Source organism: Sphaerodactylus townsendi, linkage group LG01 (assembly GCF_021028975.2).
Source record: "Sphaerodactylus townsendi isolate TG3544 linkage group LG01, MPM_Stown_v2.3, whole genome shotgun sequence".
Taxonomy (NCBI): domain Eukaryota; kingdom Metazoa; phylum Chordata; class Lepidosauria; order Squamata; family Sphaerodactylidae; genus Sphaerodactylus; species Sphaerodactylus townsendi.
The window spans coordinates 10,060,709-10,201,587 of record NC_059425.1 but is presented as its reverse complement, the minus strand read 5'-3'; the positions used below and the strand labels follow the sequence as shown (position 1 = coordinate 10,201,587).

Genomic DNA, 140,879 nt, shown 5'->3' with positions numbered 1-140,879 from the left:
GGGGGGGGGGTGGGGGGGGGGGGGGGTGGGGGGGGGGGGGGGTGGGGGGGGGGGGGGGTGGGGGGGGGGGGGGGTGGGGGGGGGGGGGGGTGGGGGGGGGGGGGGGTGGGGGGGGGGGGGGGTGGGGGGGGGGGGGGGTGGGGGGGGGGGGGGGTGGGGGGGGGGGGGGGTGGGGGGGGGGGGGGGTGGGGGGGGGGGGGGGTGGGGGGGGGGGGGGGTGGGGGGGGGGGGGGGTGGGGGGGGGGGGGGGTGGGGGGGGGGGGGGGTGGGGGGGGGGGGGGGTGGGGGGGGGGGGGGGTGGGGGGGGGGGGGGGTGGGGGGGGGGGGGGGTGGGGGGGGGGGGGGGTGGGGGGGGGGGGGGGTGGGGGGGGGGGGGGGTGGGGGGGGGGGGGGGTGGGGGGGGGGGGGGGTGGGGGGGGGGGGGGGTGGGGGGGGGGGGGGGTGGGGGGGGGGGGGGGTGGGGGGGGGGGGGGGTGGGGGGGGGGGGGGGTGGGGGGGGGGGGGGGTGGGGGGGGGGGGGGGTGGGGGGGGGGGGGGGTGGGGGGGGGGGGGGGTGGGGGGGGGGGGGGGTGGGGGGGGGGGGGGGTGGGGGGGGGGGGGGGTGGGGGGGGGGGGGGGTGGGGGGGGGGGGGGGTGGGGGGGGGGGGGGGTGGGGGGGGGGGGGGGTGGGGGGGGGGGGGGGTGGGGGGGGGGGGGGGTGGGGGGGGGGGGGGGTGGGGGGGGGGGGGGGTGGGGGGGGGGGGGGGTGGGGGGGGGGGGGGGTGGGGGGGGGGGGGGGTGGGGGGGGGGGGGGGTGGGGGGGGGGGGGGGTGGGGGGGGGGGGGGGTGGGGGGGGGGGGGGGTGGGGGGGGGGGGGGGTGGGGGGGGGGGGGGGTGGGGGGGGGGGGGGGTGGGGGGGGGGGGGGGTGGGGGGGGGGGGGGGTGGGGGGGGGGGGGGGTGGGGGGGGGGGGGGGTGGGGGGGGGGGGGGGTGGGGGGGGGGGGGGGTGGGGGGGGGGGGGGGTGGGGGGGGGGGGGGGTGGGGGGGGGGGGGGGTGGGGGGGGGGGGGGGTGGGGGGGGGGGGGGGTGGGGGGGGGGGGGGGTGGGGGGGGGGGGGGGTGGGGGGGGGGGGGGGTGGGGGGGGGGGGGGGTGGGGGGGGGGGGGGGTGGGGGGGGGGGGGGGTGGGGGGGGGGGGGGGTGGGGGGGGGGGGGGGTGGGGGGGGGGGGGGGTGGGGGGGGGGGGGGGTGGGGGGGGGGGGGGGTGGGGGGGGGGGGGGGTGGGGGGGGGGGGGGGTGGGGGGGGGGGGGGGTGGGGGGGGGGGGGGGTGGGGGGGGGGGGGGGTGGGGGGGGGGGGGGGTGGGGGGGGGGGGGGGTGGGGGGGGGGGGGGGTGGGGGGGGGGGGGGGTGGGGGGGGGGGGGGGTGGGGGGGGGGGGGGGTGGGGGGGGGGGGGGGTGGGGGGGGGGGGGGGTGGGGGGGGGGGGGGGTGGGGGGGGGGGGGGGTGGGGGGGGGGGGGGGTGGGGGGGGGGGGGGGTGGGGGGGGGGGGGGGTGGGGGGGGGGGGGGGTGGGGGGGGGGGGGGGTGGGGGGGGGGGGGGGTGGGGGGGGGGGGGGGTGGGGGGGGGGGGGGGTGGGGGGGGGGGGGGGTGGGGGGGGGGGGGGGTGGGGGGGGGGGGGGGTGGGGGGGGGGGGGGGTGGGGGGGGGGGGGGGTGGGGGGGGGGGGGGGTGGGGGGGGGGGGGGGTGGGGGGGGGGGGGGGTGGGGGGGGGGGGGGGTGGGGGGGGGGGGGGGTGGGGGGGGGGGGGGGTGGGGGGGGGGGGGGGTGGGGGGGGGGGGGGGTGGGGGGGGGGGGGGGTGGGGGGGGGGGGGGGTGGGGGGGGGGGGGGGTGGGGGGGGGGGGGGGTGGGGGGGGGGGGGGGTGGGGGGGGGGGGGGGTGGGGGGGGGGGGGGGTGGGGGGGGGGGGGGGTGGGGGGGGGGGGGGGTGGGGGGGGGGGGGGGTGGGGGGGGGGGGGGGTGGGGGGGGGGGGGGGTGGGGGGGGGGGGGGGTGGGGGGGGGGGGGGGTGGGGGGGGGGGGGGGTGGGGGGGGGGGGGGGTGGGGGGGGGGGGGGGTGGGGGGGGGGGGGGGTGGGGGGGGGGGGGGGTGGGGGGGGGGGGGGGTGGGGGGGGGGGGGGGTGGGGGGGGGGGGGGGTGGGGGGGGGGGGGGGTGGGGGGGGGGGGGGGTGGGGGGGGGGGGGGGTGGGGGGGGGGGGGGGTGGGGGGGGGGGGGGGTGGGGGGGGGGGGGGGTGGGGGGGGGGGGGGGTGGGGGGGGGGGGGGGTGGGGGGGGGGGGGGGTGGGGGGGGGGGGGGGTGGGGGGGGGGGGGGGTGGGGGGGGGGGGGGGTGGGGGGGGGGGGGGGTGGGGGGGGGGGGGGGTGGGGGGGGGGGGGGGTGGGGGGGGGGGGGGGTGGGGGGGGGGGGGGGTGGGGGGGGGGGGGGGTGGGGGGGGGGGGGGGTGGGGGGGGGGGGGGGTGGGGGGGGGGGGGGGTGGGGGGGGGGGGGGGTGGGGGGGGGGGGGGGTGGGGGGGGGGGGGGGTGGGGGGGGGGGGGGGTGGGGGGGGGGGGGGGTGGGGGGGGGGGGGGGTGGGGGGGGGGGGGGGTGGGGGGGGGGGGGGGTGGGGGGGGGGGGGGGTGGGGGGGGGGGGGGGTGGGGGGGGGGGGGGGTGGGGGGGGGGGGGGGTGGGGGGGGGGGGGGGTGGGGGGGGGGGGGGGTGGGGGGGGGGGGGGGTGGGGGGGGGGGGGGGTGGGGGGGGGGGGGGGTGGGGGGGGGGGGGGGTGGGGGGGGGGGGGGGTGGGGGGGGGGGGGGGTGGGGGGGGGGGGGGGTGGGGGGGGGGGGGGGTGGGGGGGGGGGGGGGTGGGGGGGGGGGGGGGTGGGGGGGGGGGGGGGTGGGGGGGGGGGGGGGTGGGGGGGGGGGGGGGTGGGGGGGGGGGGGGGTGGGGGGGGGGGGGGGTGGGGGGGGGGGGGGGTGGGGGGGGGGGGGGGTGGGGGGGGGGGGGGGTGGGGGGGGGGGGGGGTGGGGGGGGGGGGGGGTGGGGGGGGGGGGGGGTGGGGGGGGGGGGGGGTGGGGGGGGGGGGGGGTGGGGGGGGGGGGGGGTGGGGGGGGGGGGGGGTGGGGGGGGGGGGGGGTGGGGGGGGGGGGGGGTGGGGGGGGGGGGGGGTGGGGGGGGGGGGGGGTGGGGGGGGGGGGGGGTGGGGGGGGGGGGGGGTGGGGGGGGGGGGGGGTGGGGGGGGGGGGGGGTGGGGGGGGGGGGGGGTGGGGGGGGGGGGGGGTGGGGGGGGGGGGGGGTGGGGGGGGGGGGGGGTGGGGGGGGGGGGGGGTGGGGGGGGGGGGGGGTGGGGGGGGGGGGGGGTGGGGGGGGGGGGGGGTGGGGGGGGGGGGGGGTGGGGGGGGGGGGGGGTGGGGGGGGGGGGGGGTGGGGGGGGGGGGGGGTGGGGGGGGGGGGGGGTGGGGGGGGGGGGGGGTGGGGGGGGGGGGGGGTGGGGGGGGGGGGGGGTGGGGGGGGGGGGGGGTGGGGGGGGGGGGGGGTGGGGGGGGGGGGGGGTGGGGGGGGGGGGGGGTGGGGGGGGGGGGGGGTGGGGGGGGGGGGGGGTGGGGGGGGGGGGGGGTGGGGGGGGGGGGGGGTGGGGGGGGGGGGGGGTGGGGGGGGGGGGGGGTGGGGGGGGGGGGGGGTGGGGGGGGGGGGGGGTGGGGGGGGGGGGGGGTGGGGGGGGGGGGGGGTGGGGGGGGGGGGGGGTGGGGGGGGGGGGGGGTGGGGGGGGGGGGGGGTGGGGGGGGGGGGGGGTGGGGGGGGGGGGGGGTGGGGGGGGGGGGGGGTGGGGGGGGGGGGGGGTGGGGGGGGGGGGGGGTGGGGGGGGGGGGGGGTGGGGGGGGGGGGGGGTGGGGGGGGGGGGGGGTGGGGGGGGGGGGGGGTGGGGGGGGGGGGGGGTGGGGGGGGGGGGGGGTGGGGGGGGGGGGGGGTGGGGGGGGGGGGGGGTGGGGGGGGGGGGGGGTGGGGGGGGGGGGGGGTGGGGGGGGGGGGGGGTGGGGGGGGGGGGGGGTGGGGGGGGGGGGGGGTGGGGGGGGGGGGGGGTGGGGGGGGGGGGGGGTGGGGGGGGGGGGGGGTGGGGGGGGGGGGGGGTGGGGGGGGGGGGGGGTGGGGGGGGGGGGGGGTGGGGGGGGGGGGGGGTGGGGGGGGGGGGGGGTGGGGGGGGGGGGGGGTGGGGGGGGGGGGGGGTGGGGGGGGGGGGGGGTGGGGGGGGGGGGGGGTGGGGGGGGGGGGGGGTGGGGGGGGGGGGGGGTGGGGGGGGGGGGGGGTGGGGGGGGGGGGGGGTGGGGGGGGGGGGGGGTGGGGGGGGGGGGGGGTGGGGGGGGGGGGGGGTGGGGGGGGGGGGGGGTGGGGGGGGGGGGGGGTGGGGGGGGGGGGGGGTGGGGGGGGGGGGGGGTGGGGGGGGGGGGGGGTGGGGGGGGGGGGGGGTGGGGGGGGGGGGGGGTGGGGGGGGGGGGGGGTGGGGGGGGGGGGGGGTGGGGGGGGGGGGGGGTGGGGGGGGGGGGGGGTGGGGGGGGGGGGGGGTGGGGGGGGGGGGGGGTGGGGGGGGGGGGGGGTGGGGGGGGGGGGGGGTGGGGGGGGGGGGGGGTGGGGGGGGGGGGGGGTGGGGGGGGGGGGGGGTGGGGGGGGGGGGGGGTGGGGGGGGGGGGGGGTGGGGGGGGGGGGGGGTGGGGGGGGGGGGGGGTGGGGGGGGGGGGGGGTGGGGGGGGGGGGGGGTGGGGGGGGGGGGGGGTGGGGGGGGGGGGGGGTGGGGGGGGGGGGGGGTGGGGGGGGGGGGGGGTGGGGGGGGGGGGGGGTGGGGGGGGGGGGGGGTGGGGGGGGGGGGGGGTGGGGGGGGGGGGGGGTGGGGGGGGGGGGGGGTGGGGGGGGGGGGGGGTGGGGGGGGGGGGGGGTGGGGGGGGGGGGGGGTGGGGGGGGGGGGGGGTGGGGGGGGGGGGGGGTGGGGGGGGGGGGGGGTGGGGGGGGGGGGGGGTGGGGGGGGGGGGGGGTGGGGGGGGGGGGGGGTGGGGGGGGGGGGGGGTGGGGGGGGGGGGGGGTGGGGGGGGGGGGGGGTGGGGGGGGGGGGGGGTGGGGGGGGGGGGGGGTGGGGGGGGGGGGGGGTGGGGGGGGGGGGGGGTGGGGGGGGGGGGGGGTGGGGGGGGGGGGGGGTGGGGGGGGGGGGGGGTGGGGGGGGGGGGGGGTGGGGGGGGGGGGGGGTGGGGGGGGGGGGGGGTGGGGGGGGGGGGGGGTGGGGGGGGGGGGGGGTGGGGGGGGGGGGGGGTGGGGGGGGGGGGGGGTGGGGGGGGGGGGGGGTGGGGGGGGGGGGGGGTGGGGGGGGGGGGGGGTGGGGGGGGGGGGGGGTGGGGGGGGGGGGGGGTGGGGGGGGGGGGGGGTGGGGGGGGGGGGGGGTGGGGGGGGGGGGGGGTGGGGGGGGGGGGGGGTGGGGGGGGGGGGGGGTGGGGGGGGGGGGGGGTGGGGGGGGGGGGGGGTGGGGGGGGGGGGGGGTGGGGGGGGGGGGGGGTGGGGGGGGGGGGGGGTGGGGGGGGGGGGGGGTGGGGGGGGGGGGGGGTGGGGGGGGGGGGGGGTGGGGGGGGGGGGGGGTGGGGGGGGGGGGGGGTGGGGGGGGGGGGGGGTGGGGGGGGGGGGGGGTGGGGGGGGGGGGGGGTGGGGGGGGGGGGGGGTGGGGGGGGGGGGGGGTGGGGGGGGGGGGGGGTGGGGGGGGGGGGGGGTGGGGGGGGGGGGGGGTGGGGGGGGGGGGGGGTGGGGGGGGGGGGGGGTGGGGGGGGGGGGGGGTGGGGGGGGGGGGGGGTGGGGGGGGGGGGGGGTGGGGGGGGGGGGGGGTGGGGGGGGGGGGGGGTGGGGGGGGGGGGGGGTGGGGGGGGGGGGGGGTGGGGGGGGGGGGGGGTGGGGGGGGGGGGGGGTGGGGGGGGGGGGGGGTGGGGGGGGGGGGGGGTGGGGGGGGGGGGGGGTGGGGGGGGGGGGGGGTGGGGGGGGGGGGGGGTGGGGGGGGGGGGGGGTGGGGGGGGGGGGGGGTGGGGGGGGGGGGGGGTGGGGGGGGGGGGGGGTGGGGGGGGGGGGGGGTGGGGGGGGGGGGGGGTGGGGGGGGGGGGGGGTGGGGGGGGGGGGGGGTGGGGGGGGGGGGGGGTGGGGGGGGGGGGGGGTGGGGGGGGGGGGGGGTGGGGGGGGGGGGGGGTGGGGGGGGGGGGGGGTGGGGGGGGGGGGGGGTGGGGGGGGGGGGGGGTGGGGGGGGGGGGGGGTGGGGGGGGGGGGGGGTGGGGGGGGGGGGGGGTGGGGGGGGGGGGGGGTGGGGGGGGGGGGGGGTGGGGGGGGGGGGGGGTGGGGGGGGGGGGGGGTGGGGGGGGGGGGGGGTGGGGGGGGGGGGGGGTGGGGGGGGGGGGGGGTGGGGGGGGGGGGGGGTGGGGGGGGGGGGGGGTGGGGGGGGGGGGGGGTGGGGGGGGGGGGGGGTGGGGGGGGGGGGGGGTGGGGGGGGGGGGGGGTGGGGGGGGGGGGGGGTGGGGGGGGGGGGGGGTGGGGGGGGGGGGGGGTGGGGGGGGGGGGGGGTGGGGGGGGGGGGGGGTGGGGGGGGGGGGGGGTGGGGGGGGGGGGGGGTGGGGGGGGGGGGGGGTGGGGGGGGGGGGGGGTGGGGGGGGGGGGGGGTGGGGGGGGGGGGGGGTGGGGGGGGGGGGGGGTGGGGGGGGGGGGGGGTGGGGGGGGGGGGGGGTGGGGGGGGGGGGGGGTGGGGGGGGGGGGGGGTGGGGGGGGGGGGGGGTGGGGGGGGGGGGGGGTGGGGGGGGGGGGGGGTGGGGGGGGGGGGGGGTGGGGGGGGGGGGGGGTGGGGGGGGGGGGGGGTGGGGGGGGGGGGGGGTGGGGGGGGGGGGGGGTGGGGGGGGGGGGGGGTGGGGGGGGGGGGGGGTGGGGGGGGGGGGGGGTGGGGGGGGGGGGGGGTGGGGGGGGGGGGGGGTGGGGGGGGGGGGGGGTGGGGGGGGGGGGGGGTGGGGGGGGGGGGGGGTGGGGGGGGGGGGGGGTGGGGGGGGGGGGGGGTGGGGGGGGGGGGGGGTGGGGGGGGGGGGGGGTGGGGGGGGGGGGGGGTGGGGGGGGGGGGGGGTGGGGGGGGGGGGGGGTGGGGGGGGGGGGGGGTGGGGGGGGGGGGGGGTGGGGGGGGGGGGGGGTGGGGGGGGGGGGGGGTGGGGGGGGGGGGGGGTGGGGGGGGGGGGGGGTGGGGGGGGGGGGGGGTGGGGGGGGGGGGGGGTGGGGGGGGGGGGGGGTGGGGGGGGGGGGGGGTGGGGGGGGGGGGGGGTGGGGGGGGGGGGGGGTGGGGGGGGGGGGGGGTGGGGGGGGGGGGGGGTGGGGGGGGGGGGGGGTGGGGGGGGGGGGGGGTGGGGGGGGGGGGGGGTGGGGGGGGGGGGGGGTGGGGGGGGGGGGGGGTGGGGGGGGGGGGGGGTGGGGGGGGGGGGGGGTGGGGGGGGGGGGGGGTGGGGGGGGGGGGGGGTGGGGGGGGGGGGGGGTGGGGGGGGGGGGGGGTGGGGGGGGGGGGGGGTGGGGGGGGGGGGGGGTGGGGGGGGGGGGGGGTGGGGGGGGGGGGGGGTGGGGGGGGGGGGGGGTGGGGGGGGGGGGGGGTGGGGGGGGGGGGGGGTGGGGGGGGGGGGGGGTGGGGGGGGGGGGGGGTGGGGGGGGGGGGGGGTGGGGGGGGGGGGGGGTGGGGGGGGGGGGGGGTGGGGGGGGGGGGGGGTGGGGGGGGGGGGGGGTGGGGGGGGGGGGGGGTGGGGGGGGGGGGGGGTGGGGGGGGGGGGGGGTGGGGGGGGGGGGGGGTGGGGGGGGGGGGGGGTGGGGGGGGGGGGGGGTGGGGGGGGGGGGGGGTGGGGGGGGGGGGGGGTGGGGGGGGGGGGGGGTGGGGGGGGGGGGGGGTGGGGGGGGGGGGGGGTGGGGGGGGGGGGGGGTGGGGGGGGGGGGGGGTGGGGGGGGGGGGGGGTGGGGGGGGGGGGGGGTGGGGGGGGGGGGGGGTGGGGGGGGGGGGGGGTGGGGGGGGGGGGGGGTGGGGGGGGGGGGGGGTGGGGGGGGGGGGGGGTGGGGGGGGGGGGGGGTGGGGGGGGGGGGGGGTGGGGGGGGGGGGGGGTGGGGGGGGGGGGGGGTGGGGGGGGGGGGGGGTGGGGGGGGGGGGGGGTGGGGGGGGGGGGGGGTGGGGGGGGGGGGGGGTGGGGGGGGGGGGGGGTGGGGGGGGGGGGGGGTGGGGGGGGGGGGGGGTGGGGGGGGGGGGGGGTGGGGGGGGGGGGGGGTGGGGGGGGGGGGGGGTGGGGGGGGGGGGGGGTGGGGGGGGGGGGGGGTGGGGGGGGGGGGGGGTGGGGGGGGGGGGGGGTGGGGGGGGGGGGGGGTGGGGGGGGGGGGGGGTGGGGGGGGGGGGGGGTGGGGGGGGGGGGGGGTGGGGGGGGGGGGGGGTGGGGGGGGGGGGGGGTGGGGGGGGGGGGGGGTGGGGGGGGGGGGGGGTGGGGGGGGGGGGGGGTGGGGGGGGGGGGGGGTGGGGGGGGGGGGGGGTGGGGGGGGGGGGGGGTGGGGGGGGGGGGGGGTGGGGGGGGGGGGGGGTGGGGGGGGGGGGGGGTGGGGGGGGGGGGGGGTGGGGGGGGGGGGGGGTGGGGGGGGGGGGGGGTGGGGGGGGGGGGGGGTGGGGGGGGGGGGGGGTGGGGGGGGGGGGGGGTGGGGGGGGGGGGGGGTGGGGGGGGGGGGGGGTGGGGGGGGGGGGGGGTGGGGGGGGGGGGGGGTGGGGGGGGGGGGGGGTGGGGGGGGGGGGGGGTGGGGGGGGGGGGGGGTGGGGGGGGGGGGGGGTGGGGGGGGGGGGGGGTGGGGGGGGGGGGGGGTGGGGGGGGGGGGGGGTGGGGGGGGGGGGGGGTGGGGGGGGGGGGGGGTGGGGGGGGGGGGGGGTGGGGGGGGGGGGGGGTGGGGGGGGGGGGGGGTGGGGGGGGGGGGGGGTGGGGGGGGGGGGGGGTGGGGGGGGGGGGGGGTGGGGGGGGGGGGGGGTGGGGGGGGGGGGGGGTGGGGGGGGGGGGGGGTGGGGGGGGGGGGGGGTGGGGGGGGGGGGGGGTGGGGGGGGGGGGGGGTGGGGGGGGGGGGGGGTGGGGGGGGGGGGGGGTGGGGGGGGGGGGGGGTGGGGGGGGGGGGGGGTGGGGGGGGGGGGGGGTGGGGGGGGGGGGGGGTGGGGGGGGGGGGGGGTGGGGGGGGGGGGGGGTGGGGGGGGGGGGGGGTGGGGGGGGGGGGGGGTGGGGGGGGGGGGGGGTGGGGGGGGGGGGGGGTGGGGGGGGGGGGGGGTGGGGGGGGGGGGGGGTGGGGGGGGGGGGGGGTGGGGGGGGGGGGGGGTGGGGGGGGGGGGGGGTGGGGGGGGGGGGGGGTGGGGGGGGGGGGGGGTGGGGGGGGGGGGGGGTGGGGGGGGGGGGGGGTGGGGGGGGGGGGGGGTGGGGGGGGGGGGGGGTGGGGGGGGGGGGGGGTGGGGGGGGGGGGGGGTGGGGGGGGGGGGGGGTGGGGGGGGGGGGGGGTGGGGGGGGGGGGGGGTGGGGGGGGGGGGGGGTGGGGGGGGGGGGGGGTGGGGGGGGGGGGGGGTGGGGGGGGGGGGGGGTGGGGGGGGGGGGGGGTGGGGGGGGGGGGGGGTGGGGGGGGGGGGGGGTGGGGGGGGGGGGGGGTGGGGGGGGGGGGGGGTGGGGGGGGGGGGGGGTGGGGGGGGGGGGGGGTGGGGGGGGGGGGGGGTGGGGGGGGGGGGGGGTGGGGGGGGGGGGGGGTGGGGGGGGGGGGGGGTGGGGGGGGGGGGGGGTGGGGGGGGGGGGGGGTGGGGGGGGGGGGGGGTGGGGGGGGGGGGGGGTGGGGGGGGGGGGGGGTGGGGGGGGGGGGGGGTGGGGGGGGGGGGGGGTGGGGGGGGGGGGGGGTGGGGGGGGGGGGGGGTGGGGGGGGGGGGGGGTGGGGGGGGGGGGGGGTGGGGGGGGGGGGGGGTGGGGGGGGGGGGGGGTGGGGGGGGGGGGGGGTGGGGGGGGGGGGGGGTGGGGGGGGGGGGGGGTGGGGGGGGGGGGGGGTGGGGGGGGGGGGGGGTGGGGGGGGGGGGGGGTGGGGGGGGGGGGGGGTGGGGGGGGGGGGGGGTGGGGGGGGGGGGGGGTGGGGGGGGGGGGGGGTGGGGGGGGGGGGGGGTGGGGGGGGGGGGGGGTGGGGGGGGGGGGGGGTGGGGGGGGGGGGGGGTGGGGGGGGGGGGGGGTGGGGGGGGGGGGGGGTGGGGGGGGGGGGGGGTGGGGGGGGGGGGGGGTGGGGGGGGGGGGGGGTGGGGGGGGGGGGGGGTGGGGGGGGGGGGGGGTGGGGGGGGGGGGGGGTGGGGGGGGGGGGGGGTGGGGGGGGGGGGGGGTGGGGGGGGGGGGGGGTGGGGGGGGGGGGGGGTGGGGGGGGGGGGGGGTGGGGGGGGGGGGGGGTGGGGGGGGGGGGGGGTGGGGGGGGGGGGGGGTGGGGGGGGGGGGGGGTGGGGGGGGGGGGGGGTGGGGGGGGGGGGGGGTGGGGGGGGGGGGGGGTGGGGGGGGGGGGGGGTGGGGGGGGGGGGGGGTGGGGGGGGGGGGGGGTGGGGGGGGGGGGGGGTGGGGGGGGGGGGGGGTGGGGGGGGGGGGGGGTGGGGGGGGGGGGGGGTGGGGGGGGGGGGGGGTGGGGGGGGGGGGGGGTGGGGGGGGGGGGGGGTGGGGGGGGGGGGGGGTGGGGGGGGGGGGGGGTGGGGGGGGGGGGGGGTGGGGGGGGGGGGGGGTGGGGGGGGGGGGGGGTGGGGGGGGGGGGGGGTGGGGGGGGGGGGGGGTGGGGGGGGGGGGGGGTGGGGGGGGGGGGGGGTGGGGGGGGGGGGGGGTGGGGGGGGGGGGGGGTGGGGGGGGGGGGGGGTGGGGGGGGGGGGGGGTGGGGGGGGGGGGGGGTGGGGGGGGGGGGGGGTGGGGGGGGGGGGGGGTGGGGGGGGGGGGGGGTGGGGGGGGGGGGGGGTGGGGGGGGGGGGGGGTGGGGGGGGGGGGGGGTGGGGGGGGGGGGGGGTGGGGGGGGGGGGGGGTGGGGGGGGGGGGGGGTGGGGGGGGGGGGGGGTGGGGGGGGGGGGGGGTGGGGGGGGGGGGGGGTGGGGGGGGGGGGGGGTGGGGGGGGGGGGGGGTGGGGGGGGGGGGGGGTGGGGGGGGGGGGGGGTGGGGGGGGGGGGGGGTGGGGGGGGGGGGGGGTGGGGGGGGGGGGGGGTGGGGGGGGGGGGGGGTGGGGGGGGGGGGGGGTGGGGGGGGGGGGGGGTGGGGGGGGGGGGGGGTGGGGGGGGGGGGGGGTGGGGGGGGGGGGGGGTGGGGGGGGGGGGGGGTGGGGGGGGGGGGGGGTGGGGGGGGGGGGGGGTGGGGGGGGGGGGGGGTGGGGGGGGGGGGGGGTGGGGGGGGGGGGGGGTGGGGGGGGGGGGGGGTGGGGGGGGGGGGGGGTGGGGGGGGGGGGGGGTGGGGGGGGGGGGGGGTGGGGGGGGGGGGGGGTGGGGGGGGGGGGGGGTGGGGGGGGGGGGGGGTGGGGGGGGGGGGGGGTGGGGGGGGGGGGGGGTGGGGGGGGGGGGGGGTGGGGGGGGGGGGGGGTGGGGGGGGGGGGGGGTGGGGGGGGGGGGGGGTGGGGGGGGGGGGGGGTGGGGGGGGGGGGGGGTGGGGGGGGGGGGGGGTGGGGGGGGGGGGGGGTGGGGGGGGGGGGGGGTGGGGGGGGGGGGGGGTGGGGGGGGGGGGGGGTGGGGGGGGGGGGGGGTGGGGGGGGGGGGGGGTGGGGGGGGGGGGGGGTGGGGGGGGGGGGGGGTGGGGGGGGGGGGGGGTGGGGGGGGGGGGGGGTGGGGGGGGGGGGGGGTGGGGGGGGGGGGGGGTGGGGGGGGGGGGGGGTGGGGGGGGGGGGGGGTGGGGGGGGGGGGGGGTGGGGGGGGGGGGGGGTGGGGGGGGGGGGGGGTGGGGGGGGGGGGGGGTGGGGGGGGGGGGGGGTGGGGGGGGGGGGGGGTGGGGGGGGGGGGGGGTGGGGGGGGGGGGGGGTGGGGGGGGGGGGGGGTGGGGGGGGGGGGGGGTGGGGGGGGGGGGGGGTGGGGGGGGGGGGGGGTGGGGGGGGAGGGCGCGCAAAGGGGGGGGAAGAGGGGGTGGGGGGGGGGGGGGGGGGGGGGGGGGGGGGGGGGGGGGGGGGGGGGGTGGGGGGGGGGGAAGAAGAAGAGTTTGGAGACTCAAAGGGGCTGACAATCTCCTTGCCCTTCCGCTCTCACAACAAACACCCTGTCAGGTAGGTGGGGCTGAGAGAGCTCCGAGAAGCTGTGACTAGCCCAAGGTCACCCAGCTGGCGTGTGTGGGAGTGCACAGGCTAATCTGAATTCCCCAGATAAGCCTCCACAGCTCAGGCGGCAGAGCTGGGAATCAAACCCGGTTCCTCCAGATTAGATACACAAGCTCTTAACCTCCTACGCCACTGCTGCTCCTTACGACCCCTTCCCTTCCCTTCCTCCCACCCACAACAGATGCCTTATGACGTAGGTGGGACTGAGGGAGTTCTGAGAGAACTTTGACTGACCCAAGGTCACCCCGCAGGCTTCTTGTGTAGGAGTGGGGAAACATATCCAGTTCACCAGAGAAGAGTCCACTGCTCTTAACCACTACACTAAGCTAGAGGACAGTGGAGAGGAGAGAGGCTTCCCAATATTGGAGAGCATCACAAAAGCCAAAGGTCACATAAGAGAACATACACACAATTGATTCTGGTGGGTTGTCCGGGCTGTGTGGCCGTGGTCTGATGGATCTTGTTCCTAACGTTTTGCCTGTATCTGTGGCTGGCACCTTCAGAGGCGTATCACAGAGGGAAGTCTGTGACACACTGTGTCCAGAGAGAAGGGAATGTTTGGGGTGTATATTGTCCATGTCCCAGGGTGGGAAACAAGATCCACCAGACCACGGCCACACAGTCCGGAAAACCCACCAGAACCAGTTGAATCCGGCCATGAAAGCCATCGACAGTACATACACACAACAGTTTTTAAGTTCTGGGTGTTGTTTGCAATGTGAGACGAAAAGAACTGCCGTTTTAAAACAGGAATTTGCAAGCTGGAGTCAAAGTTTAGGCGTAATATTTACTTGGCGGCATTTCAGCCTGCCCCACCGAGTTCTGCCACAGAACGGAGGAGGCAGCAAGACAAAGGGAGCCAGAGGAGAGACTGGCTGCCACTTGTGGGTTGGCACCCAACACCATAATGGATAGTCGTGGAAAGGACTTGAAGTTCATGCTTCAATTATTTATATGGTATTTATGATTTATTCTGTAATGCTACGCTGTTAGCAGCCCTGACCCCAACGGCGGGATAAAAATATAATAAACAAACAAAATAAGGAAGAAGAGTTGGATTCATATCCCCCCTTTCTCTCCTGTAATAGAGACTCAAAGGGGCTTACAATCTCCTAACCCAGTGATGGTGAACCTTTTCGAGACCAAGTGCCCAAATTGCAACCCAAAACCCACTTATTTATCGCAAAGTGCCAACACGGCAATTTAACCTAAATACTAAGGTTTTTGTTTAGGCACGCGTTACTCAGGAGAAAGCTTGGTGAACCAACCGTGCAACGCTTCAAATGGGTGAATCACGATCCTAAGAGGGTTTACTCATTGCCAGCAACCGAGCTTACTCCCAGGTAAAGGATCATGCCCAGGCCAGCCTAGATTTGTGTGTGTGTGTGTGGAGGGGTTTTCCACTCCCCTTCCACATGATGAACTCTGTGCGCAAGTGCCCACAGAGAGGGCTCTGAGTGCCACCTCTGGCACCCGTGCCATAGGTTCGCCACCACTGTAACCCTTCCCCACCCCACAACAAACACCCTGTGAGGTAGGTGTGGCTGAGAGAGCTCCCAAGAACTGTGACCGGCCCAAGGTCTCCCAGCTGGCATATGTTGGAGTGCACAAGCTAATCCGGTTCACCAGATAAGCCTCCACAGCTCAAGTGGCAGAGCGGGGAATTAAACCCAGTTCTCCAGATTAGAGTGCACCTGCTCTTAACCACTATGCCACTGCTGCTCCCTGGCCTGCAGAGATGGCTCTTTTTCTCAAGAGGAACCACTGGTCCTCTCCGTACACAGAACAGAATCTGGGCACTGAAGGGCCCTTTGAAACATTTATGTTTTCATACAGGAGTTTCCAGGTCCACCCACCTGCCAGCTCCAGAATAAATGCCGCAGTGGTTACAGCACGCAAGTAGGACATAGGAGACCCAAGTTTAAATCCCCACCTGTGCCATGAAAGGTGACTACATAACATTAAGCTAGTCACAATCTCTCTCTCTCTCTCTCTCTCTCTCAACCTCACCTGCCTCACTGGGCTGCTTTTGAAAGTCTAAAGTGGAAAACAGCACGGTGTAGTGGTTAAGTGTCAGCTAGGACTGGGGAGGCCCAGGTTCAGAGGTGGGATCCAGCCGGTTCTCACAGGTTCCCAAGAGTAGGTTACTAATTATTTGTGTGTAGGGGGTTACTAATTGGTGATTTTGAGACGCGATCTTTGCCTTCGTTACGCCCCTCCTCTCAGCAGTAGCGCGCAGAACTGGAAGCAGTCTAGCAGGAGGTGCACCGGCGTGCGTGGCAGCCTGCGCCTGCGTGCATTCGTTTCCCGCCCAAGGACCGGCGCAGCGGCTGCGTCCTTGCCACAGCCCCGCCCAGGAATGCCCGGCCACGCCCCCGTCGTGTCCCGCCCAGCCCCATTGGCGCTACGCCACAGTTTGAATCCTCCCACCATGGGAACCTGTTCCTAAAATGTTTGGATCCCACCACTGCCCAGGTTCAAATGCCCACTCTGTCATGGTCTCAGGGGGATGCTATCAAGGTGATTGAGATACATTCCCAAGCCAATGTTTGAAATAACAAATTTGATGCTGCTAGAAAGATACAGGTAACCAGCCTGATATACGTAACCGCTGCCATCTGTGCATTCTTTCACTGATCTCTACTTTATGGCTTCACACACTTTGCAGACAACTAGGCTTCCCCTGGTACCTCTGTCTCATGAGAACTGTTTTACATCTGTTACCTCATGGGGCAAGAAGGCAGGTGACTCTCTCAGCTCCACAACCTCTTGGGAAAACTGGAGGGGGGCTTTCAATGGGGGGATAAAAGGAACGGGGAGTGCCAGTCGCGTCAGAACTGGCTTTGCCAAGTGTGGTGCTTCGATACCTTTTCTAAAACGCTACTGATCAATACTTCAGAGTCTGTTTGTTGGCTTAAGGTTGTGAGACCTGACACCACGGAAGCTTGCTGGGTGGCCGTGGCCAGAACACATTCTCAACCTAACCTACCTCACAGTGTCGTTGTGAGGATAAAACAGAGAGGAAAACAAGCTGTTCTGAGCTCCCCCTGGGTAGAAAGGTAGGGTGTAAACAAAATCAATATCGAGAATGACAGCTGTCATTCGTAAGAGGCTTAAACAGCCACATGTCTCTCTGTGGCTACCAGACACGGTAAATAAGGAAACCTCCACATTCAAAGGCAGTCAATCTCTGAATTCTAGTGCAGCAGGAAACCTCAGGGAACGGCCAGATCTCACTGGTCTGATCCAGCAGGGCTCTTCTGATGTCTCTCCTCAGCATAAGCATACACATTTTATTGTCATTGTGCCCGCACAACGAAATTTACAGCAGCATTCCTCGATGCACACAATTTCAGACTCATACGCCATCCTCACTTTCCCCTTCCTCCACCCATCCCTACACAGCCCCAAACACATCAACACGAAGCCGCGGAGTTCAGCATCGCCACAGCTCTAGAGTAGAAGCTGTCTCTAAGCCTCTTGGTCCTAGTTTTGATAGACCTGTATCGTCTGCCGGATGGTAACAGTTCAAAAGGGGAGCGTGCTGGATGAGACGGGTCTCTCAGAATATTTTGGGCTTTCTTTAGGCTTCGGGAATTATAGAGTTCTTCCAAGGAGGGGAGAGGGCAGCCGATAATCCTCTGGGCAGTAGTGATCGCCCTTTGGAGCGCCTTCCTATCTGCCACTGTGCAACTGGAGAACCATACACAGATGCAGTAGGTTAAGACACTCTCTATAGCACAGCGGTAAAAGGACACCAGGAGTTTTCCATTCAGTTGTTGTTTCCTTAAAAGTCTCAGATAGTACAGACTTTGCTGGGCCTTCTTAACCACTATGCCCTCCAGAGGAACTGGTCAGCCACCGTGCGAGGCACAATGTTGCGAGGCAGGGCCTGACCCAGCAGGGCTCTTCTATGTTCTTATGCCATGGGGACTAAAGGGGACCTCCATGTTCAGAGGCAGTCAATCTGTGAATCCCAGTGCCAGGAGGCAATACCAGGAGAAGGTTTTGGCCTATGCCCTGTTGTTGGACCTCCAGATAAAGTGACTGGCCACTGTGTGAGGCCAAATGCTGGACTGGATGAACCCTCAGTGGTCTGATCCAGAAGGCTCTTCTGTTGTTCTCCTAAGGGGAAGACCTCAGCATCTTTGCCCTGTTATTGGACCTCCAGAGCAACTGGCTGGCCAGGGTGTGAGAAAGGATGCTGGACTACCCTCACTGGTCTGATCCAGCAGGCCTCTTCTGATGTTCTCCTAAAGAGAAGGCCTCAGTCTCTATGCCCGGTTGTTGGACTTCCAGAGGAACTGGTTGGCCAGTGTGTGAGAAAGGATGCTAGACTAGATGGACCTTCAGTGGTCTGATCCAGCAGGGCTCTTCTGATGTTCTTATCAGGGGAAAATGTCAGCCTCTGTGTCCTGTTTCTGTACCTCCAGAGGAACTGGCTGGCCACTGTGTGAGACAGGATATCGGACTGGATGGACCACCAGTCTGATCCAGTAGGCTCTTTCTCATTTCTTATGCTACAAGGGAGCTAAAGGGAACCTCCATGCTCAGTGGCAGTCAGCCCCTGAATCCCAGGGCCAGGACGCATCATCAGGGGAATTTATTTATTTAATTAAACTTTTATACCGCCCCATCCCCGAAGGGCTCTAGGCGGTGCACAACATATAAAATACAATATAAAATGATAACATATAAAAGCAGCGATAAAAATTTCCAAGTCTTAGTCCAATTTTAAAAATTCAAAAATTTGAATTTAAATTTAAGTGTGAGGTGGCGTCCAGCAATCCAATAACATAAAGTCCCTCCCTCCCCACGAAAAAGGGAAGGCCTCGGCTGCTGGACTTTCAGAGAAACTGCTTGGTCACTCGGTGCTGGCTGGGATGGACCGCCAATGGCCCAACCCAGCAGGGCCTTTTCTCAGGTCCCTCCGGAGCCCCTCGGAGTCAGAAGAGTCAGGGCTGTCCAACAGTGGAATGAGCTACCTCGGAGTGTGGTGGAGTCTCCTTCTCTGGAGGTTTTTAAAGAGAGGCTGGATGGCCACCTGTCTGGAGTGCTTGGATTGTGTGTTCCAGGGGTGGCGAACCTTTGGCACGCCAGACGTTATGGACTACAATTCCCATCAGCCCCTGCCAGCATAGCCAGTTTGCCATGCTGGCAGGGGCTGATGGGAATTGTAGTCCATAACATCCGGAGTGCCAAAGGTTCGCCACCACGGGATCATGGCCCTTGAGGTCTCTTCCAACTCTATGATTCTATTATTGTGTGTTCCTGCACGGCAGGGCGTGGGACTGGACGGCCCTGGTGGTCTCTTCCAACTCTATGATTCTAGAAGGACAGCATATAAAACACGCAATAACATAAGCGCAATACAAGGCCCTGCTCCGCCTCCCCCCACTAAAGATCCTGCTGAGTCACCAGGCCCAGCTCCCCCCTCCCCACGCCGCAAAGGTAGACTGCGCCTGGGCGGGAGGCTCGCTGGACCCTTGGCCGGGGACTCTCCCGCCCCTCTCGACCCCAGAGGAGGCTTCCCCGTCCCTCCCCTCCAGGCCGGGCGGCTCCCGAGGCTCCTTCCGCCGGCCCGGGCCCGGCCATGACTCAGGCCGAGAGGCTCCGCCGCGCTCCCCGCGCCCTGCCCGGCCTCCTCCTCCTCCTCCCCGCCGCCGCCGGCCCTTCCTCACCAGACCATGGTGCTCTCCAGCACCATCTTGCCCCTTCCCGGACGGGCAACGACCGCGGCTCCCCTCGCCTCACCAACCGAACGCCCCCACTCTCCTCAGACTCCACTTCCGGTCCTCACCGGAAATGACGATGGCGTAGCCCCGAAAGAAGCCGGGAGATGTAGTCCCCGCCTCCGCTTCACAGCGTGCTCCTCTCCTGGGGTGGGCGGGGAGTGCAGGGAGGGCGGGGCTCTGGTCAGGGGCGGGAAAAGAAGGTGGGCGGTTCCTGGGGGGAGGCCCTGGGTAGGGGTGGCCAACCTATGGCACTCCAGATGTTCATGGACTACAATTCCCATCAGCCCCTGACAGCATGGCCAATTGCGGTCATTTATAAGACATGAACCATGAACATCTGGGGGGGCATAGGTTGGCCACCACTGCCCTAGGCGTTGCCAGGTTGACTGCCTTTGAACGTGGAGGTTCCATTTAGTCCCGCTAGCTTAAGAAGAGGAGGAGGAGTTTGAGTAATATTTCAACCAATAATAAATTGGAATTACCTTACATGAATTATGTAAGTGTACATGGGATTGGGCTTCTATTTTGAAAACTGTAAAGACAAGTAGGATGTATGTATTTGAATATACGTTGATCCTTGATTTTGTACCTACAGAACGGCTTGAAAAAGAATCATTGAAACAAAAAACCCAAATTCAGAGGTTTGGTAGCCTACATCCAGGAGCAGCAGTGGCGTGGGAGGTTAAGAGCTCGTGTATCTAATCTGGAGGAACCGGGTTTGATTCCCAGCTCTGCCGCCTGAGCTGTGGAGGCTTATCTGGGGAATTCAGATTAGCCTGTGCGCTCCCACACACGCCAGCTGGGTGACCTGGGGCTAGTCACAGCTTCTCGGAGCTCTCTCAGCCCCACCTTCCTCACAGGGTGTTTGTTGTGAGGAAGGGCAAGGAGATTGTCAGCCCCTTTGAGTCTCCTGCAGGAGAGAAAGGGGGGGGGATATAAATCCAAACTCCTCTTCTTCTCTTCATCCTTACCTGTTGGAACTATATTAATAATATTTTGAGTTGTTACCAGGAGAAGAAAGACGGGATTGTACTCCAATTTATTATTGGTTGAAATATTACTCATTTAGTGAGTATGATTACACATTAGTGTAATTACTTTGACAGGTAGACCTGGCCTCTGCACGGGCTGATTTACCTTATGCCCCTCTATTGGAAGTAGACTAGTCCTCCAAGCAGCTGCTATTCTAATATACGCTCTGTGATGCTACGAAGACTTTATTCTGCTTTTTACATGGAAGCGGCCATGAAATGAGCTGTGAGCGGAGGAAACTCATGGGAATATTTTCAAAATGGCTGCGGCAACACAATCCCTACTGGACTGGCAGAAAACGAACAGCGCTGCTACAGAACAAGGCAAGTTTTGCCGGTAGTCGTTTGAGGCAATATGCTCTCTTACCAGCGTGGTATAGTGGTTAAGAGCAGGTGGATTCTAATCTGGAGAACTGGGTTTGATTCCCCACTCCTCCACCTGAGTGGCAGAGGCTTATCTGGTGGACCAGATGTGTTTCCGCACTCCTACATTCCTGCTGGGTGACCTTGGGCCAGTCACAGTTCTCTCTGAACTCTCTCAGCCCCACCAGCCTCACAAGGTGTCTGGAGAGGAAGGGAAAGGAGCTTGGAAGCCACCTTGAGTCTCCTTACTGGCCGTCAGAGGAGGCAAGGGCCATGTTGGAAGACGGAGATTCTGACTTTGTAGAAGGCCGCTTCATGCGGGGAGCCACTGCAGTGTAGTACTTTAAAAAGTGTTGGAAGTAGGATCTGGGAGACCCAGCTTCAAATCCCCACCCAGTCTTGGGCGCTTACTGGGAAGTTGTATGCTCTCAACCACACCTACCTCAGACGGTTGTTGTGGAAACGGAACACAGCAGGCAGGGAGAATGCCTTCTAATCTGGAGGAACCGGGTTTCATTCCCAGCTCTGCCGCCTGAACTGTGGAGGCTGATCTGGGGAATTCAGATTAGCCTGTGCGCTCCCACACACGCCAGCTGGGTGACCTGGGGCTAGTCACAGCTTCTCGGAGCTCTCTCAGCCCCACCTTCCTCACAGGGTGTTTGTTGTGAGGGGGGAAGGGCAAGGAGATTGTGTAAGTCCCTTTGAGTCTCCTTACAGGAGAGAAAGGGGGGATATAAATCCAAATTCTTCTTCTTCTTGGGTCCCCATTGGGGAGGGAGGGTACAAATGACATAACTCAGAGCAGGAACTGCACACCAAAGGTCCCACTTGCCTTATGAATTTAATCCCAAGTATTTCCAGCGAAATCCCAAGTATTTCCAGGGGTTGAAGGCCACAACGGTTTCCCCCAACCTAGGTGGTCTCCCTAAACGTGCCCCGATCCCTTTCTTCCCTTCTTTCCCCTTGTCCTGCCCATTCCCCAGGATATTTTAATGTGTCTTGAGCCGCCCTGAGAAGGGCAGCCTAAAATTAAATAATAAATAAAATGAATGCCCTCCTAAAGCAGCTGATTGGCCACTTTGTACGGCAGGATGCTGGCACAGGTGGACTCCCGCTCTGGTCCAGCAGCGGTGTAGTGGTTAAGAGCAGGTGTGTGCTCATCTGGAGAACCGGGTTTGATTCCTCGCTCTGCCACTTGAGCTGTGGAGGCTTATCTGGTGAACCACATTAGCTTGTATACTCCAACACATATGTTCTGGTCATCACATCTCAAAAAGGATATCAAAGAGATAGAAAAAGTGCAGAGAAGGGCAACGAGGATGATTGAGGGACTGGAGCACCTTCCCTATGAGGAGAGGCTGCAGCGTTTGGGACTCTTTAGTTTGGAGAGGAGGCGTCTGAGGGGGGATATGATTGAAGTCTATACAATTATGCATGGGGTAGAAAATGTGGACAGAGAGAAATTTTTCTCTCTTTCTCACAATACTAGAACCAGGGGGGCATTCATTGAAAATGCTGGGGGGAAGAATTAGGACTAATAAAAGGAAACACTTCTTCACGCAACGTGTGATTGGTGTTTGGAATATGCTGCCAACAGGAGGTGGTGATGGCCACTAACCTGGATAGCTTTAAAAGGGGCTTGGACAGATGTATGGAGGAGAAGTCGATGTATGGCTACCAATCTTGATCCTCCTTGATCTGAGATTGCAAATGCCTTAACAGACCAGGTGCTCAGGGGCAGCAGCAGCAGAAGGCCATTGCTTTCACCTCCTGCATGTGAGCTCCCCAAGGCATCTGGTGGGGCACTGCGAGTAGCAGAGAGCTGGACTAGACGGACTCTGGTCTGATCCAGCTGGTTTGTTCTTATGAGGTGTCTTCATAGCTTTGCAGAGTATATTTCGGAATAGCGGCAGTTCAGAGGACTGATCTACTGTCAATTAGGAAGCATTGGGTAGACCTAGCTTGAACAGAGCCCAGGTCTACCCATTACTTTCAATTATGACTGGCCTGCAATCGAAAGTAATAGGTAGACCTGGCCTCTGCACGGGCTGATTTACCTTATGCCCCTCTATTGGAAGTAGACTAGTCCTCCAAGCAGCTGCTATTCTAATATACACTCTGTGAAGCTACGAAGACTTTATTCTGCTTTTCACATGGAAGCGGCCATGAAATGAGCTGTGAGCGGAGGAAACTCGTGGGAATATTTTCAAAATGGCTGCGGCAGCACAGCACCTACTGAACTTGCTACAGAACAAGGCAAGTTTTGCTGGTGGTCGTTTGAGGCAATATGCTCTCTTACCAGTGTGGTATAGAAGAAGAAGAGTTTGGATTTATATCCCCCCTTTCTCTCCTGCAGGAGACTCAAAGGGGCTGACAATCTCCTTGCCCTTCCCGCCTCACAACTAACACCCTGTGAGGTAGGTGGGGCTGAGAGAGCTCTGAAGAACTGTGACTAGCTCAAGGTCACCCAGCTGGCGTGTGTGGGAGTGTACAGGCTAATCTGAATTCCCCAGATAAGCCTCCACAGCTCAGGCGGCAGAGCTGGGAATCAAACCCGGTTCTTCCAGATTAGATACACGAGCTCTTAACCTCCTACGCCACTGCTGCTCCTATAGTGGCTAAGAGCAGGTGGATTCTAATCTGGAGAACCGGGTTTGATTCCCCACTCCTCCACCCGAGTGGCAGAGGCTTATCTGGTGAACCAGATGTGTTCCCGCACTTCTACATTCCTGCTGGGTGACCTTGGGCTAGTCACAGTTCTTTCAGAACTTTCTCAGCCCCACCTACCTCACAAGGTGTCTGGGGAGGAAGGGAAAGGAGCTTGTAAGCCACCTTGAGTCTTCTTACTGGACAGAAAAGTGGGATATAAATCCAAACGCTTCCTCTTCTTATCAAAGTAAATGCCTTAGCAGACCAGGTGCTCAGGAGCAGCAGCAGCAGAAGGCCATTGCTTTCACATCCTGCCTGTGAACTCCCAAAGGCACCTGGTGGGCCACTGCGAGTAGCAGAATGCTGGACTAGATGGACTCTGGTCTGATCCAGCAGGCTGGTTCTTATGTTCTTAAAGTACAATGTTCAATAGTGCACAGAATGATGGTTTTGATGAAGACTGCTCTTAAAAACAATTATTTAATGCTAACAGAGAATCAGGACTATTTTCAACAACGGAAAGACGCTCTTGTCACTTCTACCGCACCATGCATGATCGCACTTAGATCTTTCGATGGAAAAGGGCAACATCTTTTTTCTGTAATGGAGTATAATAGCCCTTATCTGTTAACAGTGTCAGCAAGGTTCTGTTGAAGCTGATCTCGTCAAGGAAACAAGACATCTACAATCAAACACCCAACGACTCCAAGAAAAAGAAACGAGGACATCTTTATTGAGCTGAGTAGCATACTGCAGGATATGTCCTATCCTTTACAAGGGACACGGCTGATAAAACAGACCTTAGATCCCCCCCACCCCACCCCCCGGACATCCACTTCAACAGGTGGCAAAATGCCCGGGTCAAAGTAAGGGTCACGAGGGTTTCAAGTGACGAAATCCACAAGACGGCACGTTGGGCGGATAAGCTCAGAGCCCAAGCTCTCTTCCCTGCAATGCGGGCGACGAGTCCTGCCAAGTTGGAAGTTGGAAGGTGAGGTGCCCAGGGGCGGCAGAAGTGGCCCCACCTGGCGTTCCGCATTCCATTCAGCATTGAAAGGGAGAGACAGGTAAGTCTGAAGAGGCGCCAGGCCCGGCTCTGGATCCACCGTTGCTTCCTTGCCAGGAGACTTGGAACGTCCAAACCGATTCGAGGCTTAGCTTGTGTTTTTTTAAAACGTAGATCCATCCACCCATCTCCCACTCCCTTAAACTCGTTCAAAGCAAAGTCTGCCACGAAGAGCCAGCTGGAAAAGGCCTGTCCCCACCCACCCCACTCAAACAGCTAAGTTTCGCAGGAAGGAAACGATATTTAAATACAACTTCATAAATAGTAACATCATGGAGGGGAGAAACCCACCCCGACATCTTGCTCTTTTATTCTTCCTCCTCGTAGCATAAAATTAGTTACCAAAACATTTTCAGGGGAAAAAAAAATCTAGAGTGTCTAATATAGACAGTTAAATATAACTCTGCGAACGGGAGGGGAGGGAAGAAGGACGAAGCCGTGTTTTAAAAACCTGCTAGAATGCTCTAAAAGAACGTCATAAAAATCTGTTGTTGCACGGAACTCACTTTTATGCGGAGGTTCTTCACGGACATCTGGCTAAGGTTAGGCTCACAGGAGAATCAAATTTACTCCGAGGGAAAGGGACGCTTCGCTATCTTTTGGCTGCGTTGAAGAGACGGGAAGCATTTTGGCCTTAATTATGGGCCCAGGCGTTTCGACATTAGCCCGTATGCAGGATTGGCTCCCATGCATCTATTCCAAGGGTGTCCAACTCTGGTGCCCCAGATGTTCACATACGATTCTTATCAGCCTCATGCTGGCAGGGACTGATGAGAATTGTAGTCCATGAACATCTGGGGCACCAGAGCTGGACACCCCTGATCTATTCCATTAATGTTGGCTCTTTTCCTTGACGTAAGGACCTTTATTCAAACTCGACAAGCTTCCGAATCAGGTGACGGGACCTTTGCTAGGGAAAGCACAATCCTGGGAGAAACGATCCACAGAATCCGGACCGTAGCGCTACGTCCATCTCTAGATCCATGCTAACTGCAGTCACTTTGCTTCCTGGCTATCTTTGAATCCTGGTCAGCCTTAGTCTCAAATGCAGATCGCTCCATGGTTGAAAAGGGAAAGGGGAGGAACCAGAGAAGCTTGCAACGTGGCCCCCAATATTCCTGAACAGTTTTGAAAGGCGGGCAGAAGCAACCACTGCCTGGGATTCTCAAAAGGCGTTTTGAGGCTCTGAAGGGTAGCTGACGCTGGGGCCGCACTTCAGACGCGCAGCGCAATTTAACGAGAAGGAACCTCTCTTGCTATAATCTCTACATATCTTATTGCAAACGGTTTGACAGAAAAATACAAAACTCTGTTTAGTTGGGGAGGGGAAAAGACCCCCCCCTTGCCCTCTATTTATTACAAAAGGTACACATAGAGAGAAATATAGATTCTTTTTTGGGGGTAGGGGGCTATAAGGTTTCACTTGATCTATTCATTATTCTCTTAAGAAAACGAGAGCTATTTTTTTTTAAAAAAACTAAAACAAAACAAAAAAACGGCACAATGCACATCTCGACTGGCAGAAGGGGAAGATTGCTGCAGCTTTGGATAGGGAAATACAACCGTGTGTTTGTGGCAGTTTTCACACACACCCCCACCCCGAGGTATGGAACATTAAAAAAAAATCTTGGAAACGGGGGGGGTGGGGGGGGGCGGGGGCGGAATAAAGGCTGCTTAAAAATGAGATTAAAATTTGGCCATTTTTACGCAGCCTGGCAGAATCGTCCCGGAATCGAGATCCAAGCACTGTTTTCAGGTTTTTCTTTTTTTCTTAAAAAAAATGAGGGTTGGGGACCCCAAAAATGGCTTAATACTGAGAAAGGGAGGAACTCCCAAAGGACAGGGGGAATAAGTCTGGTCCATTAGCAAAATACTAAAGGCTTAATAACTGTGCCCAATTGTGCTCGTGGCTGAGCAGAGACACAGGCGTGGTGCAGTTTATAAAATCCCGCTCCCTCGCTACGCCAGCTCCCTCGCTACGCCAGAGAAAAAGCACCAAGACTAGGGGCAGAGAAGAGGGGATAAGCCGGCTCTCCTCTTCCTCACCACCAAGTGTCTCTACCAGACAGGCAGTTTCTGTGGGCACCACAAAGTTAAACAACTAGCTAAGGTTGGCTTCCTAGTCCTCGTGAGGCCCCAGATATGCGACCAGAGAAAGAGAGGTGAAAAATGTCTCTCTCTGACATGTTTTGGTGTTAACTTGAGGGGGAGGGGGGGATTTCTAGGCCTAAAAGTCACACACTTAAAAAACAAACAAACAAACAACCCTGATATAGCAATTCAGGAGGGGGGAAAGTTTAAATACATTTTAGAAAGTTTAAAATAAAAGCATGATGACAGCGTTGATTTTCTTCAAACTGTTCCGATCGGGGATCGCTTTGTCTTTTCAGAGGAACTGGTGCGCAACAGGGATTTCTTGGCTACTCTGCCCTTGGAGGCGTTTGGGCCTTACGCAAAGGCACCTGGCCCTTTCTCTAGAGACGGCCCATAAAGCCCCACGTAGGACACAGAGGGAGCGCCTCTCTGTCAACACCAGAGGAACTCCATAGCCTTTTAACAGCCAACGGGCTCTAGAGACCGGTAGTTGTTGCTAACGCTACGCTGCCAGGGGCGTCCCGGCCTTTGACCTTCCGTAAGATTTGGCAGTCCAGGCCAAGAAAGTTCTCGATTATCAGCTGCCCCGGGAGGGCTGCAGGTTTCTCAGACTTCAACAGACCGGGAAGGAATCTTCTGCTTCCATCAAATAGCCCCGCATTTCACTGGAAAGGAGAAAAGAGGGCATGAATCAGGCACCGTGCAGACAAGGCAGTATCCACACCATAACGCCGCGGGGAAGAGGAGATGGCTTTTGACACGCCTCTAGTTCAGTGGTGGCGAACCTATGGCGCTCCAGATGTTCATGGACTACAATTCCCATCAGCCTGTGCCAGCATGGCCAATTGGCCATGAGCATTTGAAGCACCGGAGTCGGACACCCCTGCTGTCGGTGAACCCAGGGTGAGAGCTTAGTTTAACTGCAAACACCTCGCACAGTGATGTGTGTAACTTTAATGGAGAGTGTGGGAGACTCCAAAGGACTAATGTGAGCCATAGAGCAGTGTTTCCCAACCTTCTCGAGGTCAGGGTACCCTTGACCTCACTCTTCATATCTCATGGTACCCTTGCCGCCACCCTCCACCTTCCCCTCCCATTGCCCCTGCTTGCCACACCCTCCACCTTCCCCTCCCAGGGTGAAGGGTAGCACTGGGGGGGGGGGGGTGGCGGCTGCTGACCTTGTGGCTGGCCCTGCCCCATGGGCCAGCTCCATGTCCTTGCTGGCACCGGTGGGAGACACCACAAAAATGAGGGGGGCGGTAGTGTTGCCGCGGTACCCCTGGGACATGCTCACGGCACCCCAGGGTACCAGGGAACCCTGGTTGAGAATGGCTGCCATAGAGAGATGTGCTGAAAATGCTGCCCAGAAGGGCAATGTATTATGAGGGTTCATGCTGGTATTCAGCAGTAGATAACCGTTCGTTTATGTTTTTTATATGGATTTTCTTTTTTTACAGAAATTGAAATAAGTGCACTGATAAGGGACAATTCGTGCCTACAGGAACTGAAAGAGCTTCAGCATATTTAGGGTGCTACCAGGGGGAATATTTCATACGCATTAGAGGAGTTATATTGTTATATGTTTAATTTATTGCAGAACTCCACGCGCCTTTGAAGATGATGAGATCTGGTCAGAAACTGGTAGTAGGTCAGTCTGATAATTTTTTCGCATGGTACTTCTTATGACTTTGAGATAAGAGTTTCTATTATATCGTTAAGGAGTTAAGGAGGCGATCCTTCAAATTTGAGTGTCCTGGATTGTGGAGGGCTAAAAGGCAATAACCGGCCCCATACATTGAATCCGGAAACAAACTTGAAGTCTGTCCCAGTGTTTTAAAATGAGCAACACATGTTCCTGGTAGTTAGCCCCTGACAAGAGTCAGACCTCACCTAGAGTACTGTGTTGAGTTATGGGCACCGCAATTCAAGAAGGATATCGACAAGCTGGAACGTGTCCAGAGGAGGGTAACCAAAATGGTAAAAGGTCTGGAATCCATGCCCTACGAAGAGAGGCTTAGGGATCTGGGGATGTTTAGTCTGGAGAAGCGAAGGTTAAGGGGGGGACATGACAGGTATGTTTAAATATTTGAAGGGGTGTCATGTCGAAGAGGGAGCAAGCTAGTTTCCTGCGGCTCCAGAGACTAGGACATGGAGTAATGGGCTCAAGAGGAAGGAAAAGAGATTTCCCTAAACATCAGGAAAAACTTCCTGACTGTCAGGGCTGTTTGACAGTGGAATTCACTACTCGGAGGTTGGTGGAGTCTCTTTCTTTGGAGGTTTTTAAACAGAGGCTGGATGAACATATGTCGGGAGTGCTTTGATTGCGTGTTCCTGCATGGCAGGGGGTTGGACTGGATGGCCCCTGGGGTCTCTTCCAACTCTATGATTCTATGATTTTAGGCTGCTGCGTTCTAGACCAGTTGTAGTTTCTGGGTTGTTTCCGAGGGCAGCCCCAAACAGAGCACATTGCAGAAATCCAATAGTGAGGTTTCCGTTGACTGCAAAGCCCACAGCACGGCTGGCTTCACTTCCTGCCTCAAGGTGGCAGGCTTCACTGCCACAGCCAAAACTCCCCCTCCCTTCCCCTCTCCATAACCGCAAGAGAACTCACAAAGCTGATCTCTGTCTCGGGCAAATCCTCATACTGTTCTGTCAGTCCTGATGGAGGGTCTGGCATGGAGGGTCCGGGAGAAGCACTATAGGGGACAGAGAGAGGGGAAAGAGGAGGAGAAGCAAAACTGAGTGGCTTTCCATACGACATTGGTTGTACCACAAACTAACCCTGTAGCAGGGTGTTGTGGGTTTTCCGGGTTGTATGGCAGTGTCCCAGTAGCGTTTTCTCCTGACGTTTCGCCTGCATCTGTGGCTGGCACCTTCAGAGGATCTCAAGATGCCAGCCACAGATGCAGGCAAAACGCCAGGAGAAAACGCTACTGGGACACGGCCATACAGCCTGGAAAACCCACAACACCCTAGTGATTCCGGCCGTGAAAGCCTTCGACAAATCTGTACATTTTTGGACAGTTTTTAGAAATGCAAGGGTTCCATCCCTCGTGACCGCACCACCACGCCGGCGGTTCCAGCAGCTGTCTGTGTGAGACTTCTACAGGTCAGAGCTCCGGACCTCCGTCGCCCCAGCTAACCAAGCCAGGATGAACTGCGCAGAACAAGGAAGGAGAGGCTCATTTGCATAATTTATGCACGGGCGGGGTTTGGATCCCACAGGAACATTCCATTCACAGCGGGGCTTTCCCTCCACCACAAGGAAGAAGAGAAGAGAAAACCCACAACACACTGGTGATTCTGGCCGTGAAAGCCTTTGATAACCCTGTAGTAGCTCACACAGAACTACCATGTTTCCAAGCAAAGTGTCCCCCCGCCCCCCCCACATCTGCTGCAATTAGTACTTTTGGACTACGGCAACTGCACTGTTCCATCTCTGCAACAACACAGCAACAGGGAAGTGAGCCAGGCTGTGCACTCTGGAAGACAAAGTCTGCACCCCTATCCGCTCCACCAGCTGCTCCGTGGATGTAGAAGAAGAGTTTGGGTTTATATCCCACCTTTCTCTCCTGTAAGGAGACTCCAAGAAGCTTACAATCTTCTTTCCCTTTCCCACCCCCCCACAACAAACACCCTGTGTGGTGGGTGGGGCTGAGAGAGCTCTGAGAGAACTGCGATGTAGGAGTGTGGAAACACATCTGGTCCACCAGATAAGCCTCTGCCACTCAGGTGGAGGAGCGGGGAACCAAACCCGATTCTCCACATTAGAGTGTGCCCGCTCTTAACCACGACACCACGCAGGCTCTCTAGAGCAGGGGGCTGCAACCTGCGGCTCTCTAGATGTTCATGGACTACATTTCCCGTCGGTCCCTGCCAGCATGGCCAATTGGCAGGGACTGATGGGAAATGTAGTCCATGAACATCTGGAGAGCCGCAGGTTGCAGACCCCTGCTCTAGAGGAAGATCGGGCAGAGCGGCCTCAGGCACAAAGACTGTTAGGTAGTCACCCCCTCCCGCTGCAGCCCCTCAATGCCTCTTAAAAGTCACGCTTCCATCCTGGCTGAAGAGACCGCCCCCCTTCTTCCCTCCGATTGCTCATCTGGCCTGTTAAGCTGCCTCCTCTGATTTGTGTACAGTGCCCAGTTATTCCAGGCATTCTAGAAACGCTCAGAACGCGCAGCTTGGCTTGCTTGCGTGAGTGACCTCTCGATGCCCCAGATTGTTTGCAGGATGCTACAGTCTGGATCTTGTGAACTGGTTGCCGGGGGGTGGGGGGTGGGTGGAGAGACACAGCCCAGTGGGTTGGGGACGCCGGTCCTTTGAATGGAAGGCCAGACTCAGCTATTTGGTCCTTTGTGTTCCGAGAGTCACCAACAAAGAGATGCAAACAGCAGACTGAATGTGCTCACCGGGCCTCGATCCCCTTGCTGAATTACTGGGCACTTTAAGACCCAGACTGCAGGTAGCATTTGGGTTATTGTCATAGCGCTGCAAAGTTAAAGGGCAGCCCTTTGTATACAGCTTCTTAGTGCTCCCTTACACTGACGAGAGGCAGCAAACAACTGGAGGTTTTCCTCCAGCCTTCAAGCTGTTTCGGGATTCGTGTCAGTGTGTGCTCTTTGGGTTACTGAATCTCTCCATTCATGTCTTCTCTCTGTGTGTGCTTGCAACGGTAGATAACAGCGGTATCTCTGGCCTTCTCCGCGAAGGGAGGGGTAGCCAGATGGCTCTCTATCTTTCCCTACACCTTGGGAAGGGACTCTCGCTTTCCTCTACTTTTCCCGCTTTTACTTTGCGTAGTTGGGGGCAAGGGAAGGGAGTGGACAACAGAGGTAATAAAGCGATGAGCATTTGGGGAGCGGGTCAGAACTGGCTTTGCAAAAGCCAGCGGTTCAATTCGTTCCAATAAAGACTCCTGATTGATGAAATCCTGAGCCTGTCACTGAATGAATCATAGACCTGGGGTGCTGTGTGGTTTCCGGGCTGTGTGGCCGTGTTCTAGCAGCATTGAACACGGCCATACAGCCCGGAAACCACACAGCACCCCAGTGATTCCAGCCGTGAAAGAAGAAGAAGAGTTTGGATTTATATCCCACCCTTCTCTCCTGTAAGGAGACTCAAAGGGGCTTACAAACTCCTTTCCTTTCCTCTCCCCACAACAAGCACCCTGTGAGGAGGCCGTGGCTGAGAGTTTTTTGAAGAACTGTGACTAGCCTAAGGTCACCCAGCAGGAAAGTTTTGGAGTGCACAAGCTAATCTAGTTCACCAGATAAGCCTCCACAGCTCAAGTGGCAGAGCAGGGAATCAAACCCGGTTCCCCAGATCAGACTGCACCTGCTCTTAACCACTACGCCACCCTGACTCTCTAATGTTGATGGACCAGGGTCTGATTCAGTATCAGGCAAGCTTCACGTGTGAGTGTGTACTGCCTGGTCCTTAACTGGAGACTCCGGGGATAGAACCTGGCACCTTTGGCATGTCAAGGAGATGACCTATCACTGAGCCATGCGCCCACTCTCTATCATACAGGTTGTAATTTGGGTCTGCAGAGGCTCATGGACTACAATATCAGCCCCAGATGCCAATTGGCTACAATTGGCAGGGGCCCTGCGGTATGGCGATTTGTAGAGGCGCCATGAGACATTCCTCTGGAGAGCCACAGGTTGCAAACCCCAGAAGCACCAGAGCTTTGAACTAGCAGCTCCTCCGGCATGGTTCTTAGCAAACCGGTCGGCTTGTTCCTGGGCCAGACCATCTGAGATGACCAGTGGGGGGTTCAAGCAGTTGGTCCTCCTTTCAAGACAAGTTTTCCTAGGTACCAAAGGAAAGGACCATGGCCTGACCTCCCAAATAACACCCTGGGGAGCCCCTGAAGTGTCCAAAAGCTTCACTGCTCCAGCAAAGCCGTGCTTAACTCTTATTTGGTAGCCAGCCTCTTGAGTGCGTTTCCACCCCCGCCCTCCGCAACTCATGGGGAACACACATGTTTTGGACTACTGGTCAAAGGGGGCAAGGGCCCAGTGCCCCCCCAGCCTCCGCCGCCACCCAGATTAGGTCTCACCTACTTGCAAACATGTCGTACTAGCTACCTCCTCGGATAAGTTGTCTGAACTGTCACTTTCTTCTCCCTCTGACCTATGTGGAGATTGAGAGACAGACTCACTGAGGGAAAGACGGCTGCGGCTTCTCTCTAGTCTGGGTCGTGGGCAGGAGGGCGATCCAGGATTTTAAGCCCAGCACGTGCCGGGAAAAACCCCAGTCACGGGTTCGAGTTTGCTGCTGGAATGCGCAACTCCGGAGAACTTATGGCAGGTGCTGGAGGAGCAAAAGGAAGGAATGGCCCCTGGGGGTGGAGTTAGGGCAACAGACAGGCGCCGTATGGAGCTGCTGTAATAAAGCAAAATAAGGGAACCTGCCACATATAAACCCTGCTCTGCCAAGGAGGGAACCTTGAAGTGGAACGTACACAATGGACCGTTCCACCTGGTGTCGCTTAAATTTTGTCTGCAAACTTTATGAGAAGAGAGTTTCAGAGGGTAGCTGTGGAACAGAACAGCTAGATTCAAATCCAGCAGCCTCCTGGACAGCGACAAGATCTTTGGGGTGGAAGCTTTTGATAGCTACAGCTCCCTTCCTCAGGTACCGTCCACTATCTACCCCCAAAATCTCTGCGTTCTCTAAGGTGCCACTCGAATTGAGCTGTACCAGAAGTGTCAGATATGATTGAAGTCTATAAAATTATGCATGGGGTAGAAAATGTTGACAGAGAGAAATTGTTCTCTCTTTCTCACAATACTAGAACCAGGGGGCATCCGTTGAAAATGCTGGGGGGAAGAATTAGGACTGATAAAAGGAAACACTTCTTCACGCAACGTGTGATTGGTGTTTGGAATATGCTGCCACAGGAGGTGGTGATGGCCACTCACCTGGATAGCTTTAAAAAAGGGCTTGGACAGATCTATGGAGGAGAAGTCGATCTATGGCAGTGGTGGTGAACCTTTGGCACTCCAGATGTTATGGACTACAACTCCCATCAGCCCCTTCCAATTGACCATGCTGGCGGGGGCTGATGGGAATTGTAGTCCACAACATCTGGAGTGCCAAAGGTTCGCCACCACAGATCTATGGTTACCAATCTTGATCCTCCTTGATCTGAGATTGCAAATGCCTTAGCAGACCAGGTGCTCAGGAGCAGCAGCAGCAGAAGGCCATTGCTTTCACATCCTGCATGCGAGCTCCCAAAGGCACCTGGTGGGCCACTGCGAGTAGCAGAGTGCTGGACTAGATGGACTCTGGTCTGATCCAGCAGGCTAGTTCTTATGGTCTTATGCCTTGTGCTGTCTTTTCTGCATGTGGAAGAGGATGCCAGAATCCCATGGCTTTCCTCAGAAACACATCCGGTTCACCAGATAAGCCTCTGCCACTCAGGCGGAGGAGTGGGGAATCAAACCTGGTTCTGCAGATTAGAATCCACCTGCTCTTAACCACTGAAAAGGAGGTTATGAGTTGGGTTGCGGGGGGATCCTGTCCTCAAACTCCACTGCCTTGACATCCACAAGAAAGTAGGCCAAAACGACTCTCTGTGTGTTTGTGAGAAAGAGAGAGACAGAGAGAGAAATTCACCCACCCACCGACCCACACTCTATCCCAAGGGGGTGAGGAATAGTGAACCTGGGAAGAGAAAAAAGGGGGGGCAGAGAGGGCAGGCGGAATGTGATAAACACCCTTGGCACCTTCTGCCCTTTCTTGCCCCAGAAAAATGCACCCAAGCTCTTCCCAGCTCTCCCCTCATTTGCTGAATTTTTAGGCAACAATTCCTGCATTTTTCCAGGCTTCTTATTTGTTGGACTTAGAAACACCTGGTGCGCGTGAGGAGAGGGGGAATGGTCAGTGCTGAGGGAGTTTCACCGTTCTGAAACTGCACATGCAGACCTCAAAACTACCCCCGGCTCAATCTGAACAGCAGCACCTTGGGCTTTCACGTTGGGCCCAACCAAGAGGCCACGTAACTCCAGGGGAGAGGGAAGTTCATACTCCCGTGGGCCAAACAGTGGCAGCAGGCTCCTGGACTTCCACATTTCCACGAGCAAACAAACAGCTGCAATGGGGCTCAGCTGACTTAGCTAGATCTCACCTCACCTATCAGAGTAGAAGCTGAGCACAGTCGACATGGAAGGGTTTTCTGGCCGTGGCACTCCCTCCGACCTGTGCAGAGAGCGACAGAGGTTAGAGGCCTCTTTGGAACAGGCCTCCCCAAAACAAAACCGGGGGCGGGGCGCTCCAAGCAAGGCTGGGCTGAACTGAGGCCGGTGTGACGGCCCCTCCTGCTGTAACTGACCACTCCTCCGCAGAGGAATCAACTGAGCCTTGCAGAGAGATGCCAGCTGAATCAGCAGAGCCCGAACCAGCCCGAGCTTTTGGCTCAGAGCTAATTAGCAGGGCTAAGGGAGGTTCTAGAGAAGAAGAAGCGTTTGGATTTATATTCCTCTTTTCTCTCCTGCAGGAGACTCAAAGGGGCTTACAATCTCCTTGCCCTTCCCCCCTCACAACAAACACCCTGTGAGGTAGGTGGGGCTGCACAGGGGTCTGCAACCTGCGGCTCTCCAGAAGTTCATGGACTACAAATCTCATCAGCCCCTGCCAGCATGGCCAATTGGTTGCAGGTGGCAGACTCCTGTGAGTTGTAGACCCCTGTGAGCTCTGGGTCTCCAGGGGTAAGTCAGCCTTGCAGGCAGAGATTGAGAGCAGCCTCAAAGGAGAGGCGCCGCTCAGCAAGGCTGCAGGCCGGGCATTACCCAGAGTCTTTGCAGGAGCAGCCCCAGGCAAGTAGAAGGAGAAGAAACAAAGATTCTGGATTAATATCCCCCCTTTCTCTCCTGTAAGAAGCCTCAAAGGGGCTTACAAACTCCTCCCCCCCTCCCAACAAACACCTTGTGAGGTGGATGGGGCTGAGAGAGCTCCCAAGAACTGTGACTGGCCCAAGGTCACCCAGCCGGCCTGTGTTGGAGTGCACAAGCTAATCTAGTTCACTGGATAAGCATCCACAGCTCAGGCGGCAGAGCAGGGAATCAAACCCAGTTCTCCAGACCTGCTCTTAGCCACTACACTACACTGGCTCTGGGGAATAAAAGGCCTTCGGCAGGAACTGCAGTCGTAGCTGCAAAGTGGATTCTACCTGACCTTGTCTGCACGCCACTGCTGTCTCCAGAGCTGATTGACAACGGACCGGCTTCTGACCTTGATTCCTGACTTCTCCTGGTTGCTGTTACGTATTCCTGGCAACTGACTCCTGCCCTGATTGACTTCTCTTTGGACTCTCCCCTGGACTTGGTAACCTTGAACTTTACTCTCTGCTGCACTGCCAGCAGCCCAGCCCTGAGCCTCCTCAGTACTGCGTGTTGCTGAGGCAGCACAGCCAGACCCAGCTTAAGAAGAGCCCTCTGCTCTCAGAAGGGGCTCCCTCTGTGGTGGCTTTCAGAGCTTCTTGTTCTTGAAAGTCCTCCCTGAGAGCAGGGGTCCCCAATCTCTTCAAGGCTGTGGACAGCTTGGGGGCTCCGACACAGGGCGGTGGGTGCAACCACAAAACGGCTAATGCAGGAGAAGAAGCCAGCCACACGAGGGAATGGTTAGATGAGATTTTTTTTGTTTTGATTTCTAAACCTCTCTCCCTGTCAGGCAGGCGCAGAGTGGTGAACAACAAAACAAATGTACAATTAAAACCGACAATACACATTGTCTTTCACTAGGCTTTCACTAGGGTGTTGTGAGTTTCCCAGGTTGTGTGACCGTGTTCTCTCCTGACATTTCGCCTCCATCTCTGGCTGGCATCTTCAGAGGATTTGTCAGCCACAGATGCAGGCGAAACGTCAGGAGAGAATGCTACTGGAATACGGCCATACAACCCAGAAAACCCACAACACCCTAACAATACAACATTCAATAACATCAGAGAAAAACCCAAGTGCTGGGAAGAACAGGGGAAATTTTTTAAAAATATGCAGGGAAAGAAGAGCAACGGAGAATAAAAACCACACTGTCACTGGAACAATGTTATTTTAACTTGCACAGCCAATCAGAACTACAATGGCCAATAAGAAACTTGGCCAAGAAAAAGCTCCACCTGGCCCCACCCATTTTCTAAAAACACTTGGGGGGCTCCACGGTGGAGACCACGGCCTAACAGAACACAGGCGCCGGAATCACACGCTTAAGCGTGTGAGCCAGGAAGGAAGCAGTTCAGAGAGGCCCAGCTTGTGTTGTTGGCAAGGAGGGACCCTGGCCAAATGCCAAAGATCTGCAGAAATCTCACATCCAGAGGTGGGATCCAGCCGGTTCTCACAGGTTCCCGAGAGTAGGTTACTAATTATTTGTGTGTGCCGAGAGGGGGTTACTAATTGGTGATTTTGCCACGCGGTTTTTGCCTTAGTTACGCCCCTCCTCTCAGCAGTAGCGCGCAAAACTTGAAGCGGTCTACCAGGAGGTGCACCGGCGTGCATGGCAGCCTGCGCCTGCGTGCATTCGTTTCCCGCCCAAGGACTGGCGCAGCGGCTGCGTCCTTGCCACAGCACCGCCCAGGAATGCCCCACCCCTGGAATACCTGGCCACACCCCCGTCGTGCCCCACCCAGCCCCATTGGCGCTACACCACAGTTTGAATCCCACCACCATGGGAACCTGTTCCTAAAATTTTTGGATCCCACCACTGTGTATATTTATCAACAGGAGATGCTAAATCCGGTCATCCCCCTGGTCTGAAAGGCCCCGGACCCTCACCTAGTGGAGCTCTCCAGAACAACTGGAGGAGTCGCGTCCTTTGAGGCACCCGATTTGGGCACTTTGGCGCCTACCGACCTAAGCAGAGAAGGGGTTTTAGAAAGAAAGAAGAAGACGACCCCTTGTGGGAGAGCAGATAACACAAGAAGGGAGCAAGAACGTCTCCTGGATCTGAACCGGTCGGCCAGGAAAGCCCTCGGCCTGCCTCTTTTGGACAGAGGATTGTGGGATTTACTTCCCTGCCTCCGGAGCGGCCACAAATTAGCACAGTACAATTACACACTGGAATTCAGGGCTCGGGTCTTGTGCAACCGACCTCCCCGATTTGGCAAGCTCAGTGCAAAAGTTGCGACGGCGAAAACAGCCATGCGTTTGGGATTCTGATCCTGGAGAGACGTTTTTGTAACCGCTTGGGATTCAGGTGGCAGCCTTCGGGAAGAAGCACGGCTGCTTGCCTGAAAGTGGGAAGCTGTTAACTTTCCCTTCCATCCGGCCATGCCTTCTTTATTGTAATCAGGCAACACCTGAACATTCCTTCTGGGAAAGGGGAAGCAGGTGACGTGGCATCCTCAGGCATCTTTTCCAGCATCCTCAGGCATCTTTTCAGATTTTCATTTTATTTCGGGTTTTGCAGAGGGTAGAAGCAGCCTCAATCTATGCTGTTCTTCTTTTAAACGCAGGGTTTAAAAGTAGTGGGAAGAAGAAGAGTTTAGATTTATACTTCCCCTTTCTCTCCTGTAAGGAGACTCAAAGGGGCTGACAATCTCCTTGCCCTTCCCCCCTCACAACAAACACCCTGTGACGTGGGTGGGGCTGAGAGAGCTCTGAAGAACTGTGACTGGCCCAAGGTCACCCAGCTGGCATGTGTTGGAGTGCACAGGCTAATCTGGTTCACCAGACAATCCTCCACAGCTCAAGTGGCAGAGCGGGGAATCAAACCCAGTTCCCCAGATTAGAGTGCACCTGCTCTTAACCACCACGCCATGCTGGCTCTTGAGAGAAGGAAAGATTTATTTAAAAAGCGGGAGACGACTTCATTCAAATGAATTCACTCCTGGGGACCGGCCAGTGGATCTGTCCTACTAATGGCAGGGTTGCGATCAGTGCAACGGAGCTGTGGGATCCGTCCCGGAGAAAAGAATCTCGTACAGCGATCGGCTGCTCCGCTTATACTCTTGTCATTAAATTTAGTTTCAGGGGAAAAAGGGTTTGCCGTGAGGAGCGTAGGAAAGGCGAGGCAAAAACACTTCGTGCGTCTTCAGCCAGGACTGAACGAGGGAGGCAGCCAACAGGCGGGGCGGATTCTGCCAGCCGCAAGACCTGACGGGAGAAACCCGTCCATGCACGGCCCAGAAACAGGCTCTTGCCAAAGACTCCATGCACTTTCAAGGCATTAACAGGGCTGGAAACAGACGCATGCAGAGATTCTGAGCCTTCCTCCTCCGCGGAGAGATGCGACGAAGGAAGAGTCCTGGTTTCAGGGGCGATGCCGTCCTTTTAGTCAAACCAGCGATACTACAGCTGTTGGGGGCCCCGCAGCAACCCACAGAATTGAAGTGTCAGCGGCAGCTACAAGGCTAAGCACAGTCCCTAGCAAAAGAAGAAGAACTTGCCCCTCTCCTGTGCCCAACCCCCCGGCCCATGACTTAGCTCCCCCACACCAAGGGCTTCAGATGTGCCCAGGCTGGGTCCCACAACCTGTTCCTGGGGCTCAGAATTCTGTCCAACAGACGACAGCCTCCAGCTAGTTTCTAAGGGAGGTTTTCAAGCGTCAAGCTGTAGAGCGTCCAGAAGGAGAGGCTTGCTGGAGTCCAGACTAAGGAGCAGTGGTGAGGCGAGATCTATGGCACGGGTGCCAGAGGTGGGACTCAGAGCGCTCTCTGTGGGCACGCACAAACAGAGTCACCCCCACCCCCCACACATCTAGGCTGGTCTGGGCTGCTGGGCTCAATTATTAGCATTAAACCTAAGACCGTGTTTTGGGGAAGCAGTGTAGGTAACTCTGTTAAGCGCTGTTAAACCTCACTGATTTTCATGCGAAGAACTAAAGCGCGATCCTTTACCTGGGAGTAAGCTCGGTTGCTGGCAGTGGGGCTTGCTTCTGAGTAAACCCTCCTCGGGTCGTGATTCACCCGTTGGAAGAGTTGCACGGTTACTTCAAAGCAAAGCCACCGACTACCACCAAGCTGACTCCCGAGTAACGCACGCCTCGGAGCCAGCCGTTTTTTCTAAACCAAAACCTCAGTATTCAGGTTAAATGGCTGTGTTGGCACTTTGTGATAAATATGTGGGTTTTGGGTTGCAGTTTGGGCACTCGGCCTCGAAAAGGTTCCCCATCACTGGACTAGGGCCCCCGCATCATGTCTCATAGTGGCAAACGAGGTCTCCTGGAGGTCCCGCAACAGGGCATAGAAACAGAAGCCTTCCCTTGATGTTGCTTCCCGTCACTGGGATGTAGAGGTTGACCACCTTTGTATACTTATTTATTTACTAGCTCTAAGGCCCATTTTAAATTAAAATAAAATAGGCTCAAGAAGTAAGGGAGGGAGGGAGGTGACCCCCCCCCCTTACCTCCAGGAGAGCAGCCTATATTCTTTGGGTGGGGAAGGCTCCTGGGTTGGGAGAAGGTGGGCGGGGACAGGATGGAATGTCATGAGTCCTGCATACCCATTGGCTGGGGGGTTGTTGTCGGACATTCCATCCCTTTCGAAAATAGGCCGCCTTTTGTTATTTGGGCTTAAGGGGGACTAACCTGGATAGCTTTAAAAGGGGCCTGGACAGATTTATGGAGAAGTCGATCTACGGCTACCAATCTTGATCCTCTTTGATCTGAGATTGCAAATGCCTTAGCAGACCAGGTGCTCGGGAGCAGCAGCAGCAGCAGCAGCAGCAGCAGCAGCAGCAGCAGCAGGCCATTGCTTTCACCTCCTGCAGATGAGCTCCCAAAGGCACCTGGTGGGCCACTGCGAGTAGCAGAGTGCTGGACTAGATGGACTCTGGTCTGATCCAGCTGGCTTGTTCTTATGCTCTTATGTTCTTACATGGAATATGGACGTTTCCTTTAGTCACCATGGCTAGAAGACAGACCTGTTCTCGATACATCTATCTCTACAGGAAGAGGGACTAGGAGCAGGTGGAGCCATTTTCTTCCTCCTTGCCCTTCACCGAAATGTGAGTCCCCCAACACGAAGACTGGAAGGGAAAAAAGGACGCCCAAAGTTCTGATTCTCATCAATCCTAGAGGGGATGGGGAAGAGACAGAGAAGAGCCAAAAATGGCTCTCTCTGGCTCAAAAGAACAGCAATAAAACCATAAACTTGAATAAAAATAATTAAAAACACTATGTCTTTTGTGCATATTTTGGAGTCCCGTTGTTAATGTTGTCCATGTATTGCATTAGTGTCACCATTGTTGATATTTGGGATATTGGATACAGCACTTTTAATCATTTCTATTCAAGTTTATGGTTTTATTGCTGTTCTGTTGCGCCCGCAGAGTGATCTTTGTATTGTCGAAGGCTTTCACAGCCAGATTCAACTGGTTGTTGTGGGCTTTCTGGGCTGTGTGGCCATGGTGTGGTAGATCTTGTTCCTAATGTTTCGACTGCATCAGGATCTGTGGCTGGCATCTTCAGAGGTGTATCACAGAGGGAAGTCTTTTACACACTGTGTCCAATGAGAAGGGAATGTTTTTAGTGGAGTATATATAAAAACATTCCCTTCTCACTGGACACAGTGCGTAGCACACTTCTCTCTGTGATACCTCTCTGAAGATGCCGGACACAGATGCAGGCGAAATGTTAAGAACAAGATCTACCAGACCACGGCCACACGGCCCGGGAAACCCACCACAACCAGAGCAATCTTTCTTTATACTAACCACCCACAAGCCAGGTTGAAGACAAAAGTTCCGATCCTGCGGCATGGAAAAACCAAAGCAACCAAATTACACAAATGTGCTCCACTTCTATCACCTATCCCGATTCTGGAAGCTAAAAGGGAGCAAGCTATTCAGGGTGTAGAAGCTTCACCTCTCAAAGTCCTGCAAATCTAGTCCTTAAAACATCCAAGCTCATCCACAGCTAGTGGTGCCAGAACCGTATTTTAGCCAAAAAAAAATCAGGATTCTCCAGATGCCGTATTTTGCATTTGGGCGGAAGGATGACAACAGGAACACACACACGCACACGTACACAGCCATGCCTCTGCGTCCCTTCTTCAGTATATAGTGGAACCTCGGTTATCGCCGCCTTCAGATATCGCCGTTTTCTGTTTTCGCTGGTCTCCCCTGGCTGTTTTTTGCCTTCGGTTTTTGCTGGCACCTCGGCTTTCGCCTACACTGTTTGTGTAAATTTACGCTGTTTGCGTAAATCTGCCACGCCATTTGCGTAGCGCAGGCACAAACAGTGTAGCCTCGGTTTTCGCCGGTTTCGGTTTCCGCCAAGCGTCGCCGGATGGATTGCTGGCAAAAACCGAGGTTCCACTGTATTCCCTGAATTACATCGGAAGAGCACACGGCGGCTTCAAAAGCTGCAGCCCTCGGCACACGACAAGCTTTCGGACAGTTGGAACTTCCAGAGACTTGTGTTAAGTCAGGAATGCAAAACTCACAGAAAGCGCAGCGGAACTCGAGGCAGGCCTCGGCCGACAGCAGGCAGCCCAGCCCCTCGCATGCATCGCAAGCCCCCGTGGAGACCTACCTGTTGGCAGGGGAATTATAGCCTCTGCTCCCCAAAGAAGAGGTCGACAGTGTGGTGGCGGCAGAGTCGCTGTTAGCTTCATCTACAGGAGGAGTCTCAGGGAGAAGATCTGGGCGGCCCAGCTGGGACCCTGTAAAGGGAAGACATGATTGAAGGGATGTCACATGTGGGTGAGGGAGCAAGGTTGTTTTCTGCTGCTCCAGAGACCAGGACCAGGAGTCATGGGTTCAAGGTGAAGGAAAAGAAATTCCACCTAAACATCAGGAAAAAACTTTCTGACTGTCAGGCCTGTTCGACAGTGAAATGCACTATATCGGAGTGTGGTGGAGTCTCTTTCTTTGGAGGTTTTTAAAGAGAGGCTGGGTGGCCATCTGTCAGGAGTGCTTTGATTGTGTGTTCCTGCATGGCAGGGGGTTGGACTGGATGTCTGTTGTGGGGAGTCTGTTGTGGGGAGAGGAAGAGAAAGGAGCTTGTAAGCCACCTTGAGTCTCCTTACAGGAGAGAAAGGGGGGGCATATATCCAAACTCCTCCTCCTCCTCCTTCTTCACATGTGAACTCCTGCCAAGAGTGACCCTGCTCTGCCAAGGCAGCAGTGGCTACACACAACACTCTGCATCTCCCTTGTTTGGTTCCCCCCTCCCCCTGGGTTTTAGCACCACAATAAGACACCAGCATGAAATCAAAAGCTAGCGGGAAGACAAAGAGGAGTGTGGATTTATACCCTGCTTTTCTCAACCATAAGGTGACTCAAGGTGGCTTACAAGTTCCTTTCCCTTCCTCTCCCCACAACAGACACCTTGGGAGGCAGGTGAGGCTGAGAGAACTGTGACTAGCTCACGGTCACCCAACAGGACTGCAGGAGTGTGGAAACGCATCTGGTTCACCAGATAAGCCTCTGACACTCAGGTGGAGGAGTGGGGAAATCAAACCTGGTTCTCCAAATTAGAGTCCACCTGTTCTTAAATACTACCCCTTTCTCATGGAAAAAGAGAGGCGCTGTAGGTATATGTGCTGCACCCCCAAACCCAAAGCTGTACGAGAGCCTTCTCCCCAAGAGGTGAACTCTGTGTGTGGAGGGAAAGGGGAACATTTTATGAACAGGATCGTTTAAACATCTCCCTCCCGCCCATGGCAGAAATGCTGGCAATGATGTCAGGCTGCAACTAGAAGAAGAAGAAGAGTTTGGATTTCTATCCCCCCCTTTCTCTCCTGCAGGAGACTCAAAGGGGCTTACAATCTCCTTGCCCTTCCCCCCTCACAACAAACACCCTGTGAGGTAGGTGGGGCTGAGAGAGCTCCAAGGAGCTGTGACTAGCCCAAGGTCACCCAGCTGGCGTGTGTGGGAGTGTACAGGCTAATCTGAATTCCCCAGATAAGCCTCCACAGCTCAAGGGGCAGAGCTGGGAATCAAACCCGGTTCCTCCAGATTAGATACACGAGCTCTTAACCTCCTACACCACTGCTGCTCCTAGTGCATCATGGATGGTTTATTCTTTGTCCTGTACAGCAGCATTTCCCAAACTTCCCCCCCCAAGTCCCACTTATTTTAATACCTCTCTTCCATGACCCACTAACATGTTTATGGCCTAGTGATTAGTAAAATAAAACCAATGTGAATGTCACCCAGCTATGCCTCTGGCCGTGCTGGCTTGGCAGGGGTAAGCCCAGCCCCGGGCCTCATCTGCACGAGTCGTCGTCAGGGAGGCTCCCTGGGGGGCTGCTTCCACCCCCACCTCCCTCGCGGTACCAGTGTCTGCCACGAGCTGTGGCTCCGTCCCTGGCCCATTTCTGGGTGGTCAGCTGGCCAGGAAGGAGCCACAAAGCTGCTGTATCCTCCTGGCTGGTCCGACTCCAAGTGCAGGGTGCCCTCCGAGCAAGGACAGGGGTGGGGTGGTTGGCCCCAGCCCCGGACGTTAGGGGACCCACCATTTTGCTTTCGTGACTCGGTGCTGGGTCACAGTCCACCAATTGGGAAACACTGCTGGAGAGTAAGGTGACCAGATGGTCACCTTTGTGAACCGGGACGAGGGGGGGGGGTAAGCGGCCGCACGCACACACGCCTGTCACAGGGCGGGAAACGGCAAGCCCCAGAAGGCCGTGCTCCTGCGGCCGCGCGCGCATGCGCGAATGGCAAAGCCCCCCCCCCCAATGGACAGAGGCGCCTTCAGCTCCCGGGCTGCTCCCCCCGCGGACAATTTGTCCCGCGGGTTATTTCAATTGTCCTGATTTTTGGGAGGCCGCCGCACTGCCTTGCGCCCAAGAAGGCAGTGCGGCAGCCTCCCAAAAATCGGGACAATTGAAATCACCCGCGGGACGCAGGCCAAAGTGTTTGAAGGCGGGACTGTCCCGCCAAAAGTGGGACGTCTGGTCAGCCTGCTGTAGAGGAATAACTAACCTGGCTCCACCTCGGCTTCTGTCGTGACCTGCACCTTCGTTTCACATATTGCTTGCATCTGGGAAGGCGCTCCACTCGGGCCCGACCGCCGAGGTGCCGCAACGCCAGACCGGCTCTTTTTCGAAGGGGACGGTTTTACTTCGAAGAGAAAAAAGCACACAGGGATGTCTTCATGCGCCCAGAAATGAGTCACAAGACTTCGGACAGCAGACTAATAACGTAAAACTAATCAGGTAGACTAAGAACATAACCGAGTAATTAAAAAATAAAAGGTAGCAAACAGCAAATGGATAAATTTATAATAGATTGCGTAAGTGTGGAATGAATTCGTTGTGGTAAGAATAGGATAAATCGTTAATAGATTTGCTGCTAAAATATAAGGTTGATGAGAAGATTATTATACATTATTATACATTATGCGTTCGGCAGAGGCCAACTTACTGGAGATCCCTGGTCCCTCAATGATGCGGCTGGCCTCCACTCGGGCCAGGGCCTTTACGGCGCTGGCCCCTGCCTGGTGGAAGGCTCTCCCTCCAGCTGTCCGGGCCCTGCGGGACCTTGGTGATTTCCGCAGGGCCTGTAAGACTCAGTTGTTCCGCCGGGCCTTTGGAGCAACCAGCCGCTGAGTTGTGCCCCACCCCCACCCCCCAGTCATGGGTCCCCAATATCATCGGGACCCATTATTGAGACCTACAGGTCCTAATACCATCAGGACCCATTACCTCTCCCTCCTCCTTCTAGAACAGGGGTCTGCAACCTGCGGCTCTCCAGATGTTCATGGACAACAAATCCCATCGGCCCCTGCCAGCATGGCCAATTGGCCATGCTGGCAGGGGCTGATGGGAATTGTAGTCTATGAACATCTGGAGAGCCGCAGGTTGCAGACCTCTGTTCTAGGAGGATTAGGTTTAGGTGGGATGCCATCTTAGGATACAACTGCTGTTTTTATTATATTTATAGAAGTCTGATTATGATGATTTTATACACGGTTTTTTATGTTGTACACCGCCCAGAGCCCTCCGGGGATGGGGCGGTATATTAAATAAAATAAAATAATAATAATAATAATAATAATAATAATAATAATAATGATGATGATGATGATGATGATGATGATGATGATGATGATGATGATGATGATGATGATGATGATAAGAACATAAGAACATAAGAACAAGCCAGCTGGATCAGACCAGAGTCCATCTAGTCCAGCTCTCTGCTACTCGCAGTGGCCCACCAGGTGCCTTTGGGAGTTCACATGTAGGATGTGAAAGCAATGGCCTTCTGTGGCTGTTGCTCCCGAGCACCTGGACTGTTAAGGCATTTGCAATCTCAGATCAAAGAGGATCAAGATTGGTAGCCATAAATCGACTTCTCCTCCATAAATCTGTCCAAGCCCCTTTTAAAGCTATCCAGGTTAGTGGCCATCACCACCTCCTGTGGCAGCATATTCCAAACACCAATCACACGTTGCGTGAAGAAGTGTTTCCTTTTATTAGTTCTAATTCTTCCCCCCAGCATTTTCAATGAATGCCCCCTGGTTCTAGTATTGTGAGAAAGAGAGAAAAATTTCTCTCTGTCAACATTTTCTACCCCATGCATAATTTTATAGACTTCAATCATATCCCCCCTCAGACGTCTCCTCTCCAAACTAAAGAGTCCCAAACGCTGCAGCCTTTCCTCATAAGGAAGGTGCTGCAGTCCCTCAATCATCCTCGTCGCCCTTCTCTGCACTTTTTCTATCTCTTCAATATCCTTTTTGAGATGTGGCGACCAGAACTGAACACAGTACTCCAAGTGCGGTCGCACCACAGCTTTATATAAGGGCATGACAATCTTTGCAGTTTTATTCTCAATTCCTTTCCTAATTATCCCCAGCATAGAGTTTGCCTTTTTCACAGCTGCCATACATTGAGTTGACATTCCCATGGAACTATCAACTAAGACGCCCAAATCCCTTTCCTGGTCTGTGACTGATAGCACTGACCCCTGTAGCATGTATGTGAAGTTTGGATTTTTTGCCCCTATGTGCATCACTTTGCATTTTGCTACATTGAACTGCATTTGCCATTTCTTAGCCCACTCACCTAATTTATCAAGGTCCGCTTGGAGCTCCTCGCAATCCTTTGTGGTTCTCACCACCCTACATAATTTGGTATCATCTGCAAACTTGGCCACCACGCTACCCACCCCTACTTCCAGGTCATTTATGAATAGGTTAAAGAGCACTGGTCCCAATACGGATCCTTGGGGGACACCACTCCCTACATCTCTCCATTGTGAGAATTTCCCATTTACACCCACTCTTTGCTTCCTGTTTCTCAACCAGTTTTTAATCCATAGGAGGACTTCCCCTCTTATTCCTTCATTGCTGAGTTTTCTCAATAGTCTCTGGTGAGGAACTTTGTCAAAAGCCTTTTGGAAATCCAAGTAGACAATGTCCACTGGTTCCCCCCTTATCCACATGCCTGTTTACATCCTCAAAGAACTCTAGTAAGTTTGTAAGACAGGATTTGCCTCTGCAAAAGCCATGCTGACTCTTTCTCAGCAGGTCTTGCTTTTCTACATGTTTTATAATTTTATCTTTAATGACAGATTCTACTAATTTACCAGGAACAGATGTCAAACTGACTGGCCTGTAATTTCCCGGGTCCCCCCTAGATCCTTTCTTAAAGATTGGTGTGACATTGGCCATCTTCCAGTCTTCAGGGATGGAGCCTGATTTCAAGGATAAGTTGCATATTAAAGTGAGAAGATCAGCAATTTCATGCTTGAGCTCTTTAAGAACTCTTGGGTGAATGCAATCTGGGCCAGGGGATTTGGTAACATTTAGTTTATCAATGGCTGCCAGAACTTCTTCCTTGTCTACCACTATCTTTGTTAGTTCCTCGGATTCGCCTCCTAAGAAGCTTGGTTCAGGTGCAGGAATTTTCCTCACCTCCTCTTGATGATGATGATAATAATAATACAGGTCATAAATAATGGTTTGTAAGGCTCTCTTATACTGTTAGTTCCTTTGTAACAGTAAGATCCCTTTCTACCATGTTCTTTTTTTCTTATTTTGTTATTTTGTATAGTTGTTTAAAAAAATTGTTCGTACGTTATAAATCTGGAGATAACAAACGTTGTGGAGTCTCCTTCTTTGGAGGTCTTTAAATAGAGGCTGGATGAACATATGTCGGGATTGTTTTGATTTCTGAGTCGGGAGTGTTTTGATTTTCCTGCTTTGCGGGGGTTGGTCTTGACGGCCCTTGTGGTCTCTTCTAACTCTATGATTCTATTCATTCCATAAATCTTTTCAGTCCAGTTTTGTCCAGCTACAAAAAGAGCTAGTACGCTGGCCTCCGGTTCTACCCACTCTGATGGCTCGTGGCACTCCAGGTCTCTTGAAAAAACCTTCCAAAGGTGTTCAGGATGAGGCCGAGTCCTGTTGGGTTCCGACCCCCAAAGTTAATGATCAGTTCAGGCCAGAGCCTGGCCTACCAAAACTGGCAGAAGCTTTTTGGGTGCTGTCCAGGCGTGTGGGCCAAGCACCTTGAACTGGATGGAACCCAAGAACTTCCTGTGTACTCTACCCCCTGCAGAACTGCTGGCCATTTCTCAGCACCCTCTACAAGCATCCAGGAAACAAAGGAGTTGTAAAGGCAAGTGCCTTTGAGCCTACTTACACACTGCCAGCTTTGGGACTAAGGCTTTCACCTGGGCCCATGGAGGGCCTGTATGGGGTGGGAGAGGTCGTCTCAAACAGTGGTGGCAAACCTATGGCACGGGTGCCAGAGGTGGCACTCAGAGCCTTCTCTGCGGGCATGTGCAAATAGAGCCCCCCCCCCCCCACACACACACACATCTAGGCTGGCCTGGGTCTCTGGGCTTGAATATTAGCATTAAACCTAAGACCTAGTTTTGTGGAAGCAGTGTAGGTAACCCTGTTAAGCGCTGTTAAACCCCACTGAACTAAAGTGCAATCCTTTACCTGGAAGTAAGCTCGGTTGCTGGCAATGGCTTCTGAGTAAACCCTCCTAGGGTCGTGATTCACCCATTGGAAGAGTTGCACGGTTGCTTCAAAGCAAAGCCACCAACTACCACCAAGTTTACTCCCGAGTAATGCACGCCTTGAAGCCAACTGTTTTTTCTAAACTAAAATCTCAGTATTTGGGTTACATTGCTGTGTTGGCACTTTGCGATAAATAAGTGGGTTTTGAATTGCAATTTGGGCACTCGGTCTTGAAAAGGTTTGCCATCACTGGTCTAGGAGCACCTGTTATAACTCTCCCTGCACAGACACAAAAGGCTAAATTCACACAGCCCACTCAAAAACATAACTTACAAGGAATTTTCTTGAACACCATGTTACACATGAACCGCTGGAACCGTTCTGCGTAGAAGCTGGGCCTGTGAACTGATACTGTATCCTGCAACGAAAAGCACAGAGCCTATCAAGAAGGAGAAGAGTTTGGATTTATATTCCCCCCCGCTTCCTCTCCCGTAGACTCAAAGGAGCTTACAATCTCCTTTCCCTTTCTCCCCCACCCCCCACAACAAACACCCTGTGAGGTGGGTGAGGCTGAGAGAGCTCCAAAGGACTGTGACTAGCCCAAGGTTACCCAGCTGCGTTTGAGTGCACAAGCTAATTTAGTTCACCAGATAAGCCTACACAGCTCAAGTAGCAGAGCGGGAAATCAAACCCGATTCTCCGGATTATTTATTTATACTTTAGATTTATTAGCTGCCCAGAGGGCGCAGGGCAGTGTAAAACATAATAAGTACACAATAACAATTAATAATATGATATTAAAACCAACAACAATACAACAATTCTAATAAAACCAGAATTACACTCAGGATTAAAACTCAGATGGTGATAAAAACCCTCCCCCCGCACCCAAACCTACCGGAGGCCGGGACGATGCAATCACATTCAGGCCGGCTGGCAAAGTGCCCAGCGGAACAGGTCTGTTTTGCAGGCCCTGCGGAAACTTGACAAGTCTCGCAGGACCCTGGTCTCCTTAGGGCCGTGGTGGAGAACCTTTGGCACTCCAGATGTTGTGGACTACAATGCCCGTTGCCCCTACCAGCACTGGCCAATTTGGCAGGGCTGATGGTAAGGGTTGATCCATAGCCATCGGGAGATATAAAGAACCGCCTTACCCACTGCCTTAGGGCGTCTGTTCCACCAGAGGGGGGCCAGCACCGTAAAGATGACAGTAAATGATTTGATTAGTAGTTTTACATCCCTGCAGAGGCGTAGCTGGGCCGGCTTCGCCGAGATTACTGTGTGTCATTTTCCGCCCCCCCCATAGCCCCCCCTCCGGCTGCCACACCCCCCCCCCCCCCGGCACACCTGCCCCCCCCCCTTCCCGCACTTACCTGCGTTTCGCGCTTTCCTGTTTCCACCGTACGGGGGCTGAAAAAAGCGACCTCTTCCGCAGTTCAGGGGGGAAGAAACTGCCTGACAAACCTAACCTTCCCAAAGGAGACCTTGAGAGCTACGAGATGCCCGCAGCGAAGATTTCTGAAGTTCCTCAGGCGGTTTTTAGCCTGTTTGTAAATAAACCGCTTTTTTTCGGCGCAAAAAGTATCAGAAAGAACAAAGTAAAATAGCCAAAAGTGAAAAGGGGGGCGGTGCTGATGCTCCGCGGGGAAGTCACCGTCAGAGGGCTGCAAAGAGGGATGCGCAAGGAAAGGGGGAAGGGGCTGGGGGGCGCCATGCACCCCCCCTCCCCCTTCGCGCTCCGCCACTGGTGCAATGCGCACCCCCTGGACCCCTTGTAGCTCCGCCTCTGTCTTAAACATACACATAATGCCAAAGGAGTGCAGAAGCCATGATGCAAAGGTACTGGGGGTGGGGGTGGGTGGAGGGGTGCCCTGCCAGAGCATTCCTGAGCTTTTAAAGATAAGGAAAACGAGAGGCAGGGAGTTTTGGTGGCTCACCCCGTCGTGAACGAGCGCCTTCCAGGAGTGTTCCAGCTTCTTCATGAACCTGAAAATGAAGATTGGAGAAGAGGGTGTCACGTGGAATTTTTTTTAAAAAAAGGAGTGCTTTGGGGAGGGCAAGCAGTGAAAATGCACTTTAATGGAAATATCTCTCCCCCTACCCCCCCGGGGAAATCACGTCTGTGTCCCCTTCCGCTGTCGATCTTGACAAGCAACCTGACCCCTGAACTGTAAGCTTCATTTCAGAAGGACTTTCGAGGCTCCACCAAGAAGAGTCTTGTCTGCTCCAAGCTGCCAAGTGAAAAGGCCATGAGGATCCATCTGCTGCTGCTTCATTTACTTAGCTATTTAAATGCCATTTTTTCTCTTGTGTGGGGCTAAGTAAACACACAACTGGCAACACCCCTGTGATGTGGTTTAGACGAAGACAAAGAACGGCTTCCGGGCCAAGGTATCATAGAATCATAGAGTTGGAAGAAACCCCAGGGGCCATCAAGCCCAATCCATGCATGCAGGAACACACAATCAAAGCACTGCTGACAGATGGCCATCCAGCCTCTCTTTAAAAACCTCCAAAGAAGGAGACTCCACCACCCTCTGAGGCAGTGCCTTCCCAGCAAGCTTTCATGGTGGAATGTGAATCTGGGTCTCCAAGAACCAGAGGACTGCAACCTGCGGCTCTCCAGATGTTCACGGACTACAATTCCCATCAGCCCTGCCACTTGGCCATGCTGGCAGGAGCTGATGGGATTTGTAGTCCATGGACATCTGGAGAGCTGCAGGTTGCAGACCGCTGTGCTAGATGAAGTCGCAGGGCTGAGAGTTCAGAGAGAGCTGTGACTGGCCCAAGGTCACCCAGCTGGCCTCATGTGGAGGAGCGGGGAATCAAACCTGGTTCCTCCTGATTAGAGCCCCCCTGCTCTAAACCACTACACCACGCACACCCTATGTAGGAGCAGCAGTGGCGTAGGGGGTTAAGAGCTCGTGTATCTAATCTGGAGGAACCGGGTTTGATTCTCCACTCTGCCGCCTGAGCTGTGGAGGCTTATCTGGGGAATTCAGATTAGCCTGTACACTCCCACACACGCCAGCTGGGTGACCTTGGGCTAGTCACAGCTCCTTGGAGCTCTCTCAGCCCCACCTACCTCACAGGGTGTTTGTTGTGAGGGGGGAAGGGCAAGGAGATTGTAAGCCCCTTTGAGTCTCCTGCAAGAGAGAAAGGGGGGGATATAAATCCAAACTCCTCCTCTTCTTCTTTTATTTTACTTCATCTACACCCCACCTTCACCCCCCACCCAATGGGCACCCAAAGTGGCTTGCATCTTCTCTGTGTTTCATCCTCACAACAACCCTGTGAGATAGGTTAGTGACTGGCCAGAAGACCATCTTATCAGCTCTAATTTGAGCGGCGCACTTGTTCTAAACACGGTTTTAAAACAGCAAGGCGCTTTAAAAAAAAATCGCCTCTGTTTTCCTTCCCCCAGCACAAATAAAATTTCCCCTCGGTACATTTTCCAGGGCAATTATCCAACGTGCACCTACGAAAAAACGCCCAACGACTTTGAAGCAAATTAATCAGAGCTCCGAAGCGTGTGGTTAGCATTGCCGGCGCCACAGAAACCTCTCGCCAGCAGCCCTCGTCACCAGAAACGCCGGGCGCTTGCAAGCCGCTGCCTGCCTCCCGCCCTCCTCTCCCCCATCATTTCCGGCCCGTCTCCCTGGGCCCTGCCGAAGCCTGGCCTCGTGCAAAAACCTGTTCCGCGAGGGCCCGCCCTCCCTGGCTGCTGCGTCAGCTTTAATGACTTCCTGTGTGAAGGGCAGCCTCGCCTCCTCTGTCCTCACCACAGAGCACATGCGAACGGTGAAGAAAGCCAATGCCATTCTGGGATGCATCAATAAGAGCCTAGTGAAGGGATGGCGAACATATGGCACGGGTGCCAGAGGTGGCACTCAGAGCCCTCTCTGTGGGCACGCACAGAGTTCATCATTGGGGGGGGGGGGTGATTTCCCCACGCACACATCTAGGCTGGCCTGGGCCACTGGGCTCAATTATTAGCATTAAACCTAAGACCTAGTTTTGGGAAAGCAGTGTAGGTAATCCTCTTAAGCGCTGTTAAACCCCATTGATTTTCATGCGAAGAACTAACGCGCGATCCTTTACCTGGGAGTACGCTTGGTTGCTGGCAATGGGGCTTGCTTCTGAGTAAACCCTCCTAGGGTTGTGATTCACCCATTGGAAGAGTTGCATGGTTGCTTCAAAGCAAAGCCACCAACTACCACCAAGCTTACTCCCGAGTAACACATGCCTCAGAGCCAACCGTTTTTTCGAAACTAAAACCTCAGTATTCAGGTTAAATTGCCGTGTTGGCACTTTGCGATAAATAGGTGGGTTTTGGGTTGCAGTTTGGGCACTCGGTCTCAAAAAGGTTCGTCATCACTGGCCTAGTGTCTACATCGAGGGAAGTAATTGTACCTCTCTACTGTGCACTGGTCAGACCTCACCTAGAGTGCTGTGTTCAGTTCTGGGCACTGAAATTCAAGGAGGTTATTGACAAGCTGGAACGGGTCCAGAGGAGGGCAACCAGAATGGTAAAAGGTCTGAAATCTATGCCCTACCAAGAGAAGCTTAGAGAACTGGGGATGTTTAGTCTGGAGAAGCAAAGGTTAAGGGGGGGACATGATAGCTGTTTAAATATTGGAAGGGATGTCATGTCGAAGAGGGAGCAACCTTGTTTTCTGCTGCCTCAGGGACTAGGACACGGAGTAATGGGTTCATGGTGCAGGAAAAGAAATTCCACCTAAACATTAGGAAGAACTTCCTGACCGTCAGGGCTATTCGACAGTGGAATTTACTCCCTCAAAGTGTGATGCAGGTCTCCTTCTTTGGAGTTTTTAAACAGAGGCTGGATGATCATAGGTCGGGTGTCCTTTGATTGTGTGTTCCTGCATGGCAGGGGGTTGGACTTGATGGCTCTTGGGGTCTCTTCCAACTCTATGATTCTATGGCGGGCTGCTTAAAAGGGGGTTTATTAGGACAATCCACACAGTCGGGCCAGTCTCAAGGGGCTTTTGTTTAAAAAACAGCCAAAAACCAAGGCGCTTTTCTTGGGAAAGGACCAACGGGAGACAGAAGACTATATATACTCCACTTGCTTTCCCACTATCAGATCCTCTGAAGATGCCAGCCACAGATGCAGGCGAAACATCAGGAGAAAATGCTTCTGGAACAAGGCCATACAACCTGGAAAACCCACAACACACTATTTTATTTTATCAAATTTATATCCCGCCCTATCCCCGTAGGGCTGAGTTCTTGGATGGGAGACCACCAAGGAAGCCCAGGGTTGATCTACAGAAGGAGGCCATGGAAAACCCTCTCAGAGAGTCTCTTGACTGGAAAACGCCACGGTGTTGCCCTACGTCAGCTGCAAGGTGACAACGGTGGGGCGGGATATACATTTGGGCTGAATGTCTGGCCAAGAGCCACGTGGCTCCCACACCTGCAACCAGCTGGAGGCTTACCTGTATGATTGCAACACGTCTATGATTCCAATGTACAAGAGCAGTCTCTCTCCCCTGGAATTCCGAGAAGGGATGCCTCCCATTCTGGAAGGAAGAAAGCGACAGACGAGAACACGTGAGATCACAGGCGCCCGCCCAAGCCCTGGAGTGTTTGCCATTCACTAGGGACCGGCCGCACGTGAGATGAGGGCTGGCAATTGGGTCGGCCGGCTGCTGGAATGAGTGGCAAAATGTGTCGGGGAACAACAGCCAAGCTGGGAGCCATGACACGCTTTTAGAAAATGGTGTCACAAAGAGCCCTGCGGGCGGGCTGGTTGCAATATCTCAACTTCTTCCCACCCCCCACACGCACCAGTCTCCCTTGGCCTATGTCCAAAAGGAGGAAAAACTCCCCCAGGATCTCCTGGGCCAATCTCTCAGAGTGGCGTAGTGGTTAAGGGCAGGTGCACTCCAATCTGGAGAACAGGGTTTGATTCCCTGCTCTGCCACCTGAGCTGTGGAGGCTTATCTGGTGAACCAGATCAGTTTGTGCACTCCAACACATGCCAGCTAAGTGACCTTGGGCAAGTCACAGTTCCCCGGAGCTCTCTCAGCTCAAACCCACCTCACAAGGTGTCTGTTGGGGGAGGGGGGAGAAGGGAAAGGAGTTTGTAAGCCCCTTTGAATCTCCTTACAGGAGAGAAAGGGGGAATATAAATCCAAAATCGTCTTCTTCCTTAGCCCAGAGTGGCGATTGCCATTCCCCTGGGCCTATCAGAAAGGGCCAAGAGACCCAAGCCACCTCATCCCTTCCTGCCAACCCTCTCAAGATTTGGCTACCCTCGCAGTATCATTCACCCCTCCCCGCGCCCTCAACTCAAGCGCCCCTACGGACTTACTGGTCGTCGGTCTCCACGGTGCCGCCTCTTCGCGCCTCCCCCTGGATGGACTCCATGGCAGTGGAATAGAGAGCCTTTTGGGCCGTGGGCCGCCGCAAGTCGATGTGGGAGGACCCGTCCACGACCGCCCGCTCCCGCTGAGCTAGGTCAAGATTGTGGACGGCCACGAGTAAACTGTAATCCATAATTTTGAAACTCTGCAAAACCTGAGTGGGGAGTCACAGTGAAGCCGAGGCATGCCAAAGTCAGGCGAAAAGAAAAAAAGAAAGAAAGGAATGAACTGAGATTGCATCAAGCGTTCCTAGATAAAAACCCGTACGGATAATTTTGTTTTTCAAACCTGCCCCATCCCAAGGGCTTTCCCACTTTTCCCAACCAAAGCTTGATGTACATTTAGTTTGCATCACACCCTAACCTTGAAGCATTTAGGGCAGCTAGACTGCTTTGTAAGCACACATAATTTGGGTTTTTTAAAACTGGTAAAGTAATACATTAGTCTTTTTTAACTGGTAAAGTAATACATTAGTAATACATTAGTCTGACTGAAAATGTCCCAATCTAGTCTACTTTGGTTCATCCACAGGTGTCAAACTCGCGCCCCTCCAGATGTTATGGACTACAGTTCCCAGCATGATGCTGGTAGGGGATGTTGGGAACTGTAGTCCATGAACATCTGGAGGGCCGCGAGTTTGACACCTGTGGATGAACCAAAGTAGACTAGTTTGGGATATTTTCAGTCAGAAAATCATGAGGCCTTTTACAAAGCTAGATCAAATCAAGCCTGAACTATCCCTAGAGCAGGGATGGCGAACCTTTTCGAGACCAAGTGCCCAAATTACAACCCAAAACCCACTTATTTATCACAAAGTCCCAACACGGCAATTTTTCCTGAATACTGAGGTTTTAGTTTAGAAAAAAATGGTTGGCTCCGAGGCACGCGTTACTCAGGAGTAAGCTTCGTGAAGCAACCGTGCAACGCTTCAAATGGTTGAATCACGATCCTAGGAGGGTTTACTCAGAAGCAAGCCCCATTGCCAACAACTGAGCTTACTCCCAGATAAAGGATCATGCCCAGGCCAGCCTAGATGTGTGTGTGTGTGGGGGGGTGATTTTCCACCCCCCTCCCACATGATGAACTCTGTGCGCGAGTGCCCACAGAGAGGCCTCTGAGTGCCATCTCCGGCACCCGTGCCATAGGTTCGCCACCACTGCCCTAGAGGCTAAAACGGGTCTGCAACGGGTCTGCAACCTGCGGCTCTCCAGATGTTCATGGACTACAATTCCCATCAGCTCCTGCCACCATGGCCAATTGCAGGTTGCAGACCCCTGGGCTAAATTGACTAAGCTGGGGCTGTCATTGTAGTTTGGAGAGAAGAGAATACAAGAGTCACTGGAAAAGACAATAATGCTAGTAAAAGTCAAAGGGAGCAGCAGAGGCACACCTAGGGAAAATGTAGCCTGGTGCAAAATCTGAGTTTTCCACACACCTTCCCCCATCATGATCAAACAGCGGGTTTTTTGCACCAGGTCCTGAAATCAGTGTATGGGCCCAGGGGAGAGGAGGAGGGGTGTGGGGGTGATTTTCCACCTCCCCCCCATGTGACTAAGGAGCAGCAGTGGCGTAGGAGGTTAAGAGCTCATGTATCTAATCTGGAGGAACCGGGTTTGATTCCCCGCTCTGCCGCCTGAGCTGTGGAGGCTTATCTGGGGAATTCAGAGTAGCTTGGGCACTCCCACACACGCCAGCTGGGTGACCTTGGGCTAGTCACAGCTTCTCGGAGCTCTCTCAGCCCCACCTACCTCACAGGGTGATTGTTGTGAGGGGGGAAGGGCAAGGAGATTGTCAGCCCCTTTGAGTCGCCTGCAGGAGAGAAAGGGGGGATATAAATCCAAACTCTTCTTCTTCCTAAATGGCTGCAGCCTGAAGACCTCTGACCCCGTATGTCCCCGAGAGGTATGCCCCTGGGCGGCAGGAAAAGAGGAAGACCCAACGTGAGATTGATGGGCTTGGTCAAGGAAGCCACGGCCCTTGGTCTGCGAGACCTGAGCAGCGTTGCTAAGAAGACTATGTTTCAGGGGAGGTTGATTCATAAGGTTGCCGTGAGTCAGAAGTAACTCAACGGCACTTGGCAAACACACCACACATTAGACTTGGGAAGAAGGCAGCAATCTACAATGGGTTTCGCTGGAACACAACCATACCTAGCTCCATTACAGAGCAACTCCTGGGAGGCAGAGGCCCTGACCTGTGCGGCTTTCAACTATTTATTTTACTTATTTGAGTGTATTTTTATCCTGTTCTATGCCTGAAGGTCCCAGGGAGGGCAACAACATTATAAAAAGCCATAAAATACCAGTAACCTAAAAACAATTGCAAACTATAACAATAAAACGTGGTAGAACAACAAAGAAAAACACTTTATAAAATGATGGTAAGAGCAGCCCACGCAGTAATTGCATTGGGATGGAAAAATAAAAAACACTGGACAGTACAGAAGTGGGCTAGTCACAGTTCACTGGAGCTCTCTCAGCCCCATCCACCTCACAGGGTGTTTGTTGTGGGTGAGGAGGGGGGAGAAAGGAAAGGAGATTGTAAGACCCTTGTCTTTTTATAGGAGACAAAGGGGGACATAAATCCAAACTCTTCTTTAGCCAAAGGCCAAGGAAAATAGATATAACCAGTTTTCTAAATGCATTTATTTATTTATTTATTATTAAACTTATATATGTAAAGAAGATGCTCGATGCACCTCAGGGGGAAGATGGTTCCACAGTCTTGGGGCCACCACAGAAAAAGCACTAGAAGCACCACAGAAAAACCATCTGGCATCAACCAGAGCCTGGGCCTTTTTCATAATTCTCCACAATAGAGTGCACCTGCTCTTAACCACTACACCATGCTGGCAAACTGGGAGGCAGGGAGAGGAAACAACAGACGAGGACAGCCACATAGAGGGTCAGCATGCAGTCTGACAGGGAGTGAGCTGCCTTTCCACTTTGACTGTATTAATCAGAAATGCTCACATGCTTCCCTCCTCCCCAAGGAAAAGAGACATGCTCATTTATTTATTTATAACATCTGTCAGCCACTTTTCCATCTTGCAGAACTGAAAGCACTTTACCACGCAAATAAAGCAATAATGGGTTTAAAAACCCCCATAAGAGTTTAAAAGAAAAACCATAAGAGTTTAAAAGAAAAACCATAAGAGTTTAAAAGAAAAACCAATAAGAGTTTAAAAGAAAAACCAATAAGAGTTTAAAAGAAAAACCATAAGAGTTTAAAAATTCCAGTTCGGACTGCCAGTAAATAAAAACCAGATTAACCAGATGCAGTCCTAGCTACCGCCATCTTCAACTGCCTTTTCAACAACAAACATTAGGAGGCCAGACACACCTCCCTAGGGAGTTTGTTCAATAATCAGGGGGGCAACCATCAAAAAGGCCCTTTCTCGTGCATCTACTGGTCAAGCTTCTTGGGTTGGTGCAGAGGAAGACACCCCCACCCCCACCTACCAAGCAGTCCCTCTGCAGTGTTTTGCACAGGGCGGTGTGCATGTCCGCGTCCAAGAAGAGGCCGTCTTGCATGTCCTGCATGAAGTCTAGGTCCTTGTAGGTGGGGAAGACCTTCTCGCGCTCCTTCTGGGACGCCCGGCGTTTGTAGGTGGAACCTTTCAGGTCGTACTTCTGGTGCATCCGGACGGAGCGGGGCAGGAGGTTGTTCATCACCACAATCCGGATGTTCTTGCCTCCGGCCTGCACGCAGTAGAGCCCGTAGAACTTGGGCAGCAGCGTCCGAGGGTTCTGGTTCAAGTTCTAGAAGGGAATTTTATTTATTTATTTATTTATTATTACATTTATATACCGCCCCATCCCCTGAGGGCTCTGGGCGGTGAACAACAAAATAATATTCCAGAAACAATAATAACAATAAATAGTCAATATAAATATATATATTTAAAACATAAAATTACAACATTCCACTTGGCGTCCAGAATTAAAAACTATCTATAAAAACCCCTCCCAGAGAGGGGGCGGTAGATCTAATTACGGCTCCCAAGATGTTAAAAGGGAGAGACAAAGAGGGCGCTCACCCTCAATGGCTGGCCTCCCCAAAAGCCCGGTGGAACAACTCGGTCTTACAGGCCCTGCGGAACTCTCCAAGATCCCTCAGGGCCCGGACAGCTGGAGGAAGAGTGTTCCACCAGGCAGGGGCCAGGGCTGTAAAGGTCCTGGCCCGTGTGGAGGCCAGCCGTGTCATTGAGGGGAAGAAGAAGAGTTCCTCCTTGCCTTTTTGGACAGGAACTGGACAAACCCACACTCAGCCAGCAGACTTCTAGTGTTGGTGTCAACCCTGGGATGTCTCCTCCTTAACAGCAACCCACGATCTAGCTCCGGGCAGGCTCCACTGCGTCCCATCACTACTACAAATCCCAGCAGCAGTTGCCAGGAGCGTGGTCTTCTCAGCAGTAGCCCACAAGGGTTGGGACGTTTTTGCTTAGCTACCAAGATCTTCTGAGATCGGGACAGACTGGGCCTTCCAGGTCTAAAACTTACACTTGGCCGATTCTGTCACTTGATTCTGTCACTTGAGAGCCGGTGTGACGTAGTGGTTAAGAGTAGGGTTAGGGTTCTGATCAAGTATCCAGAGTCCGCTTATTGCCTCCAGTTCTCAGACCTGACATTCAGTGAGGTTGTTGTACCCAGTAATCTCCATGTCATCGGTTCAAGTTAAGGTTAACATTAATTTCTCAGTTCTAATATAGGGGTGAAATTTAGGAAAATGGGCTGCCAAGTTGAACTCGGGCGAAAAAAGGTTGGGGAACCCCCATCTTAAAGAATAACAAGACTTCACTGATCTCAAACATGCCACTGGACTTTTCCTCCCCGTCCCACCCCCGGCCAACTTACCATATAGTAGCCCGGTAGCAGCTTCTGCAAGAACTCCGCTTCTTTGTGCTGAACGGTTTTGATGATGAACTCGTCATCGCTGGAGACGTAAAAGATGGAGCCGCTGGCCCCGGAGTTGGATAGCTCGATGAGGGGCTCGCTACACAGGGAGCACTGGGGTGGGTGGGGGGAGAAAGACACAGCAGTGAGGGCAGAACACAAGAGACCCCCCTCCCCTAACTAAACGGAATCCAAGCTCTCGCTGACATACCCCTGTGCAGACTGGCAGGCAGAAAGATTTAACAGCTGCCATTCAGGGAAAACTGCTCTTTTAGTTCATTTGTTAAGAACTTAAGAAAGAGCCTGCTGGATCAGACCAGAGTCCATCTAGTCCAGCACTCTGCTACTTGCAGTGGCCCACCAGGTGCCTTTGGGAGCTCACATGCAGGATGTGAAAGCAATGGCCTTCTGCTGCTGCTCCCAAGCACCTGGTCTGCTAAGGCATTTGCAACCTCAGATCAAGAAGGATCAAGATTGGTAGCCAGAGATCGACTTCTCCTCCATAAATCTGTCCAAGCCCCTTTTAAAGCTATCCAGGTGAGTGGCCATCACCACCTCCTGTGGCAGCATATTCCAAACACCAATCACACGTTGCATGAAGAAGTGTTTCCTTTTATTAGTCCTAATTCTCCCCTCCCCCAGCATTTTCAATGTATGCCCCCTGGTTCTAGTATTGTGAGAAAGAGAGAAAAATTTCTCTCTGTCAACATTTTCTATCCCATGCATAATTTTATAGACTTCAATCATATCCCCCCTCAGACGTCTCCTCTCCAAACTAAAGAGTCGTTTCATTCATTCATTCATTCATTCATTCATTCATTCATTCATTCATTCATTCATTCATTCATTCATTCATTCATTCATTCATTCATTCATTCATTCATTCATTCATTCATTCATTTCCAGCCCTATCTCCGCAGGGCTCAGGGTGGGTGACGACAACAATAAATACAATCCATGAATGCATATAAAAACATTTTTTAAAGAAATATACAAAAATTAAAACAACAGTACCAAAATGCCTAGTGCAAAAGTAGATGGCAACAGAATCCCTTCAAACTCATCCTTTCCCCTCTTCCCCATCCCCACAGAGACTGAAAGAAGGTGACTAATTTGTTTAATCCGGCTGGCAAGATGGGAAAGGCCTGGGGGAACAGCCATGTCTTACAGGCCCTGCGGAACTGCAAAAGGTCTCGCAGGGGTCAGATATCCCCCGGGGAGCTTGTTCCACCAGAATGGAGCCGGGCCGAAAAAGCCCGGGCTCTTGTTGAAGCCCTCAGGCCGGGGATTGATAAGAGTTATTTATATCCTGCCTTTTTTCTTGGCTCAAGGCAACTTACAACAACAGTTTAAAACAGGGGTGTCCAACTCTGGCGCTTCAGATGTCCATGGACTACAATTCTCATCAGCCACTGCTGGCATGGCCACACACCACCTCGGGGAGGTAAAAAGACTCAAAGGGTCTTACAATCTCCTTTCCTCCCACCCAACAAACACCCTGTGAGGTGGGTGAGGCTGAGAGCTCCAAGGAACCGTGACTAGCCCAAATCACCCAGTTGACATGTGTTGGAGCACACAGGCTAACCTGGATCACCAGTTAAGCCTCCACAGGTCAAGTGGCAGAGCGGGGAATCAAACCTGGTTTTCCAGATTAGAGCGCACCTGCTCTTAACCACTACACCACGCTGGCTGAATGCGACAGACAGTCCTTTGATCTTTAACTTGGGACGCTGGATGCAAAGACCAATCTCCACGTATTAAATAGCGCCCTCTCTCTCTACATCTTGCAGGCTGCGGATTTTCAGAACAGGGGCCATGTTGTGCATGGAGGCCGGACAAAAGGGTCTGTCACGTTCCCTCCAGCCACACCTGTATGAGCCCAGGTAATGGCAAAGAGCTCTGTAAACCTGCCCCTCTGTAAGCTACAGTGACTATACCAAGTGGGAGATACAGAGAACAAACAGAAACTGCACCTAAGTTTTAAAGTCGAAAGACTGCCTGTTAAAGAACACCAGTCATGAACTGAAAATGACATTTATTAGGTCTCAAAACACCAGGAAGCGTTACTGAGCTGCGCGTCATGAGCCAACATTCGAATAACGAAACGGACAGGAGGCACTTCCGTCATGTTACAAACTCTCGTGCTGCTTAAAGCAACAGTGGCGTAGATGCCGGCATTTACGAGGCATTACAGCACAGTTGCTCGTGTTTGGTCTTGGCTATGTTTATGAGTTTTCACAGTGTTATCCGATTGCTTTGAACAAAAGAACATAAGAAAGAGCCTGCTGGATCAGACCAGAGTCCATCTAGTCCAGCACTCTGCTACTCGCAGTGGCTCACCAGGTGCCTTTGGGATGTGAAAGCAATGACCTTCTGCTGCTGCTGCTCCCGAGCACCTGGTCTGCTAAGGCATTTGCAATCCCAGATTAAGGAGGATCAAGATTGGGAGCCATACATCAACTTCTCCTCCATAAATCTGTTCAAGCTCCTTTTAAAGCTATCCAGGTTAGTGGCCATCACCACCTCCTGTGGCAGCACATTCCAAACACCAATCACACGTTGCGTGAATAAATGTTTCCTTTTATTAGTCCTAATTCTTTCCCCCAGCATTTTCAATGGATGCCCCCTGATTTTAGTATTGTGAGAAACAGAGAAAACTTTCTCTCTGTCAACATTTTCTACCCCATGCATAATTTTATAGACTTCAATCAAATCCCCCCTCAGATGTCTCCTCTCCAAACTAAAGAGTCCCAAACGCTGCAGTCTCTCGTCATAGGGAAGGTACTCCAGTCCTTCAATTGTCCTTTTGGATTTAGATTGTGAGCGCTTTCGATGCTTGGGTACACCACTGTTGCTTTAAACAGTGTGAGAGTCTGTAACACGAGAGAACGGTTTCCTCTAAATGTTGCTTTTCGTTCATGATTAGTGTTTTTAACATGTGACAGACAACTGGGTGAGCACAGTGCATGCACCCTGAGAGTAGGCAGAAGGGGAATAATTACGCGTTAAACACCTGTTGCTTTGGTTCTCGGACACAGCCTCCGCAGCACAGGAACGAGGGAGGCAGGAGTCGATTTCAGGTTTGTGTGGGTTCAGGTTTGCGCGGGTGGCTATAATTACCACACTCAATCCCGCCCAGGTTTAACTAACTAGGGTGTTAATTAAAGACTAGGAACACACCAGGAAAGCTTTGGTTACCGAGAGGAGCATCTGTTAGTGTGCCACAGTACTGCCAGAGACTTGTTTGCCCACTTGGGAGTTTTAAAGTGAAACAGATGTTGTTCCTGGTGAGCTGAGGAAGAACACAGCTTAAAGGTGAGCTGAGGAAGAACACAGCTTAAAGAGGGGCACTTGTTCCTGCATGCTATTCCCTGTCCCTTGATTGGCTTCCCAGTCTTTCTTGTTTCAGAGGGGAAAGAGAGGAGCAAAAATCACTTTTTGCTGAGTTGCTCTACTCCAGTGATGGCGAACCTTTTCGAGACTGAGTGCCCAAATTGCAACCCAAAACCCACTTATTTATCGCGAAGTGCCAACACGGCAATTCAATACTGAGGTTTTAGTTGAGAAAAACCGGTTGGCTCCGAGGCGTGCGTTACTCGGGAGTAAGCTTGGTGGTAGAAGGCGGCTTTGCTTTGAAGCAACCGTGCAACTCTTTGAACAGGTGAATCACAACCCTAGGAGGGTTTACTCAGAAGCAAGCCCCATTGCCAGCAACCGAGCTTACTCCCAGGTAAAGGATTGCACTTTAGTTCTTCACATGAAAATCAGTGGGGTTTAACAGCGCTTAACAGGGTTACCGACACTGCTTCCCCAAAACTAGGTCTTAGGTTTAATGCTAATAATCGATCCCAGCGCCCCAGGCCAGCCTAGATGTGTGGGGGAGGGGGGCGACTCTGTTTGCGCGTGCCCACAGAGAGGGCTCTGAGTGCCACCTCTGGCACCCGTGCCATGGGTTCGCCACCACTGTTCTACTCCCTTCTTCAAAGTTCTTCAAAGCCTCCCCTGATAAAACTATTCCTGAACCACCCTAAACACACCTTGCCCAAATGCATGCACCTGTGCCACAGCCGGTCCAGACCCAAAGCAAATAAAGGCTTCTTCAGCAACTCACCAAGTAGTCATCCGGCCGTATGCCGAATAGCTCCCGGAAATAACGGAAGGCGACGGGGGCGTAGGTCTTGAAGCGGAAGTCGTTGTAGTGGTGGGCGGGCGTCAGGTTGCTGCCTTCGCTGGAGGGAAAGGGACAACGTAAGCCCCCCTGCAACCCGTTTGAAAGCCCCTCTCAGGAGCCCAAAGTCTGCCAAAGACACCTGCTTTCAGGCAACACTTTGCTTATTAGCTCTTCCCCCAAAGAACCTCTGCATGTACCGTGTTTCCCCGACTATAAGACAGCGTCTTATATTAATTTTTGCTCCCAAAGTTGCGCTATGACTTATTTTCAGGGGATGTCTTATTTTTCTGTGTTCTGTTCCGTCGGGCATGCTTCCAAACAAAAACTTTGCTACATCTTACTTTTGGGGGATGCTTTATATTTCGAACTTCAGCAAAACCTCTACTATGTCTTATTTTTTGGGGATGTCTTATATTTGGGGAAATGTCAGGAGAGAATGCTGCTAGAACACGGCCATACAGCCCGGAAATCACACAGCACCCCAGATTCTCTGCATAGTTAGAGGTGATGCCATAGAGCAGTGGTTCTCAACCTTCCTAATGCTGCGACCCTTTAATACTGTTCCTCATGTTGTGGTGACCCCCAACCATAAAATTATTTTCGTTGCTACTTCATAACTGTAATTTTGCTACTGCTATGAATCGTAATGTAAATATCTGATAGGCAGGATGTAATTTCATTGTTCATTGATGTCATCACGCCGGGTACTCTTATGTGGGTGTATCTGCATATGGGTGGACCCGCCTGGAGACGGATAGAGGATCGGTGTCTCGGTTCCTAAGACCATTGGAAATATGTGTTTTCTGATGGTCTTAGGCGACCCCTGTGAAAGGGTCGTTCGACCCTCAGAGGGGTCGCGGTCCACAGGTTAAGAACCGCTGCTCTAGTACAATAAAAACTTGGAGGATTTTATATTTAGAGATCCCTTTATTGCACTATAGCTTGGTTAAAGTTTACTTTAGTGTATTTACTTATACTGTAACCCCAAACTGGTTGTTGTTTGCGTTCACCACAAAAGCCTGAACAATTTATTAACCGGCCTTTTGCTAGTTTCAGTGCAGAGGAAACATTCACTCTAAGGCAGCGGTGGGCAATTATTTTTTCCATGGGGCCGCATAAGAAACAGAAAATATTGTGGAGGGCCGGGCCAAAAGGCAGGGGGGCGAGGCGCTTTTGAAAGCCCCGCAGAAGCTGGCAGCCAAGGCAACCAGCTTCTGCGGGGCTTTCAAAGACACCTCGCTCCCCAGCACGGCAGGGGGGCCAGTCAGGGTCATCCGGCGGGCCGGATGTGGCCCGCGGGCCGTATAATGCCCGGGTCTGCTCTAAGGGCTTGCTGACACCCCCCCCCCACCGCAGCCCAGCTCAAGACGTGGGTACCTGAGACAGGTAAATGCTCAACCAAAAAGAAAAAAGATCAGAACAAAACACTACAAATAAAAGAACAATATATCTGATCAAAATCTGCATGATTGACACACAGACAAACATAAAAATTTTAAGGAAATTTTAAATGAACATGTATTAAATGTTGACAGAAAAAACATTTAATTGCTTCAAGAAAAAATAGAACACTTCACGAATGGAGTTGGACATCAAGACTACACGATACATTCAACTGTTGGATTTCTGACTGTATTTTAAAAGTTTATTATATTCCTATGTATTTATTTATGCAGTTAGTTGATTAGCTGATATTCACCTAAGAACATAAGAACAAGCCAGCTGGATCAGACCAGAGTCCATCTAGTCCAGCTCTCTGCTACTCACAGTGGCCCACCAGGTGCCTTTGGGAGTTCACATGCAGGATGTGAAAGCAATAGCCTTCTGCTGCTGCTGCTCCCGAGCACCTGGTCTGCTAAGGCATTTGCAATCTCAGATCAAAGAGGATCAAGATTGGGAGCCATAAATCGACTTCTCCTCCATAAATCTGTCCAAGCCCCTTTTAAAGCTATCCAGGTGAGTGGCCATCACCACCTCCTGTGGCAGCATATTCCAAACACCAATCACACGTGGCGTGAAGAAGTGTTTCCTTTTATTAGTCCTAATTCTTCCCTCCAGCATTTTCAATGTATGCCCCCTGGTTCTAGTATTGTGAGAAAGAGAGAAAAATTTCTCTCTGTCAACATTTTCTACCCCATGCATAATTTTATATTCAATCAGACGTATTTTCTCCAAACTAAAGAGTCCCAAACACTGCAGCCTCTCCTCATAAGGAAGATGCTCCAGTCCCTCAATCATCCTTGTTGCCCTTCTCTGCACTTTTTCTATCTCTTCGATATCCTTTTTGAGATGTGGCGACCAGAACTGAACACAGTACTTCAAGTGCGGTCGCTTTCGGTAAGCTGTATCGGTTCACACACCTATATTGTTGGGGATCGTCGTTATGCTTGTTTCAACCTTTAATACAGGTAAATGCTCACCTGGGGAAGAAGATGCTCTCGACTACGTAGAAGTCCTGCATGAGCACATCGCGCTCGGGTTTGGTGCTCAGGCTTCCCACCGTGTGGGTGATTCCGAGCTGGATGGCGCCTTTCAGGGCGGACGATGTTGTCTGGAGGGCAGCAAACACAAAGAGCGAGAGAGTCACAACTCTTTTGCCAGACGGATGAAAGGTTCCTTTCAGAAGCAGACACTTTTCTATGGACACTATTCCCACCGTTGAGGGACAGTTGCCTGTTGGTTTGCTTTACTTTTTGTGCAGCTTTTAGATTCTTTGGCATTTCTGTTGTTTTTATTTCGCAAACCACGTTGGAGGTGCTGTTTAGAGGCAACGCACTCAACAAGTTTAAAAAAGCCAGCAATGTCTTAAATTGGGGTATTGTGTGGTTTCTGGGCTGAATGGCTATGTTCTAGTACAGTGGTGGCGAACCTATGGCACGGGTGCCAGAGGTGGCACTCAGAGCCCTCTCTGTGGGACGCGTGCACAGAGTTCGTCATGTGATAATAGTGTAATTATTCAGGGAGATTATTAGCAATAAACCTAAGATCTAGTTTTGGGGAAGCAGAGTAGGTAACCCTGTTAAGCGCTGTTAAACTCTGCTGATTTTCATGCAAAGAACTAAAGCGTGATCCTTTACCTGGGAGTAAGCTTGGTTACTGGCAATGGGGCTTGCTTCTGAGTAAATCCTCCTAGGGTCGTGATTCACCCGTTCGAAGCGTTGCACAGTTGCTTCAAAGCAAAGCCACTGACTACCACCAAGCTTACTCACGATTAATGCACGCCTCGGAGCCAACCCGTTTTCTATACTAAAATCTCAGTATTCAGGTTAAATTGCCGTGTTGGCACTTTGCAATAAATAAGTGGGTTTTGGGTTACAGTTTGGGCACTCGGTCTCGAAAAAGTTCGCCATCACTGTTCTAGTAGCATTTCCTCCTGACGTTTTGCCTGCATCTGAAGATGCCGGCCACAGATGCAGGCAAAACATCAGGAGAAACTAGTAACTATAAGAAGAAGAGTTGGATTTATATCCCCCTTTCTCTCCTATAGGAGACTCAAAGGGGCTTACAAACTCCTTTCCCTTCCCCACTCACGACAAACACCCTGTGAGGTGGGTGGGGCGGAGAGAGCTCAGAAGAACTGTGACTAGCTCAAGGACACCCAGCTGGCGTGTGTTGGAGTGTACAGGCTAATCTGAATTCCCCAGATAAGCCTCCACAGCTCAGGTAGCAGAGCGGGGAATCAAACCCGGTTCCTCCTGATTAGAGTACACCTGCTAAGTCCCTCCGCCTACACTTAAGACCCTCCACGTGTATGCACCAAAAGGGCAGGCACAGCACAAAGCTCTTGGCTACGGCTGCTGTTTTTCATGCCTTGACCTGTGGATTCTTGGGGGATATTCCTTCAACGCACACAAACCACCATTTTTGCACAACAAAGGATTTCGCTCCCATCCTGTGTCTCTGGGACACCTAAATGGTAACACTGTGAAACCATTTAAAGAAAATAAAGCAAAATTTTCTTTAAATTGTGTAGTATAGTGGCGTAGTGGTTAAGAGCAAGTGCGCTCTAATCTGGAGAACCGGGTTTGATTCCCCACTCCTTCACCTGAGTGGCAGAGGCTTATCTGGTGAACCAGGTGTGTTTCCACACTCTTACATTCCTGCTGGGTGACCTTGGGCCAGTCCCAGTTCTCTCAGGACTCTCTCAGCCCCACCTGCCTCACAAGGTGTCTGTTGTGGGAACAGGAAGGGAAAGAAGCTTGTAAGCCCCCTTGAGTCTCCTTACAAGAGAGAAAGGTGGGGAATAAATCCAAACTACTACTACCACTACTACTTCTTCTACTTCTTCTTCTACTACTTCTACTTCTTCTTCTACTTCTTCTTCAAAATGCAAACTATTTGAGGTTCTTAAGCTCCCACAAAGGAGTAAATCAGCCACGTTTTCTAGACCTAAGGACGCCAGTGTAATGTAGTTGTTAAATGTCAGGATCTGAGGGGACCTAGGATTTTTTCTCTCTCTGCTCTGCTATGGATGCTCGCTGGCTGACCTTGGACCAGTCACCCACTCTCTGATTGATCCACCGCACAGGGTTGCTATGAGCATGAAACGGAGGAGAGGAGAACAGCATGTGTAACCTCAGCTTGTGGGTTCTGTGGGGCAGTACTTGGAAGGAGTTGCAAAGAACCAAATTTAAACAAAACAGTTTACTTTACTTAACAAATAACACTTTTAAAACATTTAACCTTTACACTTTGCAGTCCTGTTAAGTTTGCATTTTCAAGTCCTTATTTACAGTCTACTGATATTGCCAAGTCCAATTCTTCTTTGCTGGTGGTTGGTTTTGAAGACTTCTGAGGCTTGGTGAATGGGCTTCAAGATGATGAAGGTTCCCAGAAAACTCTCACCATTTACAAAACCCTTAAACAAGGTGTTAAAGGAGCTAATAAAAATCAATCAAAGGTCAGCCTGGTGGTCTAAGCTTCCTCAACCCTCCTTAGGTTCTGCAGCATTCTACTTCATTTCAGACTCCACCCCTTTCTGGGTCATCCCATTCTGACACAGGGGTTACACATGCACTGCTTTTGGTCCCCCCCAGTGATAAATGGAGTAAAACTAAAATTTTAAAAAAATACAGCCAGGAAAAACAACGGCAACTGACCACAGAATCTTAAATTTTCAATTATGACTTTACCAAAGACAGTGAACATCAGCATGTATGCATTTTAGAAACGACACAAAGTATCGGGCCCCTTCCGCATAGGCAGTGGGTTGCAGTTGGGGGTAAAGCAACCTGCACTGCCGTCAGGGCGGTCACATGTGCAGGCAGCGAACGGAGTCCGCAGAAACACTGCGAGTCGCTGTCGCACTTTCCCCCAATCACCTCCCTCTGCTGCGTAGTTACAGGGCCAGGCAGGATAGACCTCCACAGCCATGCTGCCCCCCCACCCCCCCAGGTGCCCCTGCATAGTTTCACAGCAGAGAGGCGGGGCCTGGAAAAAGGGAGCGCGGCCAAGTAAAGCACTTCCTGGGGCAGCTGTTCACCCAAAGAATAGCAGAAAGTGCAATTCTTGAAAAACCCGGGTTGGGGGGGAAACCTTCGATGGACTTACGTTAGGAGCGGGAGCTGTCCCCCCGCAACCCGGGTTTCCCCCCCGTTCCCAGCAGGGTTTATTGGCCCATTCGTAAAGGGCTTTAGATTTGCCAAATACAGAGAAGGCAGCAGGGTGGTGGTGGTGGAGAAATTGCTTCTGGCCCTCAGAAAGTCCAGGAAAACCCTGGCCGCCTTCCGGGATCCATGTTTCAGCCAGGTTGACGTTCCCTTTCTAGGCCAATGCCCCTGGGCACCTGAGCCGGTTGTTAATCACCTCCTCCCTGAATCTGTTGGGCCAGAAGGCTTCCCAGCTTTCGCAAGTGGCCTCATTAAAAAGAAGAGTTTGGATTTATACCCTGCTTTTCTCAACTGTAAGGAATATCAAAGCGGCTTAAAAACTCCTCCCCTTCCTCATAAGAACATAAGAACTAGCCTGCTGGATCAGACCAGAGTCCATCTAGTCCAGCACTCTGCTACTCGCAGTGGCTCACCAGGTGCCTTTGGGAGCTCACAAGCAGGATGGGAAAGCAATGGCCTTCTGTTGCTGCTCCTGAGCACCTGGTCTGCTAAGGCATTTGCCATCTCAGATCAAGAAGGATCAAGATTGGTAGCCATGAATCGGCTTCTCCTCCATAAATCTATCCAAGCCCCTTTTAAAGCTATCCAGGTGAGTGGCCATCACCACCTCCTGTGGCAGTATATTCCAAACACCAATCACACGTTGCGTGAAGAAGTGTTTCCTTTTATTAATCCTAATTCTTCCCCCCAGGATATTCAATGGATGCCCCCTGGTTCTAGTATTGTGAGAAAGAGAGAAACATTTCTCTCTGTCAACATTTTCTACCCCATGCACTATACAATTGTTTGACTTCAATCATATCCCCCCTCAGACGTCTCTTCTCCAAACTAAAGAGCCCCAAACGCTGCAGCCGCTCCTCATAAGGAAAGTGCTCCAGTCCCTCAATCATCCTTGTTGCCCTTCCTCTCCCCACAAAAGGCGCCTTGTGGGGTCAGTGGGGCTGAGAGAGTTTGGAGAGAGCCATGACTGGCCCGAGGTCACTCAGCAAGCTTTGTGGGGAGGAATGGGGAAACAAGCCCAGTTCACCAGAAAAGAGTTCACTGCTCGAGTGGAAGAGTGGGGAATCAAACCTGGTTCTCCAGATCAGAGTTGGCCACTCAAGTGGAAAAGCGGGGAATCACACTCAGTTCTTCAGGTTAGAGTCCGCCGCTCAGGTGGAGGAGGGGGGAAACAAACCCACTTCTCCAGAGTGGAGTCCTCTTGCTCTTAACCACTGTACTACTGTGTTTCCCCGAAAATAAGACAGGGTCTTATATTAATTTTTGCTCCCCAAGATACGCTATGTCTTATTTTCAGGGGATGTCTTATTTTTCTGCTCCACAGCTGCATGCTGTGGTGTTCTGTTTGTTGGGCATGCTTCCAAACAAAAACTTTGCTACGTCGTACTTTCGGGGGATGCCTTCTATTTCTCACTTCAGCAAAACCTCCACTACGTCTTATTTTCAGGGGATGTCTTATATTCAGGGAAACAGGGTATCATACCTGGTTGCCTGGGCCTTGACTCCACTGACCAAGGATCCATTTCCAAAGGACATCAATTGCCTGACAACTGAAGCAACTCAACCTGAACTTCACAGAATGGACGTTTACTCCAGCTCCTGGAAGCCATATTTTCCCAACCCAGCTTGAGAGAAAGCAGTCCTATGGCCAGCTGGCAGTCCCCACCCCTCTCCACTAGCAGCAAATCTGGACCTCTCATCTGTCAAGCCAGAGAATGTCCCAAAGCGCCTTATAGGAAGCTTGAAAACTGGAGTCTCAGGGAGTAAAGAGAGAAGGAAAGGGCGGGGAGATGGAAACCGGAGATGGGTGTTGGGGGGTGGAGATAGGGAGAAAATGAGCAGGTGCAGGGAAAACCTCAGCAGGTGAAGGAAAATGCATTTATTCCAAACCCCCCCCCCACCTTTTAGGATTAGGGTATTTAAAAAGGCCCTGGGGTGCTGTGGGGTTTCCGGGCTGTATGGCCGTGTTCTAGCAGCATTTCCTCCTGACGTTTCGCCTGCTTCCGTGGCTGAATGCATCTTCAGAGGATATGATGGTAGTAAAGCAAGTGGAGTATATTTTAGTTTGGAGAGGAGACGTCTGAGGGAGGATAGGATTGAAGTCTATACAATTATGCATGGGGTAGAAAATGTGGACAGAGAGAAATTTTTCTCTTCACAATACTAGAACAAGGGGGCACTCATTGAAAATGCTGGGGGGAAGAATTAGGACTAATCAAAGGAAACACTTCTTCACGCAACGGGTGATTGGTGTTTGGAATATGCTGCCACAGGAGGTGGTGATGGCCACTCACCTGGTTAGCTTTAAAAGGGGCTTGGACAGATTGATGGAGGAGAAGTCGATTTATGGCTCCCAATCTTGATCCTCTTTGGATCTTGAGATGGCAAATACCTTTAACAGTCCAGGTGCTCTCAGGAGCAACAATGCAAGGCCATTGCTTTCACATCCTGAAGGTGAGCTCCCAATGGCACCTGGTGGGCCACTGCGAGTAGCAGAGAGCTGGACTAGATGGTCTGATCCAGCTGGCTTGTTCTTATGTTCTTATATTTATCTGTGGGATGTCCAGGGTGGGAGAAAGAACCATTTGCCTGTTAATAAGTGTAAAGGGTGCAATTAGCAAGCTCGATTTGCATGTGTTGGGTGGGATCCACCCATTTAGCATGTGAGTAGCCATGTGTTCTGCTTGTGTTGGGTGGGCCCAATACATCCAAATCAAGCTTGCTAATTGCAGCCTTTGTTAACAGGCAAATAGTTCTTTCTCCCACCCTGGACATTCCACAGATGTATATATAATCCACTTGCTTCACTACCATCAGACCCTCTGAAGACGCCAGCCACAGGTGCAGGCGAAACGTCAGGAGAAAATGTGACTGGAACATGGCCATACAACCTGGAAAGCCTGGGTAATACCTTAGTGCACAGATAATAGGCTTCAGGCAGCCTTCCAGATGTTGATGGACATACAGTTCTTATCATCCCCGCCATGGCATTACAGCTTGGCAGGGAAGGCTGGGAACTGTAGTCCATAACATCTGGAGGGCCGCGAGTTTGACACCTACGCTTGGTGATTTTGGCTGTGAAAGCCTTCGACTGTTTTCAGTATTTATTGTCAACTGTTTTTAACTGAGGTTGTGAATCGCCCTCAGACTCCCAGGGAAGGGCGGTGAAGAAATGAATAAATAACCAACCAGGGCTGACCCTGCTCAGCTTCCGAGATCCGACAAGATCCGGCTAGCCTGGGCTATCCAGATCATGCTGATTTCTGAATTCTCCTCAGACAAAAGTCCCCTGAAGGTGGGGCCACCTTCATGATCCCAAAAGGCTCCAGAGCTGGAGATCCCCTGGCTCAGAGGGGCAGTCCTAAGGCCCCATTGTTTCACCTCAAGGCTTAATTTTAATCACTCAGAGATAAAGGCTAGCTAGCCAGAGAATCTCCACTCGAGACCTAGTCACTGCGATAAGCTCATTAGAAGGGCACCAATGTCACTTCAACACTTTCACACAATGCGAGAAGAGAACACCTACTTTTTCTCCGGCGTCATGTGTGAGTGTGTCAGTCACTTCGGGTTTCCACTGGAAGTACAATCGAATCTAAGCCAAGCAGTCTCTTTATGATCACAGCGAAGGTTGGCCTTTAGAAAGACTCAATGCATCAGATCTCAGAAACTGGAAAGGGAACGAACAGGGCCAGGGAGCAACAGGCTACGAAAAGAGTTGCTGCTCTCTCAGCTCCAGAGCCAACCTCCACACAGAGAGTTCTGCAATATGGAGCTAGCACTGTCCCACCTTAGAGGGTTCTTGTGAAGATTCCCGAGAGAATGTATGTCATAAGAATGTATGTCAGAAGAGCCCTGCAGGGGTCAGACCAGTGAGGGTCCATCTAGTCCAGCATCCCGTCTCACCCAGTGGCCAACCAGTTCCTCTGGAGGTCCAACAACAGGGCACAGAGGCTGAGGCCTTCTTCTTAGAAGAACATCAGAAGAGCCCTGCTGGATCAGACCAGTGATGGTCCATCTAGTTCAGCATCCTGCCTCACACAGGAGCCAACCCGCTCCTCTGGAGGGCCAAGAAAAGGAAGAGTTTAGATTTATACCCCACCTTTCCTGTAAGGAGACTCAAGGGGGCTTACAAGCTCCTTTCCCTTCCTCTCCCCACTACTGACACCTTGTGAGGCAAGTGGGTCTGAGAGTTCTGAGAGAACTGTTACTGCCCCAAGGTCACCCAGCAGCAATGTAGGAGTGCGGAAACATATCTGGTTCACCAGATAAACCTCTGCCACTCAGGTGGGGGAATCAAACCCGGTTCTGCAGATTAGAATCCACCTGCTCTTAACCACTACACCACACTGGCACAGCGGCCAATGCCTTTCCCTGATGCCACCTCCTGGCACTGGGATTCAGAGATTGACTGTCCCTGAATATGGAGGCTCCCTTTAGTCACTATGGCATAAGAACATAAAATAAGCCCTGCTGGATTACACCAGTGAAAGTCCATCTAGTCCAGCATCCCATCTCACACAGTGGTCAACCAGTTCCTCTGGAGGTCCAACAACAGGGCACAGAGGCCAACGGGGAAGCCCCGAGATGACCGATAGACCTATCCTCCATGTCAAGCACTTTAAAAACCCTGCCTGATATCTGTGTGGCACTTTAATCAGACTTCCCCGCTTCTCATCACTAAGAGAAGCAGTAGGATGAGAAATTAGTCTATCACGTCTCACATCAGCGTGGCTGAAATTAGCCGCCTTCCTTTATTATCAAGCCAAAGACCTTGGGCATGGACTGATACATAAAAGGTGAATTACAGCATTATGTTACAGAAAGTCTTGAACACAAAGCAACACCGTAAGGGGGAAAACCATCCTTGCTGCATTGCAAAATACAAAACTACGACGCACGCAACTCCTCAAATTAACACTTACAAGATGAAATTATCCAGTTTTCCCAGCCCCCTGTAAACATACATTGAGAGCCAGGCGCTCCTTCCCCACCCCGGGCTAGACTCAGGGAAATGAGAGGTGGGGTTTTTTTGAAACCCTGTACAATCCAAAGAACCATCACAACAAGCCGACACAGTGCCTGGGGGGAAGGTGGAGGCCAGCAACGCTCACGACAACAAGCCAAAAGGAAACAGGAAATGGTGCCTCCTGGCGCTTGCACAAGCAGCGATTCCTGCGAAATGCCAGGGATCTGGTTCTAGCCTCCAAGGGGAGGGGGGACACTTTGTGCCAGGGCGCCAGCAAAGGTAGCAGGGGCGGGAGGGAGGAATTACCCCTGTGGGACACAAACAGCCCCGACTGAGCTTCACGAGGGCCAGCGTTTCAAACCTCCGCCTCTTCCCCCTTCTCTGAGTTCTGGCTCCATCACCTTCAACACAAGGCAGGATCTGTGGTTTTGGTCTATAATACCCCACTTAGCGAAGTGATTGGCTGTCCAGACGAGGCGGTCGCGCTAACATCCATTTAATCCAGACACAGAAAGCGGCTTCGGCGGCAGAACGAGGTGGCACATGCTGAAGGGCTCCCGCTTAATTCAGGGGCTGGGCACCAACAGGTGACCCATTTAAAACGCTCGCCAAGGAGAAGGGAAAAGGGGGGGAGGCAGAGATTCCCCATTGTTACCACCTCCAAGAAAAAATAAACTCCTGGTAAATCCTGGGTTACTGGCCCTGGTCCCTTCCGCAGGCTTAAGAGAAGTCCCGCCTTGAAACTGAAAGGCAACACTTTGGCCTTCGCCCCCTGGACCTGCCGGCGTGTGTGTTCGCTGGGAGCTGCTTCTTTGACGTTTACCTGGATTGCCTCCACCTTTTATATATACCAGGGGATGACTCAGATCCTCGAGAATGTGGGACGGAATGTAATGGAGGGAGGAGAGAAAGGCGAGGGAGGGAGGGAGGGAAACACTCCAGGGGAAAAGATGCAAAACAGCAGCTACCTTTTTGTAGGTGGTTTCCCCCGTGGAGTCCACGCTCCTGTGCCCTTTCCTGATGGTCTGTGAAGAGTGCCCAGAGGATCCGGCCATCTAGGATTGGGAACAAAGGAAAGGCAACAAGAAACAGGTTTATTTTTTTAAAAAAAGAGAAATATTTCAGATGTTTTGCAGAGGATGGATGTTTTGCAGAGGATGGATAAGTGGAGCAGCCGCGGAAGGCCAGAGGTTAAGAGCCTGCATCTAATCTGAGGAACCGGCTTGACCCCCCGCCTGCCTGAGCTGTGGAGGCTCTGGGGAATCAGGACAGCCTGTGCACTCCCACACACACGCCAGCTGGGTGACCTTGGGCTAGTCATTACAGCTTCTCGATTTTCTCAGCTCCCACCTAATCTCACAGGGTGTTTGTTGTGAGGGGAAGGGCATGAGATTATTCGGCCCTTTGAGTCTCCTGCAGGAGAGAAAGGGGGGATATAAATCCAAACTCTTCTATAAATCCAAACTTTTCTTCTTCAGGAGGGGAACTTCAGTGGCCCAGATTTAGGGAGTCGTGGGGCTTCCTAAACAAAGGGGAGGAGGGAAAACGAGAAGGCTCCAATGGATGTGTTTACCTTCTTCGTACAATCCGGGAGTGGGTAGGAGAGCGAGTGAGTGAGTGAGAATTTGGCTGGCAGGTGCTGAATGCCATTCAAAAAGAATTAACACCGTTGTGCTCAAGAGCAGGGGGAAGGGCCCAGTTTTGGTGCAGAAGGCCTCAAGTTCAGTCCCCGGTGCCACCTGAAGGAAAGTCACTGAGAGAAACACAGTGAAGGGAAGCAGCATGCCCGTGGCAGAAAAGTGGCCTGATAAGTGAGCTCCCAAAGGCACCTGGTGGGCCACTGCGAGTAGCAGAATGCTGGACTAGATGGAGGCAAAAATCACGCAAGCAAAATCACCACCAGTAACCCCTCCAGCACACACAAAGAATTAGTAACCTACTCTCGGGAACCTGTGAGAACCTGCTGGATCCCACCTCTGCGTGAAAGGAAGAGAGACCAACCTAAAAACAGATCTACTGTTCCTCATACAACAGCTTCCACAGCACGCTCTCAGCAACACAGACCCTCTCTGATTATTCTAAGGGCCTTATTTGTGCAGTGTTTGCACTACAGAGCGTAGCTGCTAAGGAGAGCACCTCCAATATATGAACCCCACAGCGGTGAAAGAGTGTCGGGCCAGCTCACAGTGTCCAAGTCTTGCATTCTAGTTGTGCTTTGCTGAAGGTTGGAGAAAAGGCTTTAAAAAAAAACAAAAAGCAACCCTCTACTTCAGGGGCGTCAAACTCATTTGTGACGAGGGCCAGAGAGGGCATGAATGTCACTCGGTTGGGCCAGGCCATGCATACCATAAAATGCAGCCTGATCGGATACCAATGAATAATATGGTAAAGATAATATTAACAGGGGTGCTGTGTGGTTTCCGGGCTGTCTGGCCGTGTTCTAGCAGCGTTCTCTCCTGAGGTTTCGCCTGCATCTGTGGCTGGCATCTTCAGAGGATCTGATAGTGGGAAAGCAAGGGAGCATATATACTCGTTGGAGTATCTATGACTACAGACAGTAACAGTCAATGGATCAAAGCTGTGGCTTACTTACTCAGATGCTCTTCACCTATTCACCTTACATCTTCCTTGTTACCACATAAAGACGTAGGTTAATTCCTTTATAATTCCAGATTAAGGGATACATTATCAGCTTCCGCCAGCATGGCCAATTGGCCATGCTGGCAGGGGCTGATGGGAACTGTAGTCCACAACATCTGGAGTGCCAAAGGTTCGCCACCACTGTGCTAATGGGTGGATCCCACTCAACACATGTAAATCTAGCTTGCCAATTGCACCCTTACCTTGTCAACAGACAATGGTTCTTTCCCTCTACCCTGGACACTCCAACAGGTATATATACTCCACTTGCTCTCCTTTCCAACTATCAGATCCTCTGAAGATGCCAGCCACAGATGCAGGCGAAACGTCAGGAGAGAATGCTGCTAGAACACGGCCACACAGCCCGGAAACCACACAGCACCCCAGTGATTCCGGCCGTGAAAGCTTTCGACAATATAATATTAACAATTTGTTTACTCAATATGTAACCTTCGGGACAGGACTTCTTCTCTGCCGCCTGCCCTGTCTATCTTTGTGATCCACCATCACAGCAGAAAAAGGCACAGAAGCAAGGCAGGCAGACATGGTTCTGCCAGGGCCTTCCAATCTGTCTGTTCTGCCCTGTTTACTGTGGGTATGGTGGGGTTCAGTTTGCTTCTGGCTAAGAGGAGAGCGGGGGGCAGAGGGGGGATGGCTGGCTTGCGGGCTGGATAAGAGCTCTCACGAGACCAGATCTGGCCCATAGGCTTTATGAGAGCCAGCGTGGTGTAGTGGTTAAGAGCAGGTGGATTCTAATCTGGGGAACCGGGTTTTATTCCCCACTCCTTCACCTGAGTGGCAGAGGCTTATCTGGGGAACCAGATGTGTTTCCCCACTTCTGCATTCCTGCTGGGTGACCCTGGGCCAGTCCCAGTTCTCTCAGAACTCTCGGCCTCATCTAACTCACAAGGGGTCTGTTGTGGGGAGAGGAAGGGAAAGTAGCTTGTAAGCCACCTTGAGTCTTCTCACAGGAGAGAAAGGTGGGGTACAAATCTGGACTCTTCATCTATGTTTGACATCCTTTGCTGTACTTGCTCCTGGGTCACATTTTCAATTCCTGGTTTATATCACCGTCAGCTCCCTTCTCACTACACCAACCACGACCGATCAATGGTTAGCACTTTGACTGACCTGCCAGCCTTAACTAGGAACAGGAGAATGCACACAAGCACACACACACACACACACACACACAAGTGTGCAACAGGCATTTTGCCAGCCACTGCCGCTCACCTCGAGTGACTTTTTCAACGAATTTGCTCCTGTTGCCCCTGGCAGAAAAAGAGAAGAGAAAAGATTCAATTAGTCACTTCATTTAATTGCACATGTTATACCTCCTAAACCGATTCCTTGCTCCCTGGATGAAAAGAGCCCCCCCTGAAGATGGAGAGTCCCTTTAGACACTATGAGCTGGTAGCCGCCACTGATGGACCTCCGTCTTAGACTCTCCATCTTAAGAACATAAGAAAGAGCCTGCTGGATCAGACCAGAGTCCATCTAGTCCAGCACTCTGCTACTCGCAGTGGCCCACCAGGTGCCTTTGGGCGCTCACACGCAGGACGTGAAAGCAATGGCCTTCTGCTGCTGCTGCTCCTGAGCACCTGTGCTGCTCCTGAGCACCTTAAAGGTCCGTACATTCTCCGTCGCAGCCCTCACCTTATGGAATGGTCTGCCTCATGAGCGCAGGAAGTCTCTCACTCTCCTAGCTTGCTGCAAGCTACATAAAACTGGATTATTCAAGAGAGGTTTTTTTGCAGAGGAATAGTAGGGATTGTAGACGATACCACTGTGTGCAGTTCGGACTGCCAGGTGCTGTAAGTAGGGTCCTGCTATCCAGATTCTGCTTTTGTTTAACGTGCCATGTTAATACCCCTGCTCTGCTGCACCTCTGGTGGATTTCCAGATCTTTACAAGCCGAACCCTATTGCGCCGGCTTCTGGATATCCCGCTGAGTTGATTGTACTGACCTATCCTATGTAATGCGCCTCGAGCCTCAGTGAAAAAGGCAGACTGTAAACAGAATAGACAAAGGAACCTGCCCATGATTGCGGCCATCATTACCGCCGCTGGCTTCCGGGATCTCATGAATGAATGAATGAATTAAGGATGTATTTTATCTTCCCATCTGCTCAATCTATATGCAGAATATATCCAAAGGAAAGCAGGGCTAGATTTAGATGACGGAAGGGCGCAAATTGGTGGGAAGAAATACTAAGCTACGAAACACTTTGATGCAAGTTTATTTCTGGTGTTTCCTGTGCTTTGTATTTTAGTGTGTTTGCGCCCCCCCCCCCCCCCCCCAATTTGGAATTTTCAGTATTTGGAAAGAGTAAGGAGGGGATCGTATCTTCTTTCTGGTAAGTATTTCTCAGTGATTCCTGAGCTATCTACTGAACAAATTGTTTTCGGGCAAAGGTTGGGACAGCATGTAGCTGATGAACAGAAATGTACAGCTGTAGACTTTAAATTATTAATGTGTGTTTGGTGTACAAGTAATTCAAGGATTTTGTTTTCACTCTGTATTTAATAAAGATGTTTAAAAAAAGAAAGAACAAACATTAATAGCTTGAGATGTGCAGGTGACACCGAATTACCTGCAAAACACTAAAATGCAAATGAGGACTGTGCCGGTGGGTCATGGGCCCGCTACAATGAAGTTGATTTTGGATTTATATCCCACCTTTCTCTCCCGTAACAAGACTCAAGGTGGATTACAAGCTCCTTTCTCGTCCTCTCCCTACAACAGACGCCTTGTGAGGCAGGTGGGGCTGAGAGAGTTCTGAGAGAACTGTGACTAGCCCAAGGTCACCCAGCAGGAATGTAAGAGTGCAGAAACACATCTGGTTCACCGGATAAGCCATCTCTGCTGATGCCTCCCCTCCCAGTTCCAGGAAGGGCTCCTCTTCCCAGCCAAGCCAGAGCAGTGGAGGCAGATCCATGCCCTCCACGGAGGTTCTGGTGCTCTAGTCCAGGGGTCTGCAACCTGTGGCTCTCCAGATGTTCATGGACTACAATTGCCATCAGCCCCTACCAGCATGGCCAATTGGCAGGGGCTGATGGGAACTGTAGTCCATGAACATCTGGAGAGCCACAGGTTGCAGACCCCTGCTCTAGCCCTACTGTGCCCGCTGGCTCTTCTGGGTGATGGAGACCCACAGATGCTTGGTTCTTGCAGGTGATTTCCGACGATGTGACACCTCTCCCTCCCTCTCCACCGGCTGCTCACGGGGACCTTGTATGTGGCCACCTCCTCTCCCCAGAGCTGGGGATTAAATTGAACTGAAAAAGACAGACCGGGACATTTTGATTTTTCTCTCTTCCACGGGTCTGCCAGAAAGCTGAAGACAAGTCTTGAGGGCTTTTTTTTTTGCTCCCAGAGAAGGAAATTATACGCAAATGAACTCCACCCAGACACATGTAAATGCACCTCACCTCCCCCCCCCACCTGTGGAACAGATAAACACATACCCAACCATACAAATCACTCCACACTGTGCCATGGAAAACACCTCTCGCCGTGACCCACTTCTGAAGACGCCAGCCACAGATGCAGGCAAAACGAGACCACAGCAGCATAGCCCAGAAAATCCACAGTAGCCAGCATGTAAAAATACTATGGGTTTCTCCGGACTTGCGGGGAGGGGGGGAGAGTGGGAAGAAAATCTAGGCTGCCCCACTGTACTCTGGCTTGGCAGAAGGGCTAGCTCTCAAGAACCAGTGTGGTGTAGTGGTTAAGAGCAGGTGGATTCTAATCTGGAGAACTGGGTTTGATTCCCCACTCCTCCGCCTGAGTGACAGAGGCTGATCTGGTGAACCAGAAACGTTTCTGCACTCCTACATTCCTGCTGGGTGACCTTGGGCTACTCACAGTTCTCTGGGAACTCTCTCAGCCTCACCTGCCTCACAAAGTGTCGTGGGGAGAGGAAGGGAAAGGAGCTTGTAAGCCCCCGTTGAGTCTCCTTACAGGAGAGAAAGGTGGGGTATAAATCCAAACTCTTCTTAAGAACATAACATTCTTCGTCTTCTCTCAAGCAGAGAATCAGCCAACACGTTTATATGTCAATATATGTATGGATGGACAAAGGAACTTCACTGGGAAGAAAGTGAGGGGCGCTTTCACCTAACTAGGCTTTTATATATTTTCTGAGTTAACAAAGCTGAACCACCTTCCTCAAATCTACTATCTCTGGCTTCCCCAATTCACCTAGATAGGATAGCTTCTCCGACCATACTGTCTTTGTTGTACCAGGTACCCAATGGCCTTGTACAATCTCTGCAAGGACATTTAGTGGGCACAGATGATCTGAAACAATTTGCTGCCTCCTGATATATTTCTGCCGCTTTACTCCCGCCTTCTGGACTGGGTTTCTGAGGTCTGGCGTTGAATCATCTAGAAACAGTTGTCCAATTTCCAAGGCCAGCTTCTCACCCAACAGAGGTGGTGGGAAGGGCTGTCCAATCAGGAGTGGCTTAGCATTTCAAAAGCTAAGAGATGAACAGAGTTGGTTTGCCATTGTCTGCAATCGTAGAATCATGGAGTTGGAAGAGACCCCAAGGGCCATCAAGTCCGACCCCCTGCAAAGCCACAGAAGGCTATTGCTTTCACATCCTGCATGTGAGCTCCCAAAGGCACCTGGTGGGCCACTGCGAGTAGCAGAGAGCTGGACTAGATGGACTCTGGTCTGATCCAGCTGGCTTGTTCTTATGTTCTTCTTTTCTTATGTTCTTAATGCAGGAACACACAATCAAAACACTCCCGTCCTGACAGATGGCCATCCAGCCTCTCTTTAAAAACCTCAAGAGAAGGAGACTCCACCACACTCTAAGGCAGGGGTCTCCAAACTACGGCCCTCCAGATGTTCATGGACTACAATTCCCATCAGCCCCTGCCAGCATGGCCAAGTGGTAGGGCTCGTGGGAATTGCAGTCTATGAACATCTGGAGGGCCATAGTTTGAAGACCCATGCTCTAAGGTAATGAATTCTACTGTCGAACCTTTACTGTCAGGAAGTTTTTCCTGATGTTTAGGTGGAATCTCTTTTCCTTCACCTTGAACCCATGACTCCTGGTCCAAGTCTCTGAGGCAGCAGAAAACAAGCTTGCTCCCTCACCAACAAGACATCCCTTCCTATATCTAAACATGGCTACCCTATCACCTCTTAACCTTCTCTTCACCAAACTAAACATTCATAGCTCCCTAAATCTCTCTCCGTAGGGCATGGATTCCTGGACCAATCTTGGACTTCCTTTCTGGCCTCCCATCCGAGAACCAACCAGGGCCAACCCTGCTTAGCTTCTGACGAGATTGGGCTAGCCTGGACCACCAAGGCCAGAACTTCTCACCCAACGAGAGTCACCCCAACCCTCTCACAGTAATTGGGACCAGCACCCAAGAGCATAAACAACCAACCTATGAGGGAGACTATCACTATCTGCAGTAATGTCTACTGAGACCTGAGCCACTTGTGACCGCAAAAACAGGAGACAGGAGTGTCTAATCCACACAACTGGCTCCCCTGTTCGATGCACAGGTAAAACAGCCTTTGATGTGTCATTTGCAGCTCCCATTTAATTGAAATAATTAATATTTAAGCATCAAGTTGCATAAAGCTTGACTGGACTTGTTAGCCTTGTTATTGTGGGAATCGAGCTGAACTCTCCTTGGAGCTAGAATGACTAAGCTGAGGTTGTTGTACTTTGGACACATTCTGAGACAAGATGGTGAAAGGTCTGGATTCCGTGCCCTATGAGTTGCAGCTTAGGAAGCTAGGTGTTGTTTAGTCTGGAGAAGAGAAGGTTAAAGGGTGACACGTCATCCATATTTAAATAGTTGAAGGGATGTCATGTTGAAGATGGAGCAAGCTTGTTTTCTGCTGCTCCAGAGACTAGGACCAGGACCAATAGATTCAAGGCGCAGGAAAAGAGATTCCACCGAAACGTTAGTGGCTTACACTGCCTCGGAGGGTGGTGGAGTCTCCTTCCTTGGAGCCTTTTCAACAGAGGCTGGAGGGCCATCTGTCAGGATTGCTTTGATTGTGTGTTCCTGTGTGGGAGGGGGTTGGACTGGATGGCCCTGATGGTCTCTTCCAACTCTATGATTCTATGAAGAGTCACTTAAAAAGACAGTCATGCTCGGAAAAGTTGAAGGCAGGAGGAAAAGAGGAAGATCTATGGCTACCAATCTTGATCCTCCTTGATCTGAGATTGCAAATGCCTCAGCAGACCAGGTGCTCGGGAGCAGCAGCCGCAGAAGGCCATTGCTTTCACATCCTGCATGTGAGCTCCCAAAGGCACCTGGTGGGCCACTGCGAGTAGCAGAGCGCTGGACTAGATGGACTCTGGTCTGATCCAGCAAGGCTCGTTCTTATGTTCTTAAGATCCATCATGAGATGGATTGACTCTATTAAGGAAGCCACTGCCCTCAGTTGGCTAGATCTGAGCAAGGCTATTAATGATGGGATGCTTTGGAGATCGTTAATTCACCGGGTTGCCATAAGTCGGGAGCAAATCCTAGCAGAACACAATAAAAGCAACCAGTTTTCTATGAGAAAGGAGGGAAAGGCTTGGGTAAAACTAAAGAATTACGTTCACAGTCAATTGGAAACCCTTGATAGATTATCTAGATCAGGGGTGTCCAACTCTGGCACTTCAGATGTTGATGAACTATAATTCCCATCAGCCTCCTGGGCTGATTGGCCATGCCAGCAGGCGCTGATGGGAATTGAAGTCCATCAACATCTTAAGTGCCAAAGTTGGACACCTCTGATCTACACAAAACACACACACAAAATTCCAGAAGAGCCTTGAATATCCTCCCCTCAGAGATTTGCCATGCTCCTGCCTTTTATTGGTCTAGGCCAGTGATGGCGAACCTTTTAGAGACCGAGTGCCAGGGGCGGAGCAAGTGGAAACTGCTTCTGGGGCACGCGTGCGCCCTGTGCCCCTGCCACACCCCCGTCCGCCCCCGCCCTGACCTGGAACACCCCCAGAATGCCCTGAAACATCCCCAACACACTCTCGCCACTCCACCGCAGGGGCGCACACCAAGTGCATTACACACCCCTCGCCCCCTTGGTGCTATGCCACTGCCAAGTGCCCAAACTGGGACGACGATGCACGTGCCCACAAAGAGGGCCCTGAGAGCCACCATGCGAAAGATCTTTCTCTTCGCCCCAGGCATTTGGCCAGCCTCTGTGGAAACCCCCTCTGCAGCTGTTTGTCTGGGGCATGAGATTTGGGATTAATTTTATATGGTTTTTATTATTTCTTTTTATTGTTATTGGTTATGATGTCTTATTGTGACGTCTTATTGTTTTGTGATTTTTTTTATTGTGTAAGCCGCCTAGAGACTTGGTATCAGGTGGGGTATAAATATTTTAAAATAAACAAAATAAAATGGATGACTCGGAGTTTTGAAGGTTAAAGATTGCTAAGTTAAGATCCAATGGAGAAAAGTGAGACTTTTTATTAATAACGATGCTGAAGATTTTAATTTCACTTTGATGCTTAATGGCCACGTGTCGAAGGTGCGGGGTTTAACGGTTAATATTTGGTGTAGAAGAAACTGGAAGTCTCTGTGAAATAAGCACTTTGTAATCGGGTGAATTTCTGGTTTTTGTGTATGCTTTGGGCTTTGAATGGGAAGTACAAATAATTTTTTTTCTTAAGGCAGCGTTAGTTAAAACTGAAGCTAAACTCTGGTGGTGGAAAGTACCGTCAAGTTGCAGCTAAATGCCAAGGAGCAGCAGTGGCGTAGTGGTTAAGAGCAGGTGCATTCTAATCCGGAGGAACCGGGTTTGATTCCCCGCTCTGCTGCTTGAGCTGTGGAGGCTTATCTGGGGAATTCAGATTAGCCAGTGCACTCCAACACACGCCAGCTGGGTGATGTTGGGTTAGTCACAGTTCTTCAGAGCTCTCTCAGCCCCACCCACCTCACAGGGTGTTTGTTGTGGGGGAGGGGGGGGCAGGAAGGGAAAGGAGATTGTCAGCTCCTTTGAGTCTCCTACAGGAGAGAAAGGGGAGGGTGTATAAATCCAAACTGTTGTTTTTCTTCTTCTAACTTTGGAAGATCCTGCAGAGTTTCCAAGGCAAGAAGACATTCAGAGGTGGTTTGCCTCTAAGTAGCAACCATGGTGGTCTCTCGTCCAAATACTAGTCAGGGCAGACACCGCTGAGCTCCTGAGATATGATGAGATCAGGCAAGCCTGGAGCATAATGTTTAAGGCACATGAGTGTCATTTGTTGCATAAATGGGAGACTTCAGAGGAAGGGAAAAAATTTATTAAGGAACAATAAGCAGGATTAAGCGTGTTGTGGGTTTTCCGGGTGGTATGGCCGTGTTCCAGTAGCATTTTCTCCTGATGCAGATGCAGGCCAAACGTCAGGGGAAAACGCTACTGGAACACGGCCACACCACCCGGAAAACCCACAACACACTAGTGATTCCGCCCATGAAAGCCTTTGGCAATACAACAAGCAGGACTCCCTCGGGTCAGAAGTGATATAAACCACAGCTTCGTTCTGCATCATCTGGCAAACAGGATCGTTCACAGACCCTTCAGAAACCTGCATGCAGCATTTAGTAATTTATCGGCCACCTTTCTTGATCTAAGAGACAAGGGTCATCTGTGAGAAAGATAAGACAATTACCGATAAATGCCTGGCTGATTTATAGACTTCATTCAAACAGTTTTATGTGGATTGGCACAGGAGTCAATGGGTATCTTTTGGAAAATATTGACATGCTGCAAACATGTCAAAGAGGGCTGCACGCAGGATCTCTTTTTAATTATTTTCCATCAGATGGACCTCTCAAATTTTTCCTTTGCTACACAGGGGTGAGATAAATTTTCAGTAGGGCTGTATGTACGCAGCAGTGGCGTAGGAGGTTAAGAGCTCGTGCATCTAATCTGGAGGAACCGGGTTTGATTCCCAGCTTTGCCGCCTGAGCTGTGGAGGCTTATCTGGGGAATTCAGATTAGCCTGTGCACTCCCACACACGCCAGCTGGGTGACCTTGGGTTAGTCACAGCTTCTCGGAGCTCTCTCAGCCCCGCCCACCTCACAGGGTGTTTGTTGTGAGGGGGGAAGGGCAAGGAGATTGTCAGCCCCTTTGAGTCTCCTGCAGGAGAGAAAGGGGGGATATAAATCCAAACTCTTCTTCTTCTCTTCTATGTTGAGGCTTCATTAGCAACGAGCCAGATATGTCCAAGAGGTCTGTTAGCTATGTTTAGTTCTTTTGGTAAGAGGGAGCAGATTAACATTCACCGCATACCGCACTAAAACTAAAGAGGTGTTGTTGTTTTTAAAGGGATCTAAGAAACATATGGACGCTGCAAAGAACAGTATAAATCTTTTAACTAACTGGGGAGACATTTTTATTGAGCAAGATAAGTCAGCAGATGTTGAGATTTTCCTGTTCACAGGAAGGTCAGCTAGGACTGTTATATTGTTAGATGCCCAACTTTAGTTGGGAAGGGCAAGATAAGAACATAAGGAAGAGCTCTGCTGGATCAGATCAGAGTCCATCTAGTCCAGCTCTCTGCTACTCACAGTGGCCCACCAGGTGCCTTTGGGAGCTCACATACAGGATGTGAAAGCAATGGCCTTCTGCTGCTGCTGCTCCCGAGCACCTGGTCTGCTAAGGCATTTGCAATCTCAGATCAAGGAGGATCAAGATGGGTAGCCATAGATCGACTTCTCCTCCATAAATCTGTCCAAGCCCCTTTTTAAGACATCCAGGTGAGTGGCCATCACCACCTCCTGTGGCAGCATATTCCAAACACCAATCACATGTTGCGTGAAGAAGTGTTTCCTTTTATTAGTCCTAATTCTTCCCCCCAGCATTTTCAACGTATGCCCCCTGGTTCTCGTATTGTCAGAAAGAGAGAAAAAAAGATTTTAAAATATATATAATAAATAAAGTAAAAGGTATGTGGAGAAAGCACTGTTTGAGATGCACGGAGCTGAAAGTCAGGGAACGGGAACACACATATGACCAAGGGCCTGGGAAACAGCTTCTTAAAAAGGCTTATTCTCAGTGTCCTCTGGAATGCCAACAGCGAGGCCGAGAGAACAGGCCGGGCTCTGTTCTGCTGGATCCAGAGCAGGCGAATGGATGATTTGATACCAGTATAGATTAAATGATACGGCAGATTCCAGGTTGCCAAAGAAACGGCGAGATGAGCAACAGGGGTGGGGAGGGGCAAGGCAACAGGAAGGAACAGATCTGCAGGGATAAAAATGAGGCAATATTCAATATTGCCCAAACAGGCAACTGCTTATGGGTTTCAGCAGAATCCTCATGAGCAGTTCGACACATTTCATATAAGGTGGGACACAAAGGACTGAAGAATAACCAGCTGGCTTACTGGGATTTAGCTCTATAAAAAGAAACTTCATAGTTAAGGTTACTGCTCGGAGCTGGTGCTGGCATCCAAGTCTATATGCACATGGGGACATGGGCTAGCCAATGTCCCCATGATCCAGGGGTGTCAAACTCACGGTCCTCCAGATGTTCATGAACTACAATTCCCATCAGTCCCTCCCAACATGAGCATTGGCTATACTGGCAAGGGCCGATGGGAATTGTAGCTCGTGAACATCTGGAGGGTTACGAGTTCAACACCTATAGTTGGTACATCCCTGGAGGATGGTCTTTGATAGGTACCAAAAATCCAAGAGAGTAGGCACCTGGGCCGCTGTCAAAAAGGCCTTTGGGGTCGCCCCCATCCCCCTTACCCTGAAGGGGTGGGACAAACCAGGCAGGCCTATCCCTCCAATCTCAGTGCCCGGGCAGGAATATATAGGCAGATGCGCTCTGCCCATGTTTGGTACCTGGGAGGGCGGTTTAAAAATCGAATAGAGGAACAAAACAGCGCATCACACACTGAAGACGGAGAATCAATATATTCAATAAATGTATTTATTATCGTCAATATCTACTGAACATAAACGCGCGAGTCGTTTGGGAAGTACTTTCTATATGGAATATAATTATCCTAAAGATATTGAAAAAATGAACTATTTTTGTTCAGTAGATATTGAAGATATGGATTATGTATCTCAAAAATGAACTTTTATTGTTGAAAAAACTGGATGAACAATTATTGGATTCAGTAACTGGACAATTATAAAATATACATAAATACATACTAGAGTGTGTGACGCACTGTTTTGTTCCTCTGTCATATACGTTACACACAATTTGGCTTGTTACACACAAACAAACAAAAATCTCAATTCCAAAAGTAAGAAAAGTCCACAGAATTGAGAATCCAACTGATGCCTATAGCAGGGGCCCCCAATGGGGTGTCCATGAGTATCACGGCGCTCACCAACATCATTCCTAGCGCCAGCGTGATGTAGAGGTTAAGAGCAGGTGGATTCTAATCTGGAGAACCGGGTTTGATTTCCCCACTCCTCCACCTGAGTGGCAGAGGCTTAACTGGTGAACCAGATATGTTTCCACACTCCTACATTCCTGCTGGGTGACCTTGGGCCTGTCCCAGTTCTCTCTGAACTCTCTCAGCCCCACCTGCCTCCCAAGGTGTCAGTTGTGGGGAGAGGAAAGGAAAGGAGCTTGTCAGCCACCTTGAATCTCCTTACAGGAGAGGAAGGTGAGGTATAAATCCAAACTCTTCTTCTATTTTAAGGAACTGGACAGGGACTGGTGGTGCTTCTTTGGTTGCGCCGATTAAAGGGCATGCTGTTAAACAGAGGATATGCCTGAAATGCTGAAGAGTTAGGTACGATTAGAAACCTCTCTCCCTGGCACTGCATGGCTGCGTTCATCACCCTATGCTCAGGGCTCCAAAGCTGCCCCCAAACTCAAAAAGGTTGGGGACCCCTGGACTATCATGACAGTGTATGTCATAGGTGTCAAACTCGCGGCCCTCCAGATGTTATGGACTACAGTTCCCATCATCCCCTGCCAGCATCATGCTCTATTCTCAACTGCAAGGAGTCTCAAAGCGGTTTACAAGGCCTTTCCTTCCCCTCCTCACAACAGACACCTTTTGAGGCTGGTGGGGCTGAGAGAGTTCAGAGAGACCCGTGACAGGCCCAAGGTTACCCAGCAGGACTGGAATGCCCGGCTCTCCGATGCCATTGCCCCAGCGGGAGTCTTAGACGTCTAGAGCGAGTGTGGAGGAAATCTCACGACGAAGCCGCGCGAACATCTTATAGGACGTTTATGAAAGCCTATGAGATGGCGACAAAGGAAGCGAAGAGGGCTTTCTTCTCCTCCTCCATCGCGTCCGCTAGCTCTCGCCCAGCTCAATTGTTTCGTATAATTCGGTCATTGACCTCCTTGTCAGAGAGGTCATCAAACTCTCAATTGGATATCAGCTGTGAGGCATTTATGAGCTTTTTTGCGGATAAGGTCGCGTCGCTCCGCCGTGACCTTCCATCCACATTGGCTACAATTAGCGAACTGGAGACTCCCTTGCCGTCTTCTGGCCCGTGTTTGGCCCAGTTTTCCCTACTCTGTGAAGCCGCTGTAGACAGGACCTTAGCTGCTGTTAGACCTACTACCTGTCCTCTGGATCCGTGCCCGTCTTGGCTTGTGAAAGCCTGCCAGAATGACCCCATCTGTTGAGTATCATCAATAACTCCCTTGAGCAAGGAGTTTTCCCCAGATGGGTTGAAGGAGGCAGTGGTCCACCCACTCTTAAAAAGACCATCATTAGATCCTGGGGATCTGGCCAATTACCGCCCCGTTTCGAATCTTTCGTTTCTGGGGAAGGTAATTGAGAGAGTGGTGCTGGAGCAGCTTCAAGGTTTCCTGGATGACACATCGGCTTTTGACCCCTTCCAGTCCGGCTTCCGTGCTGGGCATGGGACGGAGACTGTTCGTCGCCGTCACAGATACACTCCGGTATGCAGCTTGACCAAGGCGGATCGGGCGCTGCTGGCATTGTTAGATCTTACCGCAGCGTTTGATGTGGTCGATCATGACCTTGGACCCACCGCCTGGCTGCCTCTGGAGTGCGGGGTACTGTCCTTCAATGGATTGCCCTCGTTCCTCCGTCGGCATCAGCAAGTGAGGTGCGGGGATGAAGTGCCCGCTTTGATTGCGGTGTACCCCAGGGGGCATTATTATCCCCGCTGTTGTTTAACATCCATAAGCGACCCCTTGCTCACTTGGTGTGAAGTTTTGGGCTGACCTGTCATCAGTATGTTGATGACAGTCAGCTCATTCTGTTGATGGGGAACAGCCGCCTCTGCAGCTCTACAGCATTGTTTGGTCGCTGGTTGGTTCGCGACATAGTAGGTTAAAACTGAATCCGTCGAAGACGGAGATCCTCTGGCTGGGCCGTGAGGGGGAGAGCGGGATGTTTCCGCCACCGGTGCGTGAGGGGGTCACATTGGCACCGACCCCCTCCGTCATGCGCAACCTGGGGGTCCACCTGGATTCGGTCTCTATCAATGGAGACCCAGGTGGCCCATATAACCCGGGTTGCTTTCTTCCACCTTCGCCAGGCCCGGCGGCTGGCCCCCTTTCTCTCCCAGACCGACCTGGCCACAGTGATCCACGCAACGGTCATCTCCAGACTAGACTATTGTAACTCGCTCTACGCGGGCCTTCCCTTGCGTCTGATTCGGAGGCTGAAACTGGTCCAAAATGCAGCTGCGCGTCTGCTTACAGGCAGCGCCACCTGGGATCATATCCAGCCTGTGCTGCGCCAGCTGCATTGGCTCCCAGTAGAGTTCCGAATCATTTTCAAGGTGTTGGTGCTGACCTTTAAGGCCTTACGCGGCCTGGGACCCTCGTATCTTCGGGACCGCATCGCCCCATATGTCCCTGTGCGGCCTCTTCGCTCTGCGGAGGCCAATCTATTGGTGGTCCCTGGCCCCTCGATGATACGGCTGGCCTCCACACGGGCCAGGGCTTTTACGGCTCTGGCCCCAGCCTGGTGGAACACCCTTCCACCAGCTGTCCGGGCCCTGCGGGACCTTACTGAATTCCGCAGGGCCTGTAAGACGGAGTTGTTCCGCCGGGCCTTTGGAGGATCCAGCCGTTGATGGTGCCCCCCCCCCCCCATGGCCTTTACATCTGTGCCTTTGCCATCTGGGGTTTGCTGATCTTCCCTCTGAAAGAGGGTTTAGAACTGGATTTGTCAGACGCCACTGCGTGTTAGTCTTAATCTTTATACTAGTTTTCACTTTACTGCTGCTTTTAATGGTTTTAGTTATTTTACTTGTATACGTGCATTTTTATTCTGTATATATGCATTGTATTGTACACCGCCCAGAGCCCTACGGGGATAGGGCGGTATAATAAATCAAATAAATCAAATCAAATCAAATCAGCAGGAATGTAAGAGTGTGGATACACACCTGGTTCACCAGATAAGCCTCTGCCTCTCAGGGGGAGGAGTGGGGAATCAAACCCGGTTCTTCAGATTAGAACCCACCTGCTCTTAACCACTACACCACACTGGGAAATTCAAGGAAAGCAATTTGGGGAAACAGCAGCCCCCGAACACTGTTTTTACCTTAATATCTTAACGCAAGTGACTGCTCTGACTAATGTCGATTCGCGCATACTGTTTCTTTATTTCACTGACTCATTTCACTTGTCTTGATGCAAAGCTGTTGATTCTTGCCAACAATTTCAACCTGTTTTTCCAACGGCCTTTTGGCTACAGCCGTGGAATTTGACTGAATGATGACGGACACAAATAATCTTTTGCAAGTAGATGCAGCCTAGCCACGTGACCCCGGGAGCCCAGGAACGCAGCGTAAAAGCCGTGTAAAACTGTTTGCATAATGCAGTGTCAGGCGGCACGTCTTGCCTGCAGAACTGAGTCTACAAAGCTGGAAAGTGGCTTATGTCATAAGCCAACAAAACGCAGCACACGCTTGCGTGTGGTGATCAAGATGAGACAGAGAATTAAAAGGGTTCCTTTCATGAGAACTGTGTGTACCACCTATTGGGGGAAAAGGTGGAGAAGAAATGAAGTAGTCCGGGAAAGAAAAAAACATTTATTTTGATCCAACCAATGAACCTGTGCAAGCAAATTAGCTTTCAGTCATGACCTCCTACTTCACTTTCCGTGAGCGGGGCATGGAAAACCGGCCGCCACCCTGTTGATTATTATTATTAATTTATTTCTAAACTGCTCCTCCCTTTTAGGACTGTTTACAACAGTAGATAAAACGAAATAACACCCAACAACTACAAACCATTGAAACAGTAGAACTCGGTTTGAAAGTTAAACTTTCAGTTCAGACTGATGGCAGCGGCTCACTATCAAAGAACCCATTAGGGAGAAGATAGAAATAATGTCCCAACCAATAGAGCAGTGGTGGCGAACCTATGACATGGGTGCCAGAGATGACACTCAGAGCCCTCTCTGTGGGCACATGTGCACAGAGTTCATCATTGGGGGGGCAGAAAATCGCCCCCCACACACACATCTAGGCTGGCCTGGGCCGCTGGGCACAACATGTAGGTAACCCTGTTAAGTGCTCTTAAACCCCACTGATTTTCATGGGAAGAACTAAAGCGCAATCCTTTACCTGGGAGTAAGCTCGGTTGCTGGCAATGGGCTTGCTTCTAAACCCTCCTAGGGTCGTGATTCACCCATTCGAAGTGTTGCATGGATGCTTCAAAGCAAAGCCACCGACTACCACCAAGCTTACTCCCAAGTAATGCACGCCTGGGAGCTAACCATTTTTTCTAAACTAAAACCTCAATATTCAGGTTAAATTGCTGTGTTGGCACTTGGAGATAAATAAGTGGCTTTTGGGTTGCAGTTTGGGCACTCGGTCTCGAAAAGGTTCACCATCACTGCAATAGAGGGAGTGGCAGGGAGGATGGTGGGTGACAAAGTGGGAGGCCAAGATTAATGCTGCCTCAGTCATGAACCTGGTGGAATAGCTCCAGGGCATGCGGAACTGCATTAGATGCTGCAGGGCCCTGGTCTCCCCAGACAGAGAGTTCCATCAGGCTGGGGCCAGGGTAGAAAAGGCCCTGGTCGAGGCCAGCTGGATTTCTCTTGGGCCAGGAACCACAAATAAATTATTGATCAATGACTGGAGAATCTCATGTGGAAGAAGCAGTCCTGAGTAGCAGCAACCTCTCTCACTGCACACCCAACACAGAAGGTTTTGTGCAGGGGAAGCAAGTTGGTGAAAGAGAGTGTTTCAGAACCCTTTAATAGCGTGTAGATGAATTTGAATAATAAGACGACGAATCTGGATTTATAACCCACCTTTCTCTCCGGTAAGGAGACTCTAGGTGACCTTGGGCTAGTCCTTTCCCTTCCTCTCCCCACAACAGATACCTTGTGAGGTAGGTGGGGCTGAGAGAGTCCTGAGAGAACTGTGACTAGTCCAAGGTCACCCAGCAGGAATGCAGGAGTGCGGAAACACATCTAGTTCACCAGATAAACCTCTGCCATGCCGGTGGAGGAGTGGGGAATCAAACCCGGTTCTCCAGATTAGAATCCACCTGCTCTTGACCACGACACCACGCTGGGGAAGAAGGTTTAAAGCAGGGGTAGGGAACCTGCGGCTCGAGAGCCGCCTGCGGCTCGAGAGCCGCCTGCGGCTCTTCTGCCCTTGGACTGTGGCTCCATGAGTCGAGCTGCCAGCCCCATCCTTGCCTGCCCTGCAGGCAGCAGGGCGGGCGCACCAACTGCCCGTGGTCGGCTGGGCCACGCCACGGGCTTCCCCTCTCGCCCGCCCCATTGGAGTGGGGTGGGCGCTTTCCCAGCGGCCGGTGGGGCCGAGCCACCAGCTTCATCCTTGCCTGCCCTGCAGGCAGCAGGACGGGCGCATCCATGCGCTTCTCAGAATGAGTGGAGTAAAAGGTAAAAAAAACCCAATATATATAGTGTTATCTTTATTTTAAATGTCAAAAATTATTTGTGGCTCCAAGTGTTTTCTTTTCCCGTGGAAAACGGGTCCAAATGGCTCTTTAAGTGTTAAAGGTTCCCTACCCCTGGTTTAAAGGAAGCGTTAAAGCTGTGTGTGTGTCCCTTGGGCTCTTCCAAGGACTGCAAATGAAAACCCACAGCCTCAGTTACAAAGTTCCTGCAAAGATACAACGGGGCGGGAAAAGAGGAGAAAAGATCGTGCATAGGCTATCCCGCCTTCTGACACAAAGATACTCTACCACGTAAATAGATACCCAATCAAATATCCCACAGCATTAAGAGGCAAACCATTTTTAAGAGCTGAGTCACGGCTGGTTCCCTCCCCGCATTTTTGCTTTGTCGTGGTGGAGGGAGAACGAGGAAGCTGGGCTGGGCACAGAGGGGAAATTGCTCTGCTCAATAGTGCAGTGTCATTCCTGCCCCACCTCTGCTGAACGTCAAATCGGGCAACTCTGGGCTGCAGCGGGACTCCCCCACCCCACCCCCACATCACCAGATTCTCCAAATTCCTCCTGTTTTTGTGCAAACAGACACATCCAGATCTGAGTCACCCAGAGGCCTTCTCGCACAATCACTGCCTTTGGCTCAGGAGGATCTGAGGCAGGAATGGGTGTTTCCCACACATGCCAGCTGGGTGACCTTGGGCTAGTCACAGCTTCTCGGAGCTCTCTCAGCCCCACCTACCTCACAGGGTGTTTGTTGTGAGGGGGGAAGGGCAAGGAGATTGTAAGCCCCTTTGAGTCTCCTGCAGGAGAGAAAGGGGGGATATAAATCCAAACTCTTCTTCTTCTTCCTGTGGTCTCCTGGAGCCCAGCAGAGGTGTGGGGGGGGGGGGGGGGGGGGAGAAGGAAGAGGAAGAATAATAATTTGGATTTATACCCCACCTTTCTGTCCTGTAAGGAGACGCAGGGTGGCTAACAAGCTCCTTTCCCTTCCTCTCCCCACAACAGACACCTTGTGAGGCAGGTGGGGCTGAGAGATGTCTGAGAGAACTGTGACTAGCGCAAGGTCACCCAGCAGGAATGTAGGAGTGCGGAAACACATCTGGTTCACCAGATAAGCCTCCGCCACTCGGGTTTATAACCCAACTTTCTCTCCTGTAAGGAGACTCTAGGTGACCTTCGGCTAGTCCTTTCCCTTCCTCTCCCCACAACAGACACCTTGTGAGGCAGGTGGGGCTGAGAGAGGTCTGAGAGAACTGTGACTAGCCCAAGGTCACCCAGCAGGAATGTAGGAGTGCGGAAACACATCTGGTTCACCAGGTAAGCCTCCGCCACTCGGGTGGAGGAGTGGAGAATCAAACCCGGTTCTCCAGATTAGAATCCCCCTGCTCTTAACCACTATACCACACTGGCTTGTCCAGTAGTTTCATAACCAATCCAGCGCCATCCAGCAGTCATGCAGGTCAGGCACTTGTGAACAGCATTGCACAGAGAGCACGAACACCTGCTGATCATAGGAAATTCAAATACAGATGCACGTCACGTCACGTCCGATTCTTTCAGTTGGCAGTGCCAGGAACAGAACCTGGCACCTTCTGCGTGCCGAACATATGGTCTGCCCCTGCGTCACAGCCCCTCCCCACATTCGTAACTCGGCTCCACCCACCTCACGTGACCTGTAGGAATGCCCCAATCCACGATCCCACTGCCTGCACGTTCAGCACCCCGCCCCCACGGCCTGACCAGGCTCTCGGCAGCATCCAACAGGTTGAGCTGCCGGCGTTCTCCCCCGGGAAGGTGTTGCGACAGGTTCCAACGTCTGCGCTCGGAGGTTTAATCACACTCCCAGAACATGACTGCCTCTCTCGCTGCATCCTGTGCTCCTGAGCGAGAGAGTGATTCATCACCTGGCAAATATGCATCTCGCATGCGGATAAGTGAGCTGAGATAACTTTGCAGAGCCTGGCAGAAGAGGCGATCAGGAGAGGAAGAGGAGTTTGGAATTATATCCCACTTTTCACAACCATAAGGAGTCTCAAAGAAGAAGACTTTGAATTTATACCCTACTTTTCTCAACTGTAAGGAAACTCAAAGTGGCTGACAAGCTCCTTTCCCTTCCTCTCCCCACAATAGACACCTTGTGAGGCAGGTGAGGCTGAGAGAGTCCTGAGAGAACTGGGGCTAGCCCAAGGTCACCCAGCAGGAATGTACAAGTGTGGAAACACATCTGGTTCACCAGCTAAGCCTCCACCACTCAGGAGAAGGATTGGGGAATCAAACCCAGTTCTCCAGATTAGAATCCACCTGCTCTTCACCACTACACCACGCTGCGCTCAGAGAGTTCAGAAAGGACTGTCACTGGCCCAAGGTCACCCAGCAGGCTTCATGTGGAGGAACAGGAAACCAAACCTGATCCTTCAGATTAGGGTCCTCTGCTCTTAACCAGGTGCGCCATGCTGCGGGTAAGCACGAAAATACTTTTGAATATGCTCATTTTAAAAAGCATCCTGAAGAAGAGTTTGGATTTCTACTCCACTTTTCCCTTCTGTATAAGGACTATAAGGAGCCTCAGAAACACCTTCCCTTCCTCTCCCTACGATAGACACTCTGTAAGGCAGGTGCGGCTGAGAGAGTTTGGAGAGCTGGGGAAGGTCCAAGGTCACATAGCAGGCTTAATGCAGAGGAGTGGGAAATCGAACCCACTTCTTTTGACTAGAGTCCACCTGCTCTTGACCACTTCACCACGCTGGCTCTCACTTAGGGCAGAGGAAAAGAACATAAGAACATAAGAACAAGCCAGCTGGATCAGACCAGAGTCCATCTAGTCCAGCTCTCTGCTACTCGCAGTGCCCCACCAGGTGCCTTTGGGAGCTCACATGCAGCATGTGAAAGCAGTGGCCTTCTGCGGCTGTTGGTCCCGATCACCTGGTCTGTTAAGGCATTTGCAATCTCAGATCAAGGAGGATCAAGATTGGTAGCCATAGATTGACTTCTCCATAAATCTGTCCAAGCCACTTTTAAAGCTATCCAGGTGAGTGGTTATCACTACCTCCTGTGGCAGCATATTCCAAACACCAATCACACGTTGCGTGAAGAAGTGTTTCCTTTTATTAGTCCTAATTCTTCCCCCCAGCATTTTCAATGAATGCCCCCTGATTCTAGTATTGTGAGAAAGAGAGAAAAATTTCTCTCTGCCAACATTTTCTACCCCATGCATAATTTTATAGACTTCAATCCTATCCCCCCTCAGACGTCTCCTCTCCAAACTAAAGAGTCCCAAACGCTGCAGCCTCTCCTCATAGGGAAGGTGCTCCAGTCCCTCAATCATCCTCGTTGCCCTTCTTGCACTTTTTCTATCTCCTCAATATCCTTTTTGAGATGCGGCGACCAGAACTGGACACAGGACTCCAAGTGCGGTCGCACCACGGCTTTATATAAAGGCATGACAATCTTTGCAAAAGGCGGCTGGTTCGGGCTACCAAGCGTGTCCTTATGCCAGCTGGAGGCCCAAATGCGCCAAGCAAGGTTTATTGGTTTCTACACTGCTGGGGAAACCAGTTCCACATCGTTTCTCAAGAATGTATACGGACAGCCTCATGCTCCCTACTGAAGGTTGTGTGTCAGTGACAGCAGGCAGACAAGAGCTCCTTTGGGATGGGGTGGTACGAATTTGAGCCCCGTCTGTGCCACGGACTCCTGGGTCGATCCGATGCACATCCTAAACCCCTGTGAAAAGATAAGCCAGGGAAGACTGCAAAGCATTTGGCTGCTTTAGAAAGGGGGTCCACGAGAGTAGACCACAAACTGAACGTGAGCCAGCAGAGTGATGCGGCAGCCAAGAAGGCCAATGCGATTCTAGGCTGTATCAATAGGAGTCTGGTGTCTAGATCGAGGGATGTAATTGTACTTCTCTATTCTGCACTGGTTGGATCTCACCTGGAATATTGTGTACAGTTCTGGGCACTGCGACCAAGAGCCGCAGGTTGCAGACCACTGATCTGGACGCTTGTGGTGACTAGATCCTTTCACTTGGCAGAGAAACTCTCCAAAAGCTGCTTTAAGGCAGGCAGACTGAACAGGCACATTCTGGCTTGCAAAAGAAAGTCAAGGAAACCCAACACTGTGGGCTTAATGGTGAGGACAACACAAGAAGTAATAAAAAGAGGAGGGAAAGGGTGTAGGAGGGGAAAAGACTAGCAGACCACTGGAGAGGGGGGGGGGGCTTGCTCAACTATTAGAGTTCTTGCCGCAAGCTTGTGAGGAAAAAGTGAATGAGATTAGGCATGTTAGAGTCTGTGCTAGCAGACAGTTCCAGGGGGAGAAGTGCTGCCAATCCACAGTTTCATAGCAGCCCTGTGGGGTTTTCAAGGCTAGAGATGTTCGGAGGTGGTTTGTCACTGTCTACCTCCGCGTGGGCCAAGGGAGCCCAGAGAAAGCTGTGACTGGCCCAAGGCCATCCAGCAGGCTTCATGTGGAGGAGCAGGGAAAACAAACCCAGTTCTCCAGATTAGAATCCACCTGCTCTTAACCACCCCTCTACGCTGGCTCTTAGAGCAGTCGTCATAGTGGAATATCACTGCTGCAGAAGGCATTTCCAGAGAAGACGCAACCAACAGGACACCATGTGCTCATTCATAGACCATCCGATGGTTCCAGCTCCTGACCCATAGAGGTGGAATTCCCCAGAGCTCCTTGCATCACCCACCAGTCCCACCCCTGAGCCTCAGGTGATCACAGGTGAGACAATAATTGATCCACCCACAAGGAGCAGAACCTGTCTGGGGGGTGGGGGGAAGAGCAGAGGGAGGAGAAATGGATGCTCATCACAGGTGTCTAGATTCTGACTCAAGAGGAAAGGGGCTGAGGGGAGAGCGTGGTGTAGTGGTTAAGAGCAGGGGGATTCTAATCTGGAGAACCGGGTTTGCTTCCCCACTCCTCCACATGAATGGTGGACTCTAATCTGTGGAACTGGATTTGTTTCCCAGCTCCTACACATGACTGGTGGGTTCTAATCAGAAGAACTGGGTTTGTTACCTCACTCCTTCACATGAAGCCTGCTGGGTGACCTTGGCCCAGTCATAGCTCTCTCAGAACTCTCTCAGCCCCACCTGCCTCTCAAGTGTGTCTGTTGTGGGGAGATGAAGGGGGGGAAAGTGTGTAAGTATCAAGGCCTGCCCTGCAATCTTGCCACGTCTCCTGGAATATGATGGCACCTTGTAGACCAGTGATGGCGAACCTTTTCGAAACCGAGTGCCCAAACTGCAACCCAAAACCCTCTTATTTATCACTAAGTGCCAACATGGCAATTTAACCTGAACACTGAGGTTTTAGTTTAGAAAAAACAGTTGGCTCTGAGGCGTGCGTTACTCAGGAGTAAGCTTGGTGGTAGTCGGTGGTTTTGTTTCTAAGCAACCATGCATCTCTTCCAACGGGTGAATCACGACCCTAGGAGGGTTTACTCAGAAGCAAGCCCCATTGCCAGCAACTGTGCTTACTCCCAGATAAAGGATTGTGTTTTTGTTCTTTGCATGAAAATCAGTAGGGTTTAAAAGCGCTTAACAGGGTTACCTACACTGCTTCCCCAAAACTTGGTCTTAGGTTTAATGCTAATAATCGAGCCTAGTGGCCCACACCAGCCTAGATGTTGGGGGGGGCACTCTGCGCGTGCCCACAGAGAGGGCTCTGAGTGCCACCTCTGCCACCCGTGCCATAGGTTCGCCACCACTGCTGTAGACCCTGCCTGACGTGCATTGTAAGGAGACTCAAAGGGGCTTACAGTCTCCTTTCCCTTCCTCTCCCCACAACAAACACCCTGTGAGGTGGGTGGGGCTGAGAGAGCTCCAGTGAACTGTGACTAGCCCAAGGTCTCCTTACAGGAGAGAAAGGTGGGATATAAATCCAAAACCACCGACCTCACAGGGTGTTTGTTGTGGGCTGGGGGGAGGGAAAGGAGAGTGTAAGCGCCTTTGAGTCTCCTTACAGGAGAGAAAGGGAGGGGGTATAAATCCAATCTCTTCTTCAAAGCCTGGTCCGACATTCTAACCACTGACTACATCACCCGAGTTTGGCAACAGCTACAAAATGTTGCCCCCACAGTACTGCGCGACACAACTTCCAAGGACGCTTGAGTGCTGGAGCCTCCCTCAACCTGACGGGACAAGTACCAGAAGGGATGGAGCATCAGCTGCGGAGCCAGGCCGACAACTCCCCCTCCCAATGTGTGGACTGCAGAGACAATGCCAGTGGGTGGGATTCTAGTGCAGAGCCACTTCTGCCACAATGAATCCCGAAGGCCTTGCCTGGGGAGCAAATAAGCAGGTCACGCTTTTGGGAGTCGTATCTCGGCACTGGCTTCCAAGCGGTGCCGGCAGAGCACAGCCAGAGCCCCCTTCGCCTCCGGAATGAGCTGTGCTAACATTTAATCATTCCATTCACAAAACCGCCTGTTACTCACCCAGTGGCATTTGCCAAGGCTGTTTATTCTAGGGAACTATGACCCAATGTTTTCTTTTCTCCTGTCTTCTGTTCACTGCCGCCAAGGCAGGAACGTGCGACGCGGTGTTTGCTTCGCCGCTCGGATTGTCCAATTCTATTAAACTGAGGCAACTTAAAGACCTTCTTTGGAGGTTTTTAAAGAGGGGCTGGATGGCCATCTGTCGGGAGTGCTTCGATTGTGTGTTCCTGCAGTGCGGGGGGTTGGACTGGATGGCCCTTGGGGGTCTCTTCCAGCTCTATGATTCTAAAGAGAGGCCGGCTCAGCAAGCTCTGAGCAAGTCCTGTTTCTCACTCACCAGAAGGCTGCAGGCTTAACCCCGAAAGCCGATTCTACAGAACCAGGGCAGCTTCTCAGCCTGCTGCTCCAAGCAGGAAGTTGATTCAGGCTCCACAACCCCCTAGAATCCCTTCAAGGCCTGCCTCTTTCCTGTTATCTCACCCCTCCCTTAAAAAAGCCCTACAGAATGAAAACAAGAGGATGAGTTTGGATTGATACGCACTTTTGGAGTTTGGATTGATACGCACTTTTCTCTACCATCGGGGAGTCTCAAAGCAGCTGGCAAACTCCTTTCCCCTCCTCCCCTGCAACCATGTCAGGCAGGTGAGGCTAACAGAGTTCTGAGAGAGCTGAGACTGGCCGGGGATCGCCCAGCAGATTTCATGGGCAGGAGGGGAAACAAATGCAGTTCACCAGATAAACCTCCACAGCTCAAGTGGGAATCAAACCCGGTTTTCCAGATTAGAGTGCACCTGCTCTTAACCACTACACCACGCTGGCTCTCAGATCGCTTTATACTCTGCCGGTGGGCTTCCCAGCTACCTTCCTGCATACGTTCCTGTAACTGAGGGTCGGAGCTAGACTGCCTCTGCATTTGGAGGTTCTTGGAGGAGATGGCTACTAACCTGGATAGCTTTAAAAAGGGCTTGGACAGATTTATGGAGGAGAAGTCGATCTATGGCTACCAATCTTGATCCTCCTGGATCTGAGGTTGCAAATGCCTTAGCAGACCAGGTGCTCGGGAGGAGCAGCAGCAGCAGGCCATTGCTTTCACCTCCTGCACGTGAGCTCCCAAAGGCACCTGGTGGGCCACTGCGAGTAGCAGAGTGCTGGACTAGATGGACTCTGGTCTGATCCAGCTGGCTTGTTCTTATGTTCTTAAAATGTTGACAGAGAGAAATTTTTCTCTCTTTCTTACAATACTAGAACCAGGGGGCATTCATTGAAAATGCTGGGGGGAAGAATTAGGACTAATAAAAGGAAACAGTTCTTCACGCAACGTGTGATTGGTGTTTGGAATATGCTGCCACAGGAGGTGGTGATGGCCACTAACCTGGATAGCTTTAAAAGGGGCTTGGACAGATTTATGGAGGAGAAGTCGATCTTGATCCTCCTTGATCTGAGATTGCAAATGCCTTAGCAGACCAGGTGCTCAGGAGCAGCAGCAGCAGCAGCAGGCCATTGCTTTCACCTCCTGCAGGTGAGCTCCCAAAGGCACCTGGTGGGCCACTTCGAGTAGCAGAGTGCTGGACTAGATGGACTCTGGTCTGATCCAGCAGGCTAGTTCTTATGTTCTCGTTGTCCCCAATCCCATACTTTTCCCTCCTCATGCCATGGCTGCTGGCCCCCCACCTGTGGAGTCACAGTTTTCCTGAACAAGGGACTGGCTACTTTTCCTGTGGGCTCTCCAGGTGTTGAAGGGAGCTACTGCTCTCAAAAGCTCATACCTCCCTCCCCCCACCCCCCAATCTGTTTGGTTTCTACTGTGCTCCTGGACTCGTATCTGGATATTCTATTGAAGACCAACGCCGTTTTCCTCTGAAACTGCAGAGGGCCTCTAACAGGAACTTGGCAGGAAGCCCCAGGACAACAATGGCGGGGGGGGGGGGGGTGAGGGCGAGGGGAGAAGAGAAAGATCTTTTAACTGCAAGAATGGCAGCTGGATTCCTGTCAACACACAACCTCTCTGAATCCAATCCAGCAAGGTCAGAGACAGGCAGGAGGAATCCACAGTTTTAGAAGAAGAGTCTGGATTTATACCCCACCTTTCTCTCCTGGAAGGAGAATCAAGGTGACTGTTCCCTTCCCCTCCCCACAACAGACACCTTGTGAGGTAGGTGGGGCTGAGAGAGTTCCAAAGAACTGGGACTAGACCAAGGTCGCCCAGCAGGAACGTGGGAGCACGGAAATACATCTGGTTCACCAGATAAGCCTCTGCCACTCAGGTGCAGGAGTGGGGAATCAAGCCCGGTTCTCCAGATTAGAATCCACCTGCTCTTAACCACTACGCCACGCTGGATTTTAGAAGGAGGGTGCCCCCTAGCGGCCAACGCAAGGGAGACTTTTCAATGAAACATTTTGCAAGAAGGCAGAGAGGCCCCAGGAGTGTTCTGCAAGGGGTTGGGACGACGGGTCGCACCGTGTGCACAAGCATCGGGAAGGAAATCCCCAGTCCTGAATGAAGCAATGGCGCGGTTGCTTCACAGACAGAGGTGCACCCGCAGATCATTCCCAAGCACTCGCGACCAAGCAGCCTGGGTGTCTCTAGGGCTGCCAATCTCCAGGGGGTGGCTGGAGATCTCCTGCTATTACAACTGACCACCAGGAGCCAGAGGTCAGTTCACCTGGGTACAATGCCTGTTTCCAGAGGTGGGATCTATGGCATTACACCCCACTGAAGTGCCTCCCCCCCCACAAACCCTCCCAAAATCTCCACACATTTCCCAACCCGGCGCTGACACCTCTAGATGCTGCATTTTAGAATGTTGCACCTTTAGAAGCTGCATTTTAATGGGGTTGGTTTTAATGAATATAGAGCTAAGATTATTATTAATTAATTTTGATATTTATTGTTTTTATTTGTGCTCTACCTGTGTATCTTGTTTATTTTGTTGTTCACCGCCCTGAGCCCTCGGGGGAGGGTGGTGTGTGTGTGTGTGTGTGTGTGTGAGTGTAAATAAATAAATAAATAAATAAATAAATAAATAAATAAATAACTGCTCTTTGGAAGCCTGACCGATTTTAGTTTTCAATCAGATGTTTCTCCAGATGGATTGTTACTTTCCCATCAGCCCCTGCCCATGCTGGCAGGGGCTGATGGGAATTGTAGGCCACGAACATCTGGAGAGCCGCAGGTTGCAGACCCCTGACTTAGCCAGTTCCACCACTATAAACAAGATGGCAACAGTGCAGATAATGGAAACTGCATAGTTGGGACGACTGGAAAACGACGCCACGGTCTCTACCAACTTAGGGGATGCCACGGTTATTTTTTAAAAACAAAACCGCTTAACTCCTCCCTCCACTTCGCCATCCCTCAAGAACTGGCCGGATGAGGACTGAACATGCTCCTGGAATCACAGAATGCTGAGAGAAGCGGAGAGCCAATTAAAAGGGAAATTTATAATATAAGCTAATGCACATATTTTTATACTTATTTATTGTATTTCGCACTGTTTTTTCGTTTTTGGGGTGCTGTGTGGTTTCCGGGCTGTATGGCCGTGTTCCAGCAGCGTTCTCTCCTGACGTTTCACCTGCATCTGTGGCTGGCATCTTCAGAGGATCTGATAGTTGGAAAGGAGAGCAAGTGGAGTATATATACCTGTTGGAGCGTCCAGGGTAGGGGGAAAGAACCATTGTCTGTTAACAAGGTAAGGGTGCAATTGGCAAGCTAGATTTACATGTGTTGAGTGGGATCCACCCATTAGCATGTGAGTAACAATGAAGATAGCAAGGTCAATAGGTGAGGGCATCTGAGTAGAAGTAGCCTGGCTTTTCATCCCTTTGATTGTTTACTGTCTATAGTCATAGATACTCCAACAGGTATATATACTCCATTTGCTTTCCCACTATCAGATCCTCTGAAGATGCCAGCCACAGATGCAGGCAAAACGTCAGGAGAGAACGCTGCTAGAACACGGCCATACAGCCTGGAAACCACACAGCACCCCAGTGATTCCGGCTGTGAAAGCCTTCGACAATACGCTATCGTTTTTATCTGCTTTTATCTATAAGCTGCTCCTGAGTCCCTGTGGAGAATTTGGCGGGGGGTATAATTGTAACAATAAAATAAATGAATAAAACTGTGGGGAGCTGAGAGAGGACGGCAGCTTGTTGAAGCTCTGCCCAACAGAATCTGAGACAGGCAGATTTCCGGGAGGCGGAGTGAGATTTTCAAACTGGTCCCCCTTTCTCCCCAAAATTTCAGCCCACCAGCCCTGACCTCTGTGCCCCCGCCTTCAGAGGCGACAGCCAAACACAGGAGGTTTTCAGCAGTGGCCCCTCTTTGGGGAATGCCCTTCCTCCTGAGGCCGGCCTGCCTTCTACGTACCAGGCCACAATTTTCTCTTCATTCCAGCTTTTAATGAAGATGGGTTCGAAAGAAAGAGAAAGAAAGAAAGAAAGAAAGAGAGGGAGAGAGAGAGGGAGGGAGAGAGAGACAGAGAGACAGAAAGAGAGAAAGAGAGAAAGAGAGAAAGAGAGAAAGAGAGAAAGAAAGAAAGAAAGAAAGAAAGAAAGAAAGAAAGAAAGAAAGAAAGAAAGAAAGAAAGAAAGAAAGAAAGAAAGGAGGGAAAGAAAGAAAGGAGGGAAAGAAAGAAAAAAGAAAGACACAGAGAGAAAGACAGAGAGAGATAAAGAAAGAAAGAGAGAAAGAAAGAGAGAAAGAAAGAAAGAAAGAAAGAAAGAAAGAAAGAAGGGAGGGAGGGAGGGAGGGAGGGAGGGAGGAAGGAAGGAAGGAAGGAAGGAAGGAAGGAAGGAAGGAAGGAAGGAAGGAAGGAAGGAAGGAAGGAAGGAAAGAAAGAAAGAAAGAAAGAAAGAAAGAGAAAGAAGGAAAGAGAGAGAGAGAAAGAAAGAAAAAAGAAAGAGAGACAGACAGAAAGAAAGAGAGAGAGAAAGAAAGAAAAAGAAAGACACAGAGAGAAAGAGAAAGAGAGAGAAAAGAGGGAGAGAAAGAGAGAAAAGAGGGAAAGAGAGAGAAAAGAAGGAAAGAGAGAAAAAGAGGGAGAGAAAGAGAGAGAGAGAGAAAGAAAAGAGAAAGACACACAGAGAGAGAGACAGAAAGAGAAAGAAAGAAGGAAAGAAGGAAAGAAAGAAAGAAAGTAAAAACAAAAGAGAAAGAGAGAAAGAAAGAAAGAAAAAAGAAAGACACAGAGAGAGACAGAGAGAGACAGAGACATAGAGAGAAAGAAAGAAAGAAAGAAAGAAAGAAAGAAAGAAAGAAAGAAAAAGAGAGAGAAAAAGAGAGAGAGAAAGAAAGAAAAAAGAAAGACACAGAGAGAGAGAGAGAGAAAGAAAGAAGGAAAGAGGGAAAGAGGGAAAGAGGGAAAGAGGGAAAGAAAGAAAGAAAGAAAGAGAGAAAGAGAGAAAGAGAGAAAGAGAGAAAGAGAGAAAGAAAGAAAGAAAGAAAGAAAGAAAGAAAGAAAGAAAGAAAGAAAGAAAGAAAGAAAGAAAGAAAGAAAGAAAGAAAGAAAGAAAGAAAGAAAGAAAGAAAGAAAGAAAGAAAGAAAGAAAGAAAGAAAAAAAGAAAGAAAGAAAGAAAGCAAAAAGAAAGAAAGAAAGAAAGAAAGAGAATTTAATCTTGTAATCCTCATCTTTAAGCTGTAAATGGTCCGTTTGTATGTCTCGGCTGGCTCTTTATGCTGCAACGATCATCATTGCTTCTAATCGTCTTGTTTTGAATTTCCTTTGTAAGCTTACGCCCAGGCAGTAATTCTGGAGAAACAGCGAAACCATTCCTCTAAATAGCATTTTGGCACCCCAAACAAAAGTTAGAAGTAGGCGGGGTGTGTGTGTGTGTGTGTTTGTATCTGAGCCCTGCCCAGGGCAATCATACTCTCCAGCCACTGGTCTCCCCACAAAGGAAGAAATCAGTTGAAACAAAAGAGCGTTCCATCCCACCAGGTCCACCACCACAGAGCAGCTCAGACTCTCTGGCTTAATCACATCTTCCCCAAGGGACAACCACTTAAGATCTTGAATGCTGGCTCGGATCATTCACTTCCATGGCCAGGACTTGGATGCAGAAACAGTAGCCAGGGAAAACTGGGTGTTGCGGGTTTTCCGGGCTGAGTGGCCGTGGTCTGGTAGTTTTGGCTCCTAACATTTCGCCCGAATCTACGACCAGCAATTTCAGAGGCATACCACGGTAAAAAGTGTTTCAGAAACATATCATACCAGAACATGCCACTGAAGATGTGTCAGGAAAAGTTGTCCTGACATCATGTTAAGGGATCTTCACTTTCATTTCCTTACTTTCCCTGGATCTATGCAATGTAGTGAAGTAGAAGCGCCCAAGGGCCGGGCACAGGCCTTATCTTTCACACAGGCCTCGGTTGTAACATTCCTGTGCTGTTTCATGCGGTCTTTGATATGGGGGTGAGAAAGAGGGGTGGGGAGAGGAGGCCTCAGGGCGATAAAAGGTTTTACCCAAAGACAGTTTGCCAGAACTGGCTTTCTGTAGCCATGCCAGGTGATCTGTCAATAAAGGCTCCTGATTCCAAAAGCCAGAGTCGATTATTTGTCTGCAGATCCGGCGCTTGACAAGATACCAGGCACAGATGCGGGCAAAACATTAGGAGCAAAAACTACCAGACCACAGCCACGCAGCCCAGAAAACCCATCACACCCAGTTAATTCCAGTCAAGAAAGCCTCCAACAGCCGTAGCCAGGGAAAAGCTTAAGCGCCTTAAGAAGCAACTGTATTAGAACTATCTACTTCAGGGGTCTGCAACCTGTGGCTCTCCAGATGTTCATGGACTACAAATCCCATCAGCCCCTGCCAGCATGGCCAATTGGCCATGGGAATTGTAGTCCATGGACATCTGGAGAGCTGCAGGTTGCAGGCCCCTGATCTACTTAATCTTCCTTTTAGTCAGACTCCTGAAGAAATGTGGAAACTCTACCATGGCAAAATATTTTTTTTTCTACGATATTTCCTCGCCACTGCGGGGGTTTTTTCCTGTTTAACTATTAAATGTTTCTTACTTGTATGTGGGTGTTTCAAGCTTTATATATTTTTAACAACCATTCAGGTACAATTTACTATTTCCGTGGCTGTTGGAATAGGTTCTTCCACTCATGTATGTTTCCTTCTGACAATTCAGTGATCAGTTTTGTAAGACCAGCACATCACTGAATTAATAAAAACAGAACGATGTGCTGTGTTTTAAAGTGCCTGTTCTCAGAAGAGCTGGATTCCAGTCCAGTAGCGCCTTAGAGACCAAGAAGGTGTTCGAGCATAAGCTTTTCAGAGCCAAAGCTTCGTTTGATGAACGGATCTTGGACTCTTGAAAGAACCATGCCACAGAAACCTTGTTGGTCTTTCAGGTGCTAGCAAACTCAAATCTATTGTTGAAGGCTTTCACGGCCGGAATCACTTGGGTGCTGTGTGGTTTCCGGGCTGTATGGCCGTGTTCTAGCAGCATTCTCTCCTGACGTTTCGCCTGCATCTGTGGCTGGCATCTTCGGAGGATCTGAACCTCCTGTAAGGAGACTCCAGGTGGCCTACAAGCTCCTTTCCCTTCCCCTCCCCACAACAGACACCTTGTGAGGCAGGTGAGGCTGAGAAAGTCCTGAGAGAACTGTGACTAGCAGCAGCCCAAGGTCACCCAGCAGGAATGTAGGAGTGCGGAAACACATCTAGTTCACCAGATAAGCCTCCGCCACTTGGGAGGAGAATCAAATCCTCCTCAGACCCTCTGAAGACGCCAGCCACAGATGCAGGCGAAACGTCAGGAGAGAATGCTGCTAGAACACGGCCATACAGCCCGGAAACCACACAGCACCGAACTCAAATCTAGTTGCTGTACTGCAGACCAACATAGCCAGAGGAAGTGTCTTCATGCTCACAGAAGTGTTCTATGTGCATCTCAAGTATCACTGATAACAGGAACACCCCCACCCCCCCCGAAATGTTAGCCAATACAAGCATTTCAACAGTTCTGGGGCTTAAACGCAGAGGAGCGTTGTGCAAGACAAGGAGGGCGACAAACATTCACAGAGTTTGCGAAAGCTCCTCGGAGGAAAAGCGTCCCGTCTGTCTGCGAGTGCCTGCCGTCTCCCAGCTCACCCCAAGCGCAAAGCTCTGCGGGATCATGTCTTCGTTTGGATGGCAACAGACAATTTTCACATCAAATCAAATGGAGAGCAGGAAGATCAGTCTTAAAGGGAGCACAGCTCTCCAGAGGTCAAGAGGGACAACTCGGTTCAAAAACACACCGAAGCCTGCAGAGTTATAGGGAGCAGCTGACGGTCCCTCAGCCTCTGAGAATTTTTCAGCCCTCCTTCTGCAAAGAGAAGAAGAAGAGTTTGGATTTATACCCCACCTTTCTCTCCTTGTACAGAGACTCGAGGTGGCTTACAAGCTCCTTTCCCTTCCTCTCCCCACAACAGACACCTCGTGAGGAAGGGGGGGCTGAGAGAGTTCAGGAGAGCTCAAACCCGGCAGGAACACAGGAGTGCGGAAACACATCTGGTTCACCAGATAAGCCTCCGCCACTCAGGTGGAGGAGTGGGGACCCAAACCCGGTTCTCCAGATTAGAATCCACCTGCTCTTAACCACTACTACGCCATGCTGTGCAGCTCAGTGGGAAAAGAACCATAAAGCAGAAGGCTCCAGGTTCAATTCCTGGACTCTCCATTTCAGCGGTTATCAAAAGCAAGACCGAAACTACTACAGCAGCAACGCAGTTCAAGACCCTCCGGCTCCAGCTTGGCTTTTGCAGCCGCAAAGCAGCCCGTTCGACGCGGCAGCCACAGCCAATCTAACACACGCCAGGAAGCAGCCACAATCCAGGAGAAAGGTTCAGCTCCACACCACACACCATCACGGCAACCGAAAGACCATGCCTCCGCTTTGGATTTTACCCAGACCTGTGCGCCTTCGAGAAGATCTCGCTGAGCCACAGAGAAAGCTGAAAGCTACAGCAGGGGCAAGGGTGGAGGAGAGAAGAAAGCAATGAAGTCACTTAGGAATAAAGATGAAACACTAGTTTTGACCGTTCCTGGAGCAAAAGACGGATGAGCAGTTCCACCCCCTTTGTTGGGGAAAGAAACACATCACATGATCAACACCCCTACATAAAAGGAAAAAGTGCATGAGTGTATCATACGAGGGGAAAATCACAGGGTCCCTCAATATTAAAAGAACACACAGTCTCTGTTCTCCTTTATACTGAAGACAAAGAAGCATAAGTACCAATTTTGCACCCTTCTCTGTGACCCTTCTTTTTCAGAGCTTCTGAGCTCTCAAGTGTCCTTCCCGCTCAACCACTCGTCAAGTCGCCTTCCTCTCCTGTTTCCCTGCTGAAAGCGACCTGATTTGGTGTCACGCGGCTGTGACCCGCAGCTGCCGACGTACAACTCCACCAAGTCCTGCACAGAATGCCAGTGCAGTGTCGCCCGAGAGGGGTTGGAAGTGGTTTCAGTCGCAGCAGACGCGTTGGAGGAAAAGCAAGGTTTTCCTTCTTCTTTTCAACCGCAAATTGGCAGACAGCCAAACTGGAAGTTGTAGATTAGCTTGTTTCCTCAAGTCAGCTCAAGGCTTGAAGCCAACATCTGCAGTAGCACATGGGACAGGATCCCTGGGATCCAACCCGGCATTATTTAATGCATTTTCCACCACGTACAGCCTCCTCGAAAGTGGCCTGCAAATACAGACTGTGGGTGAGAAGACCAAACACATTCTGAAAGGGGAATTACTGTTCAACCTGTAAGCACAAGATTTTGGGCAGTAATGGAAAAAAGCCAGTTTGGCCTATATAGGAGAATTCAACTTTTTAGTTCTGAGGAAAACGCACATGCCGCCAGCACTTTTCCACGGGTGTTTCCGCGGGGGTCTTCCTCAGCAGATGCATCCTACTCTGATGGACGGTCCTTCGAAAAGTACAGGGCACAGGCTTTGGAAAGCTGGTTTAAAAGTTATGATTGTGGGAGGGAAAAGTGCTGTATAGATGCCAAGTATTATAGTTACTTTGGTTTATTCCCTGCCCTTTACAATAGTGTCAGGACCGGTTAGAATAAAAGCATGATAAAATCCCATTCAGCACCCCTATAAAAACAATCCTTAGAGCAGGGGTCTGCAACCTGCGGCTCTCCAGATGTTGATGGACTACAATTCCCATCAGCCCCTGCCAGCATGGGAATTGTAGTCCATGAACATCTGGAGAGCCGCAGGTTGCAGACCCCTGCCTTAGAACATTCTGAGCTCTAAAACTCCCACCCCAACAGGTGGGCAGAGCGTTCAGGACATCTCGGGGCCACCTCCATCCCAGTAGGGGGAATCAGCCAAACGCCCAGGGGAAGAGGCGGGTCTTCACCAGGCACTGAAAATCTAGACGAGTAGGAGCCTGGCGGGCCTCTAGTCAGAGGGCACCAGGGCCAATCAGGAGCAGGGGCGGTGGGATGTATGTGTCTGGACTCAAAAGCTGGCAGGAGGCTCACATGGTGTTATGGCTCAGCCTGGTCTAGGTGGGGACCCCTGGGAAGAAGACTCAGATGGAGAGGAGGGGACAGTTTTGGGCACCGTCTGTAAATGCAGAGCCTGAGCAGTCATTGGTTCCTGCAGGACCAGGTCTAGAGGCTCAGGGAGAGCATGCAGGCGGGGATCCATAGCCAGGTCCAAGCTCTGGGATTTCCCAGCCAGGGTCTAGCTCTGAGACTCTTCAGCCTCTTCACAGTGAGCTAGTGTAACCCCCATGCTCAGAATGGGTTGACCCAGAAAGGGGTGGAGACCCAAAGCAGGAGGAGGCTGCAGAGCTCATGTAGTTTGGAGGAGACGAGGCTACCAGACTCGGACCTTGGTATGTATAAGCCCTTAACACCTTGTTAAGGTAAATGCAATGTTGTTGGGAACTAGTGGGAAGGCAGTTGTTTATTTTTGCTATGTTGTAAATGTTGGAGTTTGTTGTTTCAGGGTTTTTATGTTTGTAATGGGTGAGAGTTCTCCTGGAAACCTTCCTCATGTTGAATCCTGTTCATCAAGCCCTTGGAGTCTCTTCAGGAGCCAACCCACTTGCAAAGAAGAATTGGACTTGGCAGTATCAGTAGACTGTAAATAGAAGGACTTGAAAATGCAAACCTGAACAGGACCTTGAAGTGTGATGTTAAATGTTGATGTTATGTATTATATGTTAAGAAAGTAAACCGTTTTGTTTTTAAAAATTGTTGTTGCAAACTCATTCCAAGTTCTGCCCCACAGAACCCACAAGCTGAGGTTACACTAGAAGGGATCCTGCCAGCCCCTCTGTCTCCAGAGCCCCAGGAGCAATGCAGGAGGACGCTGCATGCTAGGTTACAGCAGAGGAGATGCAGTAGGAGGTTAGCAGCCGTGGGGTGAGCTGACTTAGATGCTAAGTCCTTACAGGAGCCAGACTAAAGTAACCTAGCCACAAGAGGTTATTGCACTAGGCGCAGGGGTAGGGAACCTGCGGCTCTCCAGATGTTCAGGAACTACAATTCCCATCAGCCTCTGTCAGCATGGCCAATTGGCCATGCTGGTAGGGGCTGATGGGAATTGTAGTTCCTGAACATCTGGAGAGCCGCAGGTTCCCTACCCCTGCACTAGGGAATGGGAGGCTGGCTTTAAAAGAGAGGTTGCAGCTGAGCCATCTTGTGGCAGCAACGTTGTATTTCAGTTTGCAGGTCACTGTCTCTGTTCCTAGCCTCGTGTACTTGTTAAACAACTGTACCAGCTGAATCACTGTGTCTGGACTGTCTGTCATTCTCGAGGGCCGGTCCACAACACATGGCCAGTTTTAGGGTGGGGGTGGGGGGGATAGGCACCTAGGCTGGTGAGCCTGCAGCAGGCCACATCTGGAGCAAGGGGGGCGCCTCAGCTGGCTTGTGGGCCTGATAAGGCCTCTCAAGGGGCCATACCAGGCCCCCAGGTCACATGGTTGATACCCCTGATCCAAACAATGGAGTAGGACAAGGATTGCAGACTTGGAAAAATAACGCAAGCAAGACAAAACTAAAGTTTCAGGAGTCCCATCTGAATTCAGAGAGCCACACCTGGGATCAGGATGTCCGGTTAACGCCGCCATTCATAAACTCGGCCATATTACAGAACAGGATCGTGCTTATGAATGGCAGTGATGCGCAGGCGTCCACGCTGCACATGTGTGCGAGGCTTTTTTCACTCCTGATTGAACAAGGGAGGGGCAGATGGTTCTCAGGGTCTGCAAAGAGGGGAAGACATAAACGGATGCCAGGATTACTTCTTCTTCCAGTTAAGCAGAAAACAGAAACTCAGGTCTCTGGCGCATGACCCTGCATGCTCACTTCTCCTTTCACTTTTCTCTTAATTTCCCCAGAGGAACAACTGAAAAAAATGTCTCTGATGAAACAAATGATCTCTTTCAAAGTAAGGATTTATACGATGATGCCCTCCTTTCCCCTCCACAGTGCAGGCCCAAGCGAGTGCACCTAATCCTCCCTCCTGCATTTAATCCTCACAATAATCCTGCAAGGTGGGTCAGGCTGATAGCAGGTGACTGGTCCAAAATCACCCAGCATGCTTCCAGTGGCAGAGCAGGGCTGCCAGATCTTAGTCTAAGATTCTAACCCAGTGATTCTGAACCAGGGTTCCGTGGTATCCTGGGGTACCATGAGCACGTCCCAGCGGTACCCTGACAATGCTACCGCCTGCCCCCCCCCCCGGAATCAAATGGATTTTGAAGGGGCGGGGGGAGGGGGGTTTGGAAACCTCATGGGCTTCCTTTAAACAACATTTTAAACAGCATTGTTTTATTTGCCTAAATGGGGTGTGGATTGGGGGTAGATTTAAAGGGAGCTTTCCCTTTAAATCCCCCCAAATCCATGCCGAATTTAGGCAAACAAACAACGCGGCTGTCAATGCTGCTTTCCCTCCCCTCCCCCTGCTTGCCACTCCCCCCACCTACAGGCCAAAAAAGGAAAAAACCCTTAAAAATGCAAAAAAAAAAATTTCAAATGAACCTCAAAGGTACCCTGAGATATGAAGAGCGAGGTCAAGGGTACCGCGACGTCGAAAAGGTTGGGAAACACTGTTCTAACCCAAGGGTGTTCAACTCTGGCCCTTCAGATGTTCATGGACTACGATTCCCATCAGCCCCTGATGGCATGGGAGTTGGACACCTTTGTTCTAACCATTAACCGGTGCCAACTCTACCCTCCCCTCATCCACATGAAGAAGCACTTAAACCTCTCTAGTCAAAGGAAGGCATAGAATCATAGAGTTGGAGGAGACCAGAAGGGCCATCCAGTCCAATCCCCTGCCATACAGGAAGAAACAATCAAAGCACTCCCGACAGACGGCCATCCAGCCTCTCTTTAAAAACCTCCAAAGAAGAAAACTCCACCACACTCTGAGGGAGTGCATTCCACTGTCAAACGGTCATGACCATTAGGAAGTTCTTTCTAAAGTTTAGATAGAATCTCCTTTCCTGTGCTTTGAATCCACTACTCCTGGTCCTAGTCTCTGGAGCAGCGGAAGACAAGCTTGCTCCCTCACCAACATGACATCCCTTCAAATATTTCAACTTGGCTATTATGTCCCCACTTAACCTTTGCTTCTCCAGACTAAACCTCCCCAGCTCCCTAAGCCTCTCTTCAAAGGGCATGAATTCCAGACCTTTTACCATTTTGGCTGCCCTCCTCTGGACCCGTTCCAGCTTGTCAATATGCTTCTTGAATTGCGGGTGCCCAGAATTGTACACAATACTTCAGGTGAGGTCTAACCAATGCAGAATAGAGTGATACTGTTACATCCCTCTATCTACACACTATACTCCTGTTGATGCAGCCCAGAATCGCATTGGCTTCCTTGGATGCCACATCACACTGCTGACTCATGTTCAATTTGTGGTCTACTAAGACTCCAAGATCCCGTTCAGTACTGTTGTCAAGCCAGGTGTCCCCCATCCTATATCTATACATTTCATTTTTTTTCTGCCTAAGTGTAGTATCTTACATTTATCTCTGTTGAAATCCTTTTTGTCAGTTTTGGCCCAGCTCGACCATCCGGCCCAGCTCGACCATTTTGAATTCCGAAACCCTTCTTAGGTATTAGCTTATTTCTCGTGTTTGTTAAATCCAGATAATAAAAGCTTCATTGTGGGGTACTGTGTGGTTTCCGGGCTGTATGGCCGTGTTCTAGCAACATTCTCTCCTGACATTTCGCCTGCATCTGTGGCTGGCATCTTCAGAGGATCTGATAGTAGGAAAGATGCCAGCCACAGATGAAGGAAAAACGTCAGGAGGGAATGCTGCTAGAACACGGCCATACAGCCCGGAAACCACACAGCACCCCAGTGATTCCGGCCGTGAAAGCCTTCGACAATACAAAGCTTCCTTGTGTTTTTCTTTTCAACTTTTCTCTTTTTCCTAATTTCCTAATGCCTACAGGTTTTTAAAAGAGAGTGAACAGTTTATCCTAAATGCCAAGTATAATTTGTTTCAGTAAAACTTGAGCATTTTTAAAATATTAGACACATACCCCATAAGCATCTTTATGTACCAGAGCATGACACAGTAGAAATGTACTTTTAGATCTGATAAAAAAATGCTGAGTAACACATTTTGCTCCAAACTGGTTTGTCCAGGATCTTCAACATTTCCAGGAATGTGTCTTTTCTGGACAGGCTAGAGCTCCCCCACCCTCCTGGATATGTTACTGGCATTAAGGCAACACACCACAACATTCCACAGGTACTCTGGCCAAATGTGACGTTATCTCAGAGCTAGTGAAAAGAAGTGGGTGCATTATCTTGCACTTCTGTATGTCAGGCTGTCCCCTGGAACAGGCCACCTAGATTCCAAGCCCTACAAAAACAAATCTCTTCCGTTTCATAGAATCATAGAGTTGGAAGTGACCCCAGATCCAGCCTCTGTTGAAAAACCTCCAAAGAAGGAGACTCCACCGCTCTCCAAGGCAGTATTCCACTGTTGACCAGCCCTGACAGACAGAAAGTTCTTCCTAATGTTTAGGTGGAATCCCTTTTCCTGCACCTTGAATCCATGACTTCTGGTCCTAGTCTCTGGAGTAGCAGAAAACAAGCTTGCTCCCTCACCCACATCACATCCCTTCAAATATCTCAACATGGCTATCATGTCACCTCCTAACCTTCTCTTCACCAAACTAAACATTCCCAGCTCCCTAAGTCTCTCTTGGTAGGGCATGGATTCCTTTTACCATTTTGGTTGCCCTCCTCTGGACACGTCAATATCCTTCTTAAGAGAGGCTTCTTAAATTGACAATATCCTTGTCAATATCCTTCTTAAACTGCGGTGCCCAGAACTGAACACAATATTCCAGGTGAGGTCTGGCCAATGCAGAGTAGAGTGGTACAATTACTTCCCTCAGTCTAGACACTACACTCTTATCGATGCATCCCAGAATTGCACTGGCTTTCTTGGCTGCCGCATCACATTGCTGACTCATGTTCAGTTTGTGGTCTACTGAGACGTCAAGATCCCTTTCGCATACAGTGTTGTCAAGTCAGGTGTCCCCCATCCTACATCTGTGCATTTCATTTTTTTCTGCCTAAGTGTAGAATCTTGCATTTATCTCTGTTGAAATTCAGCTCTCTAACTTGTCCAGATCGTTTTGAATCCTGCCCCTGTCCTCCAGGGAATTAGCTACTAGTTTCAAGGGCCTTCATCTACTGGCTGCTGTGAGTTATCCAGCCTATGGGCAAAACGTTAGGAACAAAAACTACCAGACCAGGGCCACACAGCCCAGAAAACCCACAACAGCCAGTTGATGGAGCCCTCGACCTTCGTCAAGTTTGTGATATTAGTTGTCCCGTTAGACTAGCCCTGGCAACATTCACCTAAGAAACCAGTAAGTGGCTAAGAGAATCGGAAGAAAAACATCGGCTTTCCATCTGACGTGACTGAGAATGAAATAAAGCTTTGCGAAAGAGAAGGATCTGCTATAAGTGAATTTAGCCCTGACCCGGATAGGCCAGGATAGCCAAATCTCGGAAGCTAAGTAGGATCAGCCCTACTTAGCCCTTGGACAGGAGACTGACGGGGGAAGTCTAGAATTGCTACCCAGAGGCAGGGAATGGGCAAACTACCCCTATTCGTCTCTGGCTTCAAAAACCCTACAAGTTTACCCTAAGTTGGAGGCAACGGCTACTGTTCTCCCCCCCATCCCCAAATAAACTGAGTTCATGCCCCCCCCCCCTTTTATCCCTCCGTTTTGGAGCTCCCGTGATCATCTATGGGACCCACTTTTGTTTGTTTCCCCCCTCTGGGTGGGTTTTAATTGGGGTTTTTGCAGGACGTCATCTTTGTTAATTTTATTGCTGTGTTTTAATCTAATTTTAATGGGGTATTTATATGGGTTATTGTACATTGTGTCGAGGAAACTATGTTGTACACCGCTCAGAGCCCTCCGGGGGTAGAGCGGTATAAAAAACCCATAAACAAACAAACAAACAAACAAACAAACAAACAAACAAACAAACAAACTGTAGGTTTAAAGACTATGAAAGTACTAGAGGTAACATGGCCAGGATTAATAGCTTCTGGCTATTCCTGGCTGCGTCTTGGGGTTGGCTACATTCAGCAGCCCAGCCAGTTCCTATTAACGGCATTTCCAATTTTGCTGAGCCACAGAAAAGGCAGAAGTTACAGAGCCGTAGTTCATCAAGTCCACCACCCTGCCTCACACAGTGGTCAACTGGTTCCTCTAGAGAGGTTCAGCGACAGGGCAGAGAAGCTCAGGTTGATTCCCAGCGCCGGTATGCAGAGGTTTTCTGCGTCTGAAAAGGGAAGTTCCCTTTAGTCGCCATGGCTGGTGTCCATGTTGTGCAAAAAACTAAAGAGACCTTTGATGCAAGTGGGTTTTGAGCAGTGGGAAGAAATAAAAATTCCCTTAACACCCCAGAAACCTGCAGGGAGGAGGAGCAGAAGGTAAGGAAGGGCACTGCAGCAGCCATATCTCTTGCCGGCAGCTTGCTCTGGGAGCCTCCGGCCCCTCCCTAAAACAGCTGCCCCATAAAACTAATTGCTAACAGGGAAGGAGCATGAAATGGGAAAATTCACCCCCTTTACCATCTGGAGGTCTCCAGATGTTAAAAGCAGACTGTCACGTATGCAAGATCAGAGTTTCTTGCTCCATTACGATTGAGCAAACATTGTCAGGGATTTTCACTTGCAAACGGGATGGTGGCTTCCAGCCTCTCCCTTTTCGGTAGGAATGAGATCAGAAGATGGGGATAAAACCCTCCCGCCCATCTTCTCACGCGGTTTTCACACTAGGCAGGAAGTCCAGCAAGGTGGTCGGTCGATAGCCTGATAAGATGCCTCACCTGGGAAGGAAAGCAACAACACCTGTGCTGGCAATCATCCAGTGAGGTTACAGCAGGGCTGTCAAGCATATGGCCTAGGGCAGGGGTGTCCAACTCTGGCGCTTCGGATGTTCATGGACTACAATTCCCATCAGCCCCTGCTGGCATGGCCAATTGGCTGTGCCTGCAGGGGCTGATGGGGATTGTAGTCCATGAGCATCCGAAGCGCCAGAGTTGGACACCTCTGGCCTAGGGGTTGGTGGGCTTATCAGGCCTGTGAGCCGGTTGATCTACCCACCCGCCACTCCTGAGCCCACAGTGGGCTTGCCAATGCAGGCACCTAGCCCCCACTAACCCTGATCAGGCCTGGCAAGCCCGTTGCAGGATCGCCACCCCAGGCTCCTACCCTACCCTGCTCCCAATCCGTCCCGGAGAGCCACTCCCCACCACTCACTTGTGCCAATCTGGCCAGCCCGCTACAGACTCGCTAACTGAGACTGCCACCCACCCTTCAGTGCCGACCACTTCCCTTAGTGCTGATCTGGGCTGGAGAGCCTAATGCAGGCTCATCAGCTGAAGTAGCCGCCCACCCCACCATGCTGGCCACCTACCCCAGTGCTGATTTGGACCAGCAAGCTTGCTTGGGGCTCATCAGCCACCTGACCCCCAGGCCCAGCCCAACCGGTCACATCCAGCCCTTGCAACAAATGGGTTTGATACCTCTGTTAAGAAGAAGAAGGAGAAGAAGGAGGAGAGTTTGGATTTATATCCCCCCTTTCTCTCCTGCAGGAGACTCAAAGGGGCTGACAATCTCCTTGCCCTTCCCCCCTCACAACAAACACCCTGTGAGGTAGGTGGGGCTGAGAGAGCTCCGAGAAGCTGTGACTAGCCCAAGGTCACCCAGCTGGCGTGTGTGGGAGTGCACAGGCTAATCGGAATTCCCCAGAGAAGCCTCCACCGCTCAGGTGGCAGAGCTGGGAATCAAACCCGGTTCCTCCAGATTAGATACATGAGCTCTTAACCTCCTACGCCACACACACGAAGGCCAGGGAGGAGAGGGTCTCCAAGGCCAGAGGTCTCTCAACTCACCTGCTATCTGGCTTTTGTTTTTAAAGTGGGGATGTTGGGGATTGAACCCAGGGCCTTCAGCATGCCAGGCAGCTAACCCACCACTGAGCCATGGTCTCCTCTCTGAGAAGCCAGCTTATGTTGTTTTAGTCCTCTCCCCAAAGCAGAAAACCTGACTGTCGGACTGAGGAATCGGGACCAATTTCCCCTTACCTTATTAGTGCACCACTTCCTCAATTGCTATGATATCGTAAACAGTCTTTGGGGGCTTTTTGAGCTGAAAGGAAGTCTATAAATAAACTATGAGTGAAGTTAGTAAACAATTTCAGAGGGCAGCCCATGTCGATCTGCTGCAGAAAAGTCCAGGAAAACCCTGGAGAGCAAGAGGATATTCAGCAGAGAAGCTTTTGAGAGCCAAAAACTCCCTTCATCAGATACAAAATAAGCCAGTGATGGCGAACCTTTTTGAGACCGAGCGCCCAAATTGCAACCCAAAACCCACTTATTTATCGCAAAGTGCCAACCCGGCAATTTAACCTGAATGCTGAGGTTTTAGTTTAGGAAAAAAATGGTTGGCTCAGAGGTGCGCGTTACTCGGGAGTAAGCTTGGTGGTAGTTGGTGGCTTTGCTTTGAAGCAAACGTGCAACTCTTCCACCTGGTGAATCACGACCCTAGGAGGGTTTGCTCAGAAGCAAGCCCCATTGCCAGCAACCGAGCTTACTCCCAGGTAAAGGATGGCGCTTTAGTTCTTCGCATGAAAATCAGTGGGGTTTAACAGCACTTAACAGTGTTACCTACACTGCTTCCCCAAAACTAGATCTTAGGTTTAATGCTAATAATCGAGGCCAGCAGCCCAGGCCAGCCTAGATGTGGGGGGGGGGGGGGACTCCGTTTGTGCGTGCCCACAGAGGGCTCTGAGTGCCACCTCTGGCACCCGTGACACAGGTTCGCCACCACTGAAATAAGCCATGCAAGCACCCTTGATTCCAGACAAGTCAAGTCATTTCCTTCCTTCCCAAAGCACTCTGTGCTCACAAAGGATCCTCTTTTCCTCCCAGGGAGGTGCAGCAAACTCAGACACTGCCTGGTTTGCCTTCCCTGCCTTCCTTTATTGAACAAAATGCTTGTCTCAAGAACGGAGGGGAAAATTTTTAAAAAAAGAGTTTATGCCTCCCCCATCTTCCATTCCTCCAGCTTTATTCTCCCTAGCCTGACTATTATGATGATCCAGATGGCCCAGGCTAGCCCAAACTTGGAAGCTAAGAAGGGTCGGTTGTGGTTAGGATTTGGATGGGAGACACACACACACACGGAAACCAAAGTTGCAATGCAAAGGCAGGAAATGACAAACCATGCATCAATAAGAGTATAGCGCAGTGATGGCGAACCTTTTTGAGACCGAGTGCCCATATTGCAACCCAAAACCCACTTATTTATCACAAAGTGCCAACACGGCAATTTAACCTGAATACTGAGGTTTTAGTTTAGAAAAAACGGTTGGTTCCGAGGCACGTGTTACTCAGGAGTAAACTTAGTGAAGAAACTGTGCAACGCTTCAAATGGGTGAATCACGATCCTTGCCAGCAACCAAGCTTACTCCCAGGTAAAGGATCATGCCCAGGCCAGCCTAGATGTGTGTGTGTGTGGGGGGTGATTTTCCACCCCCCTCCCACATGAACTCTGTGCGCGAGTGCCCACAGAGAGGGCTCTGAGTGCCACCTCTGGCACCCGTGCCATAGGTTCGCCACCACTGGTATAGCGTCTAGGTGTCAAACTCACGGCCCTCCAGATGTTATGGACTACAGTTCCCATCATCCATTGCCAGCATCATACTGGCAGGGATGATGGGAACGGTAGTCCATAAACATCTGGAGGGCCGCGAGTTTGATACCTATGCTCTAAAACGAGGGAAATAACTGTACCACTCTACTCTGCGTTTGTCAGACCTCACCTAGAGTACTGTGTTCAGTTCTGGGCACCGCAATTCAAGAAGGATATTGACAAGCTGAAACGTGTCCAGAGGAGGGCAAGCAAAATGGTAAAAGGTCTGGAATCCATGCCCTACGAGGAGAGACTTAGGGGAGCTGGGGGTGTTTAGTCTGGAGAAGCAAAGGTTAAGGGGGGACATGATAGCTATGTATAAATATTTGAAGGGATGCCATATTGAAGAGGGATCGAGCTTGTTTTCTGCTGCTCCAGAGACTGGGACCAGGAGTCATGGGTTCAAGGTGCAGGAAAAGATATTCCACCTAAACATTAGGAAGAACTTTCTGTCTGTAGGGGCTGGTCGACAGTGGAATTCACTGCCTTGGAGAGTGGTCTCTGTCTCCTCCAACCCCCCCCCCCCCCATAGGCTTTCTCCTTCATCACAAATATCAACCCCCTACCTCACTGAGACTCCCCACATTGCTCAGGAATGCTAGCCCTGCTGCCATTCTGAAACCCACTCCACACAAAGCTTAAATACCCTCATGTACATTACTGTAACTTCCCCCAACACAAGATTCCCCCACAAGATTGCCCCGTCTGGCTTTAGGATTGGGTGTCACACTTTTATAATGTATTTTATAATGCTGTCTGATGCTGCTAGGTTTTAAGAAATCTGTAAATTGTTTTAACTTATTTAATGTATTTTATGGTGTGTAATGTAATGGCCTATTGTGTGTAATATTGTTTTGGCCTTCTATACACCGCCCAGAGCTCTTTGGGGGTGGGCAGTTTAAAATCCAGGATGTATATACAAATAAATAAATAAAAATAAGGACTCTTCCTTTTCTGCAACCTGACATCTCCACCAAGGGAGGCCTTCCAAACCCCATAAGTGCCTCAGACTCCCCCACACCAGAGGACCCCCCTCGTCACATGCTCCCCCACAGAAAATGAGGTTCTGCCCCACTCACTAACCCCATAAGAGCCTGAGACACCCACACCCACACACTCCAGAGGACCCCCACCTTTATTGCCCCCATGGAAGATAAAGCTCTGCCCCACTCACTGCCCCATAAGAGCCTCAAACCCTCCCCCACACACAAACAACAGAGGACACCCTCCTTTCTTGCCCCCATGAAAGATAAGGCTCTGCCCCACTCGTTGGCCCCATAAAAGTCTCAGACACCCCCCAGAACAGAAGAGCCCACTGCTTTCTTGCCCCCATGGAAAATGAGGTTCTGCCCCATAAGACCCCCTCCCTGTATTGTTCCCCTACGGAAAATGAGGCTCTGCCCCACTCACTAACCCCATAAGAGCCTGAGACACCCACACACTCCAGAGGACTCCCACCTTTATTGCCCCCATGGAAGATAAAGCTCTGCCCCACTCACCGCCCCATAAGAGCCTCAAACCCTCCCCCACGCACAAACAACAGAGGACACCCTCCTTTCTTGCCCCCATGAAAGATAAGGCTCTGCCCCACTCGTTGGCCCCATAAAAGCCTCAGACACACACCCCCCCCAGAACAGAGGACCCCACTGCTTTCTTGCCCCCATGGAAAATGAGGTCCTGCCCCACTCATTGGCCCCATAAAAGCCTCAGACACCCCCCCCCCCCAGAACAGAGGACCCCACTGCTTTCTTGCCCCCATGGAAAATGAGGTCCTGCCCCACTCATTGGCCCCATAAAAGCCTCAGACACCCCCCCCCCAGAACAGAGGACCCCACTGCTTTCTTGCCCCCATGGAAAATGAGGTCCCCCACCTGCTGGCCCCATAAAGCCCTCAGACACCCAGAACAGGACCCCACTGCTTTCTTGCCCCATGGAAAATGAGGTCCTGCCCCACTCATTGGCCCCATAAAAGCCTCAGACACCCCCCAGAACAGAGGACCCCACTGCTTTCTTGCCCCCATGGAAAATGAGGTCCTGCCCCACTCATTGGCCCCATAAAAGCCTCAGACACCCCCCAGAACAGAGGACCCCACTGCTTTCTTGCCCCCATGGAAAATGAGGTCCTGCCCCATAAGACCCCCCTCCCTGTATTGTTCCCCTACGGAAAATGAGGTTCTGCCCCACTCACTGGCCCCATAAAAGCCTCAGACACCCCCCAGAACAGAGGACCCCACTGCTTTCTTGCCCCCATGGAAAATGAGGTCCTGCCCCACTCATTGGCCCCATAAAAGCCTCAGACACCCCCCCCCCAGAACAGAGGACCCCACTGCTTTCTTGCCCCCATGGAAAATGAGGTCCTGCCCCACTCGTTGGCCCCATAAAAGCCTCAGACCCCCCCCAGAACAGAGGACCCCACTGCTTTCTTGCCCCCATGGAAAATGAGGTCCTGCCCCACTCATTGGCCCCATAAAAGCCTCAGACACCCCCCAGAACAGAGGACCCCACTGCTTTCTTGCCCCCATGGAAAATGAGGTCCTGCCCCACTCATTGGCCCCATAAAAGCCTCAGACACCCCCCCCAGAACAGAGGACCCCACTGCTTTCTTGCCCCCATGGAAAATGAGGTCCTGCCCCATAAGACCCCCCTCCCTGTATTGTTCCCCCACGGAAAATGAGGTTCTGCCCCACTCACTGGCCCCATAACTGCCTCAGACCTCGCACACACAGCAGAGGACCCCCCTCCCGTCTTACCCCTTCCCACAGAAAACGGGCACCTGCCCGCGCCACTGCCTCCATAAGCGCCTCAGACCCTCCCATGTCCTCGGCCCTTCCCCACAGAAAAGGGGGCTCGCCCCCCAGCCCCTCACCTGTCAGGCCGCCGCCTCCACCGCTGCTGCTGCTGCTGCTCCCCCCAGACTCGGGCCCCGCCGCCGCCATCTTGGCTTCTCCCTCACGCCTCTCCGCCTCCTCTCGCCGCCTCGTCCCCCCCTCAAAGCGTCGTCCCCCCCGCGCTCTTCACTTGGTCTCGTCCGCCTCGCTTCAAGCGCCGCCTGCGGGCCGCACCATCAGGGCGCCCACGGGGTGGCGCTCGCTCCTCCCCCCCTTTCCTTCCGTGGAACCGCCCAAACGGCTTCGGAACAGCCCACTCCGTCCGAGAGGCGGGGGGGAGGGAGCAGGAGAGAAAGGAAACGGAAAAGAGGATGAAATCACTGTCTTGTTTATAACTGAACGAGGAGAGGAGCACTGCGCAGGCGCGCGGGAGGGTGGGCGGTGGAAGAGCTGGCGGAGGCGGCCCAGCGGATGTCACGTGGGAGCTGGCGTTGGCCGCCTCCATGGCAACGAAAAAGGGTTCTCCCCGGGCGCCATTTTGGTGGTTGCTGTAGCAACAGAACCTGCACGTCTTGAAAAGTCAAAGCTAATTCATAGCATCGCTGTTGTCATGGTGATGCTGCTTTGTTGCATCACTCTCTAACCGCACCAGTGAGGCTCTGACCTCACTAGTGACGTGGTCACATTCTTTGAGTGCAAAAAGGCATCTCCCGATTTCATCTATCGCTCACCAAGTGCTTAAAATGCTTGTGACACGTCCACTTGTCAGACCAGACAATGTAAGGGAGTGGAGACATATTTGCCCTCGTCCTATTGCAACCCAGGAAAATCATATTATGTTATTAATATTCTATATATCTATATTCTATATATCTATTCTATATCTATCATCTATCTATATAGAATAGAATAGAATAGAATCTTTATTGGCCAAGTGTGATTGGACACACAAGGAATTTGTCTCCGGTGCATATGCTCTCAGTGTACATAAAAGAAAATACACTTGTCAAGAATCATAAGGTACAGCACTTAATGATTGTCATATCGGTCTAGTAAGCAATCAGGAAACAATCAATAGTAATAAAAACATAAAATGTAAAATCATAAAATAAAATGAAATGTCAGCACAGGCTATAGTCATACAGTCATAATTGGGAGGAGATGGGTAATAGGAATGATGAAAAAAGTAGTGCAGTAATTATATAATAAATATATAATAAATAGTTTGACATTATCGAGGGAATTATTTGTTTAACAGAGTGATGGCATTCGGGAAAAAACTGTTCTTATGTCTAGTTGTCTTGGTGTGCAGTGCTCTGTAGCGACGTATCTATCTATCTATCTATCTATCTATCTATCTATCTATCTATCTATCTATCTATCTATCTATCTATCTATCTATCTATCTATCTATCTATCTATCTATCTATCTATATATATATATATAGAGAGAGAGAGAGAGAGAGAGAGAGAGAGAGAGAGAGAGAGATAACTATAGAGTAATAATTATTATCTCTTGACTGATATTTAGCTAAAGAAAAATAAATGCAGGCCTGACATCTCCCCCTGTTTTTACAGACAAAGGTCTCTGTAGAAAAACACAGAAGCTACAGAATTTGGCCAAATGCACAGAAACAGATAAAAGACATGAAAAGTTCACAGAATCCCCAGATAACTTTGTTTCCTCCTATTCAGTTATGCTGGCTCACAAGAACTGCAGTGTAGTATTATAACAAAAGACAGATTATTTTAACGTCTTTTCTGAACTTTCACAGCCTACTAAATAAACTAGCGAACGACATTTATTTCATGACAATATGATTTCTCTTCTGTTGAATTTACATATGGTTAATAGGTAATGAGATGTGCACCTGTTTGCTCTCCTTTGTTCCCCATTGTTCATATAGAAACATTTGAAGGTAACTAATTACTGGTGGAACAGTCTCCACCCAGCCATCCAGGCCCTGCAGGACCTAGAACAGTTCCGCAGGGCCTGCAAGACAGAGTTGTTCCACCAAGCCTTTGGGGAGGTCAGCCGTTGAAAGTGCCATTTCCTGCGCCCCATATATTCCACCTTGGGAATTCCATATTATGCTGACCGCCCAATGAGTTTGTCTTTGTTTATGTTATCATCTGATTTTAAGATGAAGGTTGATTGTTTTATTGGTTGTACACCGCAGAATATATATATATATATATACACACAAACACACACATATACATACATATACATAAATAAAAATACTGAGTCAGCAGATGGGAGGGGGAAGCAAAATCAGCATGAAAATATTTCTTTTGTTTCTTAATGCATTTGTGATGTCGTAATGACTGCCTCAAAGTAGGATGATTTTGTTTTGCAAAGATGTTAGACTTCTGCCTGTGGGGTGTGCCTTCCTCCACCGTTGAATGAGTTATCGATGCTCAAAATAATAATATTTATTTTTAAAACATTTTTGCTTCATGATTCTTGATTGGGATAACTGAGCAGGCGGTAACACTATGGCAGGCCTGGGTTCTAATTGTGCCACAACTCTCAAGCTCCTCAAGAAAGAACATATACCATGCTGTAAATTATGCCAAGAATTAAACTTTGTTGGTTTTACTGGTGCCACAGAACTCAAAACTTTTTTTCTGCGGCTTCAGACCAACACAGCTACTCTCCTGAATCAGAAGAATGTTTTATTGTATTTTTGTAATTAATTGTATTTTTGTAATTAAACATATGTTATGCAGTTGTAATAGTACATATTAGTTAACACATATTGCTGTGTATAATATGTGGTCTTATAATAATGTATTAGGAACATCCCTTTAAATTGCATTTGCCAGCATGGGCAGTGTTAACCTGTAAATCTTTGTTTGGAATCAGCCTGTAAATCTTGTATTTTCTTTTTTCTTCTTTTTTCTTATTTGCAATAGTATGTTTTAGTAATTTTGCTATAATTAATGATGATACAATTTTAGGTGTTCCTATGCTGCATCAAAATTCTAGATAATAAAGACCACCAGCAAGCTCCGGTTTTACAATTTGAAATCCACATATTGGAAGTGTTGGCAGGAGGGAGATAAGGTTTCATGCCATCCAGCTGTGTTATAATTCATTGGATTTATGTAATCTACTACAGTATGCTGAAGATGATTGCTGATTCCAAACAAAGAAATGTCCGGATTCTTGTCCTATCTAATTATATATACATTGGCTGGATATATCATGTAAATGTTATTGTAAACAACAATTGATGCACATTGAAAATAACTGAATTATTTTCATTGTAAATAATAATTTATGTATACGAATAACAAACCATTAATTGTTTACAGTGTTTTGTCTTTTTGCACGCACTATGGAAGTGGCACAGAATATCCCTTGCTGCCCCCGCCTGTCCTCAAATGCATTCCTGTAATCCATTTGGGAGGATTATCCATCAAAAAACAGATGATCTGGAAGCCATTTGTAGAGATGTGTGGGATCATGCAACTATCACTGCCGGATGGCACTTTGCCAGACATTCTAGCCCAGTGGTTCTCAACCTTCCTAATGCCGCGACCCTTTAATACTGTTACCGGCACAGGAAAATAACAAAATATTTTCCTGAGTCAGGTTGCCTGGCTACACTGGCTCCATGCCTGGACGTGGAGACTTGTGTGGTAGGGAAGCCTCCATAAGGCTCACAGAGAACGTATATGTAGGATTGTGCCAATGTTATATGGTTTCCCTCTTGCTTATGCCTTTCTAGGATGTAATAAAAAGCCCCTCTTTAGTTGAATTCATGATGTGCCTGCTGTTTAGGATTTTAGTTTAATAAGGTTCTTTAGTTAGTTTAAGGTTCTGTTATTGTTAATTTAGGAGAGTATTGCCTATAAGTGTATGTGTTTATCCCTGTAAGGTTTCCCTAATGTTTATGTTTAGAAATGTTATTTTTGAAATTTGTGTCTGATGGCCAAAGCAGTGGCCAGAAAAGGTTTGATATTAAGGGACAAGAAAGTTGGCCCTGGAATGCAGCTTAGACCAACGCCCAGCTGACTCCTTGACAAAGACAAAGACCCTCTTTGGACTTGCAAATCGGATCTGTTGCCAGCACCCAAAGGTCCCCCAGCCGTTGGAAGACGTGCAGCGACCCCCATTGGACAGTTTGAACTTTTCTTTGTTGCAGCAATGTGGGGCGGGAGCCCCGGGGCATTACTAGAGGAATCAGCCATCTGATAAAGGACTTAGCTGGGTGGGGCAGCGAGCCCACCTGGAAGTTTATGAATAAAAGTTATCTGCTCTCCATTCAGCACCATTGCGAGATCTCATGGGAAGACGGCTGACAGCAAGATTTGGGAATCCCATTCAAAAGTGTAACTGTATCTTGTTTTCATGTTGTTTGTTTTGATTGGTGTTTTGGTGAGGGACTTGCCCCCTCACCTCCCATTTCCCTGCCCCTTTGCCCCCTTTGAAGTTTGGGAATAAAAGTTCTTGCACTGCGCTGCAAGAGCGCGATTCTCTCCTGACTGAGCTGTGATCACCACTTGCAATAAAATCTTTTGCTTGAAGAACGTCTGCTTCCTGCGCCTCATTACATTGCTGAGCTGAGCTGAAATCACTTATTGTTACCTGGCAAACAGCGGTAACAATACCGTTCCTCAAGTTGTGGTGACCCCCAACCCTAACATTTATCCATTTTACAGATGGAGAACACGGATGCAGAGAGTCTTAGGCGACCCCTGTGAAAGTGTCGTTCGACCCCCAAAGGGGTCGCGACCCACAGGTTAAGAACCACTGTTCTAGCCCAACCCACACAATCTAACTAAACCAAAGAACTCAGTTTTAATCCAGGATTTTTAGTTGAGATTGTTATACATCTTTGCCAATTTCTTGGACGACAGGGCCCAATGACACCTCATTTCATAGAAATTCTCTTTTGAGACTGTAACTTAATGTAAATTTAAGCCTCTTTAGCCACATATTCTTCTATTGTTACCCAGCAAGGCTTCATATTGACCCATGGGGATGTAATTGGGTGTATATTTTTTAAAACGCCGCTGTGTTGACAACAGCTGCCAAAGCATAAGGTTACTTGCGGCAACGATTTTGTGGTTCTGCCTCCTGTGCCAGTCCCAGAATGCTGGCAGGGGCTGATGGGAATTGTAGTCCATGAACATCTGGAGAGCCGCAGGTTGCAGACCCCTGACAGGGGAATTGATCGCTGTAAATTGGAGATGAATGGCAATTCCTGGGGATCCGCTGCTCCCACCTGGTGGCTGACATCCCTACAAAGGGAGGCTGGGGTCATTGGTCCTACACAGGTTTATGGTGCAACCCCTAGACCCCATGAAGAAACAAAACTCAAAGACAATCATTTTTTTTTTTTAAAAAAAAGATGACTCGTGCACGGGAGCCAAGCTACGAACTGCAAGGATTCGTGCAAGCTCGCTGGGTCAGCTTTTCCTCGCTTGCCGCGGCTGCAGCAACTTTCTGCCTTCCCCATCCGTCTTCACGGCGTTCGATTTGGTCCCCTGCTTTCCGAAGCCCACTCCGTCGATCGGCGCTCGACCGCAGTTGCCTAACGCGGATGCTGCTCGGCGATTCGGTTCTCGATTGCTTCGCCCTTCCTCCCTCGCCCGCCTTCTAATAAGACCGATCGGGCTCATTAAGGCTGCGCAATGGCGTGCCGAAAGGATCGATCGGCCTCTCCACGGAAGGGAGAAAGAGAGCAAGATGGCGGCGGCGCCGTCTGCATCGACGGGCCTGGCGGGGGGCAGAGCTCCGCGGCGCACGGCCGGGAACCGGCTGTCGGGACTGCTCAACGCGGAGGAGGAAGACGAGTTCTACAAGACGACCTACGGGGGGTTCACGGAGGTGGGGGCGCGCGGTCGGTCTGGCGGAGAGCGGTGGGGGTGGGTTCTTTCGGAGCTTTTTATTCTGGTTGGCTGAAAGGTGGCTTGATGGGCGGGCCCGCGAGCCAATGAGCTGCGAGTCAGAGTTTAAGTGGCGTCCCAGCTTGGGCTTGATCCCACCCGCCCCCTGTCGGTGGCCCCATGAAAAAGTATGGTGTTGAGAGGTAGACTCTTCTTGCACAGGGAGGCTCGCTGGGTGAACTGGGGCAGCCTTTTTGCCTCGGCCTACGTTGCAAGGTTGTGGTGGGAATGATCTGTGGAGCCAGGTAGACCATCTTGAGCTTCGTGGAAGGAAGGCGTACATAAAAGTGGGCTAGATCAAGGGTGTCAAACTGGGGTTCTCCAGATGTTCGTGGACTACAATTCCCATTGTAGGTGCAGAGTGTAGTCTGAGGATCCTATATCAGCTTTATAGAACATTGCCTTTTCTTTAGATTCACTGCCTTTATATTTTGTGTCTCAATCATAACTAATTAAACAAAATTCATATAGGCCTTTTGCTCTCTGCTCTCTTTCCCTGTTACTAACCAGAACTGTAACAGCCTTGATGAAAACCCCTTTGTTCTAATTTACCCCTTAGAAACAACAATATTTCAATTATGCAGTCTCTAAGATCTTTCCGTCCTGACAGGTACCATAAGTCTGTCTTTTTCTGTTACAAAACTAGAACACAGGAAAATGTTTAGGCTCATTGTTTAGATAAGTAGGGTAACTAAGAACAATACTGATAATGGGAGGTTGGACCTTAATTCATGCGATGTCAGAAATATGAAATGATGACACCCTCCAATAAGGGCATTTGCTAGGTAGAAATGTTTTGAGTATTGGAGTGACCACCTCCTTCTCTGATGATTGATTGATGATGCTAACTTTGGGGTGTATTCTTCTTGATGAACTGTTTAGATGTAACCTGTAAAAGTAAGAACTTTCAGCCATCTTAGTGTGACTCCTCTGATGCTAGCTTGCCCGTATGTTGGCTTGAATAAAATATTTCTTTAATTTTATTCAGTAGTGGCTTGAGCTTTTTTGGCTTAAATATTTTGAACCCGTTACCCCGAGGTAACACGATTAGCCCCTGGGGCTGATGGGAATTGGAGTCCACGAACATCTGGAGAACCCCAGTTTGACACCCCTGTACTAGACTGTTCCACCAGCTCGATATTTAAATCTATTTGAGGGTGCTATAAACCACTTTGTGGGTCCGGCTAAGGTGAGTTTATGTAGTGCAGCATCCAATTTCCAAAAGGGGACAGCTGGGGAACGCCCGCAAACAGAACATGAAGTCAAATAGCCATCTTCCCTGGCCTATACCACGCTGCCTCTCAAAGACCCCTGCCTGAGTAGGTGGTGTCAAAGACCCCCCTCTGAGACCCTGCGGAGGGGCTGCCAGTCTCAGTAGACAATAATGATCTGGATGGACCCAGGGTCCAATGCAGCATAAAGCAGCTTCTAACATTTGAACAGGTCCAAACCCCGGCAGCATCCCCAGTAAAAGGACCAGGTAGGAAGTGACAGGAAAGACCTTTGCCAGTCTAGGCAGACAGTACAAACCACGAAGGACTGAGGGGGTCCCATTCGGCATCAGGCAACTTCAGGTGTGACTGAGGGACACGGTGTGGTGTCTGCCTGAGACCCTGGAGAACTGCAGCCTGTCTGAGCAGGCACTACTGGCCAGTGTGGTGTAGTGGTTAACAGCAGGTGCACTCTAATCTGGAGGAACTAGGTTTGATTCCCCGCTCTGCCACTTGAGCTGTGGAGGCTTATCTGGTGAATCAGATTAGCTTGTGCAGTCCAACACATGCCAGCTGGGTGACCTTGGGCTAGTCCTACTGCTACAATAATTGACACACATACAACAACACTCCTGTGTTGATCTGAACCATTTACTTAGTGAAGTGAAAAAGTAATACAAGTCCTGATTGTTGTGGGTTTTCCGGGCTGTGTGGCCGTGGTCTGGTAGATCTTGTTCCTAACGTTTCGCCTGCATCTGTGGCCGGCATCTTCAGAGGTGTATCACAGAGAGAAGTCTGCTACACACTGTGTCCAGTGTGGCTAGATTGGTTTTTTTAATTCTGAGGGAGGAATTAAAACCATACATACAAAAAATACTTCTGTTCTTCTACAGCTGAGTGACCTTGGGCTAGGCAAAGTTCTTTGGAGCTCTCTCCGCCCCACCCAACTCACAGGATGTTTGTTATGGGGCGGGGGGTGTAGTTCATAAGAGGGAAGAATGCTGTAAACTACTTCGGATCCCCACTGGGAAGAAAGGGGTTTATAATAAGAATATGAATAAGAATAGCTTAGATTTCTACCCCTCTTTTTCTCTTCTCTACTGAGTCACAAAGCAGCTGACAAACTCCTTTCCCTTCCTCTCTGCACACCTTGTGAGGTAGGTGAAAAAGCTGAGACTAGCGCAACGTCACCCAGCAGGCTTCCGCCAGCGTGGTGTAGTGGATAAAAGCAGGTGCGCTCTAATCTGGAGAACCGGGTTTGATTCCCCGCTCTGCCACTTGAGCTGTGGAGGCTTATCTGGCGAACCAGATTAGCTTGTGCACTCCAACACATGGCAGCTGGGTGACCTTGGGCTAGTCACAGCTCTTCAAAGCTCTCTCAGCCCCACCCACCTCACAGGGTGTTTCTTGTGGGGGCGGGGGAAAGGGAAAGGAGAATGTAAGCCCCTTTGAGTCTCAAACTCCTCCTCCTCCTCCTTCATGATCAGTGTAAAGCAGCTTCAACGAGTGACAGTGCTTTGGGTCTGGGCAAGCACCATTGCCCTTAACTAACAGCCGGGCGCATTGCTGGTCTATTTGGCAGGAGTCGGGAGACGACGAGTACAAAGGCGACCAGTCAGACAGCGACGACGAAGTCGATTCTGATTTCGATATTGACGAAGGAGACGAGCCCACCAGCGACCAGGACGACGAGGGGCCCAAGAGGAAGCGCAGGGTGGTCACCAAAGCCTACAAGGTACAGCAGAAGGTCAGGGCTGAGCCCCTGCACGCCTTGGCACAGTCTGGTTTGGTCCCAACACCGACAGACCTTGGACTTGTTTATCTTCTTGGGCACTGGAATTTCCCAGTCCCAGACGATGAAGCCAAACTGCTCTTTGGTTCAGCTTTTCCTTGTTAAAACTCCTGCTGTAGGAACCCATCAAAAGCCTGAGGCCCAAGAAACCAGATGCGCCTGCCAGCAGCTCCCAGAAAGCGAGGGAGGAAAGATCCACGCCAGCCGAGCTCCAGGACGATGCAGGAGACAGTAAGTGTCCAAGTGGCAGAAAATCTCATATTTAAAAAAAAACCCACAGCCCTAAAAATTATTATTATTATTATTTATTTGATTTGATAGACCGCCCTACCCCCGAAGGACTCAGGGGGGTGTACAACAGCAGTGTGCGTAGGAGCAGCAGCAGTGGCATAGGAGGTGAAGAGCTCATGTATCTAATCTGGAGGAACCGGGTTTGATTCCCCGCTCTGCCGCCTGAGTTGTGGAGGCTTCTCTGGGGAATTCAGATTAGTCTGTGCACTCCCACACACGCCAGCTGGGTGACCTTGGGCTAGTCACAGCTTCTCGGAGCTCTCTCAGCCCCACCTACCTCACAGGGTGTTTGTTGTGAGGGGGGAAGGGCAAGGAGATTGTAAGCCCCTTTGAGTCTCCTGTAGGAGAGAAAGGGGGGATATAAATCCAAACTCTTCTTCTTCTTCTTCTTCAACAAAGCAACAACAAACGTAATAAAACAAATCGAATAATCCCAGTTAAAAATAATACAAAATGTTAAAACTATAGCAGCAGCATCCTTCAATAAATAGTTAATAATTAATAATAATAAGAGATGTCTGGCATCACGCCCCAGTGATCAGATCCTGGGAGTGGTCAAATTCTGGGAGGGGGCTGGCAGATGGTCAAATTCCTCACCAGAGACTATTGAGAAAACTCAGCAATGAAGGAATAAGAGGGGAAGTCCTCCTATGGATTAAAAACTGGTTAAGAAACAGGAAGCAAAGAATGGGTGTAAATGGGAAGTTCTCACAATGGAGAGATGTCGGGAGTGGTGTCCCCCAGGGATCCGTTTTGGGACCAGTGCTCTTTAACCTATTCATAAATGACCTGGAAGTAGGGGTGGGTAGCGTGGTGGCCAAGTTTGCAGATGATACCAAATTATGTAGTGTGGTGAGAACTGCAAAGGACTGCGAAGAGCTCCAAGCGGACCTTGATAAATTAGGTGAGTGGGCTAAGAAATGGCAAATGCAGTTCAATGCAGCAAAATGCAAAGTGATGCACATAGAGGCAAAAAATCCAAACTTCACATACAAGCTACAAGGGTCAGTGCTATCAGTCACAGACCAGGAAAGGGATTTGGGCGTCTTAGTTGATAGTTCCATGGGAATGTCAACTCAATGCATGGCAGCTGTGAAAAAGGCAAACTCTATGCTGGGGATCATTAGGAAAGGAATTGATAATAAAACTGCAAAGATTGTCATGCCCTTATATAAAGCTGTGGTGCGACCGCACTTGGAGTACTGTGCCCAGTTCTAGTCGCCGCATCTCAAAAAGGATATTGAGGAGATAGAAAAAGTGCAGAGAAGGGCAACAAGGATGATTGAGGGACTGGAGCACCTTCCCTATGAGGAGAGGCTGCAGCGTTTGGGACTCTTTAGTTTGGAGAGGAGATGTCTGAGGGGGGATATGATTGAAGTCTATGAAATTATGCATGGGGTAGGAAATGTCGCCAGAGAGACATTTTTCTCTCTTTCTCACAATACTAGAACCAGGGGGCATCCATTGAAAATGCTGGGGGGAAGAATTAGGACTAATAAAAGGAAACACTTCTTCACGCAACGTGTGATGGGTGTTTGGAATATGCTGCCACAGGAGGTGGTGATGGCCACTCACTTGGATAGCTTTAAAAGGGGCTTGGACAGATTTATGGAGGAGAAGTCGATTTATGGCTACCAATCTTGATCCTCTTTGATCTGAGATTGCAAATGCCTTAACAGACCAGGTGATCGGGAGCAGCAGCAGCAGAAGGCCCTTGCTTTCACCTCCTGCATGTGAGCTCCCAAAGGCACTTGGTGGGCCACTGCGAGTAGCAGAGAGCTGGACTAGATGGACTCCAGCTGGCTGATCCAGCTGGCTTGTTCTTATGTTCTTAAATACACAGCCAGTGCACAGGGCAACGAGAGGGGCGGAATCAGCAGCCGGTCCCCCAAAAGCCCGGTGGAACAGCTCAGTTTTACAGGCCCTGCGGAACTCCCCAAGGTCTTGCAGGGCCCTAACTGCTGGAGGAAGAGCGTTCCACCAGGCAGGGGCCAGGGCAGTAAACGCCCTGGCCCGGGTGGAGGCCAGCCGCATCATAGAGGGAAGTTATTTGCTTACCGCTGTAAACTTTTCCCTTGTTTCCCCTCTCCAGGCCGCAAGCACATGCGCCAGTCGACGACAGAGCACACCCGCCAAACCTTCCTACGCGTGCAGGAGCGCCAGGTGCAGTCGAAGCGCAAGAAGGGGGCCGGGCCAAGCTACGACCGGCCGCTCACCCAGGAGGAGCTACTCGAAGAGGCCAAAATAACGGAGGAGATCAACCTGCGCTCTCTGGGTGAGCCCGGATTGTGGCCTTTCCGAAGGTGGACGAGCGAGAATTTTATCGGAAGGGCTCAGAGCTGTGGTCCATTCAGCCCAGCACCCTGCCTCACAAAGTGCCCAGCCATTTTCTCTGGAGGGTCAACAAGAGGGCATAGAGCAGTGGTGGCGAACCTTTGGCACTCCAGATGTTACGGACTACCATTCCCATCAGCCCCTGCCAGCATGGCCAATTGGCTGATGGGGATTGTAGTCCATAACATCTGGAGTGCCAAAGGTTCGCCACCACTGGCATAGAGGCTGAGGCCTTCCCCTGATGTTGTCTTCTGGCACTGAAATGTACAGATTTACTTCCATTGGAGGTCCACATGCTAGTAGTCACTGATAGGTCTGTCTATAGAAAGCCAATGTGGTGGCGAACCTTTGGCACTCCAGATGTTCATGGACTACAATTCCCATCAGCCCCTGCTAGCATGGCCAATTGGTCATAAACATCTGGAGTGCCAAAGGTTCGCCACCACTAATCTGGGCTGTATCAATAGGAGTCTAGGGTCTAGATCAGTGATGGCGAACCTATGGCACAGGTGCCAGAGGTGGCACTCAGAGCCCTCTCTGTGGGCATGCACAAACAAAGTTCATCATGTGGGGAGGGGGGGAATCACCCACGCACACACACACACACATCTAGGCTGGCCTGGGCCGCTGGGCTTGATTATTAGCATTAAACCTAAGACCTAGTTTGGGGGAAGCAGTGCAGGTAACCCTGTTAAGCGCTGTTAAACCCCACTGATTTTCATGCAAAGAACTAAAGCGCGATCCTTTACCTGGGAGTAAGCTCGGTTGCTGGCAATGTGGCTTGCTTCTGAGTAAACCCTCCTAGGGTTGTGATTCACCCGTTGGAAGAGTTGCATGGTTACTTCAAAGCAAAGCCAACAACTACCAATAAGCTTACTCCCGAGTAACACACGCCTCTGAGCCAACCGTTTTTTCTAAACTAAAACCTCAGCATTCAGGCTAAATGGCCGTGTTGGCACTTTGCGATAAATAAGTGGGTTTTGGGTTGCAGTTTGGGCACTCGGTCTCGAAAAGGTTAGCCATCACTGCTCTAGAGGGCTTCTTAATGGGACAGGGTCCCTAAGGTTCCTTCCCACAGAATACTGTATAAAAACAATTAAGCTCATTCTATCTAAGAGTATGACTTAGACCTGAACAAAGAAAATAGCGAGGGTGTCTCTAGGGGCATGACACCTAGCGTTGCATTTAAACTGAGCCTTGCCACTCAGAGGCACAGGGTTAGCATGCCAGTGTTTTTGCCTGCCCCCCCCCCCACTATACAATTACATGTGTAGCTGAATAGTCATGCCCTCGCCCCCCCAAATCCAAGTTTAAATGGGCTATGATCAGGGGTCTGCAACCTGCAATTCCCATCAGCCCCTGCCAGCATCTGGAGAGCCGCAGGTTGCAGACCCCTGGACTGTGTATTGTTATAAGAGAAGTCTGGACACAGTGTGTGAAACAGACTTCCCTCTGTGATACACCTCTGAGGATGCCGGCCACAGATGCAGGCGAAACGTTAGGGACAAGATCCACCAGACCACAGCCACACAGCCCGGAAAACCCATGTTTAAATGGACTCTTAGCCGTCCGGGGTAGACGTTCACCCACCTGCTTTAACCAGACCGGGCTCTCATTCACGAACTGTGGGGACTGATGTGCCCTCTTCCCTCCTCTCTGTCGTTTTGCAGAGACCTACGAGCGCCTCGAAGCAGACAAGAAGCGGCAAGTCCAGAAGAAGCGCAAGTGCCTGGGGCCGACCATCCGCTACTTCTCGGGGGCCATGCCGCTCATCTCCGACCTGGGCTGCAAGGAAGAGAACGTGGATGTCGAGGGGTGGGTCTTGCCTGGCATGACAAGGGCTCTTTTTCCTACTGAGGGGATGCACACAGGCAGCGTGGTGGAGCGGTTAAGAGCAGATGGATTCTAATCTGGGGAACTGGGTTTGATCCCCCCACTCCTCCACCTGAGTGGCAGAGGTTTATCTGGTGAACCAGATGTGTTTCCGCACTCCAACGTTCCTGCTGGGTGACCTTGGGCCAGACACAGTTCTCTCAGAACTCTCTCAGCCCCACCTGCCTCACAAGGTGTCTGTTGCGGGGAGCGAAAGGGATAGGAGTTTGTAAGCCCCCTTGAGTCTCCTTATAGAAGAGAAAGGCGAGCTATAAATTCAAACTCTTCCTTTTCTTAGCAGTATCTGGTTGCCCACGATCAGAGGCAGACGACAAAAATTTAATCGGTGGGGTGCTGTGTAGTTTCCGGGCTGTATGGCCATGTTCTAGCAGCATTTATTTATTTATTATGAGATTTATAAGCCGCCTCACCCCCGAAGGGCTCGAGGCGGCTCACAAAATGGCTGCATTCTCTCCTGACGTTTCGCCTGCATCTGTGGCTGGCATCTTCAGAGGATCTGATGATAGGAATGGAAAACAAGTGGAGTATATATACTGTGAGGGCAAAAGGTGAGGCCCTCTGAATAGAGTAGCCTGGCATGTGAGTCACAAAGATGTCTGTAGCATGTGAGTAACAATGAAGATAGCAAGGTCATGCATTCACCTATTGACATTGCTATCTTCATTGTTACTCCCAGGCTACAGACTTCTTTGTGACTCACATGCCAGGTTACTCTATTCAGAGGGCCTCACCTTTTGACCTCACAGTATATATACTCCACTTGCTTTCCATTCCTACTATCAGATCCTCTGAAAATGCCAGCCACAGATGCAGGCGAAACGTCAGGAGAGAATGCTGCTAGAACACGGCCATACAGCCAGGAAACCACACAGCACCCCAGTGATTCCGGCCGTGAAAGCATTCAACAATACAAAAATATAATCAGTCCTGTGCGGGGTGATGAAAGACTCACAGCAAAGTGGGAAAATGGAGGGGCACGGAGGTCAGATACTACAATGGTTACCTCGGGCGTACGCCTGGTGGAACAGCTCAGGCCCCTTCCGCACATGCCGAATAATGCACTTTCAATCCACTTTCACAATTGTTTGTTAGTAGACTTTGCTATTCTGCACAGTAAAATCCAGCTTGAAAGTGGATTATTCTGCATGTGCGGAAGGGGCCAATGTCTTGCAGGCAGAGGTGGGATCCCGCAGGTTCTCACAGGTTCCCGAGAGTAGGTTACTAATTATTTGTGTGTGCCGAGAGGGGGTTACTAATGGGTGATTTTGCCACGTGATTTTTGCCTCAGTTATGCCCCTCCTCTCAGCAGTAGCATGCAGAACTTGAAGCAGTCTAGCAGGAGGTGCACCGGCGTGCGTGGCAGCCTGCGCCTGCGTGCATTTGTTTCCCGCCCAAGGACCGGCGCAGTGGCTTTGTCCTTGCTACAGCCTCGCCCAGGAATGCCCCGCCCCCGGAATGCCCGGCCACGCCCCCGTCATGCCCCGCCCAGCCCCATCGGCGCTACGCGACAGTTTGAATCCCACCACCATGGGAACCTGTTACTAAAATTTTTGGATCCCGCCACTGCTTGCAGGCCTTGCAGAACTGCATCAGATCTTCTCAAGGCCCTGGTCTCACCGGACACAGCGTTCCACCCCACAGGGCCAAAAAAGCCCTGGCTCTGGTTGAGGCTAACTGAACTTCTCTGGGCCAGGGACTATCAGTGGATCACCATTCTTAGATCAAAGTGCTCTTTGGAGACCATACCAGAAGAAACTTCCAAGAGGAGAGTTAGGAGTAGTAGTTTTTTAGTGAGTTGGCTCTCCTTAATTCTCGCCCTCTTCTCAGTTTGGACCAGGATGCGCAGCCGCCCTCGGAGGCGCCGCCCGCAACTTCCGCCCCGGCCGCGAAGTGCTCCCGCACCTTCATGACCTTCAGCGATGACGAGACCTTTGAGCGCTTCTTCCCCAGATCTCGCGCCCCGAAGCTGCCCGTGAAGGAGATCTGCCCCGTCACTCACAAGGCCGCCATTTACCGCGACCCCATCACTGACATTCCCTACTCCAACATCCGGGCCTTCAAGATCATCCGCGAAGCATACAAGAAGTACATTACGGCTCATGGCTTGCCGAACGCGGCTGCCGCCTCGGCCGCCCTCGGGGTGGGCCCCCCAGTGACTGACTCCAATGTCCGGGCCACCAGGCAGAAGATCATAATCAAGCAGAGTGTCCCGGCCTCATAGGACACCACAAGATGGGCTCCCCCTTTTGGTTGATTGCCGTGGACACCCCCTTCTGTTCCTGCAGAAGAGCTACATGAAAGGAAACGGACACTGTCACCTCTTCGCTTGTTCTCTGGACTCCTCCCTCTCTCCCTCTCTCCCTCCCTCCCTCCCTCTCTCCCTCCCTCTCTCTCTCTCCCTCCCTCCCTCTCTCTCTCCCTCCCTCCCTCTCTCTCTCCCTCCCTCTCTCCCTCCCTCCCTCTCTCTCTCTCTCCCTCCCTCCCTCCCTTCCTCTCTCTCTCCCTCCCTCCCTCCCTCCCTCCCTTCCTTCCTTCCTTCCTTCCTTCCTTCCTTCCTTCCTTCCTTCCTTCCTTCCGCCTTAGCTGTCGTTTCTTTCCCTTTGCCAAACCTGTTCTGAGATTGAGGCCTGTGCTGCTTGTAGGCTGGCCAGATCCTATGCTGCCTTTGAGAGTATCCCATCCAGAGTATCACCATTTCCCACCTTGCCTGGCTGCCCGGCCACAATCCGTGACTGCTGGAGCAAGCCGGTCCTTCGTCACCCCACACTCCTGCAAAGCAAGAAGGCTCAGATTTTCTCCTGGAAGGACTCCCTTCTTCAACTGGGGGGCTGTTAATGCTAATTTATCAAGCTCTGGGTTTCGGGCGTGCCATGGGGCAGCACATTCAGGCAAATAGTGGTAAGGCATCGCTTCCTGGTTGGCTCCCCCTCAACCTGGTTCTAAGGCCGGCAGCAAGAGCTTTTTTGAGACTGGCGTGGGCAAGGAGCCCGTGGACATAGAGTCTGAAATCGGACACACCTTTTTTCCCAGCTGTTACTTTCCAACTCTAAAGAAGCGGCTCTTTAAAAAATAAACATCTTCAGATATGATTTCTGCATTTTGTTCATTCCTCAAACTTTTTTTCTCTGTAGAACGGCAGTCGCGATCAGAGTGGTCCTGTTTATTCTTGTCTCAGAAAAAGATGTTCGTAGGGTTGTATATTCCTCTGCCACAGAATTCCGTATGCTGAATCTTTGTTGTAGAATCCTCGACCTGGGTCCTAGGGAGCCAGCGTGGCGTAGTGGTTAAGAGCAGGTGCACTCTAATCTAGAGAACTGGGTTTGATTCCCTGCTCTGCCACTTGAACTGTGGAGGTTTATCTGGTGAAACAGATTATCTTGTGCGCTCCAACACTGCCAGTTGGGTGACCTTGGGCTAGTCACAGTTCTTCAGACCTCTCTCAGCCCCACCTACCTCACAGGGTGTTTGTTGTAGGTGGGGGGAAGGGAAAGAAGTTTGTAAGCCCCTTTGAGTCTCCTTACAGGAGAGAAGCGGGGGGGTATAAATCCACCTCTTCCTCTTCTAGTGCTTACCTAGCCCTTCTCCTTGCAATCCGTTTGAAAGTAAAAATACATTTCGGCATTCGGTCTGATCGTACAACTTCCTATGTTCAGTAATGCACAAAATAACGGTTATAATAAATAATAAAATTATGGAAGGGAAAAAAAACTTGAATCTCAGCGCTAGTGAGGGGAGGCCTCGCTCGACCTCTGTGCCTTGTTTGATGACCTCCCGCGGCAGCTGGTTGGTCACTGTGTGAAACAGGATGTTGGACTAGAGCAGTGGTGGCGAACCTTTTCGAGGCCGAGTGCCCAAATTGCAACCCAAAACCCACTTATTTATCGCAAAGTGCCAACACGGCAATTTAACCTGAATACTGAGGTTTTAGTTTAGAAAAAAACAGTTGGTTCCAAGGCGTGTGTTACTCGGGAGTAAGCTTGGTAGTAGTCGGTGGCTTTGCTTTTGAAACAACCGTCCAACTTCCAACAGGTAAATCACGACCCTCGGAGGGTTTACTCAGAAGCAAGCCCCATTGCCAGGAACTGAGCTTGAGTAAAGGATGTGCTTTTAGTTCTTCCCATAAAATCAGTGGGAGTTTAAAAGGGTTACCTACACTGCCTCCCCAAAACTAGATCTTAGGTTTAATGCTAATAATCGAACCCAGCAGCCCAGGCCAGCCTAGATGGGGGGGGGGGGGCCTCTGTTTGCGCGTGCCCACAGAGAGGGCTCTGAGTGCCACCTCTGGCACCCGTGCCATAGGTTCGCCACCACTGGCAAGATAAAGGTTGGCGCTCTATGAATTTTGGATGAATTTTAAATGATTACTACTGATTTTTTTTAACTGTTGATGCATTGCAAATGATGTTTATTGAATGCTGTTAGCCGCTCTGAGTCTGATCTCAAGCCAGGATAGTGTGGGATATAAAATAAAATAAAATGGCAGGAGGGGAAAGTGGGGTATAAATCCAAACTCTTCTTCTTAGCTGACCAGTCTTTGAACTGTGGGAGAAAGTCCATGATGGGCTGCTGATCTGGAAGAAGAAGAAGAAGAGTTTTGGTTTATATCCACGCTTTCTCTTCTGCAGGAGACTCGAAGGGGCTGACAATCTCCTTGCCCTTCCCCCCTCACAACAAACACCCTGCGAGGTAGGTGGGGCTGTGAGAGGTCCAAGAAGCTGTGACTAGCCCAAGGTCACCCAGCTGGCGTGTGTGGGGAGTGCACAGGCTAATCTGAATTCCCCGGATAAGCCTCCACAGCTCAGGCGGCAGAGCTGGGAATCAAACCCGGTTCCTCCAGATTAGATACACGAGCTCTTAACCTCCTACGCCACTGCTGCTCCAAAGGCCTCTGGTGGTTGGTGGAACCTCAATCCAACACCCTGGGACACTAGCAGTGTTGTGGATCAGCATCACTGTGGGATCAGCATCAGTGCAATTATGGGCTGTATCAATAGGAGTATACTGTCGACATCAAGGGATGTAATTGTACCTCTCGATTCTGCATTGGTTAGACCTCGCCTGGAATATTGTGTACAGTTCTGGGCACCGCAATTTAAGAAGGATATTGACAAGCTGGAATGGGTCCAGAGGAGGGCAACCAAAATGGTCAAAGGTCTGGAATCCACGCCCTATGAGGAGAGACTTAGGGAGCTTGCGGTGTTTAGTTTGGTGAAGAGAAGGTTAAGAGTTGACATGATAGCCATGTTTCAATATTTGAAGGGATGTTGTGTTGGTGAGGGAGTAAGCTTGTTTTCTGCTGCCTCAGAGACTAGGACGTGGAGTCATGGGTTCAAGGT

At 53.3% G+C, this 140,879-nt stretch overlaps 2 protein-coding genes across 5 annotated transcripts; one reads left to right on the top strand and one right to left on the bottom strand.

Moving 5' to 3' along the window:
• Window positions 1-22,819: 22,819 nt before the first annotated feature.
• Window positions 22,820-122,279, bottom strand: PIP5K1A (phosphatidylinositol-4-phosphate 5-kinase type 1 alpha). Of its 4 annotated transcripts, XM_048510738.1 has the most exons (17): window positions 122,160-122,279; window positions 77,040-77,077; window positions 74,135-74,221; window positions 65,012-65,142; window positions 62,532-62,649; window positions 58,382-58,534; window positions 56,987-57,286; window positions 53,474-53,679; window positions 52,596-52,679; window positions 49,071-49,119; window positions 47,467-47,551; window positions 43,140-43,277; window positions 40,744-40,873; window positions 36,045-36,122; window positions 33,412-33,477; window positions 27,881-27,965; window positions 22,820-25,934 (listed from the first exon to the last, which is right to left on the bottom strand). In XM_048510738.1, exons 1-17 carry the CDS (start codon window positions 122,227-122,229, stop codon window positions 25,932-25,934), a joined length of 1,821 nt encoding a protein of 606 aa, XP_048366695.1. In that variant the 5' UTR covers window positions 122,230-122,279; the 3' UTR covers window positions 22,820-25,931. The 4 variants fall into 4 exon arrangements, with proteins under 4 accessions (XP_048366695.1, XP_048366705.1, XP_048366714.1 ...); XM_048510748.1 differs by lacking the exon at window positions 33,412-33,477 and having other exon boundaries at window positions 122,160-122,278; XM_048510757.1 differs by lacking the exon at window positions 36,045-36,122 and having other exon boundaries at window positions 122,160-122,278.
• Window positions 122,280-127,792: 5,513 nt separating this feature from the next.
• On the top strand, window positions 127,793-138,632 carry VPS72 (vacuolar protein sorting 72 homolog). The gene is made up of 6 exons (XM_048518842.1): window positions 127,793-127,963; window positions 130,816-130,968; window positions 131,145-131,256; window positions 133,409-133,591; window positions 135,321-135,465; window positions 137,371-138,632. Exons 1-6 carry the CDS (start codon window positions 127,823-127,825, stop codon window positions 137,762-137,764), a joined length of 1,128 nt encoding a protein of 375 aa, XP_048374799.1. The 5' UTR covers window positions 127,793-127,822; the 3' UTR covers window positions 137,765-138,632.
• Window positions 138,633-140,879: the final 2,247 nt, after the last annotated feature.

What these genes read in the sequence shown, in the direction of transcription:
- PIP5K1A (XM_048510738.1), bottom strand. Translation starts at nt 122,229, where the DNA reads ATGGCGGCGGCGGGGCCCGAGTCTGGGGGGAGCAGCAGCAGCAGCAGC. An exon ending in GAGAGCATCTTCTTCCCCAG is followed by an intron (nt 62,650 to 65,011) that starts GTGAGCATTTAC and finishes CTTTCCCTCCAG; the next exon opens with CGAAGGCAGCAACCTGACGC. An exon ending in CTCAGCTTCTACTCTGATAG is followed by an intron (nt 27,966 to 33,411) that starts GTGAGGTGAGAT and finishes TGTCCCCTATAG; the next exon opens with TGCTTCTCCCGGACCCTCCA.
- VPS72 (XM_048518842.1), top strand. Translation starts at nt 127,823, where the DNA reads ATGGCGGCGGCGCCGTCTGCATCGACGGGCCTGGCGGGGGGCAGAGCT. An exon ending in CCAGGACGATGCAGGAGACA is followed by an intron (nt 131,257 to 133,408) that starts GTAAGTGTCCAA and finishes TCCCCTCTCCAG; the next exon opens with GCCGCAAGCACATGCGCCAG. An exon ending in GAGAACGTGGATGTCGAGGG is followed by an intron (nt 135,466 to 137,370) that starts GTGGGTCTTGCC and finishes CCCTCTTCTCAG; the next exon opens with TTTGGACCAGGATGCGCAGC.